General features: G+C 40.6%; 3 protein-coding genes across 3 annotated transcripts; 2 read left to right on the top strand and 1 right to left on the bottom strand.

Annotated features, from left to right (window-relative positions):
• Window positions 1-86,764: 86,764 nt before the first annotated feature.
• LOC307265658 (gamma-crystallin M2-like) lies at window positions 86,765-87,316 on the top strand (the record flags this gene model as incomplete). Its single annotated transcript, XM_080047449.1, has 1 exon — window positions 86,765-87,316. One exon carries the CDS (start codon window positions 86,765-86,767, stop codon window positions 87,314-87,316), a length of 552 nt encoding a protein of 183 aa, XP_079903575.1.
• A 10,032-nt stretch (window positions 87,317-97,348) lies between these two features.
• LOC307266311 (gamma-crystallin M2-like) lies at window positions 97,349-97,900 on the bottom strand (the record flags this gene model as incomplete). Its single annotated transcript, XM_080048293.1, has 1 exon — window positions 97,349-97,900. One exon carries the CDS (start codon window positions 97,898-97,900, stop codon window positions 97,349-97,351), a length of 552 nt encoding a protein of 183 aa, XP_079904419.1.
• A 30,442-nt stretch (window positions 97,901-128,342) lies between these two features.
• Window positions 128,343-132,427, top strand: marcksa (myristoylated alanine-rich protein kinase C substrate a). The gene is made up of 2 exons (XM_080047700.1): window positions 128,343-128,736; window positions 130,433-132,427. Exons 1-2 carry the CDS (start codon window positions 128,641-128,643, stop codon window positions 131,171-131,173), a joined length of 837 nt encoding a protein of 278 aa, XP_079903826.1. The 5' UTR covers window positions 128,343-128,640; the 3' UTR covers window positions 131,174-132,427.
• Window positions 132,428-144,179: the final 11,752 nt, after the last annotated feature.

Raw genomic sequence — 144,179 nt, 5'->3', positions numbered from 1 at the left:
GGCGACGTATATTTGAATGGCTGGCTAAGTCTCTTTATATGATGTGCTCTCACAGAAAGCAGCCTATGAAGACTCCCATGAATTGACACAGACAGGAAGTGTATAGATGATAGCTATGATTCTTCCCCTGATGCATTTCTACACATGAATGCAAGGATGGTTTAAATATAACCTACTCCTTTCCCTATACAGATGGCTGGCAGCAAACACCAACTCACAGGGCTCCGATTCTCATGCCCAGAATGACTGTGGAGACCTAGAGGGTGTTGTTGCATACCCAATACATTTTTTACATCAATATTTCATGAGATGCTACATAAGAGCAAGTGTTTCCTCCCATTTCAATGTTGTCCAGAAATAGCGAAAAAGGGAAGTTTGCCCCAGTGCCATGGTTTAGAGCTATATTCAGTGTCAAACATGATCAAAAGGCCCACTGTATTACAAGATTGTGGTTCAATACAAATGGATCATATTTTCACAGTTATGACCATTCCAATTGGATTATGTGATAACACTGGACACGCCAAGTGTTTTGCTGACACTGTTTGTTGTAGCTATGTATCTATTTACACATCTCTGCAATTACTTTTGACAGTGCAATATATACTGTATATATATATATATATATATATATATGCAAAATCTTAGTCTGTGACTAAGAACTAATGACTAATTGTCTCCAGGTGTGAGTTGATTGTCTTTTGATGTGGGAGGCAGTTAGTCCTTAGTCTTTTCAAAGTCTTTTAAGAGTCCTCTAGTGTGTGGTAGTCACTAGTTGACTCTCTCTGATTAAGTTTTTGTGTACAGAGGGCCTTTAACTTTGACTTAAAAAAAAATCATTAATCTTCTGTAAAATAGTTGCTCCCCTTTGAACATAAAATTCAACCAGGACAGTTTAATTCCCATCCAAGCCTCGAAAAAAAGCCCCATCATCCCCAAGGCTCCTTGGATTGTCTTCTGCAGAAAACGAATAGGATTGAGTTGCACCTCTTAGCTTGCTACTCATATATTTGCCAGCTAACGTAGACACATCAGTCATAACTGGATAAAGTTTTGAGCCATGGACGGCTGTTACGACAAAATAAATTTTTCCAACTATGCATGACTAAAACAACGCCCCCCCCCCACACTTCACTTCACCACACTACAGACATACGTATATGTCTTATTGATACTCCATCATTGACTGCAGAAAAAAAAATATCACATTCTTTGCTTGTAAACAATCACAGTAATATACAGTATAATCTACAATCCATCTCTGTAACCCCCTAGTGTGTCCCCACTACACAACATGAGCACCACCCTCCCAACATGAGTCAAGTGAAAGCAGCAGTGAAATAAAAAGAGGCTTCAAAGCAGAGAGAGAGAGAGAGAGAGAAAGAGAGTGAGAGAGAGAGATGAAATATTTATCACGTAATATACAAGACATAAAAATGTATTTTAAAGAGCTTAAGGGATCTGGGTTATTCTTAGTAACCACTGAATATTTTACATGATTTTGCCCTCTAGTAAGCAGGTGACGTCCCTTTCTCTCTCTGTTTCTTACTCTATGATGGGAAAGCACCAATGCTCATTGGTTCTGGTCTTGTGTTTGTTTAAAGTGTCTCATGTGCTTTTCCATTGCAGTCTGTTTGAACAAGGTCATCTTCTTGCTTTTTCTCAGTATGAGAGTTCCTGTGAAATGTTCTGGAACATGATCACAGACTGGACTTTTTAGAACTGAATATCTGAACCAAACTTTGATGTTCAGAAGCAAATACATCTGAAGTAGAATCTCCGTAAGCGGCCTTCAGGCTCCTCCCATCACATCGTCTAATAGTCGACTATCCTGGGTGGGGGGGGGGGGGGGGGCACCAATCGATGTGCCACACCAAGGGTAGTGGTGTAAGTAACCTATGTTGTTTATACCACAACATACCGAGTGTTATTCTGTGTGATCGTAATTCTGTACCACCGAAACTCCTCGGTCTCCAGCTGTCAGCCCGTGCTGCGCTGTGCACCCCCGCACATCAACTCCTTCCACTGGCTGAGGTATATCTGGCATCAAGCGTTTAGAGGCGGGGATAAGGGGGTATTCGGGTGGTGTGTCACACCAAATGTTTATACACAACATACACCAAATTATTTTGCGTTTGCGGCTTGCGCTACCACGGGATCTCTGCCGGTGCCGTGCCCTGCTGCCCATCAAACATGGCTGAGTTTCACAGCGGGGCGAATCACAGCCAACAGCTGGAGTCGCGAGACTGAGCAGCAAAATTACGAGGGAGCCGTCACAAAACCAGTGGAATCCCCGGGTAACTCAGGCACAGGCAATTGTGGCAGTTCGTTATACACACGTGTGCTGATGATGTGTTCAGATGACACATTGTAATCACTATATAGTTTCAAGCATAGTGAACCGCAGACGATGGCAGTGGATAATTATTTCTGACAATGATAAGGAAGTCATGCTAAAATGCTAAAACATTTCAGACGCAATGTGTCATCAGATATAAGTACATTCTTGTCTTATAGGGGCGGTTAGCTAACCATGTAGCATACATTCAATTTAAAAAAATTAAATTAATAATTATACAATGTTTCCATCAATTATTCAATGAAAAGCTTGCATGCACTGACTTTCGTCATCCTGCCCAGTACGTCCATGCATTCCTTGGGCATAGAAGTTCATTGGTGACCTTATAGTTAACAGTGTTAATATGTGTGGATACAAACTCAAATAACTCATCCCATAGTGCTTATATAGACTGTGAGATGTAGTTGAACGTTTGGGGGAAATATTTAGCGCCATTCAAGGAAATGATTATAACTTATTTTAGCAAATGACCCGACCAGCAAGGGAAAAATTGCCAGCGGTGTATTCCAGCAGTGCACTTAAAGGTGCAGTGTGTAATATGACATCATCAAGAAAGTTCTACAAAGTTCTAGAATGCAACGCTCTCTGGGTAACCCCACCCCTTTCGAATAATAACAGAAGCTACAGTGGCCTTCAAGGACAAGAACAATTTAAAATTTTAAACAATGCACCTGATGACATTCCAACTATGACACTGTCAAGATGGGGGCACTAGGCCTTGGTCCAAACTATGCAGACATATGGACATATATGAGACCCTTTCTAAGGGAAAAAAAAAAAAAAAATTCAGCTATTATGCACTAAATTAAATGTACTTATGGATATTATAATTACTTTCTACAAAATCTGCTAGGAAATAAAACCCAAAATTCGACACACTGCAGGTTTAAAGAGTATCCCTGCTGCTACACACATACTAGACAGCCATGTAAAAGGTAGCTATTACACCCACATTATCTGCTAGATTATGGTGCTTATCTGCTCACAGTTCAGGTTCTCTGCATACCTTTCGTTTGAGACCCTTGTTTGTATCCTACCAGGGTGTGCTGCACATTAACTAAAGAAAGATACATGTTTTTTTGTTTTTTTAACCCATTCTGGGATCAAAGCATGGTACTGTATGATTCAGTCTAGATATATATCTCTGGCCTTGAACGTAGAAGTAAAACATGAATATGGAGCAAAATGGAATGGGGATCAATCACTACTGTAGATCAATTTGCAATATATTTCTGGACAAATGAAAACATTAAAATAAATCTGTGGGTAAATTTAACACAATTATTAAGTATAATTACACAATACATAGTGTTTTTTAATTAGAAAAAAAAAATCCAAATATATCAGGATCCTCTGAGACAGGCTGCTACTTAATATGGCACCAAGTACTAGAAAGCCTTAGCACATTACTTGGATATGGACTTTTACCTTGTTAAAGGGATAGTGAGTTGAAGCTTAACAGTTTCACAGTTTTACATACTGTATGTACATGCCTGTTCTATAGCTTGAAGTACCTTCTGTTTTTTAATCCAGCATTTTATGAGAAATGATACATTTCAACATTTTGCCATCCATCTCTGCTGTGTGTCAGTGTTTATCTACCAAATTAGTAACGCACAAGTCCGAGACCGCAGCGAGACAAATATTGGTCCTTTCGACGTCCAGAAGACCAGCAGATGGTAGATAGCTCAAGGAGAGCAGACAGGGCTAGCCAGGTTCCACTTGCAGGCACATTAACTCCATGGGTGCATGAAGCCGCACTGAAGGATCCCTGATTGGATTAGCAGGAACCTGGTGTTATCATTGGTTGTTCTGGCCATTAATCTGTAATATAATGACGGGGATATTGAGTTCTTCTTCCTGCTTTCCCGTTCAGCAAGAATGACATCATAGTCTGGACTGGCTATTATAACCTGATTATTTGATAAAGAAAATGGAAATCTTACGGGTGACTATAACACAGTTTTGCGGACATGACTTCAGTGGCAGTCTAGCAGGAATTTAAATTCTTGTTTTAATGTGTATCCTGGGGTGTCAGTAACACCAGTTTCATCTTCTCTTACTGACAATTTAGCACTATTTTCTTCTCTGATGAAGGGTTTTAAAGGGTTTTAATTACTAAGTGCCCAGTCACAAAGAAGGCCATGGCTCCTCATATTCCATTCCTTTTGACTGATTCCTCTTTACTTTCCCCCCGGAGGAGGAAGTGACCTTTTCTGAAAGCACACCACACCTCTTCCACAAAGTTTAAACAGTTCACCTCCTGTTTTCCTGCAGATACAATGAAAGCCATGCTAAAGCCAGCACATTCTAGGGCTTAACTGCTTGAATGAGGTCTAAATGATGTACTTAATTTCCATCCATTCAATATGACATTCAAAACCTAAACTTGCTAGGTCATTTAAAGTGTCACAACACAGATTATGTTTGCATGGGTGCCCCCACCCCCTCCCCCCCTCCTCCCAGTGGGACCCATTGTTGTGGCTTCACTGATGTCATCCTATAACGTCATGAAGTAATTGAAATTAGTCCATTCCAGTCGGGAGTTATTCTTCACACATTTCCTGGCATGTGATATAAGGAAAGCTGCCAGACTGTGGCACTAGTCTTTTAATTAACTGCTCACAAGTGCCTTATACAGCACTCAGTGCCCTGGGACCTGATCAATACAATTAAGCGTTCAATGTTTACCTCTGTAAATTACTGGCTGAGTAGTGCTTCAAATGGGACCCTGGCTTGATTCCAGAGTCACATCCAATAATGCAGTGTTCCATAGAGGTCTATTTAACATAAACACAGGAGCAGAAACACGGTGTGTTTTCAAGGTCTGATTTATGCTTGACACATAGCATTCAAACCCTCCCATGCTTGGTTTACTCTCATCCCGTCTGTATTTCTTGTGTGTACAATTAGACATCTGTAACACATCTCTAGTGGCAGATTTGTAGCTTGTTGCGCCTGGCTTAATGGTGCACTTGACAGCCAATTCCCTGGCTCATGGAGCTGAACAGCTCCTGGATAAACCCTCTTTGGATCCTTCAGAGTGACTTACTGTTTAACCCTGTCAGGCCACAGAGGCATGTTTATCCATACTGGTTTTCAATGATAATTACAAGTCTATAGGTTGGAACAATGTTTTGCAAGCTACTGGAAAAGTGCTCAGTGTAAGCTAAGTCATTCTTCATAAAACAAAAGCTTCACTACACTGGAGCTACAGAGAAAGGTGGCAAGCTTATCCACAGCAACATGGGAAGATTAGTTTATTTGATCAAATTCCTGGAGAAGAAGCTTGAGTAAAAATCCAGTTTGAAGAACTTAAAATGGCGCAGAACAACTTATTTTTTCCCTCTTTCAGGGCCTCATGAGGGCTTAACACGGGCCAACAAGATCCACCCACCAGGTTAGTTGTAGATCTGGGACTGTGGAAACATGGCTGAAAAGACATCCAATAGTGCCATTAAAATGAGTGGTAAGACGATATGACAGGTTGAAAAACAAGCCCCCAGGTTATTCATAAGCAAGTAATCACCTGAACTGTCTGTCACAAACAACCATCACTGACTGCTTCAACTTTGACCTACTGTGATCAACTTGTTTCTTACTGCGTCAGAGTTCATAGAAAAGTCACAGATTTTTTCTCCCCGAAAACCTCAGAAATGTACTTGGTCACTACAATGTTTTTTTTTATACCAAATAGAAATGATTAATATGATTTTGCCTTGTGATGATTTTAGTGTGGAGACAGCTTGGATATGTACTCCCATAATAGAAGACTACTGGTTAATTGTGACTGCTCAATGAACTTGCTCGCTCATTTTTCAAGTCCTACATCGCCTTCCAAATGGCCAGATTTTCGGCTCCTACAAGTTGAAAAGGACCGTGCGCACCCCCTGACCGAGAGGACAACAGATGCGGCACACTGCCTGCTTGAAGCTCAGCCATTAATCACAGCAGTGGCATTAATGAAGGGGGGGGGGGGGGGGGGGCGTACTCAGCAGAGCAAGAGAAAGAGGGAAAACATAGGAACACCTCTTATTTAATTAAGAGGAAAAGGCACAGATTGAGAATGAGTGAGGGGCTGCCCTTATCCAAATGGAAGCAGATTGTACTAGACGGGCTTCGGGGAAACAGTTGGAAACATGACATTGTTAATGTTCAAATGGAAGCCAGATTGTGTCTTCCTTCCTTGACAAAAACATTCTACTGGCCATATTAACACATTGTTGCTGTTTTAAATCCTCTAGAGGGAACACAGAGTCATTAACTAATTGACTGCAGTGACACAAGCTGTAAATGTATAGGGTTTGAATCGAATTAAACACCTCCAATTTGTCAAACCTTTTCTAGGATTCAATTCAAACGCTGGCCTTATAAGGGTGAAACCGAATCCATTTGTGTTTTCGTCTGTCGTTAACCCGAGCATTATGGGCCATGTGTCCTCCTGGGTCAGAAGCCACTGGAAGGGGGTACAGTATTAGTTTGCACATGGACTCTAGAAGGAGCTCCTTGGTTAAGCAACAGATGCCCGGTGTCAAAAGTCACGGTGCAGCCCTCCCCCCCTCCCTCCTTGGACAGAAGGGAGATAGGGAGAGGGACAGACGGCCGCTGGACCCCTTTGAGGACTGAACAAAAAACTCTCCCTTCTCCGTAAGCTTCTGACGCTCCAGGCTTTGTCTTCTCTGGAAACCTGCCCCCTGGAACAAGGCTGAGGGTGCACAACACCATCATTGTTGGAGGCAGGTATAAACCCAGGACACAATTTGATTTAAACAAAAGTCATAAGCATGTGTATTCTCCTTTTTTTAGTTTGAATTTTTTATCTGAAAAAAAAAACGCGATTAATCTGTTGTCTGAATAACGACATCTAATCGTTGGGGACTTTGCATTTAAAGGTGCAGTCAGCGATTCTGGAGAATACTTGTTGTCGAAATCACTTTTCAAAATTTGTGAATATCTCTTCAAGATCTTGTTAAAGCCTAGGCTCTGTAAATGGTAAAGTTGCTAGCTACAGTTTACAGAGCAGCACCTGCTGCCCGAAAGATTTTTGCCAGTGCGTGCCGGCGGCGCGTGCATTTGTTTAGTGAGGTAATGCATTTATATGTGATGCAACTATTTCAGATTAAAAATGGTAATATGGCAATGGTGACGCAAAGGTAACTTTGATTTAGTAGTCACTGAAGGCTTACCCCATGTAGATGCGCAGACAGTATTGTCCTTACGTAATTACTCAGAATTCCTCATGCGGGCTACAGAAGTTACACACTATAGCTTCAAGTTCTGAATCGATGATGCAGTCTCCCACAGCCAGATTCTTTCTTTTAAGGTAACCCTTCAAAACTCATTACAAAACAAGGTGTGTCAGCTGATTTAAACACTGGGGTTAAGGCCCTGGGGCTGGGTGGCGAACATGTAAGCTTGTTTTAATAGTATTGCTGGTCCTGGACTTGTTAAGTCGTGTTACTAATTACAGTTGGAGGAAACCAAGAGGGAAGCTGTCTGCATTGAGAGTTTGATGTCTCTGAAAATATCCTTTAAAGGTTCCTCTCTAGTTTGACACAATGTCCGCTTGTTGGAACCCTCCAGAACATTCACAACCAGTGTGAATTCCAAACCGACTTGCATTTCCAGGCACGAAGAGGAGTCAAATTATAGTCTTGCTTCTCTTCCAGTAACCACAAAATCTTCGGATTTGCATCAGCTATAATTTAGCATAAACACTTTCCATGTCGCCACAATGACATTCTGTTACAGTAGCTTGGTTACACTGTCTGCGTGCAATCTGGAAAGTGATGGAGCAGCTTCTGTTCCTGGAAGCTGAGAGGAGATTGAGTTATTTTGATGGGCAGAGGAAGTGCTGTGGAGGAAGTGGAGCGCCAAACATTCCATAACAGCTCAAAGAGAAACTGAAGTTGACCCCCTTCAGCAGAAACTTTGCCACCATACATTGGCACTAGCAGGGTGACACTTATATTGACTTGCATGGCATGTCTGCTGATCCCTTCACTTTAGCAATGTTTTTCGGTCTCTCAAAATGAACATATGTTGTTCACAACATCTTTGAACTAAACTGATTATACTGAATCACCATTGTCAGTGACTGAATCAGTATTTTGTATTGGTGTGGGGGGCATTGGCATTGTTACAGATCAAACCTCTGAACCCTCTCCATTTAAGCAGGGTGGGTTGGGCCCCAGACAGGAAGTGGCTGTATTGTGCGAACAACAACAGAACTTGGGTTATCTGCCTGTAGGGTCAAGTAAACATTTCTCTGTTCTCTGTGGCAGGCTCAAGTTAACCCTGCCTGGGACCAGTAAGTGACCTATTGCGAAAATACGAAACTCCACAAATACAGAGTTGTTACTACTTTGGAGGTGATATATTGCTGATGAATGAAAAAAATATTGCTATTTCTGAATATACCTGAGTATAAGATTTGTTTAAGATGCATAACAAATGCAAGATGGTTTATTGGCTGCAGCAGTCCCTCATGCATTGTCCTATAACACCAAATGAACACTGAACTGCAGCTCATCCTGCAGGTGACTGGTTTTATTGATGTTATTAATGTTTTAAAATCTAGATTTTATCGTTAAAGTTTCTGAGAGGAAGAAGCAAACACACCTACTAAAACTCTGAATCTTTAGAACTGTGGCTGGGGTTCTGTTACCCCTCTTCCAACAAGAAGATTAAAGAGCTGGTTCAGGGTTGTGTCTAGTTGATCTACTGTAATTGATCATTTCTCGACAGCAATAGAACGTCTCTCGATGGGAAAACACAGTGGCAGACACTTTGCAGGTCTAGAACCAAAACAAGCTTACATCAGGGTGGATGGATTATCGTGACCAATACCAAACCAATCAGTTTGAATCTTACTGGCAGTTATTCAGGGCGATCTGTGGGTATACTTATCACAGGTGCAGGTGGTGCTTAGTGAGATTGGTAATGAGGTTATGATGTCATAAGGGGAAAATCTGACTGGGGTTTTTGAACACAGGTTTTGGAAGTAGACAGAAAAAGAGAGGGTTTGTTTTGAGTCTCTAGTCATGCCTGGGGCCCATATTAATGTTGAAATAGTGCATTTTGAATGCCAGGTGACCTTTAAATAATATGAGCAAAAGGGTCAAACATATAAACCAATTTGTACTTTATTAGTAAGGGTTTTCTGCTTTTATCTCTGAGGGAAGATAAATTGTGTCCACTCATACTGACTGACAGGGTTTTATACTTTATGCTCACAGGGATAATGCATTGTAAATTGTATTTCATTATATTGAAGCTTAGTACTTATCAGAGTTTTCATACATAGACATATTTATCGGATCTGATTTTTATGGCAGATGACAAATATGATTTACAAACATTTCAGGACTGTGTCATCATACCGCAAACAGAGCAGGGGAAGATGCCTGAACCAATGTACGCTCTAGGAATCAGAGGGAGGGAATGTGGAGTATCTGAGATGAAAAGAAAAAGCAACCCACGGGAATGTTTTTGTTGTCAAGTTCAAAGCTGAGGTACCCCCAGTCATGGATTGTAGGTATAGGCTGCTGCTCAAGGCTGTTCACAGAGCAGCTTTCCTCATTAGCATCGTGGCTAACAAAAGCCATGCTCTTAATGAATCACTTCATTTCTGTCCTTGCATTAAATGCCATAAGAGTATGCGCAATACAGTGATCCCCTTTGTCTTTTGAAGTATGGAGACATGGCTGCTCCACCATGTACCCTGGCCCATCTGGCCTGAACTGACAGTGGCACAGTGCTACATCAAGTCTCATTAGTGGTGACTAGGGATGTAACGATATGAAATTTTGGGTACGATACGATACGATACGATATTGCGATTGATATCACGATATCACGATACGATATTAAGCGCGGAATTCATTTCTACCCCCTCAAATGAAATGTTGTACCGCTGATTTAAATAAAACATAAACACAAGAATAATTCAAATTTTTTATATCTTAATATGAAGAAGAGATTTCTGAGAGATTTAAACAACTTATCACCAAAACAAAGACACTGCTTCTCTAATGCTGTTTTTAAAGAAGCATTACATCTATATTTTTCAAACTGCAATAGGAATTTTAAATCTAAACTTAATTTAGTCACTTGTCTGTAACTGTAAAAGTATGTATAAAATAAAAATTATTTAAATAGTGTGATAATTTCCCCATTTATTTATGTTTTATTTGCTTATCAACTCTATTTTTGCAAGCCATGCTTTTACCTCATTAGGCCTACATTATGACAAGCACAATTAACTCTGTAAAATATTTATTTATGATTTTTATTTGTTATTAACTTAAATTGCAGTCTCAAAATCAATGTTTTTGCAGTGCACTCCTCTCCCCCTCCCTTCCTCACACTTTCGCAACGTCACCTTCATTTGACCAAAGTAGTGTCACCTAAGTTTGACATAGTAGGGATTCCATAGTATTGCGCAACATGCTGTTAGCTACTGTCTGCTGAGTTCACGTGAAGTTGTGATGAATATATCAAGGATCTTTGAACTTATTTCCTTCATCTGCCTTTCACGGAAGTTCGCCGACTTTACCGGGGATTTAACGCGCGGTGGCGGTGGATTCTATTCTATTCTGTTCTATTTTTTTTTTTTTTTTTTTTTTATAATCTCATTTCCTCACGTTCGCCTGGATTCATAATGATATAATTGACCCGCGAGCAACTTTCTCTTCAGTCTGGTAAGCTAGTCGATCTTTTTCTCTATCTCTCCCTTTTCTCTTTCTCTCTCTTCTTTGCTGCTACGTGACTCAATGTTGTGAAGCTGCACGCGCTAGTGTAAACAACGGCCCACGTGAGACGTGACTGTTCAGTTTAAAGTTAGAAGTCATGTTTCAGTGATAAGATGTTGTGTCAATGTGTTATTGTTTGGTTTCCAATGTTGGTGTGGCCCATACAGTGTTAGATTGAGTGCTACGTTTATGACAACGTTGCTTACCAGACTCTCCACAATGACGGAGCGCATTTACCATGCACGCTCGCCTCAATACCGTGACGCGGTATAACAAGAAAAAACTTACGGTTGACATTCGTGGCCTTTTCATATCGCGAACGACCGTTTTGCGGTATATTGTTACATCCCTAGTGGTGACTAATATTCTTTTCATCTTTCCACAAAAGGCCTCCATTGTGCCTGTGCTAAAGTGCATTCCTCAGCTCCCACTTCTTCTTCTCTGTGTCTCAGAGGGGGGGAGGGGGGGGGACTGGGGGAGACAGTGCATAGGAAGAGGAGATTACTGTCAGAGTTGACAGAGTTCAATTTAACCTTTCCATGCATAAAAAAGATTACGTCATTCCCATTATACATTTGATTTCATTTTGGTAAATGAATATTCAGCATTGTAAGAGCCCACAATGACCCATAAGTTAATACAAATATTTAATAAAACCCAAACTGTAATCACTGATCAGTATTGAAACAAAATGCTGAGCACATAACATTTGTATTCCCCCCCGACCCCCTTAAACTAGTTTAACCCCTTTATATAGCAATGTATGGTGTCAAGTCAAGTCTACAGTCTCTAGAGGGATGGTTATGTAATGTTGAGTTAATGGAATAGGGGAGAGTGGCCTAAGTTGTGCAACTTTTTACTCAAAGTGACTTTAAAGTAAGGCCTTGACAGTAAAGTCTCCAACTCAAATATGTACATATATTTCAGGGTGTTGTGCATCCCTGGCAATAAAAACTTTGGATCTGGAATAAACTGTTGAAGAAATATAGCTTTCGGAAAAAAAGTTGTCTTGATGCACAACTTGCCCCCGGTGTGGTGTAAGTTGTGCGGTTGGAGAGAATACCATGGGGTGAATTGTGCCATTGCTATACTGTATATCTCATAAACTGTAATGCAAGACAAATCCATTAGACAATTACTTATTTAAGGTTTATTTAAAGTAAATAAAGTAAATAGTTGACAAAGATTGAAGGACAATTTTCTTAAACAAGGCCTAGCAGATCTAATGGTTTTACCTGCAAAGCTCACAATGACAAAGTCACCATCATCATCTTTCTGGCCATCTGAACTCTCATCACTGGTGTCGTTAAGTGGAATTGAGATGTCACTCTCTTCTGAGCTACTGTAGACAATCACTTTCTTTTGGTGACCAGCGTATACAGCCATGGCACTGGCACAACTCTCAGAAATGTACTTTACACTAGTTGCTCCGTGCTTATGGAACCAACTGCCACCTGACAAATGTGATTCCCCTACATTTCTGCCTTTAAATCAAGGCTCAAAACCCATATGTACACCCTGGTGTTTCCTCCCCATTAACTATCTTACCTCTGCACTACTATCTGTGTTTATGTGGATGTATGGGCTTTACGTCTTTTATTTTGGTTATTGTTATTTTACCTTCATTGTTTACCTACTGAATGCACTATGTACAGCACTTTGGACAGTGCAAACTGTCATAAATGTGCTTTTATAAATACATTTTACTTACTTACTTACTTACTTATAACTCACCCAGGCCCTTTGGCACAAATCACCCCATCCCCAGAATTTTGGATAATAAGCATGATGCAGCAGTTTAGGGCTGACATCGTGCTAACTGTATAGACTCAAAATGTAGCATACCAAAGCACTAAAACATGTGTCAAATGTTTTCAAACTTGTCTATAATTGTTCAGAAATTTTACTTTGAAAGGCAAAACACAGTTTTTTTAGATTAAATGTGCTTATATCTTATTCCTTGTGTCTCCCTTCTTTACAGGATGAGTCAAATAGTTGGCTCTTCTTAAATATGTGGTCACATTTCCAATTTCTTCCACGGTTTTCTAGAAACAAGGGGTGGAACAACTTCCAAAATGCACAACTTAGGCCACTCTCCCCTTCTATATGGCTTTACTTACTTACTTGGCTTTATTTAAGTCAAACTAGCAGGTTAGCAGGTTTTCCAGTGTTACAATTGATATCAGCTACCTTCTTTTTTTAAATGATACAAACAATGGTGGGGGTATTTCTGGATACATGGCTGCTCAAAATGAGAAGACAAACCGATGGGAGGCTAAGTTAACCGGGAATATTCCACGGAAATCGGAAAGAGTGTGGCTAACCTTTGGATTGAAGAGGATTGTACCCTTAAGCAGAGTAAACAGGGAATACACACCACATGGTTTGAGAAGCGCTCTCGCAGATGAGTTGTCAGTGCAGTATAGTGTTGTTTTTGGCGGCCTGTTTTAAGTTTAGTTTTAGTCCAGTCTTTGTGTCAAACTGTCATTTTAGTTTTTATTAGTCTTAGTCACGTTTAAACTCTTTTTAGTCTAGTCAAGTTTCAGTTGACTAAAAGTCTTGAGTATTTTAGTCTTCTCTTAGTCAGAATGATCTGGGACTATTTTCGTCTAGTCTTAGTCAACAAAAGCTGATGACATTTAAGTCTAGTCTTAGTCAATGACATTTGTATTTTAGTCTTTTTAGTAATGCAATTATATTTAACCCAGTTAATATAGAACAAGTGCCTAGTATAGTACAGCCAAAATCAAAATGTTCTTTAAGTCCCCCATTTCACAAGTGAAACAAGGTTATCTTATCTTATTATATTATTTTTACCTTATAGACTCAAGAATACATGCAATTCCAGACACGGAAGACTAGTGTTGTTTTTGGCGGCCTGTTTTAATTTTAGTTTTAGTCTAGTCTTTTTGTCAAACTTTAATTTTAGTTTTTATTAGTCTTAGTCACGTTTAAACTCTTTAAGTCTAGTCAAGTTTCTGTCGACTAAATGTCTTGAGCATTTTTGTCTTCTCTTAGTCAGAATTATCTGTGACTATTTTCGTCTAGTCTCGTCACTGTCACGTGAAAAAGGTTCGTTGACGACGATATTTAGTCATACATTTTGTTGACAAAAACAACACTAGTGCAGTACAACCTCATTAGTAAGTGTAAGCTGCCTACAGAATTTTCCTTGTAAAAGCAGAGATGGGATGGTTCTGAAAACCACCATCATTTTCCAAGCCTACTCAAAGCAACAGGAAGAAAGTGTCTCCAGTGAATTTAAAAACATATGGGCACACATTAGGCATACCATGTTATGTTATCTTCTTGATCAGTTCTCCCACTGTATGATATGTATATGAGAGACCGTTCAGCTGTATCAATGAAGGAGGAACTTTCAATCTGTTTTGTGATATGACTGACTAAACCCTGAAAGAAGTGTTGCCCACAGGCTACTACTGAAACAGCCAACTGTTCTCACTGCCAGGGGCGTCATGCAAGCCTTTGACCAGAATCACACACCTGGATTGAGGGATGGATTACAACTAGCTTTGGCAAATGCAATTGGGGCTACTAGCCAAGCATTGGGGCGGCAGTGGCGAAGTGGGTAGGGAGGTCGCCCCTGGTGTGCAGGGTCGGAGGTTCGATCCCCCGTCTCCCCGCCACATGCCAAAGTGTCCCTGGTCAAGACACTGAACCCCAAATTGCTCCCGATAGTTAGCTTAGTTAGCTTAGCACCCTAGTGCTAAGCCTACCCTGCGTGCTAGCTGCTGCTATCGGTGTATGAATGTGTGTGTGACTGGGTGAATGTGTACAAAAAAACAATGTAAAGCGCTTTGAGTCTGTGATAAACGGAGATATAGCGCTATACAAGTCCATTTACCATCTGGCCAATCAAACTATAACTTAATTTCTCAGTTTCTACCAAGTATGTAGAATGAATTGCATTTCACAGTTTGATGCTAAAACACATCAGCAAATCAGCATCACAGCACGGCCAGCTGTCACAGACATCTCCTGCATTGATGCAAAGGGGGTGTGTGAGAGTGTGTACATACTGTTGCAACAACCTTTGGACTCATCCAATACCATATAGAGAAAGAGGGGTGTGTGAACCTTTCAGGTATTATTACCTATATTGATAACTTTCCCTGAGTTTCTCTTCCTGAATCCTGCAGACTGAAGGATGTGTCTCACACTGTTAGTTATTTTCTTCAAGAACATATTGAAGCACAACTACTCTTCTAATCTCTCTCTTTGTCTGGATGATTTTTTGATTCATGCCCTCAGTATGGAGCGCATTCTCATTCTTTTGCCAAAAGGTGCTTTCTAAACTGGGTTGCCACTGAGCAGAGTTTGCAAGGTAAGCGTCTGTATGGGTGTCAGAAATGTGAGAAATGTTGCTGTTTACTGTGCACTTTAGTGGTGTTTCTATATAAAACCACCATGCTCACCAAACTCTTCCACAACTGTCTCTACTTCAACCGTGACAACATGTACAGATCTTAAAAACACACTTTTGACATGTTTTGAAGAACAAAATGTAAATCAGACAATTAATAATATATGAACATTATGGAATGTTTAGTTGATGTTAGTGTTTTAGAAGGTGAGATATTTGGTTCAGAATATTGAAAAGAAAAATAATTTTGAGATAATGGCTGTTGAAGACGCTTGTATAGGTGAATATACAGACAAAACAGTCAAGGTGTGTCCAAATAAACCCTTAAATGTACATTTTTGGACATATTATGGAAGCAGTGCAAGCCTTATGTCTAAGATCCAAGCAATGTCTTGCCGTTCATAAAGCACTAGATCCCACTTTCTCCCCAGAATGCAACTGTAGGGGCTGAGTTTCTGTTCCCTTACTGTTGTCACTCCCGACTCCCTGCTGCGATGTGGAGAGTCACGGCAAACTATGCCGTACATATTCTATTCCTGCATAATAAATTCCATGTGTGTTGGCTGACTGGACTGTATATAAGACACTTGAAATGAATGAGTAATTGTCATTTAGAAATAGAGATGCCGCTTGGTGTCAATTTCAGCTAGTTAGAATGTCATTCTTTTGAAAACTGTTATACATGGTGTGATTTGTATTCATCCTGTTGCACTACTGGGTTTCTTATATTATGATGTTAAAACTAAATCAGACTATCGCAGAAAACTGAAAGCAATACAATGATTTAAGCGCGTGTCGACACACTAGAGATGTGAAAACAACTACTGTACATTAGGCTGTAAAGTGAGAATAACTAGCAGCCTGTAAACACATTCCCCATGCTGCGGTTGAGCTGTTTTAGTTTCCTTTTCCCTCCCATAATGGAGCATAAAGCCCTCAAGCTGAAATGTGCTGACCTGTAAAATGCCAGCTGTGGGCCCTGCAGTGCCCAACACAAACTGGGGTCTTCCCCCATTGAAACTCTTAACGCCCAGGGTAACATGCCATGTTTTGCTGTAGGAAACCAAAGTATGTTTGACCGCTGGGCCTGGCGTCTGATGGCAGTCTGCATCCTTTTGAAGTGTTCCCCCTCCAAGGCTGTGGCCAAAGTAAATAAAAGGAGGACTCTCTCTCTCTCTCTCTCTCTCTCTCTCTCTCCACCTCCCTCTCACACATCACTCACAAACAGCTGTTACCGTTTAGCGGGAAAAAAACCTCCAGCATTCCTTCCTCTCTCAATGTATATGAGACATGTGAGATAGCATCCAACGCACACGCACGCACGCACGCACGCACGCACGCACGCACGCACGCACGCACGCACGCACGCACGCACGCACGCACGCACACACACACACACACACACACACACACACACACACACACACACACACACACACATTCTTTGACTGTGGTGGTTACACTTGCAGATTCTTCCCCATCCAAGTGTAAACACTGTCCCAGGTTGGAGTTATGACCTCAGAATATTGTTGTGTTGTTTCAAAAAATGTTAACACTGTGATTATGTCGTCTGGGTTGTTTTGATTTCACATGCAAGGAATTTGGTTCATACAATAGACAGAGAGGACAAAAATGGAAAAGCAAATACTGCAAATCAAGAACGAGAATACAAAATAGGAACTTTTACAATTAAAAATATTACACAATACATGTGAAAAAAATCTGTTTATAAAGTGAGCTGTACAGTTTTGCCTCTTTCCCAATGACGCAAAATCAGGGCTGGTGCCCAGTTGGAACCAGTTATTTGGTTTCCCACCGCCAGAGAGCCAGCTTCCGGCCTGAAGGGATTATCCTGACCAACCAGAACAACTAAAACCTCATGCCCGCAATATTTAAAAACGCCGCAACTGTGAGACTTAAACATCACATAATTACTGAACGTAGCGTTCAAATAATCGGCGAAAATATGCTGGATGGGTCGTGTTTGGTTACCAATTCAAAGCAAGAGCCAACACGTGTAAAAATAAGATGTATCCGCCGCTGTGGTTGTACTTAAAGCTAGCGCTAGCTTCAGCCAGGAGAGCAGTGACGTCGGGCGACGTACACAGACGTTTACAGTGACGTCATGATGTCGCTCTTTTGGCGGTGTAAAACAAAATGGTTCGCAACTGGTTCCAGGGTGTAACCAGTTGTGAACCGGCCCCAGCTCCAGCTCTGAACTGGAACTTTGTACTAGCCGTACTGCGACATTTACATGAGCGGAGGTCATAGTTCACGACCGTTTTAAAACCTGAGCTTTTCTCTCTAGAATATTGATACTGGAGCCGATGATACGATACAGATATCACGAGAAAAAAAATATCGTGATATATTGCTGTATCGATATTTTAGCACATCCCGGAAGTACATCGTCTGCTGAGCCTTCTTGGTGATTAAGCTGATGTTCACACTTGCCTTGCGTTCCAAATCGCATATTCTTGTTTAAATGCAAAGGGCATACAATTGGGACATACCTTTACTTATAGTATCATAATATTGCGTCTTGAACTTGTCTCTTGCTTATATATCCGTCTCATCGCTGGTTAGTTTCACTCGGAGGCTCCGTTGATGTGATGTAACTTCGGGTGTGAAGTAGATTTTGGGTCAGAATCGCCAATAAAAAGCATGCTGATTTTACACTTAAATGTGACAAACATAATAGGGCATCCAGGTATTTTTAAGCATGCTGCATTTGACTACATGAATTGGGACACCCTAAATCTTTTTCTACCATACTCAATACTAAATAGCATGGACATCTGGGTTTTGGAACACAACCTTGGTTTCCCTGGGTGATGGTGCCTAGGAAGCAGAAGGACTCCACATGATGATGGGGGTGGGTGGGGCTATGGTTTGCCTTAAATCTACAGCCATTTCACCCGACCATCCTATCAGCAGAAGTTTTTTTAGATATACAGTATTAAGGGAAAGAGAAAGATGTCTACAAAGGTCCCCAACCTACATTATACAAATTTCCTAGATACTCGTATAAGAAAATGTTGTGAGTTACGGATTATTTTATAAGGAGGAAGTGACCACTCACACGCCCCCCCCCCCACCCTCCATTTCCTATTTGGCTTTACCTTCAATGGACATTCAAATGTCAAAGTGATGTCAGCAAAGGGATATTGGTCTTTCAGCATCTATTGTATGTGCACTTGCTCAACATGGGGGTACAGAAAATCTATAGAACCACTCTTCACTTGGGAGGTATGACAGAGCTCAATCCTCACTAATGCAAGTTTAATGAGGAGTGCTTCAGGATAGGGAGGATGTGTGGCCCAGTCAGCTGATACATTGAGAAATACTCCTACATTTGAATTTCTTTCCTTGAAAACCAAGCAAGTATCATAATACCATTTATTTATTATATCGCATTTACAAATCGCAATATTATCCACTATTATCACAATCGCAGGATTTCACTAAATCGTGCGGCACTATTGCCACCAGGCCTAACAACTTTGCTTGGGGAAACTCTGTGCTTAATACATAGCTAGGCTAACCTTGTCGTGACTCCAGCTCCATACTAAACACAAAGACATGAGAGTTCTATTGATGTTCTCAAAAAAGTAAATCAATAAACATACTTCAATAAAGTTTGACCATTACGTTTCATTGTGCAATGTTATATTTCTGACCGGTGTACATGTATTCAGATTTTGAAAATCATTTGATAAAATAGAACAGAAATGGAGAGTGAATAATTAAGATCAAAAATCTAAAAGTTCCTGAAAATCACTGTGGATCTTGGCTCTCTGATAACCCAAATATATTTGTCTTCCAGAGCTGAGAGCTGAGACTGTTGCTGTGGCCTAACAGAACAATAATCTGTGTGGGAAGGAAGTTTATTTGGAGTCTTACAGTGCTTACACTACCTTCAGAGACTGCACTTGCTGTATGTTCAGAATAACAATGTATTCATTTCATCTAGGAAACAAATTCATTTTTTGGCCTCAAGATTATTTCTTGTTGGGCAGTTTAGTGTAATTCCAAATCACATTCAATTCAGTTAAATAGACAAACATTCTTAAATTGGTCATTCAGGTATACAAAATGTTGACATTTGGATATCAAGACAAAATTTGGTGGAACTCCATTCGGGTGTGGCTGCTAACATCGCCTACTTTCCATGAATACCATCAGGATGAATCCAAGACAACAGAGAAACAGCTGAACAAACACTCTCTCATGTTATCAACTGACACCCCAAACTCACCATTCACAAGCATGGATGAAAGACTCATATGAGATTGAATGCCTGTCTGGACATCTGCCAATATAGGCAAACAATGGAAAAGTCATTAAGAAGCAAGGCAAGGCAAGTTTATTTATATAGCACAATTCAGACACAAGGCCACTCAAAGATTAAAATACACAACACACATCAGAAAAGCGAATGAATAAAACATTTAAAAGCAAATGAATAACATTTAAATAAGATAAAAATTACAGGTTAAAATGGAAACAGAAAAGTCTTCAGACTTGATTTAAAAGAGCTGAGAGTTGCAGCAGACCTCAAGTTCTCTGGGAGTTTGTTCCAGAGATTTGGTGCATAAAAACTAAAAGCTGCTTCTCCTTGTTTAGTCCTAACTCTGGGGACTTTAAGCAGACCTGTCCCAGACGACCTAAGGGCTCTGGACGGCTCATAACGTATCAGCAGATCAGTAATATATTTTGGCCCTTGACCATTTAGGGCTTTATAAACCAACATCAATATTTTTAAATCAATTCTTTGAGTGACAGGATGCCAGTGTAAAGACCTCAGAACTGGGGTGATGTGATCCAATTTTTTGGTCCTTGTGAGTACTCGAGCAGCAGGGTTCTGAATTAGCTGAAGCTGTCTGAAAGATTTTTTTGGAAGGCCTGCAAGGACACTGTTACAGTAGTCAAGTCTACTATAGATAAATGCATGGACAAGTTTTTCTAAATCTTGCTGAGACATAAGTCCTTTAATTCTTGATATGTTTTAAGGTGGTAATAAGCTGATTTATTAATTGATTTAATGTGTTTTTTGAAATTCAAGCCTGAGTCTATGACAACACCAAGATTTCTGGCTTGGTGTGTGGTTTCTAGCATACCAGATTTAAACTCTGCAATGACTTTTAATTGTTCGTCTTTGGCACCAAAGACAATTACTTCAGTTTTGTCGTTGTTTAATTGAAGAACATTTTGGCACATCCAATCATTGATTTGTTCAATGCACTTACTTAGTGTTTGAATTGGACTATAGTCACCTGGTGATATGTAGTAGAACACTTTATTGTCCCCGTGGGGCAGTTGGGTTTGCTACTAGTCACTACTAGTCACCTGGTGATATGGTTATGTAGATTTGTGTGTCGTCTGCATACTTATGGTAGCATAATTTGTTTTTATTCATAATCTGAGCCAGTGGAAGCATGTAGATGTTAAACAGAAGAGGCCCAAGAATGGAACCTTGGGGAACCCCACATTCAATATTTTTTCGCTCAGATGTGAAATTGCCTATTGACACATAGTATTCTCTGTCCTTTAAGTAGGATTCAAACCAGCTTAGCACAGTTCCAGAAAGTCCAACCCAGTTTGCAAGGCGATCTAGTAATATGTTGTGGTCAACTGTGTCGAAAGCAGCAAAACTCAAGTAAAACTAAGACAGAACTTTTGCCACTGTCTGTGTTTAAGTGGATGTCATTTTAACACAGCATTTTAACCAGAGTGGTCTCAGTGCTGTGGTGTTGTCGAAAACCTGACTGGAAGACATCAAAGCAGTTGTTCATTGCTAAGTAGTTATTTAGCTGTTGATAAACAACTTTTTCAATGATTTTGCTTGGAAATGGAAGGTTAGATATGGGCCTATAATTGTTCATGAGTGATGTATCTAAATTGCTCTTTTTTAGGAGTGGCTTAATGACTGCTGTTTTCATGGCCTGTGGGAATACACCGGTGCGAAGGGACATGTTTACAATTTGTAGAACATCTGAGGCCATACAGCTAAAAACAGTTTTAAAGAAGCCTGTGGGCAGAATGTCAAGGCAACAGGAAGAGGAGTTCAGGTGTTGTATAATGTCATCCATGTTTTTGTGGTTGATCAGGTAACATTCTGTCATTTTATTTGAATTGATTTTAAGTGGGCAAAGGGAAAACACACATGTTGAACTTGGTATTGATGCGGTGACCGCTTGTCTAATTTTGTGAATTTTGTCTGTGAAAAAGGAGGCAAATTCATTGCAGGCTCTCGTGGAAAGATGTTCAGATGCTACTGGCACAGGAGGGTTTGTTAATCTGTCGACAGTAGCAAATAGGGCACGTGCATTGTTGTTGTTTTTGGTGATAATGTCAGAAAAGAAAGACTGCCTTGCACTTTTCATCTCCGAGTTAGAAGTGCAAAGTTTCTCTTTGAAGATGTCATAATGAACCTGGAGATTTGTTTTTCGCCACCTACGTTCTGCTTTACGGCACTCTCTTTTTTCTAGTCTGACCTGCGGGGCATTTATCCAGGGAGATCTTTTCTTACTAGAGACAACCTTCATTTTAGTGGCAACATGTTATTACACTCAAATGGTGATTTGTCTCATTAGATCACTCTTTCGGTGGGCTGAGCGAGGTGTACAGCTACATATTGTTGGTGTTTTAATCAATATGCCTGTCCTGTAGTGGGCCATGGTTGTGGATACAGTTGAGCACTCCCTGGCTAAAGGGGAGGGCTGAGTCTATAGTAGATAGGCTAGGATTGCCAAACGGCCTGGCTGTGACCCGCTGCACATTCCCCTCCCATAGGCGGCTGGTCAGGCACACATACACACTAACACGCCTGCACAGTGATACTAACACTCATTATTCTCAACAGTCAGGGACAACCATGCAGACTGGTGTGGTGCAGTTACATTCCTTCACAGTTGACACCCCTAACACTTTTTGTACAGTTATCCACTTCCTGACTATGATATTATACCCAGTAAGGGTAAATATTCAGTGGGAGGAAATCAATGGAAATTTTCCCATAGACACTATTTAAAAGATTGAAATCTATAAATCATCAACCTCACAGAAGATAGTTCCCAGAGTGCATTTTAAGTGTGACATCATGCCTTGCAGGATCATCTGACTAACTACTGCATTTATGTTCAAAATTAATCCGAACCACCGACCCTGCAACCCAGTGGACCACCGCTCTATCTGCTTCGCCACAGCCGCCCGATTAGTATTTATCAGATCTAATTAAAATATCCTAACAATTGAGTCATGGGAATTGTTGTATTCAGTGTTTTTGGAGCAGTAATGTGTCCCTCACAAGTTCAGCAACTTCATTATGATTAAAATAAATCACTGAAGTTGGTCTCCAAAAATCTACCTAGAGTCATTTACCCTGACCATCATGTCCAATTCCCTAACCTTATTTCAAATATTATCTTTATATGCTTGCTTTCAGACCATGTATTTTTTGCAATACTGAAAAACTGATTTATACCTGGATGAGGCTCTTGAATTGCAATTTAAGAGACCACACAAGCCCCTATTCCGATTACGTAGAAACTCCCTAATTCTTTACCTCAAACAGTGAGAAAAACAAAGGAAGATAAGAAAAGTAAACATACTAAATCTCTTCCATAATATAACAGATTGCTTATATTTCAGATGCAGCTCCAATGGAGGAATAATCACTGGCATGCCATGAATTGTGTTTGTGTTTTTGAGGAAAAAAGGGCACCAGGCTTGTCTTCTGTGAGCTCCAACCAGGGTTCATAGACAGGAAAGGTAAAATCCCTGTAGTGGGCTGGAAGACGTTATGGTGTGTTTAAGGCTGTCACAGGGGTGAAATGCAACCCTGGCACTGGGGCCTCAAATAGGAATCCAGGGATCTGGACACAGCTGATATGAATCAACGACGCATCCGACGGGACTGCTGAGATCAGACCTCATTTCTCAGAAACTGGCCAAGGCAGAACTTCTGGGAGCTAAGGCATCAAGCGACATGCTCTGTTTGTTTCCAGCTTTTTCTGTCTTGCACGGTTGCTTTAGGAATGCAGAATTCCCTTCATACTGCCGGGTTGAAATAACAGTGATTTGGGCCTCAGAGTGATTACAGTTTTGGGTCCACCCCAAGCCTGCTGCATACTCTGAAAGATGGAACCATGGAAGACCTCACTGTAAGTGACATACTGCAGGATAGGGGATGGGAGACAGAAGCGAAGCATATCAGACTTAACCAAAGTCCAAGTAACATGTTCCAGACTTAAATATCTCAACCACCCATGTTGCCAAGAAATCTGGTACAGATGTCCATGGTCCCCAGAGGATGGATCCTAATGGTTGTGGTGATGCCCTGACTTTTCCCCTATAGTGCCTCCACCAGGTCAACAGTTTAACTTGTCCATTAAATTATATCAACATTTACTCAACAGACAAATGGCTTTGATTTTAAGATTTAGTTTTTTAAGGACGGCATGTACTGGCATAATCTTACCAGCCTGTATGATCAATTTGTCAAAAGTCAATTTTGCATTGGTGACCCATAATTTCATAGTATTTGAAACCGCTTACCTATTAGTATGATTGTTTTAATTCTGTAATTTATAGTCACCCATCTATTTATTTTACTCTAAAATGACTATACGCTATGTACATCTTTATTTTTTGCAGGTGCAGACGATCAATCTCACCAACTAAAATGACTACATGCGGTGGCAAGCAGGTCAAATCAAAGTGTGCACACACACACACACACACACACACACACACACACACACACACACACACACACACACACACACACACACACACACACACACACACACACAGAAACATGTATTGTACAGAGTACACAGACTTGCACACTTACCTACGCAAACTTAAAAGCCTCCGAGGTGTATCATTATATCCTTCCGGTGGATTCTCTCTCACACAGGTCAGCTGGCTGGCGCCTGCTTCCTCCCACGCTTTAAATAATGATCAACAACACATGTTTAGGATTTCTCCTTCAGAGCTCAAAATTCCATAACCTTCAAAACTATGACCTTCATACAGAGGAGAGGAGAACATCCCTGACCTGAAAACACTCTCAATTTGCTGACATGAGACTCCCAGGCTCTTTGCCTTTTTGCTTTTGATCTGTAATAGTGAGAGACTATTGTGTGGTAATGAGTAAAGCTTATGAACCATAAAACTGAGCCAATAGGTAACATTTATCATCTTTTTATAAATGATGTTATATTTCTCTTAGTGATATCAATAGAAAGAGCCATTAAATTACTGGATGTCAATAATTCATTCCAGATGTCTTTAAAAAAAAAATCTTGTCTTTTGGCTTGCCATTCATGGCTTGTCATTGACCATTGTGTTTTTTAATGCCTTTGGATATTGGATTTTGGGATCAGTTGGGTCTTTTAAGTAGATCTTAGTTCCTCAGACACAACTACTGTTGATTCAAGGCATGGAAAGCGGAATTGATGTATTGTCAGCAAAACTTTTTTTTTTGGCTTGGCCTGACGTACAGTCCAAATAATAATAACAGCAACAGAGCACCATGAATTAGTTTTAAATGTTAATTCTTTTTTTTAAAGGAAAAGCATGACCCAGTCATGCAAAGAAATGTCAACCTATTTCGGATGTGTCAACCGCCTCTACACCCTCTTTAGCGCCAGTCCAGAACGGTGGTCTGTGTTTAAAGAAAAGACAGGATGCTCCCTTCACCGCCTGAGTGATACACGTTGGAGTGCGCGCATTGACGCTGTAAGACCTATTGCTCGCCACCTCCCCAGTGTGATTGAAGCACTTGATTGCATAATATCATCCTGCAAATTAACCAATGAGGCCTTATCAGATGAACAAGGACTGAGAGAATATTTCACCTCATTCCCAGCTGTTGTCATGTGCACAATCTGGGTGAAAATACTACAACACATTGAAGATCGAAATGTGCTCTTGCAGAGTGGCAGCTTATCTCTTGATCAAGAAGCTGCAAACATTGAAGCTCTCCAGCAGGAAGTCATTTCACTGAGAAACAACTGGGATTCAATGCTTATTGAAGCGCAGAATATAGCCCAAGCAATGGGAATCCAACCTGAGTTCACCCAAAGCAGGCAGAGGAAGCGTCAGCGCACTGAAGAAGGCTCAGATGCACATGAGACTCCAGATGTAACATTTAGGAATTATGTGTTTTATGTTGCAGTGGACATCATAATCGCACAGCTGACTTCCAGATTTCAGTCAATCAGGAATATCTGTGACTACTTAAGTTCAGGGAGCTGAGTGGGGAGGACCTCAAGTCATCATGTAAAACTTTGTTCACAAAATATTCCAAGGATCTATCTGAAGATTTTGAGACACAGATGCTCCATCTGAAGAAGGTATACAGTGCCACCTTCTCAGGATCGTTACCACCCATGGAGTTGCTCAACCAGATTTACGAAATGAAGCTTGAGAGCATTTATGGTGACATTTGTATTGCTCTAAGAATATTTTGCACCTTACCAGTTACTGTGGCCGGAGGAGAGAGATCGTTCAGTAAACTGAAAATAATAAAGAAATATTTGGGCTCCACAATGAGCCAGGAGAGGCTCAATAACCTGGCTATACTTGCCATAGAGTGTGAACTGGCCAAACAGATAGACTTCAAAGACATCATAAAGGACTTTGCACAAGGAAAAACAAGGAGGATCGCTGTTTAAAAAGCAAAGACTAAGCTTGAAGTAGAACTATTATATCAAGCGCTTTGTCAACCTTGATATGTGTGTCTGTTGCTGCAGCCTTGCTTTAGTGTGTCTTTAGCCCATGCCTCTGATACCTTGGATAATACATGTTGACCCATACTATAATTGCAGCAATGTTTTTTTTCTTAAGGTCAAGCTTGCATTGATGATGCAGTTTTAATGTTAGTTCTGTTCTGTTTTATTATTATTTATTTATTATGTTCTAAGGCCTGTTTACAAAAAGGCAAATGCTATATTTTATTTTCCTTTTCACACATACAGATTTTGAAAATGTATCTTTCAGCCCCATTGGTTTCTTGTTTATGCTTAATTTTTTTGAAGAATAAAGATGCATTTAAAAGTTCTCCCCTAAGTGTGTTTGTCTTTGTGTGTCCGAGTGTGTAGCCCCGTTCACTGTGTTAGTCTCTCCCCAAATACATGTGTATGTGAATTAGCGCATCATGCACATTGATACGAGTTCAGTAAGAGTAAAGGGGGCCCATTGACTGGACCTTTCCAGGGGCCCAGTCATTTGTCTGGGCGGGCCTGGAGCTACTTGAAAGCTAGATGGAGGCTATAAAGCACTGAATTAGCTTCAAGCCTCCAAGGGGGATCCTTTGTGCACTTGTCTCCAAGGACACCTGACTTATATTTGCCGAACAAATAGCCATCTCACCACAATAATGAAAAATGAATTAAGTTTCTGGGGATAAGAGAACAAGATTTCTTTTTTGGGGGGGACACAGAAATACAAAGGGGGTTGGAAAATGAATGGCAGCTTTGTGTTCAGTTGAGAACACATTAGCCCCCTCGGCTTTAAAGAGCAAGTCACTCTTCTTGACAGGAAAATGCTGAAATGATAACAGTGCACAATACATTTGTTTCAAACCAACTCACTTCTCATACTGCTGGGAAAATAGGTGCCAATCACGTCCTATTCCATTTAATTTCCAAACAATTTTTTCTTCTTCTTCCAGATCTATGACAACAGAACATAAATCAATATCAAACTTAATGCATAAGAGTGACAGAATGCTATTTTCTCAGTGATGGTTTATGCAAAATATCTACGTTTATGACCAGTGACGTGTGATGGGGTCAGTAAGTGGGTGGGCACTGACCTCATCTGAAAACACAAGTTTTAAATGCATTCAGCACCATTTATAGCACAGAGACTGATCAGTGCATAGTCGACTGACAGCCCATCCAGCTGTGCAGTGCCATGAATAAAAAAATATGTTCCTTTCTTCTTTGGTGGGAGGGACTAAGAAGCAAGGAAAAGATGCAAGGGAAACATGGATGCACTTAAGGGAATAGGGACATGACATGCAACCCTCCACTTCACACACACACACACACACACACACACACACACACACACACACACACACACACACACACACACACACACACACACACACACACACACACACACACACACACACACACACACACACACACACACACACACACGCACACTTGATGTTAACTGTGGGTCAAGTTCACATTACTTTTGGTTGAAAAGAGAAAGCAACTTGGTTTGGCTGCCTGTGTTCGTGCATGCATGTGTGGGCGTGCACACTGATGTGGTGGCTCAGGTAACACAGCAGACAGGGATGAGCTTGTGTGTGACAGGTTTTCAGTTTGAGAGTTTACGCTTGAGGGACGTAATGCTGATAAGGGGGAGGGAGGTTAGAAAGAGAGAGAGAGGAGGTGGCTGCTATTCTCTGACAGCATGGGCTTACCATGCAAAATATATCAGCTCTTTGCTCTAACACACTAACCGCCTGACAGAGGGACAGCAGGGGTCCTTAGAACATGCCATGTATCTGTGCCGTTAATGTCTGTCCAAAGGATGCCATGTTACACCAGCTCGGCATGTTTTCATTTGATTTATCTTTTGAAAGGTTCATTTATCCCAGCAGCTCGATACAGACACTAAAAGGTGTCATGTGCCTTTTAAGGATTAAATGAATCTAGAGTATGAAGGTTTCACTATTTGAATTAAATTACCGAAAACAAAAATTGTTCCATGATATTCACTTTCATTTATGCACCAGTGAATATGTACAGTATTGTTTGTTCTAATGCCATTATGCCTGATGAAGGTGGGACAACTGAAACGTTGCTTTTCACGGAATAAATGATGCACCAGAAGAAATCGGGACAGTGTGTGTGGTAGTACCTTCTTAACCCATTGATGACGGCTGCTGCGCGATGCCACATTGGCTCTCCTGCCTGATGCTGCGTCGCGCAGCATTATTACTTTATCTAATTTTCATGGCATTCCCAGCATAGGATGCACTGTCACTGGTTCAAATACACATGAGGTGGGTTTTGTTGATTTTTTTAAGACCACGTGACCACCCAAAAGTTGTGTGGTTTGCCGAAAATCATGTCAATCAAAAAAATAAAAAATAAAAAAATAAAACAAAATAATAAAAAACATACGCCAGCTATGTCGGCGACAGAACAGTTAGTGGTGTTTGGTGCGCAGAATCAAGGTCTACTATAGACTACGGACGAAAATCACACAACACATTGCATCTATTTATTAACAATATTTAATAATTTTCTAATTCATCTAATTTTGACGATTTTTAGAAATATTTGTTGGTTTGTAAGCGCTAAGGGAGCATGTTTAAATAAAACCTGTGAACCTCAACTTTTAAATGTATTTTATGTCATGTTTCTATGTGCTACACAGGCTTAGATATTAAGGTTTTGGTAGACTTGACAATTCGTACTATTTTTTCAGAAAACCCTCAGGCATTAAGGACATGCATCCTAGATTGCCATAGTCATCAATGGGTTAAGTTGGGTCATACATGTGTGAAATACTGTAATCAAAATACTTCAGTTTGAATAGACTGTATCAAGCAATATGATTGGAGGACGAGGTAGTTCCCCAAATGTGACTGCACATTAAAACTCACCTATTCATCTTTTCTAAGCCATCAGCCCTAACCCTTAACGGCCTCCACACACATCCTAACTCTACTGCGCGTCTACTTCGTCTGACTTTTTTTCACCAAGCGTGTAATCAACCTAGAGCGGCCACACATCTGACTGAACCTCTCTTTATCTCTGCGATTCACACAGTGGTGAGAATTCTGTACTTCCAGCCAACCATATCCCATCAATACTTTATTACCTCTATGTCCGGTCCAACTGGTGCCTTGTTTCTGTCAGTAAAGACAACTCTACACCAGGGAAATGCACTCAAAACAAAAGGCTCATTTCCTTTCAACGATAAAAACTGGAGTATTAACACGCTCTTTTAGACAACAGCACATATGATTTTAAAAAAACATAAAAATGCATTAGATATAGAGAGAAACATTCGAGCCGATCTATGAGAGAGGATGTGTACTGTATGTATGTATATTAACCCTTGTATTATGTTCACTTTTTAGACCTTCTCGTACTGTTCGGGTCAAATTGACCCGGGACATTATTGGGGTCTTAAAAGCACTACATAAATAAAATAAAAAACGTAAAATTCCTTTACATATATGACCTTTATCTCAATTCCAAACAATTTGTGATTAATGTTTGCAATTAATCTTTGATAGATCACATTAAACATAGAAGTGTCATTCTTTTTTGTGATACATTTACGATACGTATAACAAAATACACTATAATTAAGACTTTGGTGGCATAGATTTAGGAACAATTGTTGGTTCTGGTGTTGGTTGTTGGGGTTATGTGAGTGAGTGTGTGTGTATGTGTGTTTCTGTCTGTGCAGGCATGTTTCTGTGTGTCTGTGTCTGTGTATTTTACCTGTATTCTGGTCAAATTGATTTTTGTATTCTTGCATAATTTCTCTTTAAGTGAAAAGCACCACATAAGGGTTAACAGTCCACCCTTGTCCCTGAACAAATTGCTGTACACAGTGACTTACTGGCCACAGCCAGTCAATAAGCACTGTCGCAAATTAAACGACCTCCATCAAACTCATTTGAGACTTCACAACAAGAGACCTTTATTATAACTGAATGATTACCCCTTAGATAGGATTTTAAAGTCTGATATTTATTTCAAACCCCTTTCAGACCCACATTAAGCTTAAACAGGCTATGTCACAAAAAAGATTAGCTGCAAATATCTGGTGTAATGTCTAGCCCTATCCCATCTGTGACCAGGCCAAGGCAGCAGCGGTCCACTTTGCCTGCACCAGCACATTGACAGCTGTGACCGCAGGCCACTGTGCATTCATGTGGGCAAAGCCACCAATAATACCCCCACATTAGCCCCAAATCGACCACCAAATGGGATCCATTTAAGGTAATAAGGGATTGCACGTCATGACATGAGACAGAATCGGTCTTCTTTTTAGAGAATTGAGTGTAATGGCTACATTTCCTTATCAACTCCTGTTGTCCTCTGTTTAGACTTTTGTTCCAACATCCAGGATTGAAGAGGCATATTAATGGTTAAAATAGCATTGAAATGTTCAATCAATCAATACATTTTTATTTATATTGCGCTTTTCATACTCATGAGTAGCTGGATGTGCCTTACAGAGATTGAATACAACACAAAAATTAAAAACAGCAAATAAAATCAAGAGAAGATAATTAAAATAACCCAACCCTCACACCCCCATATACATGGACAGAGACATACACAAATACATACACACTCATACACACTCATACACACTCATACACACACACACACACACACACACACACACACACACACACACACACACACACACACACACACACACACACACACGCACACGCAAACTCACACACTCACACATAAACTAGTTATCACTAAAGAGACATGGCTGGGCACTGAGACCTGAGGCGTGTTCATTTTATGGCACTGATTTCTATCACATATATCTGATGGATGAAGTCCAAAGCAATGTGCAGTATTAGGGGTCAGCACATATGCAGGACACTCTATCTGCGACTGGTAGCATAGTCCCATGTGGAGCTCATGAATCTTAAAAAAAACCTTAGCGTTATAAGCTATGTCGCACCTGGATTTCAGAAGAACAGCTCTGACCCTTTCTTGGTATTTCCACTTGCTTCAATCTTTGTTTGTACTAGAGCCAGGACTCATGAATGTGGATAAACAGGGTGTATGTTAGGATGTTCATACAGTATTGCCAAGGGGATATGGATTTTAATGACCATATAACCTGTCCTGTAGAGCCCATTGGACAAGCTTTACCCGTAAGTAAAGTTATTATGTTCTTTGGTCTGCACGCTCTAGGACAGACCAGCAATGCTTAAGACATGTATTTATTTTCTTCATGCCTGAGTCACACACTGTTGTATAGGCTTAGCACCAGATGGTGAATGCCTTGATTTATATAAAAAAAATTAACCAAAAGGAGATTGAGCTATTTAACATGAATGAATAATGAAACACTCATTATGCACTCCATGGAATGTTTGTTTTTCCACTGTTCATTTTCAATCATTCAAGTGCAATTATAATTGGTCCGTGTTTCTCGGTCACAGCAAGAGATTTGCCCTCAAACCAGTCAGGACGTTATGGTGACAGAGCACAAGGGACCTCCTGCTGAGAGAAGCCCTTAGATCAACCAAAGAAAATCACTATTAAAAAACTTAAAAATCATGTTCTTTGCTGGGGCATAATTTGAGGAATCTTAAGACCTCTCCCATTGTGGTGGTGAGCAGGGTCTAGCCGGCATTCCAGATCTCTAGCTCTCTAAAGGGTGATGGGAATAGCCCCAAGGGGCTGGCTGAAGCGGGGGGACAGTGCGTGAGATTTCACCCCATGCACAGCTCCCAAACCTTGACTCTGATATTGGGACAAAGTCATGGTCTGACCAAGAGGCAGCTCTGATATTACACAGACACACAGTGTGCCAAAGCCAAGTAAAACTTCAGTCAGTTAAGACAAGTCATATGGGGTCTTAATGGACATAATGGACCATTGAGGACATCCCAGGAGGTCAATTAAAGTGTACATACACTATTCACAGAGTAACACAGATGTCATACGCACGCCCATCTACAAACCGATCAATGCAACGGAAAGTTTGTTAGTGCGTTGGCAAAACTGCAATGTGGAACCAAAACCTAAGTAGATAAAATCTATAAATGTATTTAAAAAAAAATCCTTGATTTAGACCTTTAAGCAGACTTTTAGGTGTGAAAGCTCCCTGAGTCTGAAACAAAACTACCATGTATGAAATAGAAACACACTGTCATATCTGAGTGAAAACAGGTTCTCTAATTTAGTGTGATGTTGTTTTTGTCTGATTCATGTATCCAGTGTGTGGGAACTGAAGGCTTTTTCAATATTGTTTGTGGAGTAGTTGCCAGGTGGATGGCACACTTGCTTTTTTACTCAAATTCATGATCCTGGATGAATAATCACTGACGGGCACGTTTGTGTATCGGCTACGATTTTGCAAATTCAAATGGATTAATTCATATTCAAGTGTATAAATTCGAATTCAAGTATCAATAATTCAAATGCAGGTTGATCAATTCATATTGAAGTCGATCAATTCGAATTCAAGTTCTACTGACACATATCTCTGCCCATACTGTCACCCTTGATCTCCTTCAAACCTTGTGAGCAGAAATGGATCCTTAGCAGCACGGCTCAGCAGGACACAGGAACACCTTTTACAGTCCACAGTTGTGTTGGCAGGTTAACCTAGCAGTAGGAGTGACTGTAGCATCATGACAAGGGCACAGGGTTCAGTCCCTAAAGCCAAATGTTTGGTGTCCTTGAGCGGGACACTGTTTCTCTGCCTGTTATCTCTCTGTTAAGACCATCATACTGAAATGTATGGACTGAATATGAAACACGTATTTTGATAAATGCAATTAAATACCATGTCATATTTCAACAGTTTTACTTCACATATTGGCATTAGCAGGTGCTGGTAACCTGATGAAGGGCGGTAGTCACACCATTGGCTGGTTGTCAGGTCACATGGCCCTAACATTCAATGCTGTGGCTTTGCAGCTGCATCTCAGACATAAAGGCATTCATTTAGCAGGAAACTACAGTTAATTGATGTTAAATGGTCTGAAGGATCCAAGATAGAATCCACTGAGGGATAAACAGAGTGAGGATACAATGGATGTGGGGGAAAAACATGGTTCTTGTTTTAAAGAAAACACTTGATAGACTGAGGACAGTGTGAGCAATATTTGGCAAATTATAAAACTCTGTCTCAAAGTTTGTCTCCCGGGAGCCAATCAACATGTTGTCAGGTGGGCACAGTTTGAATGCTAGATTGAAAGGAGAGCTTTTCACAATACATTACAGATGTGAAAGCATGTAGCATCCATGCAACACTGAAACTGACTGTTTTCCCTCCCTATACCTTAAATATTTTTGTGCTCATATTCTTTTTCTTTTACTACAGAACATAAATAATATACAAACAAATACATGAATGCAATTTAATTCTCGGGTCCATTCAGTACCTTATTGAATGGTTCTGTTCAGGCTTAGTTGATTTAGTAAATAGGTTTATACTAAGGTTTGGGAAAGATAGCCATGGATTCTGTTTGGGGGTAGTTAACACATTTTGATAACTTTGCTGACCACAATCGGAGAGCTGTTACATTCAAATGTCCTAGCAGCGTTGGGCATATTAACGGCATCAAGGTGCCGAAGTTGAGGATGTCTCCATCGATGCAACAGTAAACAGTGGCACTGGAAACGGTACCTAGACGACTACCCAGGGTTAGCTATGAGGCAAGGTTCAAGGTATCTTTATGTTCCCCGAGTGGCAGTTTGTTGTACAGCCAGCAGTAAAAAAGAAACAGCAAACATATAACCTATAAGACAACAAATAACACAAATAGATCAGTTACATTTGGTCATTGACCAGACTGATTGCAGTAGGCATAAATTACTTCTCCAACCGGTTTGTCCGGCAAGGTGGAAGCCTGTAACTGCGCCCTGATGGCAGCAAGGAAAACTCAAGGTTTAGCGGATGGGTTGAGTCAGCCATGATGGAACGGGCTTTCCTCAATAAACTGACCTTATACAGGTCATTAAGGTGGCTCAGTTAAGTTCCAGCAATCTTGCGGCCTGAGGAACTTTCAGCTTTTGTTAATTCTTGCACCCCCTTTTAACAAAAGCGGTAGTGTTTTTACTATGCCAGCTATAGTTCCAGGGGTGAGTGATCCATGACAAATGCATTAAGAAAAAACTATATAAAAATAGCATTCTTTGCACTGATGGTCTCGTTTGCTGTTACAAGTAATTTATGATCAACAGAGGAAAAATGAGACTCTTTCAGAAATTATTAAAAGTCCTCGTAGCACCTTTAATTAAATTTTATGTTTAAAACAGTGACATGATAACATCAACTAACCAAATTGAATTCTTATCTGTCAGTTTCATTAGCAACAAAGCCCAAAGTAAACGTCATAGGAGATGTGTCTTCAAAGACTCCAGTGTATAATGTAAAGTCATCAGATTGGGGAATCCTGGAAACGGTCCTGGAGTCAAAAGTTTACCAATGTGTCTATGTCATGGTTTTTCAGCAGCCACGTCTACGGGTGGCCTGCCAAACTGCAAAAGCAGAGAGCGGGCTGATGCCAAACAGAGCCTCAGAGAACAGCAGCCGGGAGACTTTTTTTGGCTAGGGAAAATGGAAATAGTAAACAGTTTTGCCCTTTTATTCCAATTACGGTCATCTGAGGACACAAGACATTTTTCATAGAAAAAAGCAAAAAGGATTTTTTTTTTACGAAATGCTTCATACTGAGCTGCGCTTCACTGCCTTCTGGGGGAATGCTTTAACTCATGGACTGACAACCCTGATCATAACGTGATCAATTGGCAACTATCCATTCTATTTACTTTGAATTCTATATGATTGATTGATTACAGTGGAAGGGGCTGGGCTTGTTAGAAAGTTGCAGTCTGGCCAGCAACATTACAAAGTAGTGTACAAAGTATTAGAAGATGTATAGACCTTTTCAGAGTGCTAATATCAACAGAGCAGTATAAGAAATGCTGGGGTCAGGATGGATTGCTGAATGAATGTTCTGAGTGATTTTTTTACTTCTTTCCAAGACAATATTCAGTCATTTCATAATAATAGCAACATACTGACTGTAATACCCACACATTCATTTTGACAAATATGTGCCTTCAAGGGCACACTGAGAAACACCCGATCATCCACAGTAAATCAATGTAAACAGGTTTAGCTTCTGCTGTATGTAAATGTTGCTCTAGTGAGTCATTGGTCAGGTTTTATGAATGTACTTGATGACTGAATCCCTTAATATCAGGGAACGATTAATATGCTGCTATGGCAAGGGAACGCCTGCTGTTTAAAAAAAAATTTTTTATCTGAGTTCTGAAGTCACATTAGTCAGAGGATTGTATCAAAGTGGAGGAGAGTTTCTGTGCTTGTGGACAATGTAGAGCAGTTTCCCTGACTCCAGATCTGCTTTGGCTGTCAACTATCTCAGAGACTTCACAGATCTTCTGGGGGCCAAAACCCACCAAGTGCTTCTCCAGATATTTTTCTGAGTTTTACAGTTGGATAGAAGCCGACCGCCGACTCCCATAATGCTGCTGTTCTCACTGAAAACAATGAAACCTGTCTGTCACTGGACCAGTATCTGCTCCCCAAAGGTTTCACTTTACAGCATATTCAGTTACAGAATGACAGAACACGTTCTGCCTGCATGAGACACTGTCACCATGCATTGCACTTTTATTTCACAGTATTTTTTCGTACTGAAACATTTTACACCCAGGCATTTCTGACAAGCCAGAGTTGCGACGGTGTGAATACATTCAGAGGTTGAACCCCTCTCAAACTTTCTTTTTTCATTCTTGACACAACTATTGATATTTTTTCGCGTGCACAGTTTAGTGCAACGCCAGGAATGCTTTTCAAGAAAGACACTTCATAATTTGGAACCTGTTTCAAATAATGACACCAACTTGTGGCCACATTTCACTAGCAATAAACCAATCGGGGCTGGGAGCAACAGTAAATAGTAGTAGTAAGAATGTAAAGAGACAGACGAACTCAGCCATTATAGAAATATTATTTACAGCAGTGTAATTTTTTTTATTTAAGGTTAATAATAGAATATTTCTTTATGTTTGTGCCATTTCTTGTGACGTCTTTCATTAATCGTGACAGTAACTTTCCGTTTTATGCCTGTTAATAATTTGAGATGTAATGCCAAGGTTCGGCCACCAGGCGAGTCTGGTGAATTACTGAGGATGTTTAGTAGAAGAAAACTCTGGTTGCCTTCCGAATCGCATACTTTCTACTATTTAGTATGTAGAAAAAAGATTTAGGATGTACCGATTCTTGTGGCCAGATTTAGGATGGTTAGAAGTACCCGGATGTCCTACTTCATGCGGCCAAGATTGTTAGTGTTGAAAAGTGCATCCTATTTGGGCGATTCTGACCCACAATCCAGTGCGCACGTGAAGTGACGTAACATCGACGAAGCCTCCATATGAAAACAAACGGGGATGCGACGGATATAAAAGCAAGAGGCAAGATCAAGGCGCAATGTTATGATGAAATAAGAGAGTAAAGTATGTCCCAATAGTATGCCTACTGCATCCTAACTAGATTCTTTTTATCGTCGGATGTAGTATGTAGAATAGAAAAAAGAAAGAGTATGCGATTCGGAACGCAACCTAAGTTGTTGTTTTTGTGTTATTATTACTTGAGTAGAAGAAGAAGTAATGCATGAGTCGATCCTTACAGCAGAGAGAAAGCACGCTGGCAGACTAATGGAAAATATCACTCCTTTGTTGATTTAAAAAAAAAGAGTATTACTCCACCACAAGTACAGCCTCCGCCTGTGTTCCTATAAGCCTGCAACACATACATTGACAAATTGACAATCAAGTTGACTTGATGTATAACCGTGTACAAATATAACCTGGAAGGGCGCAGACGACATACAGACAGCTTAGCTTGTTTGTAACAATTAGCTGTTGAATGCTGAGAGGGTGTGCTGAGCTTGTGAGTCAGGAATTAGTTCATTTATAATCTGCCAAGAGCAGATTGAAATATGGCGTTCTACATTTTCATGTTTACGCAGATAAAACATAGCCTGGCTCCGCCCGCCTACCTACTTCCGCTCAAATTTCGGTAACACTTTACAATAAGGTACACAAAAAAGAGTAGTTACTCTTCCAAAAAAGAGTAGCTACTCTTTTTAAAAGGGTAACTACTCTTTTTTAACTCCAACTTCCACAGATGATGTTTGAACGTACAGTATTCCTTTACATTCACAAGACCAACAACATATGGTTATGTGTGATCATACCAATGGTTGGTTTTCTTCAGTCCAAACCATTGTGAAAAGTGTACTTGTACATTTGTTGTGCAGCATTTTTTATTGTATCTCTATCTTTTACAGTCAGCCTATCTTAACAGCTTTGAGAAAACTCCTCATAACTTACAAAGGTCTTTGAAAGATATATGCAAACAGTGGATGTGCCTGATATCCCCAGTTGTAGCTTTTGGGATGGAACATGTGAGAAACAGGATATAATAGTGTAAAATGTCTCTCTTTAACAAGTAGATGTTCTGCCAACTAATTGATATGTTATAGTTAAAAAGGCATACAGTTCTACTCACATATGAGGTTTTATGTGTATTGATCTTCTACAGCCCTACCCTTTTTAATTTAAGTGTTGTTTTAATCACAAAAGAAGAAACTAAACAGTATTGTATCATGTACTTGCGATTAAGATGAGGGCTATCACTCCTCCAGTGTGGCAAACTGCCAATGCATCTGTTGGCAACCTACCGACCAAAACTAAACCAGGCAGTACAATGACAGAACAAAGCTACCACCGGTTATATTCACAGCCCAGTATCCATGGAATTGTGTGCATATTGGACAATTCCACATTATATTTTAACTAAAGTTTATCTGCCATAACCACAATATTTCCCTATCCTTAATCATTGCTGCCATGTGCAGATATTGTAGAGAATGTGAATAAAAAAAAACATTAACAAGACTTCCAGAACTTCATTCAATAGTGATGTTCTTGTTCGATTGGAAAAAAGCTGATTGCAGAGTATTGATGCAACACAATTCCCTTAACTTATGTCTGCACTCTCATAATATAAAACATTAGTGAATCAATTGGATTTCATTGTTCAGATTGGAACACTTAATCAACAGTTTATTGTTCATATACACATATTTATTTCAATAAAAATTCATACTGAAATAATGATTTGTTGAATCAATTATTCAATAGGTCATTACAGCCACTGAATCCAATATAAAATGCGCTCAGCCACGAGGGGAGAGAGACACAGCTCTGGGAGAATTGAAAGCCTCTAATCAGATGCTTCCTCTCCACAACACTTTGGCCATCAGGGCTGGTCATCAGTGGTCCTGCAGAGGATGCAGAGTCCCTGCCAGGGAATGACTCACATATTGGCACTGCTCATTAGGCTGTCACTTGGGTCCTGGTGTGTTGTTAGTAATGACAGGGGCAGGGCTGAGGATGTATAAAGACTGCACACACAAGACACTCTCAAGAGGCCTGTATTTGACTTAACCTTTCATTTGGGTCCTGTGTGATTGGTAGACTTGAGAGTTGATCTAGTATAAGTAGCACAGGGGCTGAAATAAACTCAAATCATGGTAGTGCTGGTCTGATCATCACCACATCAAAATTAAATGGGGTGGGTTCAATTCCATTTATGTTCATTGAAGTATCTAGAAAACCTTTTAAAACCCTTAAATGCAACATATATTTCTTCAGAAACAATGCCACATTGACGCAGAATAATCCATAAACCTGACTGTGGACAGTTTTGGGTGATTTTCAATCCGCAACAACTGGATGGATTGTCAGGACATTCGGTTCAGTCATTCATGTTTTCCTCATGATGAATTGTAAACAGTCTGGTGGTGATCCCTTCACTTTCCATCCAGCACCATCGTCCATTCAAATGTGTTTGTTCGCCAGCAATCTTAGATGCAGATACTGTATCTCAAAACCTGAACAAATAAACAACAATTGTCATACATACAGTAAGTGGGAAAATATGTTTTACTTCTTTGGTTGACTGCCCTTTTAGGTTTATTTTAGAGGAGTACCCTATATACTGTATATACACACTTTGCTTTTGGATAGGTTGTACATTATTGGGCTAGATGGTGAGGCATGTGATTGGTTCAGAATTTTTTTTATATGGTAGAGCTCAGGGTGTGAAATCTGAAAGCATCCAATCTGTGTTTCTACCAATATCTAAGGGGGTCCCGCAGGGATCAATTCTGGGACCTGTCCTTTTTACTATTTATATCAACAATATTGTTTCCACTTTGAATGACTACCATGCCCATCTTTATGTAGATGACACAATGATATACTGCAAGTAGAAAAAGGCTTGTTGAAGCAATTTTTCTTACATTGATAGATTATGGTGATGTTATTCATAAAAGTGCTGCTGCTTCCCATCTTAAACGCCTGGACACAATTTATCATTCTGCCCTCAGATTTATAACTGTTATAACTGGTGAAAGCTACAATACTCACCACTGTTCTTTATGCAAAAGCCGTCCTATCATCACTAGCAGGGAGAAGTGATACACATTTGTATTGATTCATTTTAAAGGCCTTCAATGGAACCCTCCCTTTTTACATTTCCTCACTGTTAGAGTGGAACTCTGGACCTTATCATACACAATCTAACAACTTGCTGCTGCTCAAGCCCCGAGGGTTCATTCAGAACTAGGAAAATCTGTGTTCATTTTCAAGCCCCGGACACCTGGAACAGGCTTCAACAGTCACTTAAATGACATTCTCGTCCAATGTCCAATGAGCAGTTCAAGGCAATGGTGCAAAATATTCCTAGCCTGGCTCCGCCCGCCTACCTACTTCCGCTTAATTTTCATTTCACTTCAGTAGTCAGTCTGGGGCTGGGGTGTGTTCATGAAATTCTGCTCGTCGAGATTTTTGGTTATCCAATCAGCGATCAGAGCGATGACGTCGAAGTCGCGCTCCAGTTTCAGTTGAATGCTGCGTTCCTTTATACTCGGAACTCGGAAATTTCCGACTTGGTAGTTCCGAGTTCCGACCTGTCTGTGTTCCAGTGCATCTGCTCGGGAAAGTATGGACGCCTACAACGTCAACAAAATATTCCTGTTTCCAGCTGTAACTGTTTTTAGAGATTTACATTTGATATTCTATCATTTATTTTTCTTATAAAGACTTATAATAAGACTTTCTACTAATTTTCTTGTTTTTAAATTGTATTTTATGGTTGCTTCAGTGACCTGCATGTCCCTTTTTCTATCCCAGGCATGGGTATTTCGCACTTCATGCACATATTGTGGTCTTACTGTGTATTTGATTTACTGTAATCGCGGCTACATTGAGGGCTTGTCCTCAATTGTACCTCCGACAAATAAATAAAGGTTGATTGCTTTGTCATATTTTCTGAAAATAACAGTATTATGTATTTGTATGGCCCCTAATTATAGCTGGGATTATTGCTCCCTCTCAAATCTTTTTAAATGTGGATCTTCAGTTCATACAAGGAGACTTATTACATAGAGGAGAGCACTAGAACTGGAGTAGCTTCACTAGTTGTCATGGAGATGATGTGACTCAGAAACCATTAGCCTTCATGAGCCCAATCCTTAGACTGTCTGATGAGTTGTGGTGAGGCTGTATGCCTCTCTTCCTGGGAGAGATACTGCTCGTCTGTACTTCTTCACAAGCCACATTTGGAATACATTTTCTGCAAAATTCTGGTCACGTTTTCTTCTTGGGATTTAATACACCTAAAGAACTCCAGATTGTGTGTCAAACATTAACATTATACAAGGGCAGAATGACCTGTGAAAAGTTCTTGTGAGGTTCATTAAATAACTTTTAAAGGTTTGAATTACAGAATACAATCCAACTCCAGGCTTTCCTTGGCAACTACGAAGATGAAATTCTTTCCAGTAGCCTTATGGCAAAAACAGCTCTGGCAAATGTGCTTTCAGTTCTCTATTATTTTGAATATCTCGAACACATGCTTGGGTCTGTTTCCCCCCCACAGCGTGACCTGCCAAAGCCTACATCTGTACAGTCCTGGTGACAAGAACAGCCAGGTGAGACAGTGTGGGGGGAATCCAAGCCAGTGGTGAGATGTTTCCACCACCTCCTCTCTGCCAGAATGAAAGTATTCAACACACTATCCAACTAAACGGAAAAAAACATTAGACCTCTTATGGCGGAATTTGCCTCTGAGGACCTATCATGTGCAATTAATTAAAGATATATTCTTTTCTCTGGAGTAAGTCATCAACTCGACATGCATTCCAGTGGGTTTGTGGTCGTGGCGTGAGTTCATTATATGCTCATATTCTGTTTCTGTGAAGTTCATGCAAAGTTTACGTTGAGTAACTACATTTATTCACAGTGTATTTTGAGGATCCCAGGGGCTGCTACTGTAACAACAAACTTTTCTCGCTTTGATAGGAGGGGTCGGTGATAAAAAGATTTTACACGAGTATGGGAAAAACTATTACGTAAATGTGCATGAATGTTTTTGTTTATCAGTACAGTGAATGGGCGTGGAAGATACATTGGAAACTGAGGTTTATACTTTGTATTTAGCTAAAGGTAATGCGCTTAAAAAAGTTTTCAGGGCAAGTGATCAGCTGGCAGAAAATCACACAGGTCAGTGCTACCAGTTGCATACTCAATTTTGACAAATGATTACAGTGGGAAACTATTGAAATAATGGCCCAAACTACAACATCAATTTAAAGAAGCAGTGAGGGACAATAACAACAAAACTCAGATTATTTTGGAAGCTGTCGGCTATAACCAACTGACCATGCCTGACAAAGTCTGCACTCAGGAACAAACTGGAGGGGCTGTCTTAGCACACACTAAAACCAAATGTCAACATTTCATTCCACATCAAAAACGAAAGCCAAAAATCCCACTGTCATCATCAATAAAATCCCCTCATATACATTGACTTCAAAATAAAAACCCTTTTCCTTTTAAAAACATTTCTAAAACCTTCCCTGGAAAATCCCCAGGCTGTTTTTTTCTTCTTCTAAAGTAGCTCCCTACTTTCATTTCTCTTTTCCTGAGAGCTCCTGTGTCTGTGTTGAGAGTGGGCAGAGTAAGTTGAAAAGTAGGCAGAAACCTTGGCAAGCGGATCACTTTCGATTGAAGAGCAAAAAACAGGAACCCGATTCAGCGCTTGTCACACCATCCCCATTCAGAGGCGCATGAGAGAAAGCCCTGATCCACAGGAAGTGGGCCGGACTCAGCTGGGGCCCGGGAGCATTGACATTCTGATGGGATGCAGTCATCGTGTCATCCTGAGTGCTGTCTCAGTCCTCTTAACAAGTCATCTCAGCTGACTGCTTAAACAATGATGGTATACAGGTGAAACTCTCATTATTAGAATATCTAGTAACTGGTTAGCTGATTTTAATGAGCTGTAAGCCGGAATCCTGAAAAGTTAAACAAAATATATAAAAACTATATGTCTAATACATCTAGAAAATATGGAAATTTCACTTTTTGAATTAAATTAAATTAAAAAGGAGCTTTTCCATGATATTCTAATAATATGAGTTTCACCTGTACATATTAGGAGTGGACGGGGGTCTCTTGCTTATCTGAAGCCACGAGAACTCAGAGTAAGGAAGCACTAGGAGTAGGTAAAGGACTGTGAGCCAACAAACTGTGACCTAAAGACAACCACAGAGCTGATAAGTAGAATAAAAATAAATCCCCTGAGACAGGACGATGATTTGTGATCAGGGAAATCCAGCAGATGAGTTTTGCACGCTTCCTGCAGAAACCCCAAGACACAAGGATGCAGAACCTTTCACCCCACGACAGACCTCAGCTCTATCAACTCCAGACAGTTTCCAAAATGGCATTTCCAGTCTTGATAAGCCACCTAAGCTTCCTGTAAGTGTTTTTAAAGAAGGGCACAACAGTGAATTCATTGGTCACTTCACTTGGTAAATGGCCACTAGCTCCGCTGGGAAAACAGGAACTTTTCAAAAGCATTTGTGAGGTATTATATCAATTCAAGAGACATTTATGTGGAACATCTTTGGCTGAAGTTGTCAACCAGTTGTAATACTGTTTGCTGAAAAAAATATGGTGAAAACTTTCATAAAGCCATTGAAAAAGGTGACTTTAAAGTTAATCTCCACATATCGTGATTGTAATAACTCAGACTATAGGCCAGATCCAATAACAATGGTTTGCGCCCATTAATAGCACAATGATTTGCGTAGAAATAGCCCATGTTATCTGCCCTGTTTATGCACGGTATCCACCAAAATAATATGCTGGAGCTAACAAGCCCACAGTTTGCCCTCCTTTTTTCGTTTAAGTGAGTTAGCTGATTCCTGCCAGTGTTTAAGGCGGATGCTCCATTAAGACGATCGGCCAGGATTTTATGGTGACGAATGTTCTATATTCTGCTTCACATCCACACAGGTTGGCCGTTACACACAGATCACGGGTTTATATGGTGGCATTGTTTTGAATAAAGCAGCAGTTATTGAATAATCCGGAGCTCCAAAAGAACGGATATGACTTCAAAATCCTACATAAATACAGGACCTATTTGATCCCCCCTCTGACTGTAGATGTTCCCCATAACATAACTCACTATCAGTTCAATATGATTTAAAGCTCACAAGCTTTGAAGTGACAGAGAAAGAAGCTTAATTCCACACTCTGCATCGCTGCAAATCAACCACAGCTCCTGTTACCCACGGTGTCCCCCAGGGCTCGCTGCTTGGCACCCCTCCTCTTCACAATCTACATGCTACCACTTGGAAAGACCCCTCGCCGCCGTGACTTCCAATTCCACTGTTGCGCCGATGACATGTGACTATATGTGAGCCGTTGAGTACTTTTTCTGGAATAATCTGTTAATTCAAACTTTAATAATGCATGCCAAGCTGCATTATGAAGTATGTATTACTATGTTTTACTGTGTGTGTAAATGCAGCCATATATAGCATCATGCGCAAGTGCAAACCACCTTGTGTCATGGCACTCAGCATCCTTCAGGTGGCCAGTGAACCATAGTGCATTGCCTGGCCTCTGACAGAGCCTCCCAGGGGGGAAATCAAAGCAGGACATCCTGCCATTGCTGCTGTCACTGTGTGGGAAGGTAGTACAGCTGCAGAGAGCTTCCTGAGCCCCGGGGTCACCTCTGAGAACAGGAAGACCCAGAGCATAGAATGCACCAGCCCAGAAATGTGACCCTAACCAGCTTTGTGTGTCTTTGTGACATGTGTTTGTCTGTGAGAGAGAAACAGAGCAAAAGATAAGTGGGGCGGGTCCCATACAAATCTTGGCAATGGAATGTAGACAGCGCTATATGATCTTTTTTCACTGAAAAACATTGATTGTAAGCAGATGAAAGATTGTTACTTGAAATGATATGATAGAACCAAAACCAAAATTCTAGTGGCCTGGCAATAAAAAAAATGTATAGAGAACATTATGATTAAATAATGTATGAGTTTGTGTAGAAGTGGAGATAATAATTAGTTTTTTGAATGCATGTTTATGACCTATATAATTTCATGAGCAATCCCTTATTTTTGAATGATCTCTAACAAACAAATTAAAATCAATAAATATTTGAATCTCTTATGTAAACTCAGTAGATCTCTCTTGGGAGAAATCCTCAGAAAAACAGGAAGATGTGTGTTTAAAAAGTAACTTATTCGGATAATTTTCAGATTCAAAATCGTAATTTGAGTTTTTTAGTTAGCATAAAACAACACAAGATCGGAATTACAATTTTCTTGTAGGTATTTTCACAAAGCAGAGTAAATGACTTATTAAAATATTTGTACTTATTTTTTTATAAACATCTTTATGTTAAACACTTTGATGCTAAGAAATTATTAATTGTAAGGCGATGTCTGTGAAGCACTAGAGCCACAAACAAACTTGAAATCAGACAGTTATACAGTACACGATTCAAAATGAGAACCTTATGGGTCGCCAGTGATTAAAAACAGCACGACCGAATGTGAAGCATCAGTAGTGAGGGTAGGTCATGTCCCCAGCTGCTGTAAGCTAACTACAACTACAAGTATTTCAGTTCTTTTTGAAGCGACTGCTGCACTTCCTTTCATAAAGTGGAAAAAGAGACGTGAGAGCCTCTGCTTATAGAGCTGCACTCTGTCAGGTTGTCATGGCAATCATGAGGCACGGAAGTGATTTGCCCTCATGATGAGACTCACAGTGTTTGATGAGATGAGCTAAAGGGATGCTGACCCACTACTGTGAGAAAGAAAATATGGCTTTAAAGACACACACACACACACACACACACACACACACACACACACACACACACACACACACACACACACACACACACACACACACACACACACACACACACACACACACACACACACACACACACACACACCATACTAATAATGGTGTATAGAATCTGCTGGTACTATGAAGCAGACCAAGAACAATGAGGACTCACACCAATTAATGGACTGCAGTAAACTTAAGCCTGAAAGTCTATGGGCATGCTTGCTGCTCTATGCTGCGAACAATGTCTAGCAATGCTCATAATGACAACGCTAACGTGCAAATGTTGAGAAGGTATAATGTTTGGTTTATATAAAGTTTGGTTTGTAAAGTTTAAGCTATTTGCTGATTAAGAATCATCATGAGGGGCTGTGCTCTACATTGAATTACAATAGACGTTAACACATTTCACTCAAAACCACAAATGTCAACCTGGTTAGTCGTGCTGTAGAAATAGTCGCTAAATCAACCTCAATGTTAAGAAATCAAGATCAAAAGAGAATATGCTGTGTATAAAACTGTATGGTTTGATTAAAGCATAGCAATTACAGATTAGAAAGTGAGTGAACTCTTTCAGTCAAAATGTTCTCTTCTGCCTTTTTGACTTCAGTGACATTCTGTGATTTGCGTTCCCATCTGCAACAAATTAGCACACAATTTCACAGGAGACACCTAAAACTTCGTCCACTATCCGATGCTAAAATTCCTAAACGATTTGATCACAAGTTTTTCCTCAAAAACAACACACTTTACTGCCCTTACAAGAGTTACTTTTTGGAAGAAGAAGGGGTGGTGATAACTAGTGAAGGGTGCACACCCAGTTTGATGTTTTGTCCCGTGGCAACAGTTTAACAGATAGAAAACTTCCCATTGCTGTGCTTTTGTTGGCCAGCTTGGCAGGAGAGACTGAAGTGGTGTGACGCACACGCAGACCAGGGTTTGCGTCGGGCTGTCGGGCCGCTGGTTGAATGTGATGTGGGGCGGCTTCATGTAGCTGAGGGGGCCTGTTATTATTTCATCTTCCTGTTTGACACTGCGCCAAGAGAGCTGTGAATACCTGCTGGCTGTACCGTCACATCTGGGCCTGATAACAAGCACAACAATACTGCAGCTAAGCCCTGGATCTACTGTATAGCTAAGTCCATTAAGGCTAAATGTCTTCCTGTCAAGTCAATGTGGTGGAACGTCACTTAAGGTGAGACACTGCAGGCAAAAAATAATTTTGTATTATTTTGCTTCATAACATGTCTTCTTTCATATCAAAGGTCCAAAATAAAGGTGTTTATTTGATCTTTTATTTTTTTTGCGTCTGTATATTTATCCTATACATCCATTATCTCAATATTAGTTATCAAATACTCTAAACCAAAACATATCAACTTCTAAAGCATTTACATCAAGTACACTTTCCATAATCATTGTTATCACTATTTCGGAAGGTTATGACATAATGATATGTTGTTAATTGTCTGATTTATGATACATTTTGTTTTTAAAAAATGTTTTACTTACAACTTTTTTAAAGACCTGGACATGTGTATATGTTGTAAAAATGAAATAAAGATTTTTACTCTGAATTTATTGTTACGCCCACATTTAGGTCCATTTCCTTCCTGTTTGTTATGTTTTTCTTTACTAGAGCTGATGGTTCACATGCTGTAGCTATGTGTATGAGTGGTATGTCAGTGACTACACTTCCCAGCACCTTAGCGCAAGAATGTGACGTCATGCAGCTGCGACATATTAATTAGACACCAACCGTGCGGGTCGACCACCATTTGTTTGTGACATAGACACCTGCAGACTACACGCGAGGAGCATCAGAGCTTGACAAGCTAGCTCGCGTTGATGAACCATCTCTTTGTTTTTTTATATTTTCACAACTTCGTGGGAGGATCTTTCTTCCCCCATCTTACTGAGCGGACTGGCGGCTCAGGAGAGCTGGGAACGGGGCTCGTCATCTTCATTAGACAACGGTGAGCATAGCTGTATTTAGCCTCTGTCACATCAGCTCAGTCGCCTTTTCGTTTGGTGCTTTACGTCTTATCGCAGTAGCTTATTAGCCCGATAGCTTGTGACAGCTCCGACTTATGATATGTTGGGGCTCAGGTCCGGAATTGAAACTACAGTGTATAGCCAGGCGATAAGGACTCCAACTAGATTGAAGCCTTATTAGCCGAACAGCTAAGCTAGCTACTCACAAACAGAAGGAGTTAATGATTGATACGATCCGAGGAATAGTACATGAAGGGTTCCAAACTAAAAAAGTAAGTCATCTGCATAGAGGGAGACTTTGAGTTCTGTTCCCCATCACAGCCCTATGTTCCCACATTTCAAAGATTTTCCTTCCCTCAAAATTAGGCCCTATGTTCCGACAGCCCGATGGTCCTAGACCCATATTTTCATGAAAATGGCAATTAGGTTTAGGCATCACAGCTGGGTGGTTAGGGTAAGGGAAGGGGGAGAGGGAGAGGTTAGAATAGGAGTGATACCGACACACACACACATACTTTTCTCTACTATATTATAGGGTACATAGGCACGCTACCGTCGAAGGTTTTCTCTGCATCAAGGGATATGATTCCTTCTGGGTCAGAAGGGGAGGTCGGGGTGTGGATGATGCCGAGAAGACTTCTAAGGTTGGTGAATGAGTGCTGTTGTCTAATGAACCCCGTCTGATCTTCTGACACGATCAAGGTCATGCCAGTCTCCAACCGACATGAAAGGGCCTTCGCAAGTATTTTTACATCAACAGACAGTGATGATCGGACGGAAAGACGCACAGTTTGACGGATATTTTTCCTTTAATATTAGAGAAATCGAGGCCTTGGTGAGGGTGGGTGGCAAGCAGCCCTGCGGTAGCAATTGTGTAAACAACCTTAGTATATTCAAACATGTCTTGTAGAAATGTAGAACACATTTTCTTATTATGTTAGGGCGTGTTCACACCAGCTTTGTTTAGTGCTGTTGAAACAAACCCTGGAGGGTGTACGCCCTTTTGGTTTGAACGGAGTATGCGCTCCACATTAAGCATAAAAATAACCAGTGCTGTAGGCGATGGAAGAAATTTCGAGCGATTTGCATTTTTACTCGCCAAACAGTTTGACGGCATTTTCCGTGCACTTGAATTTTGTTTGCAATTTATATATATATATCATCTAGGTCTAGTTCACACCTAATAGTCCGCTACTTTGGTGCGCACCAGTTGAGAGCGGATACATTGTTTTATTTTTAAGATGGTTCGGTTCGCATATATATATATATATATATATATATATATATATATATATATATATATATATATGTGTGTGTGTGTGTGTATAAATAAAAGTTATAAATGTTACCTGATTCACCTGCAGTGTCTCACCTTAATATCAGCTGTCATTGGGCTTTGGATGCGCTGTGCAAATTTCTGCCTGTGCTCGTCTTCCATTGCAAACACTCAGCTGTTTACTTTAAGCTTTCCCTAAACTTCTCCCCTGCTTGGGTTAAAAGCTGACCTGATCTGATTTTGCCTGTACAATACAATACCTACTGACTGAAAGAGACAATTCATGTCTATATGTGGCACTGCCTAGATATCTGTGTGTGTGTGTGTGTGTGTGTGTGTGTGTGTGTGTGTGTGTGTGTGTGTGTGTGTGTGTGTGTGTGTGTGTGTGTGTGTGTGTGTGTGTGTGTGTGTGTGTGTGTGTGTGTGTGTGTGTGTGTGTGTGTGTGTGTGTGTGTGTGTGTGTGTGTGTGTGTGTGCAGTCATTGTATTGTCATGTGTGTGCCATCATCCCCGACGGGTACAGTAAATCTGGTCTCATCCCAATGAAACTCACAGTAAATCTAACAAAGCCCAGAGTCTCAGCCTCCAAACCCCTTTTTCTGTCACTTGCCAGGAATCCAAAAGACCAGTCTATACACCACAGCATAATGCTCTTTCATTATACCACAGCCTTGTTTGACAGGATGTGTGGCTCTTTTGTGACGAGCTATCACAAAAGTACATTCACTGAGTGCAGAACCTCTGACTCTCCCTGACAGACACCACGGCCTGTGTCTTAAAACCGGAGGACACATAACAGTGTCATTGTCATTTTGGCTGCGGCTATAGAGGGCCCACTGGCTGTTAAAAAGGGCTTTTCATTTACTTTTTCACCCTCCATTTTCCTAATACAAATAGTTCAGTAATGACATGTCGAGGCCGGAGGCAGTGTGTACGCACAAAGAACAAAAGGCTCATAACTGATAAGAAGGGAAGGAACTGTAGAAAGGCCTCTTCTCACCAAGCGGCGTATGATGACACACGCATTGCTATTTGAGGCATTTCCTTTCATGCTTTTAAAAAATGACAAGAATGTGACTGTTCATTCATTGCGAGGCAAAATGAATCAACGCATACGAGAAGTAAAATACTAAAGACAGTTATCCAGCTTCTGGGTAACAGCAAGGTAGCAGAGCTTACCCCTTGTTGCACGCAAGTCCTTCAAGGTCAGATGGGATATGTTATCCCTCCAGGTATCTTCTGGGTACTTCCTGGTCTCCTCCTAGCAGGCTATAAGAGAAATGAGAGAAAAAGATAGCATCCAATTCACAGAAAGCACGCACAAAGGGGGAAAAGTTATCTTATGGGGAAAATCTACAGGGGAAGTGGGTTGTACTTAAAAAAAATAAATAAATAAAGAGGAAAAAACAGCTGGATGGATGGAGCTCAGGATTATTCAATTCAAACAATGTCACCATATAAACCTGTGATCTGTGTGTAACCGCCGACCTGTGTAAATAGGAAGCAGATTATAGAACATTCATCATTTTCTAATCAGAGTTTAAGGGATCTATGTTCACGAGTGATGTTTAACAAAGGGAAAAGATGTCATTCTTTGATGCTCAGTTTTCCCCTGATAGAGCCCTTCCAAGCTGCCATTGAGAAGACAGACTGTAGTTAGAGTTACATGCCATTATGTTTTTGCCTGCGGGGAGGAAGTGTTAGAAGGCTGTGGTTCCTCCCCTCTCACAGGTCAGGTTTCTAACCCATGTGTCATTCATGTTGATGCGCTGTCACCTTGCTGGTAACTATACAGTTCATAAGGCCTCCTCAAGCTTTGAAAGAAGCAGACTGCAAATGCAACCGCAATCAATGCAAAACAATGCAATCACCAATCCCTTTTTAATATATGAACAACACATTCCCTGCGCTCCTAATCACATACTATTTCTTTTTACTACACTACATACTAAAGTACAGAAGAGTTTTAGGGCCACAGGAGAGAAAAAAAAATCAGATAAGGGAGATATTTTTTCATTATGTCGAGAAATGTCAAGAATAAAGATGAATATTCCAAAATGCTTTTGTAGCTAGTTGGGCATTTAAATATTTTCAGCAAACTACAATTGATGTGCATGTATTGGGACATCCTAAACCTTTTTCTGGCATAGTAAATAGTAGGGAAGTATGGGAATTGGAACACAGGGATTGTTTTTATGTTGTTGAATTAGCTTTTATACATGTCAACAACAAAAATCAAAACCCACCACTATTGTCTCATTGATAGCACACATTGCCTTTATTCTGGAGCAGTTAATACTCTGGCTGGGAAAGATGATTAACAATTGGATGTTGCAATACAGCAAATATGATAGCTCCATTTTGGACACTCCGATGGCAATCTGTTTCCTCAAAAGTCATCACTGTTATGACACTTTGCGATTGATCAAATGTATCAAACTTGAGTCAGAGTTGACCAATGTGGAACTACGCAAACACTCCAGAGAGAACTACGGTAACTGAATGAGATAGGAGCTGGGGTGGAGAGAGAGAGAGAGAGAGAGAGAGAGAGAGAGAGAGAGAGAGAGAGAGAGAGAGAGAGAGAGAGAGAGAGAGAGAGAGAGAGAGAGAGAGAGAGAGAGAGAGAGAGAGAGAGAGAGAGAGAGAGGGGGGGGCTCTCTATGAAAATATGTGGCCAGCTCTGGGGCCTTCTCATGTGGGTGTAACCACAAATCTTTATAGTGACCACATTTGAAATAATGTCAAAACCCATGCTCTTTTCTCATGGATACAATCAAACCAGCTCCCCTAAGCCACATTAAGCCTCATAAAACTGGATGTGATAGAGTCAAACAAATGAATTACGGGCATACAATAGAAGATCATGTGTGCTTTTGGGCATTCAAATGTGATCATAACAAAGGAAACATTTCGACATAATTCACAAATTATGAAAAACAACTTTTAATGTCTTCCCCATGTTGTGTAACGTGTATCTCTTTATCATCCCAATACACATTGCACATAGTTATTTCTTGGTAGAATGTGTACATTTTAAAATTGACACATTCAGCTAAATGAAATGCCTGCAAATTTAGGATAGATTTAGTTGTTTGTACCACCCTGACCGTTAGACCAAACATGATACTGATTTCAATGAAACATCGAATGTACATGAATGAGTTGGCTGTTCCACACAGGTGAGGAATGTCTTGTCATTGCGAAAGGGAGTGGTTTATATATCTGGGAGCACCAATCAAACCCTGCGTTCCAAATCGCATACTCTTTCTTTTTTCTATTCTACATACTACTACTGTCTTGATCTTGCCTCTTGCTTTTATATCCGGCGCATCCCCGTTAGTTTTCATATGGAGGCTTCGTCGATGTGACGTCACTTCACGTGCGCACCGGATTGTGGGTCAGAATAGGCCAAATAGGATGCAGTTTTCAACACTAACCATCTTGGCCGGATGAAGTAGGACATCCGGGTACTTCTAACTATCCTAAATCTGGCCACAAGAATCGGGACATCCTAAATTTTTTTTCTACATACTATATAGTAGAAAGTATGCAATTCGGAACGCAGGGTCAGTTTCTCTGATTTTAATAGAATTCTTTTTTTAGGATGAGAATGGGTGGTACGGTGGCTGATAACACTGAGTGCTTACAAACATTTCAAAAGCAAAGGTATATAAAAAAAACGGTTCTGAGGTTAAAGGCTTATTGCGTTTATAGCTAGAAAAATGTAGATTGTAAGGGCTAGCTTTTTAACACCAAATTTCAACAGAAGATCATAGAAATTGAACACAGCCACTGCGTGACGGAGTCTGGTGTTTTGAAGGCTCTGTTCAGGGCACAAAACACCATCGAGCCTGTGCGACAGCCAAGTAATCGCTGAGATGGGCAATGGAACAACACAGATTTAGTGGAGTCATTCTGAAAATGGCAGCCTGAGCCCACTGCTTGTTAGATGATTTTCGCGATCTTTTTCGCGATCTTTTCAACTTCCGGTCGTAACAACATGGACATATACATCTCATAGAGCATAAGATTCTGAACATTTCAAAAAAAAAAAGTAAGTCTCTACCCCATTCCTGTGATGAGTTATGGTCGTTTAAAGAAACCACCGAAATTAGCTAAAACGGCTAAAGCTAGCTAATACTCCGCTAGCTAGCGTTAGCTCTATAGTGTTCTGTCTTTTTTTCACCGCATCATGTCATCGGCACTCACCCAGACAGATCCGGAGCTTCTCCTCCTGAGATCTGAGCTCAAGTCAGTGGAGAGTCTCATTCACGATCTCCTCCAGCGGCAGTCCTTCCTGGTCTCCAAATTAGCTGTGCTTGAAAAAGCTCCTCTTTCAAGTTCTCAGGCACCGGTTAGCGGCATTTCTACTGCTTCTGCTGCCCAGCCTCCCGACGCTGCATGGACGTCTGTTGTGAAGAAGGGCAGACGATCTTCTACACGATCTTCTCATCCTCTTCCTCCTCCTCTGCTCTCCTCTCCATCTCCTCCTCCTGTGTTGACGCGCAATCCATTTGCTCCGCTGGAGGTGCTATGTGGAGCTGCTGAACCTGCGGCTCGTGTTGCCGGCTCTCCATCTGCTTCGCCGGTCCAGACCTGCTCCAGGGTGGCACGTGGACGTCGGGGTTCCACTTCCCAGTTTGGATGTCAAGATCGCCGCCGTTTACCAGCTCCATCTGGAAGTGTGTTTCCCTGTGTGCACCCCTCCGTGCCTCCTCGAAGTGGTGCCCCCGATGTTGACATCCGCTGTACAGGTGAGGCTCTCTCTCGCGGCTGCGCCCTGCCCTCACCTCCTCCCCTCTCATCGAAGCTGTCTCTCTACTGTGGGAGCTGCTTGAATCGCCAACCTGAGATCCTCATCATCGGTGACTCTATTGTCAGATTTCTTTGTCTCCCTGGTGCTTTCACCTATTGCCTCTCTGGAGGAAAATCATCTGACATTATGGAGCTAACACCTGCCCTCGTTGCCCTCCACCCTACTGCCCACACAGTCATCCTGCATGTTGGAACTAATGACGTAATGAATAAACGGTCATACCAACTATTTGACAATCTTCAGAGTCTGGCCCTCACCCTGGAGAGCCTGGGGAAATTCTGTATATTTTCCGGCCCCATTCCCACGTCATCCAAAAGCCCTGAGCGCTACAGCCGTCTTTTGGATTTGCATGAACGGCTGGAGTCCTGGTGCTCGGGCAACTCTCTGGGCTATATTAACAACTTTGACTCTTTCTCTAGACACACACTACTCAAATCTGACGGCCTCCATCCCAATGCCAAAGGTATTAAAGAACTTACTAATCACTACATTCATCACATCGCATCTTGGCATAATTCGGACTGATATTTACCACAGCACGACCCTACCAAATCATCCCCCATTAAAAAAGATCTCCCCAGGGATCCTGCTGAAATATCCCCCAATTTAACTCATAACAACACCTCAAATTGTCCTTCATTCATCCCAGACATCACTGACCCCCTTTGCTCTAAACTAAATTCCCCACAAATTCTTAAATCAAGAAAGGGCTTGGGTTTTCTTCATCTAAATATTAGAAGTTTATTGCAGCATGATAAATTAGACCATGTAAAGATTTTAGTGTCCCAGGCAGATCCCGATGTCTTGATTCTGACTGAATCCTGGTTAAAGAAGAGTACAGATGACTCTATTGTGGCAATTAATGAATACAATTTATTCAGAATAGACAGAAACGCAAGGGGTGGGGGAGTGGCTGTCTATGTTAAATCCTGTTATTCTGTAACACTTTTACATGCTGTCTCTGTTCCAAATTGTTTTGAATTTATCGCGCTAGAATTATCTTTATCATCAAATGATTGTTTTGTTGTAATTGGTGTGTATAGGCCCCCTTCTGCTGTTACTAGCTCCTTAAACGATCTAGCACATATGCTCTCCAGTTATGTAAATAGAGAGGTAATTGTGATGGGTGATTTTAACGTTGATTGGCTTTCTGGTGCCTCTGAACCTTTCAAAGAAATCTGTAGCAACGTTAATCTTACACAATTAATAACTGAGTCCACAAGACCCAATCTAAAAAACCCAGCAAAATCAACTTTAATCGATTTAATCCTATCAAATAAAATAAATAAAATAGTCTCAGCTGGTGTTTTTGAGCTCGGGATTAGTGATCACTGCCCAGTGGCCTGTATCAGAAGTATTCATTTAAAAAGATCTCAACCTAAAATCATAATTAAGCGTAATTTTAAAGGGTTTAATGAGCAAGCCTTTTTAAGTGATCTCCGTCATAGTGACATTCAACTCACTACGGAAATTTCGGATGTTGAGTTAGCCTTAGACTATTTCATCAATAGTTTCACCTCAATTATAAACAAACATGCGCCCCTTAAAAAGCATAGAGTAAAAAATAGATCAAACCCCTGGTTTACAAGTGAACTGTCTGATTTATTTTCTGAAAGAAATAAAGCATGGTCTCTAGCTAGACGCTCTGGAGATAATACCAATTGGACTATTTTTAGACAATTTAGGAATAAGTGCACAGCCATGGTCAGGAAAGCCAAATCCGAATATTACCTTGAATTAATCTCCGACTGCTACTCTAACCCTGCACTATTTTGGAAAGCTGTGAACTATAATAAAAACAATTCTAGCACAGTTCCCACTCAGATCAAATTAAATGGTCACACTCTCAATGATCAAAAAGAGATTGGCTTAGCTTTTAATAAACATTTTGTAGCTGCTGGTCAACTCTTTCAAAATGGAGGTTGTACACCTTCTACAACCAGTAGTAACGTACCGCCTGTCTCTCAAACTCCTATTTTCAGCCTTGATCTTCTTCCCACAAGTGTTGTTGTAGATGCGCTCCTCGCCATCAACCCCAAGAAGTACATGGGAGAGGACAATTTGGACCCGTTTTCAATCAAGCTTTCGACACATATAATATCAAAACAAATAACCCATATTTTTAATCTTTCCATCTCCTCTGGAATAGTTCCTAAAATTTGGAAAAAAGCTCACGTAATTCCTTTACATAAAGGTGGTGACAAAAATAATCTTAATAACTACAGGCCAATTTCCAAACTCCCATGCCTGGCAAAAATTCTAGAATCACTTATTAATAATCAGTTAAAAACATTTCTAACTAGTGCTTCCATTTTGAGCCCATTCCAATCTGGTTTTAGGGCAGGCCACAGTACTGTGTCTGCTGTGACTTTGGTTGTAGACAACATTGTTACAGCATTAGACAAGAAAAAGCACTGTGCAGCACTTTTTATTGATCTTTCAAAGGCCTTTGATACTGTTGACCACCATTTGCTTTTACAGAGGCTGCATGACATTGGCTTTGATCATTCTGCATGTAGCTGGTTTAGGGATTATCTCTCTGATAGACAGCAGTCAGTTAAACTCGGGAGATACCAATCTGAGTTTTTAACTGTTACAAATGGTGTCCCACAAGGCTCAATTTTAGGTCCAGTTCTTTTCACAATTTATATAAATAACATTGTTTCATCGCTAAAAAACTGTCATGCCCATCTATACGCTGACGACACAGTACTGTATTGCATTTCCGATTCGGTGCACCAATCTATTCAGAACCTACAAAGCTCTTTTAACACCCTGCAGGACTGTCTAGTGGACCTCAGGCTGGTTCTAAATACAGACAAAACCAAATATATGTGTTTCTCCAGAGCAAGAACTACAAATTTGAATGATTTTAATATTTTTACAAATAATGGATTTTTAATTGAAAGAGTCACAGAGTACAAATATCTTGGCATCTGGTTAGATGATAAACTCACTTTTAATTTTCATATAAAAAATCTTGTTCGTCGACTACGACAAAAAATTGGCTATTTTTATAGGAACAAAACCACCTTCCCTTTATTTAGTAGGAAAAGGATTATTGAAGCAGTTTTCATGTCTGTCCTTGATTACGGTGATGTGGTTTACCGGCATGCATCACATTCATGTCTTAAACTCCTGGACTCTGTTTTTCACTCTGCTTTAAGGTTCATCACAGGAGATCCTTATGACACACACCATTGTCTTTTATATGAAAAGGTTGGGTGGTCCTCCCTTAAAGAGAGACGTGACGCACATTGGCATATTTTAATTTACAAAGCCTTGACCGGGAAGCTTCCTCGTTATTTAACTGAATTGCTGCAAATCTCAGATGGGCTTTATCAGACCCGCTCCACTGACATGCTTATGCTTTATGTCCCACAAGCCCGGTCTGAGCTAGGAAAGACAGCTTTTAGCTTCAGTGCCCCTGACTCCTGGAACAACTTACAGCAACAAATTAAACTAAATAACTTCATATCCTTTAACCAATTCAAACAAACTATTTTAAATCTGCCAAACTCTACCTGTAACTGTTTTAATTAGGCTATATTGTACTCTCACCCATTTAATTTTAATTGCTACCACTTAATTTCACCACTGTGTAAATGTTTCAATTGTTTTTCTCTTCACCTGTTGTTGTGTATTTGATGTATTTGCGTTGAATATTGTTAATGTATTGTTGTTTTTCCTTTGAATTTGTTTGAACTCGACGTCATTGAAAATGAGGGTCACCCCTCAATTGGTCTCTCGAGGATAAATAAAAGTTAAATGAAATGAAATGAAAAGATCAACCACTTTCAACAAATGAACAGAAAGCGATTAGAGCTTGTTTGCTTTGTCAATACATTTGAACTTTGGATACTCCCACAGAGGTTTTCCTAATGTTGTCTGCATATTTTTTATATCTTTATTTTCAAGCATATACAAGTCTTACAAAAAACCCAAACAAAACTAACCAAACTGCATGACAACACATGAATCAATCCCTGTGGCATTGGTGTCAAATTTCATAACAGCATGTGGAAAATGCAAGGATAAGCCCCCTGTATGTCTTATGTATATACACTGCATGATATGCAATTATACTGTATGCACAGTGGGAGGAACCACAGTAGCTGAGGATTTCTCTCCACATTCCAAAGGGATAAATGCCACCATACAGTACAGCTGGCATCGTCGTGGAAACAACATGCATTATACAATGGGCACAGTGCAGCTCCTCAGGCCATGATAAAGGCCTCATTTTCCTGGGACCACATACTGTACAGTACCATGTAGTGTACATGCAGAAGACAGAGAGTGCCCCTGTGTGGCACCTGTCACTGCATTTGACTTGCATAATCTTGTCTCCACTGGGAACAGAATAATTGATATGCTGACATGCTTAACTGCATGCCTGGCAAACATGCTCATTTCTGGCTACTAAATCTAGCAAAACAAGGTATTTTTCACTACTTAAGAGCTCATTGAGCATTCTGTTTTATGGTTGGGCATTATGACCACGTATACGTGAAATTATGGTTTGCCGTGGGATTAACTGTATCAAATGGCTATGGAAGCACTCCCAACGTCATTTCTCACAGCATGGTTGTTAGTACCAGGCTTAGCTTTAAGCCTGTTACATACTCCGCGAACAAAGTTCTTTCTTCTCGCGGAGTATGTAACAGCCTTAAGCCTGCTTCGCTAGCATGGAGCTAACCATCTACCAACTAGCGCATGCGCAGTCGCTTACAGCCAGACAGTGGAGGTGAGCCTCCCAGTGGAGGTCTGCAACGGAAGAGCATGACAGTCGTGGTGTGCAGCCAGACCCCTCTTAGTTCATTTGTGTTAGAATCTAGGCTACCGAAGCAGTATTTTGCCCCCTGGGTGTGAGCGCACCCAGTAGGGGAGAACGGGGTAATTTGTCACATGGGTTGGATGTCACATTCGTTATATCTCGCCACCAGAGCGCGCTAGCTCTGAAATGTTGATATAAAAAAGGTCCAGAATTGGGATCAGAGGTCACATACATAGACTTCCTTGGAGGAAGACAGCTGCATTTCAGGTGATAGGATGTTTTGTGTTTTTCATGTCAAATTCCAAATATTTTGCTTCTCAGTATTTTTCTTCTAGGCTTTTACACAATGGGTTTATAACAAAACACTTGTTACTCTCAGAAAGTGTGAAGGGTAAACTATAGTTTAGATTGTGCTTAGCAAGCTAATTAGTTGTCAGATGGTTGTTGGCCTTGATGCTAGCAAGAAATTCAAGTTGGGGTTGGTCGTCAAATTTTTGGGGGGGTTGGTTGTCACATGTTATCTCAAGGCTGCAGCCAGAAAAGGAACCCAATAACGAAAGAAATTGTCAAGCTGTATCCTCATTGACACCCCAGAGAAGGAAAGAATAGAGCAGGAAAAGGCAGCTAGCAAGCAAAAGAAAAAAGGGCAACAAAATCAAAACAACCCAGTGCATCCCAAACTAGACCAGCTGCCAAGGCTACAGAACGTTATGTATGCCTATTTGTCAACTTGACAATGCAATTAAACTTTCAAATTTAGTTCTACTTTCTTGCCTTCTTTTTAAGATTTTTCCCATTAAGATAACATTGTGACAAACAACCCCATAGTGTGTGACAACCGACCCCTTGATGGGGTTGGTTGTCACAATGTGTCAGAGTGTCTTTGATGGTAAATTACTTCTTCATTACAATAAGTTGGAAAAAAAGAGAGACACACATTTCTAGCCAACACCTTAAGCTTCAATTTAATGTAGGAATGGCTATTGACAGATGTTTTGGTGATGAGTAATTCTCACTAGAGTAAAAAGTGTGCCTACTTACCCCGTTCTCCCCTACTGTATGTGCACAAGAACCCCGTCTATGCAGGAGCCCTGTAACTGTAACCAACTCCAGGTCAGACATCTGAGAGTAAAACTGTGTGTTCTGTTTTCACAATAAACTTAAATTTTCTTTACAATGAGAGGATTAATATTCTATTCTGAAGTATTAAAAAGGACGAGGCTCCAGGAAGATCGGCCAGATGTTAAGCACATAGTTCCCTAAGTCTGTCCTGGATTAGTCTGATGGAAACAAACCCTCACCCCGCGGGGACTGAAGCCCCAGGTGCACACACAGACACACACACACACACACACACACACACACACTTCCATCGCAGCTTCCTGCCCCCCCCCCCCTCCCACACACACACACACACACCCCTGTCAGGGCAGACACAGCGCCCCAGACATACAAGATTTAGGGAGGTGAGTGGCAGCATAGATGGGAAAAACAGAGATGTGGAAAGTAGCGGCAGACTCTTTGGAAAGGTTCACGACAAAGGATTGTTGAGTTGGTTTGGGGTCATTTCAGTTGGACGATATGAGACTCAGCCTGTTCACACTTTCACTGGTTGCCAGGAAATGTCAAGTAGTTTTTTTTAAACTAATGCACTGTTGGATCCAAGTTCCAAGAGTGACCAAAAACAACACAATGGTTTCATTCTATTTCATCTGCTACTTCTCCAAGTGCTGCTGGTGGTCAATCAGTGGTCAGCATGTTTGCATTTTATAACTTTGCCTTATTATGCCTTTGAGCAAGGCACTTAACGCCGAACTGCTCTAGGGACGATGTACGATGGTTGACACTGGGCTCTGACCCCTTCTGAAGTGTTGTATCTTGAGAGGGCATATGCGGAAAGAAACATTTCAAAGTAGCCATTTAATAATGAAGTAACTTAACTTAAGAACAGGCTTTTCAGGGTTAAAATGTGTCAACTAAGATTTGGCATTTGTAGGCATTCAGTGCCCTAACCGATAACCCAGAGTTGCTCATCTCAGAGTTAGCCAACGCTAAACCCTGCTTCCTGATATACCCCCCCCCCCCCCCCCCCCCAGGTGTAATATATAAAGGGCGCATTTGTTTATTCCTAATTGTATCTGTACTGCTGCAATATTGTATGCTGACGGGTTGCCACCATGCCACCTTGTTTACTGCTGGTAATGGCTTCCATCACTTCCCACAAACCCCTGCTGGTCTCCCAGAGATACACATGGCATATCAGGGGATGATGAAGCCGTGGCAGATGGGGCACACTCCCTCACCATGCCCACTTGCCTCATTGGTGTCACAGGCCGGTGAGGCAGAGCGTCATTAGCTAAGCTAAGTGGCCTTCGTGTGCAGCCCAGAACTATACTCTGAGCGGGAGATAAGGGAGGGACAGAAAAAAAACCCTAAGCAGAGTGAGAGATGGAAAGGGAAGGAGCGAGAAAGAGCACACATCATCTTTCTGTGGTTCCAGGTAATCAGTTGGAGTGCAGCATGTGGCCTGCTGTCTGCACACACACTGCCTATAGTCTCTAGAGCCTGTTGTCTCTAGGCCTATATACTGCGCAAAGCTATACCATCCATTTAAAAGTGACACCGAATTAAAGCCCTGGGATTTATTTGAAAGGGGGGTCCATCCACATGTGCGTCACACTGGGATTGCTAAGGGTAGCCATTACTTTCAGGGAATCAATTATGTGAAATGGGCTAATTAATAAAATGTTTGAATAAATCAGAGATAGAGAGTGCGTCATCAGAGTCATATATGACCACCATAATGGGCATGGTTCATCATCATCATCTCCCACTGTGAGCGTGTGAGGAAATGGGCCACCATTATCACTGATGATAGCACAGGCCACACTAATGGCCCATGTGGCTTATCAGGACTACAGGTGTGCGATTGTTCAGGTTCAGATTCGGCCAACACACAGTGAAAGGCAGAAAAAAACGACATTGTGGAACAAAAAGAAACCTGCTGGAGGACAAATAAGATGAGACAATGGGCTGCTGTATTAGTCACATCATGCTATCGAGAATGGGCTGGGCGGCTTCCAGTAAAAACAAACGTCCCGAGCATAAAACGCACAACAACCGAGGAGAGGACGACGTGCAACACACAGCAACTGTGATAAAAATATGCCATATTCTGAGGAAGGGCTGGTAGCCAGGCAACAAGACAAGAGAAACACATGCAATATTGTGTAGCTCCTCGGCGGGGGACTGGACAACAAGGCCCCAAATGAACATTGCTATTTATCACTGTCCGTTCAGACCATTTTACATCAACACTGGGACAGCTACATCCCCTAACCGGCCTCTAGACTATATTTATGAATTGCACATTTTCCACCTACATTATTGTTGTTATCAGCAAGAATCCTGGCTTAATCTTATACTGCAGCATTACAATGAGACATGGCAAGCACCTGATTGATGGAATACTGGCTGTTTGTAGACAGACTGGACCTACCACACCACTGAATGGCAGAGGCTGTCATAGTTTAGACATACCCATCCATCTAGGATCCGTTCTAAAATCAACTTTGCCCCTGAAAAACGGAAAGGCTTTCTTACCTCTGTACGAAATACAGAATGTGTTCCTATAAAAGTGCTCATACTATCTTATAATATGTATTCTGTGTAGCCTAAAGGAAACCATCTAAATTGCAGTAACAGTGGAAAGAATAATATTGATCAAACTGAATATATTAAAGGTGGGGTATAAGATGTCTAAAGAACGTTTGTTTACATTTATAGCAAGTGGCCTTTGAGTGAGGTGGGAGAGAGGGGGAGTAATACAAAATGTCACTCTAGAATGATAATAATGAGGGTAAGTGTAAAAAACATGAACTATAAAACTGTACTTAACTCTTTACTGCCTGTACCTCATTGACATAGGTGCCTTTGAAAGCTTCTTTGCAGGCAATTTCCAATCTTTGTGTTACACAATGGATCCCTGTCAGTCTGTTATCACATTTCAACATCCTTTTCTGTTGTTGTGTAAACTTTCTCAGTCGATAGCCTTATGCCGTGTATGGAATGAGGCCATATGATGTGAACCAATGGTCCATTTCTGGTTGAAGGTTCACTTCAGATCGGCCCACGAGTGAGATCAGCATCAGTTGTTTCAGTGTGTCTGCTCAGTCTCATAGAGATTGGTGAGGTTGGGTTTTTCCTTTGCCCAGGAAGACTCTAACAACCGGGATCTCAGCAGTTGCCATTTCTGCATATTGTTTTGCCTTAACATTTTCGTTAGACCACTGTCATTGCCAAGTCCATAGCACAGCGTCTGGCAGTGATAGCATCCCTGAAGTGCTGGAGGAGGAGCCACACATCATCTTCTCCATAGGAAGTATCCTCCTCTGACTAGTTGCTTGGGTCCAGCACACACACATTGCACTGAGAACCTTATCATAACAGAATGCTCCAAATGTCTCCTCTCTGCACTGAATGGCTTAATAAAACTCACCCGTCTGGTCAGATGTTCCCTGTATGTCCAGTCCTGTCACTTTAACACACTTGAATTGACTTTTTTATTTACATTCCTGTTTCTTGGCCATTGCATGAGCTCGTGGCCATGATTCTCCTGTATGTCTGTCAGCACCTCGACAGAGGCATGACCGCCAATTGTCACATCTGTTAAAGTTTCCTCATCCCGTTGAAAGAGGAGGGGGAGGTGGGATAGTTCCTAGAATGTCAATGTACAGTGCTAAGTAAAGAAGGAACCTGGGGGAGGTTATCTTCTTAAACCACCAATGGACCATTGCAGCATCAACCCTATGAGGACCTTTGCTGGTTTTAAATGTAAAATGAAATTAACCCAAGCATGTACCCATCATGCATAGACTGTTGTCTTAATGTTGTGATGTCCTGTTTTCATGTTGTGCTGTTGATGTTGTTGTTGTTGCGGTGTCCTAATGTTGTGAATGTATTGTTCGTATTGTGTTGTTGTGTTTTACTGTTGTGAAATTGTGTGTTATTGTTTTTATACTTCAGTGTCAGGTTTCCCTTTTGACGGAGATGTTGTATTGCCCAGGGACTACAGATGAAAATCAGTTTATATAACTCTGGTACTGCTAATGAGCTGTGCATTGTCCCTGCTAAACAAACAAACAAACAAACAAACAAACAAACAAACAAAAAAACAAACAAATCAACAAACAAACAAACAAACAAACAAATCAATCAATCAATCAATCAATCAATCAATCAATCAATCAATCAATCAATCAATCAATCAATCAATCAATCAATCAATCAATCACCTGTAGGGATGAAACAGTGTGAAAATTCTCTGGATTGCTTGTAAGAGTGTCTGTGTCACTGCAGAAAGTAGGGATGCAGCGGATCTCGATATAAAATGTAACCGTACGGTACACCCTCCACAGTTCGGGATGCAGGATTTTCAGTTTTGCAAAAAAATTTAATGTAGGCAAACTAGTTTCAGGCTTTGTATTTCTATCTGGATCGGCTTCTTCAGAGCTTTACATGAGCACAAGCATGTGTTCAGCGCTGTGGATCAGAAAACACCTCCCCGCCAGCATCTTAATATCCAATTACTATGAGCTGAGCAAGCTGGAATAACAATGGAGTCAGATTTCACAGAATACTTCAAACGGCAAGCGGAGCTGAAAAGCCGGAGTTTGAACACATCTTCTTACAAATTAAAGACAAAAATAAAAGAAATAGAAATATTCGTGCAACAAATGGCCTGATATTGAGAACAACTCTGGAACAACAGCTTTTCTCATGAGAAGCAAATACTGATGAACAAGTGTCAACCATGACACATTTGAAGATACAAATTAAGAATTGAGGGATTCATTTAATGAAACCACAGCAGCAGCTGGGCCCTTCTGTTGAAGCTGCATCTCTTTTTAGTCCAGTGAACCTTTTTTTAGATGTATGAGAACAGATTCATAATAAGTGCAAAGAAGGTTTAAATAAATGTAACTTGTATTTACTGCTTGACTTAATCTCCTTTTACATCCCCTCACTGCCTTTATTGTTAAGTTAAATTATCCACGTTGTGGAATTGAGTCACTCAAGAGAATGTGTGCACTTCATTTGATTGTATCTTGTAGCCTAGTGTGAGGAGTGATGTCCTGGTCAAACCAAAACCTTTCTTGTGAGTAGAGCTGACATGGAAATCTGGCCAGGAGGACAGTGACATTTCCCTAGACCAAAAACCCCAAATTACCTGAGGGATGGAAAGAATTTGGGCATTTGTCTTTGTCTTTTACAGTTAAATTCAGCCCGTCTTTACTCCTCTTATATCTTACATGCTTTGCTGCCTTGGAAGATTTATTCTCATGGATGTAGCTCTATCAGGCAAAAGTTCACTGACGACAGCAGAGATAACATCCAGAGTTATTTCATCTGGAATTAGTTTTGAAATCTTTATTCTTTTCAGCAAAGATTAGTGAATATTTTTTTCACTGGGGTCAAATCAATTACCTTGTTAGACATCAAGGGATTTAAACGGTGCTCTACCTCTTTCGACAGTATCACATCACTTGCACCTTCTAAAAACAGGGAAGCCGTGGAAAAAAACACTGAAATATTGATTCAGCCGGATCATAAATTGTGATTTTACATTTCTGTTAAAGTGTATTTTTTCATCTTGGGACAAAGCCAGGTTTGCCATTTCCCCCTCGGCTTCCAGTCTTTATGCTATGCTATGCTAACCACATCCTGACCGAAATAGTTCCCCCTAAAACCACATCATTTTTACATTCCTATATGAGTTTTTTGCTGAGCCATGCTTGCCATTGCACCCTGGTTCAAAAGTTTTTATGCTAAGCTAGGCTAAACTGATCTGTATCACCAAGACATGGCTAGATGACACTATACCTGACTCTGAATTATTACTGGGTGGATTTTGAGTGTACAGTATATGTTAACTAGAAAATCTCGCAGAGATTTTAAAAGTACGGGCCCCCGGCGCCGACCGCCAGCCCCGCATCCGCAACTTTTCGCAATCTCATCCGCTTTCTCATGCTGCGCAACGCCAATGTGCCCAGTACCTTACAGAGAGTCTCTCAACCAGGAGAGGTGTACTTTAAGTGGCTTAACCTCAGGAAAGGCCCAAGTTACATTTGAGTTGAGAGGCTAAGTGGCTGAAACTGGAGCTCAGCAGATAATGTGTTTTAAAACATATTCTTGAGAAGGGAAGTGTAAGGCAGTGTTCCCAACACCTGATCGTTAATGATCTGAGGGCCTTGTACATTGCCACAGGGCATTTAAAAACTGACACGAGGACTGACAAACAAAAAAAATGAAATTGTTTTCCAATGAGTGCAAATACATATGGATAATAGAATTGTAGCTAGAGGCAGAGTCTGATATAAGAAATGTTTTGCCGTTCCATCATTTTTAATGGTGTCTTCTACATCTCCTTGATAAAACTGATACAACTGACAGTGGAAACAAGAAATACAATCCACTTTAATTCTATTAGAAAATGAAAAAGATGGAGGATCATTTTACAAAGTGCGACTCTTCCTCACAAGTGTCAACACACGATAGCAAAACAACTGTCACCAGGGAATTCCAACTCATTCTAGAATTGCTCCTTTAACACCTCCATTATGCCCAGGCCGTAGGATCTCAGGCTTTATTGCAATTCTCTTTATAGTGAAGGGTCAACCAGCCAGTCACTTTTCAAAGGCATGCAGCCGAGACATGACGTAGGCTATACTTCAGAGTGACAGCAGTGGCACTCCCCCCGGGACATTCATCAGCCAAGTTCATTAGCTTAATATCAGTGGACATGTGTTTAACGGGTGGGATGGAACTATATCTCACCTAATCAAGAGTGTTCCTCTGGGAAATCATCCTGAGCAGTTTATAGGGGCCATCATCCACACGGCTGCTCTTTCATAGCAGTAATGAGGCTCTCAGTGAAAAGGAGACACGTCCCTGACAGCTTTCTTATTATTTCCCTTTATGAGTGGGATGAAGATATACAGCTTATACAGTACAATGGCCCACGTTCGTTCCATTTTCTTTAATTGATGCTCTTAGCCACAAAGTCCCGAGTGAGCAGCCAATGTTTATAGTCAGAAAATTCATTCAAAAATAATGGGCAAAGAACAAGCAACATGTGGATGGACAGGCAGAACATTTGGATATATTCAAGGTCCCCAGAGAATGAATGCTTCATCCTTTTGTTTTATCTTAAGGGCGAGACACTGCAGGAGAATATGTATCAGAAATGTTTGAATAATTATGCAAAAGTAGCATTATCAAACTATCTCATGGGTATATTTTTGCACATCTTCAAAAAACAAAAATCTAGATTTTGGAGAAAGCCAGGGTTAAAATCTTTATTACATTTTTCACAACATATAGTGCCCAAAGTTTTTACAGAACAGATTTTGGATACAGCCTTTTTTCAGTTTATAAATAAAACAATACTATCTTAAAAATGCATGTTCTTCAAGTTTTAGATTACGAAAATGTCTCATAAATCAAACAATTAACAACAAATCCGACTGCTATAACCTTCAGAATAGTTCTAAGAATGAACATGGAAGTGTAGTTGATGAAACTAAAATAGCTAAACTGCTAAAAATAAACTAAAATAGTTAACATGGTTCAAATTACCAGCATTAGCATACTAGCTATTATTATATGATTGGCAAACATAACTGAGTTATCTGAAGACTTGTTGCACTTTTTTGTGTAACTGACTGTGTAGTGTTTTATTTAGTTCTGCCTTCACCAATCAATGTTCTTTACAATGATTGAATGATTGTCATTTGTCAATTTTGGTGATTAGGTCCTGACTAATATGAGGATAATATCAATTTACAAGTGGCTAGCTAGAGGTGAATGAAAATAGTATGTATTAGGTGAGTCTGGGATGGAAACCTTAGGATAACTCCCATCCGGGAAGCATTTTGGTTTAGCTAATGCTAGCAGTGTAGGCAGTAGTGACCGACTTGCACTCACATTGATGCAACTACAGTCACATCCTTGCCAATTTACTTTTCATAAACTCCATTTTTGTGTTTTGTTCTAAACTTCTAAAATGAAGATACATTTACGCGTGCATATTTATTTGCAAAGTTAACACCATCGATATACACTGTCACAGATTGTGCCAGTTTATTGCCTATGAACAAGACACAGACCAGTCAAAGTCAGTCAAAGAAAAGATGCTTAGACAGCCTGAGAATATTTGGTGGACTGTAAAAGAAAAAAGAAGAAAGAAAAAAACAAGGTCCATGATAAAAACTTCATGACAATTCCAGGTGCCTTTAAATCGCTGCAGACAGACTGCAAGTGTTAAATCCATTAGTAGTCCATGTAGAGCTGGACAGAAAAAAAACACAAAAAGATAAGCAGTGTTTGTATCCAGGTTTCTCCTGGCTTAAGACAGTGAGACAGCATAGTCCAATGAGGAAACCATGTCAATGTTTAAGCCATGCATTTGGAATGTGCAGCAAAGAAGACAATCTCTGATAAAACACATGCTGCACCGCACATAACTTGCTTCATGTTCACTGCACGTCAACTCCCAATAAGTAAAACTGTTGTTAAATCACATAGAAAACCAGAAGACGGTTAAATGGAATGGGAAGTGGCTCCAACTGTGTATTTCTTTTTAAAGATACTTTTTAGCATTTTCAAGCTTTATTAGATAGTACAGAGTTGAAATGGGGAGACAGAGAAAGAGGTGGGATGACCTGCATTGAAGGTCCACAGGTCAGATTGGAACCCGCGACCACTGCAACGAAGGCCGGAGCCAATATGGTACACGCGCTCTATCCACTATGTCACCAGAGCAGCCCTCCAACTGTGTTTTTTAACATGTGTGCTGGGATGGTTCCATTCATGTTATCCCAGAGCTACCCCAGGCTCTGGAGAAGCTTTAACAAGCCTCAAACAGATTATAAATTCTACAGAGCTCTTCAGGGCTGCCAGCCAAGGAAAACTCTCCAAGCAGCCATGACGTGACAAATGATCCCCTTCAGCTCATGTGAACACATTGTACAGATCACATGGTGAGATAGAAGAAGGATCACTAAATCTAGGGAGAGAATCATGAACTATCTCATGTGTCAAAGTAAATGAAGGAAAAACACTCTCTGTCAACAAGCCTTTAAAAAAACACCACATCAATGATATCTTAATGACGAATCAAGAATGCACGACTGAATATGAATTTCTAATCTGTAGTACGTCAGAGAATTTTTGTGGGTGGGTGGCAAAGAGGTTTAAAATTGTAATTTTGGTTTCTTCTAGAAACTCGTTTTATGTTCATTGTCCAAACGAACCTTCATGTTTCTAACACTGCCATTGCTGAATCTCATCTTTTCAGCCTCAGCCCGGGAACTCCTTGGTCTCGCGCCTCCAGCTGTTCAGCGGAGCTGGCCGTGCCTGCTTTGAAAACGAAGCCGGTGGGTGTTGACGGACGTGGGTGCACGGAGCAAAACCGTTGGACAACCCACGCGCAGCCAGTGGAATTCCGGGGTAACTGCCTGTTTGATTCAAGTGGATCTGGGTGTGTGCTTATCACAGGTTGAGCATCGGCGTCGGCAGACCCTTTTCACCGGGGCACGTGCCCCGTTGTGGATCTGCGGTGCCTGGGTATGCCTGGGGCACTGATTTTTTAATTAATTAATTTATTTATACCTTTAATTTTTTTTTATTTAAGTCTGACTCATCTGGCAATCTACAGAATGCATGCTTGCATTTTTTTTTCTTAAAATAGGCCTATATGCATGGTGCCCCCCTCATTGGCCGGCCGCTGCAATGAAATGTACGTGACGAATGCACACACTGAGGAGAGAATCATTCTCCTTGATATCGACTTTTTGAACCTGTCCAGCACAGCGTCAGCGACCATTCACTCCGGCCGGCGTGAAGTGAAGTAAACAGTAACGGCCTCCACACACATCCTGCGTCTACCTCTGGAGCGCGTCGCGTTACCTTACTGCTGCCTCTCTCGGACTTTTCTCGGACACACATGCAACGTCTCAGCAGCTGCTGCTGCTGCAGCAGCGCTGCTTCTAAAAGCCCTATCTTTCTACATAGAGTTTTCATAGATAATTCCCATTAAAAATGAAGTTATTTCATGTCATCTATGATGCATATGATTTATATTGAGTCTGGACAGTAATCCGTTCGCCCCATTGCCATTTTTTAAATTTTTTTTTGCCATATTTTCGCTTGTTGGAAGTTTTATTTTGAAGGGGACACACCAGGAAATGGTGAAACTACAGCGAAAGCTGCCAGTATGAAGTCAATATGACTCTCAGCAGAGTATTTCAAAAATCACTTTACTGATTTATACGGGAGAGAGAAAGGGGGGTGTGGTCGGGGAAGAAGAAGGCCGTAGACACAGATAGAGCAACGGAAAACTGTTGCGCTCATCATGATCTTTTTTATTTCTTCACTATATTGGATCTCTATATGTGTCATTTATCCAAAAATGAAATGCCAGAACTAATTGAAAATTAGGTTTTAAATCCCTCGGATTTTGATTGCACAATTAAATCGTGAAATAAAGGGATTATTCGCGTATACGACTGAGGGATGTTTTATTTTGAAATAAACACACCGGGTAAACGTGTAACTAGAGTGAATGCTGCTGGTATGACTGTCAGCAGAGTATTTCTCTATCAGTTAAAGCACAGAGACCCGAGAGAGACGCGCTGCTCTCAGAAAAAAAAATAGGCGAGCCTCCTGAGGTGAAGGGGAGCGTCGCTGCAGACGTGCCTCCGACGCGCCTCAGCAGTGCGTCTGAGGTTGGATGTGTGCTCGCTCTACGTTGATTTCTGTGACAAAAAGTCAGACGCAGACGCGAGGTAGACGCGCAGTAGAGTGTGTGGGGGCCGTAAGCGCTACATTTTTATCCTCTGGAAGCATAGAATGTCTAACAGCTGCAGTTGTGAAAGGACATTCAGCATACTGAGACGCCTTCACACTTGGTTGAGGAGCACAATGGGGCAAGATAGGCTTCATCATCTTGCCATCATGTCGGTTGAGCGAGGAGAACTCTCCAAATTAAGCCAGTCACAATTGATCGACAGCTTCGCAAAAATGAAGCAGAGGCGCTACCGTTTACTGTTAAAAAAATGAACATCTCCCCTATCTTTCTGGCCATGATATACACACCTCATAGGATCATCACCATCACACCATCATAGGATGGTCTGAAATAGAAATGATAAACACAGACATGTATGTATGTAGAGGTGTTTGTTTTTCCTTTTACAGTTGCACATTTCAAGTTTTCAGTTTTCAAGTTCATGTTTGCTGACAGATATTTAATGAAGATACGCTTTATGATAATAAATAAGTGCTATAAAATATTTGCTCGCGTGCTTGCATTAATTATCTGTGCCCATGCTTTTTTTAAATAAATAATTGCCCAAAATTTTTTTAGCTCGCGCGCTTCGCGCGCTCGCATTTTTTTTGGTGCCCTATTGTGCCCCTGTATGGTATTGGGTGAGCTGACGCCCCTGGGTTGAGGTAGTGCTAAGTTAGGTTTGATAAGAGGGGGTGTGGCTTCCTTCATGACGTCATAGGGGGAAAGACTGACTGAGGTTTTCAAACACAGGTTTCAGAATGGTGGAGGTAGAAAAAGAGAGAGAGGGTGTTTTTCGGGCGTCTCTTGATGTTGAACAAACGTGAACATTTGCATTTTGCTTAATAGGTGACCTTTACATTTTACAGATCCATGGACTGTCACAAACAGAACATTTAATTTTGTCACTGCTAAATGATAATCACATTGCATAAGGATATTTGAAATGTTATTGCCTTGAAGAAACTCAAAAGTAGATCTAATGCTGCAAAAATAAACTGTCTTCTGACATGGAATGCTTTTCACAGTTGAGACTTTGGGTGACATCCAAAGCAATCCTCAGAGGAAGTGAGTGTTTTGCAGGCTAAGTAAGTAGATGATGGGAGTGAAACTGGAAAGTGCATTTTTAACAGCTGTCCAATTAAGGCTTGTCAATCATTTCCTCTTTTCCACGAGTGCAGACTGTATCTTCCACTGATGTAGAGGTTTGTCTTGTGAGGGGGGGGGGGGGGGGGGGGTCACCACACACCATCCACAGCATTACAGGAAGTGAATGTTTTCTGTGGGGATACATGGAATGCCAGAAGAAGAAAAAAGTAGAAACCCCAATTTGAAAAGCCTTCGCACCCGGACAACCCGTGGAAGAATTCAGAAAATCATCAGCAGGGCTATACTTTTTCCCAGAGGAGGGTGAGAAGAAGAGGGCTAATCTTCGGGGGCAACCCCTTGCTCGGCTGGAAAGGAATGCAGCTCTTTCACAAGCTTGAATTGAGGGCATGCCTGGCATTGAAATAATAGGGGGAAAAAGTCACAATTTCCCGTATTCTGGGGATGTGGGGCTGGATAAGGGGGGAGCTTAAACTGGGACAGCTTAAGTCTTTTTCGACCTCTTCTCCGTGAGTGAAGAAGACATATGTGCTCTCCCTTCCATCCCATGTTATAAATGTCGGTCAAACTCCAACTTTAAGTTCTTTGGAGATACAATCATATGAAAAAGTTTGGGAACCCCTCTCAGCTGGCATTATAATTGACTCTGCTTTCACAAAAAAAATATAAAAGTGGTATGTCTTTAATTTACCAGGAACAGCTAAGTACTGGGATGTTTTCCAAACAAAGATTTTTTGAAAAGCAGTATTTGGTTGTATGAAATCAAATAAAATGTGAAAAACTGGCTGTGCAAAAATATGGGTACCCTTGTGGTTTTGTTGATTTTAATGCCTGTAACAGCATGTAAAACTGATGGATTTAAACACAAAATTGGTTGGATTATGTTGTTAAGCCTTGAACCTCATAGAAATGTCTGTTTAATCATGAGAAAATTTATTTTAGGTGCCTAAATGCAAGTTGCACTTCTCTTTGACTCTCTGCTGAAGTGAGACAGAATGGGATCATCAAAACTGCTCCCAAAAGATCTTAAAAACAAAGATTATTCATTATCATGGTTTAGGGGAAGGCTACAAGAAGCTTTCCCAAAGGTTTCAATTGTCAATTTCTACTGTAAGGAACGTTGTCAGGGAATGGAAGGACACAGGCACAGTTGCAGTTAAACCCAGGTCTAGCAGACCAAGAAAAGTACAAGAGCGGCATATGCGGCGGATTGTGAGAATGGTTGCACACAACCCAAAGATCACCTCCAAAGACCTGCAAGAACATCTGGCTGCAGATTGTGTATCTGTACATGGTTCAACAAATCAGTGCAATTTGCACCAAAACATCTGTATGGCCAGGTGATGAGAAGGAAGCCCTTTCTGCGCCCACGCCACAGATACAGTTGCTTGGAGTATGCTAAAGCTCATTTAGACAAACCAGCTTCATATTGGAATAAAATGCTTTGGACTGATGAGACAAAAATTAAGTTATTTGGTCTTTATAAAAAGCAGATGTTTTGGTGCAAATTGCGCTGAATTGTTGAACGATGTACAGATACACAATCTGCAGCCAGATGTTCTTGCAGGTCTTTGGAGGTGATCTGTGGGTTGTGTGCAACCATTCTCACAATCCTCCACCTATGCCGCTCCTGTTTTTTTCTTGGTCTGCCATGCCTGGGTTTAACTGCCACTGTGCCTGTGTCCTTACATTTCCTGACAACGTTCCCTATAGTCGAAATTGACAATTAAAACCTTTGGGAAAGCTTCTTGTAGCATTCCCCTAAACCATGACAATGAACAATCTTTGTTTTTCAGATATTTTGGGAGCTGTTTTGATGATCCCATTCTGTCTCACTTCAGCAGAGAGTCAAAGAGAAGTGCAACTTGCATTTAGGCACCTAAAATACATTTTCTCATGATTAAACAGACATTTCTATGAGGTTCAAGGCTTAACAACATAATCCAACCAACTTTGTGTTTAAAGTCATCAGTTTTACATGCTGTTACAGGCATTAAAATCAACAAAACCACAAGGGTACCCACATTTTTGCACAGCCAGTTTTTCACATTTTATTTGATTTCATACAACCAAATACTGCTTTTCAAAAAATCTTTGTTTGGAAAACATCCCAGTACTTAGCTGTTCCTGGTAAATTAAAGACATACCACTTTTATATTTTTTTTGTGAAAGCAGAGTCAATTATAATGCCGGCTGAGAGGGGTTCCCAAACTTTTTCATATGACTGTACATATAACAGGACTGATGTGTGTTTTCTAAGCAAACTCTGGAAACATCCTGCACATAATATGTTCTATTTTATGTGGGCTTTACATGTGCATTTCTTATGTACACAAATTTACACAAAATGACAAGAATTTAGGTCTGTGATTTAAAAGCGATTAGCCTATGCAAACCTAGCACTACTAACAGTATAAGCATGGTGGCGGAATGATATGATGAATGATTGTTTGATGTGACAGTAACGTGGGTCACCTTCATAACATTACCTGGTACAACAGAAAAAAGAGTTAGGGTGTCCCAATACATGCATGTCAATTGTAGTATGCGGAAAATACATAAATGCCCCACTAACTCCAATAGCATTTTGGAGTATTCGTCTCTATTCTTAAAATTTCTCGACTTTATGAAAAAAAGAAACTTCCTTTTTTTTCTCTCTCGTGTGGCCCTAAAACTCTTCTGTACTTAAGTACGTAAAAAGAAAGTTTTTAAAGAAAGAGAGTATGTGATTTTTTTTTAAACCTTTATTTATACAGGTATATCCCATTGAGTCCGAAGACTCTTTTGCAAGGGAGACCTGTTCCCATCTACACACACATTCACATCGGCTGACCCGCTCTACCAACTGAGCCACAGTCGCCCCAACGCAGGGATTGAGTTTTTGAGATCAAGGCCATAGTTTCTACGATTTTACACATAGGAAATGATGACATTAATTTAGATGTAAACTAATAAGCAACATGTTGAAGGGTTCGGCCAGACAAAGACAAAACTGTTCTGCTTGCATCTTGTATAACCATTGAAGCCAGCATTTAAAAATATTATTCTGCAAGAAATGAGTGGTCATATTGTCAATATGTATATGTGTACTCTGGATACACAAACCTTCCTAAAAGCACGATTCTATAGCAGTGTTCAGAAAGGATGAAATTGTCAGAAATGTAAATAGTACGTGGCAGCTTCGACTGGTTGCTAACAGGGAGAAGTTCATAGTTTGAAGTTGTTTGTATTGTGTCTTTGCCATAGTGCATGTGCAGCCTGGGAAAACATGAAAACCACGTCTGCATATCTGTGGTTTTTTCGTGAAGAGTCAGCTCTGCCAGTCGAACTGTGCCACACATGGCCCCTCAGTATGTCACCTTCTGGAAACACTGTAAGTGCTCAGCATTCTTTGGCTCCGGCTGATTACACACCAAATTGGGTGGTTTTTTTTCTCGACACAGAGAAAAATGTATGCTGACAGAACATACAGTGATAACTGTATTCAGTCAGAGAGAGCGTTTCCCGACCATATCATGTTGACCATTCAAATGATGACCTCATCCAGTTCTATTCATGCTTTCTCCAATCATAGGGCAACACATGAGAGGAAACTTCAATATTACCTCTGTAATTACCAAGGCACTTTTCCCTCTGCAAATAGACAAAAAGTAGGCCTAATCATAGCATTACATCCACTTTTCCAACCACTCTGTTTAGCTACAGCTTTTGTGACAAACACAGTTGTTGCACATATAGCTCTCCATTTGCAAGTCAGCAAAAAGGGATTCCAGATTTGGTAGGACACAAAGTGAAGAAAATGCAACGGAAAATCAGTGTCAGGTCAATTAAAAGCTGCATATGCTGGTTTAAAAAAAAAAAAAAAGGAAAGCCAGGGTACTCCCAGTATACCTTCACTTTCGACCTAAAGTCCCAACTTTGTCTTTTTGTAAAACCAGAGGAAACATTGTGTCACTTAACTCCAGCAGCAAAGTGGAATGCCCCACGGGAGAAGCATCTTTCTCTTTCTCAAACAGCCTACATGAGGGTAGTGGCATCATGAGGTGCACCAGGAGCTGTGGTTTGGACATTTCCTACACACTCAGCATCTTAGATGCATGGCTGTTCCTCCTGCCCTTTGCACCAGCCTATTAAAAGCTCTCGGTGCATATCTGCTTCACATCAGGATGTGGGGATGTAATTACAGTTACCAGCTGAAGGATGGGGGAACAACCAGAGGAGCACAACAGCTTTTTTCCCCTGAACTGCCACCCCCTCTCTCTTGTGCCAGCATGGAACTGTTGGCTTTCAAAGGTTTTGCTCATTGAATTAGATTAGGTCATTTTCTACACTGTACTTAAGATCCAAAGAAGTCCATCCTCATGTGCCCTCCAGCTTTCGACACCGTTATTTAGGAAACACAGTTCTGATATATGCCCGTAGCGTGAGGTAATTTATATTTTCGATACAGTAGATTGCTTTGCCCAAAAGTTTGAGAAAAAAGTTTATATCTGCCACTTTCTGTCGCTTTTTTCAAACAGCCAAGGTAATAGGCTACTTTTGGATGCTTTATGATACACAACCCATGTATAGTAATGCAATGTCAAATCCGAGATACAGTACATTGAGCTGTGACTGTCAAGTAAGCATGTGTGGCAAGCAGGTATTATTATTATTTTTAATGTGTTCTCAAATGCCATCGGTGTTATAATTATGTCATCAGCATGAATTTGCTCTCAAATGTCCTCCATTTTTATTTATTTGCCTGGTTTACTGATATGTCTAAAAGACGATCGGTCAAGGCTCCAACTGTTTGTTTTGTTTATAGACTGTACATTATGTATTTGGACAGGTCATTACAGATTGAATTTTTATTTTTCACCTGCATATGAACCAAAGTTTGTTTTTCAAATAAAGTGAAAGTACACATTGGGGATGTCTACTATATTTTAACTTGACAGAAGTCATACGGAGCTGGTTTCTTATCTGCAAACACACTTTGTAAAGTTACATTCAAGGAATGAGCACTGTGTTAAATATATGTATTACATGGCACTGAGAAATTCTGTGTTGGTTGGTCAATCACAGCATTCTACAGGTCTGTTATTTCCAGCTAGAAAGGCCGCTGTCAAGTATACTCACCACTGCTAGGGCCCTCAGTCATAGTTTTGATGGATAGACGTCCACAAACAGGGCTACTACTCCTTCAAAAAACAATGGAATACTTTTTAAACACACCACCACACATTCTTGTGAGGCAGAAGTGATAATTGATTTGGATTAGTTTTGTGTGACAATAATTAAATTTTTAATGAAAATGTTGCAGTCAACCTTTAACAACATGCTCATATACAGAATATATTAACTTTTGTACTGTGATGTACTGAAGTTCACTCTCAGCATACAATGCCATCTGCATAACTGTAATTCCAAAAGGACAAGGGAATGATTCTACTGTGTTTCCCTTGCTCATTATGGACCATTCCTTTCCTTTAATGCATGTCATTGTATGTGAACCAAGAGCACACTCATACTGACTAGAGAAAACTATACTTAATATTTAAAGGATTGATCCTCTGGCTAGCAGGAATATCAACAGTACATTTAATGTGTAAAGTGTAAGGAATCATCTTGTGACTACTCATATCCATAAGAATTGTCATGGCGAACTCTCGACGCAAGTGTCATACCGTGCAAGCCACCAACTCCTGTCCTTGACAGTGTCATGAACCGAAGCCAGCAAGCCCACACTGGTGGACATGCATTCCTTTGTACATATATGTCTGTAGTACGTGCTTGTTGTGTGCATATGCATATTGCATACCCTTGCAAACAATACCTCCAGTGTAATGATCTGTACCAGCAGAAGGCGGCTGCTGGCCACACATGCACAGTAGATCCTTATCTTATCCATGAGCTGAAGCTGTGACAGGATCATGAGAGAGCACAGTGGGTTCAAGGCCCCACGGTTCCCATTTTGTTTCACTAACGGTTTCACTAGCATTCAAAGCCAAACTGTGGAACTTTTTTTGAAAACCCCCTTACAAATGAAAGTTGAATTTCATAAGCAGTAAAGGACTTCAATACTCAGGAGGTGATCATTGCACTTGTTCTAATGTTGACACATATTCATGACCATTTCAATGATTTTATTAAAAAAAGTAAAACAAGACGTAAAGTCACTGTACGGCACCAGAAGGCATGTTTTGTTTTACCAGTGGTCCTTTTCTTCCTCTTATGGTAAAGACCCATAAACAATGAGCAAACTTGTGTCTATATTGGCAGGGAAGTTTCAAAAACTGTTACCAAAGCATAAAAATAAAAATTTTGGACAATGGACAATGGATAGTTCACAATAATAATATGAATATAAACATTAAGATTAACCCAATGAAGATTAGACTGCCACTGTGAAAAGGTCCTTTGATAGTTTTGATAAAACCGTGTGGTTTTCTTTACGCTTCTCTCAATCGTTACTTTGTTTATTACTCCTGCTGAATTATGTCTGGAGATTCACAGTAAAATCAGGGAATATTCCTATGTAGTGAGGACCGACACTGAAACACTCACCAATTAAGCATTCTGATGCTATTTTTAGTTGGAAAATATAATTAATTGGCAAAAAAAGAAAAATTATAAACTATATTCAAGTTTAAGAGGCTTTTTTATTGGTGTACTGGGGAAATGTACCTGTTGGAAGACAAAGAAGAAGTACTGTAGAATAAATAACTAAATTCATCTTCACTTCATCACTTGATATTGTGGAAAGACTTGAGGCAGCGGTGGGTGATGCTAGCTTCTTGTCCTTGAAGGCCACCGTTGCTTCTATAAATTCTCCCCAACGAGAGGGTAGAGACGGAATGTTGCAATCTAGAACTTTCACTTCTAGATATTTAACTTATTACACACCGTATCTTTAAAGCTATCTAGCCATTTGGCAACGTCGCTACATGAGTAATAGGGCCCATTGGGAATTACAGGGTTTTATTTGATTGTGTTTACCACTTGGACTTGCAAATTAAGCAAAAGGTCCAAAAACACAATGTTACACAACCACTAGAGTTTGGAAGAAGAAACTGCAGACAGCTCCTTTATTTAAGATACACAAACACTTGTGTAAATGACACACATGGGGTTTCCCTGCCAGTGTTAGAAGTAAAACGTTTCACAATTAACGTCAAAGATTTGTCATTTTTCTACTGACTTGGACTTGTAGACAGGCCTACTCTTCCTCACACACTTTAGAGGCAACACATGCTGACCTGTGACATCATCAGTGCAACCCTTCCCCCTGACCTCCCTGGGGGGTCAAGCTGCATTCACGGCACAATGTGACTGTCAATCCTCATTGCCTGGCCCTGACGAGAGCAGAGAACACATAATCAGAGCCGTCGTCACCCAGCCATGTCATTAGTACCAGCTGGCTGAGCATCTATGGCCGACCCAACACTGAACACCTCATCTGTGACCTCAGTGGATGCCCGCACCCCAAGAGCGCTAAACCTGAACCCATTTGATTCCCATCGGAGCAGGAAGACTGTGGCAAGCTTCCACGCTGCAACTTTACCTCACTGTCTGTGAGAGAAAATTGGACACATAAATTAAGTGAAGGGCCACGCTTTATGCTTTTAGGCAGATACAGCTTCGCCTCAGAGGATAAATAGGAGTCTAGCAAATGATTCTGAGAGGCAGACGGTGCTTAAATGGCAGCATTACAATTTCAATAGCAGTGACTGGCTCCCTTCTTGTGTGAGAAAGTAACTTGCAGTCAGAATTCTGCCTCAGCTAATGCACAGTACATGTTAGCAGAGTAAATACATGTGTCTGCTTGTAAGGGGAAACTCCCTTTTCAACAGTCTTTTTATCACATTCAGCATTGTGATTTATCTCTCTGCTGGAGTTTACGCCTTAGGCAAGAGCCACCAGTTAAAGCACAATTAATCAATGGAGTGAATCTGGAACACATTAGGATAAATGTGCATGATCCTCAGTGGATGTGAGTCCGCCCAAACGTATCAATCCTCTCTTTTTTCCATCATGCTGACTGACCCCTTGAGCATCAAGAGCAATTCAATTTCATATAGTTTAAACTATTTCATAAAGAAATGCTGTCAAAAAGACAAGATTGAGAAACTTCTGCACTTAAACCACTGGTTATTATTTTGTATTGCACGTTGTTTATGAAGCAATTGTGACTGACTTAGGTTACATTTCCTCTGGAGCTGAATTGATTCTGAAAGTAAATACAGGACCATTTAGAGGAAGCACTTTCACCACACTTGAGTTCCTTTCTTGTACAACATGATGGGTAATCAAGATATTTAGAGACGTAATCAAATAACAACACAGCCTTCAACTGTCCATCCTTTTAACCTTTACAAACTCAAAAGGAAGCGTGCAAACAAGCACAAGTACCTATTTCTGCTTTCCTTGTAAATCATATGGATGTCATAATTTACAGTTTCTTGTAGAACATTGCTTTCGGGGCTGACCGGGCTGCTCTCCAGCTGCTTTTCATGATTAATGAGCAGCAATTACTCTGCATGACAAGTTAACATTAGGTCCCCTGCCACCACCGCTGCACTGTGTGATTTTACCATGAGAACGCAGCATGTGAGCTATAGGCCTCCACACACACACTGGGCTCAATGCTTCTTCTTATCAGAGCTCAGTTAATCAGTGAACCCATCCTGGATCAACAGCTGCATGTGCTGCTCAACATTTTTGGCCCAGGCCCTTAAAACACACGGTTTTCAACATCCGAGCTAGTTCTCTTGGAATCTTAAGAGTCTGCAAATATGTTTAATTTCAAAAGTGGTAAATGTTTTTTTTTTGCTTTGTTGACTATAAAACTGCACTTCCACAATTATTTAAAAAATGTATCAATCGTGTCACTATTACTAGGAAGTTATGGATCGTTTTTCTGCTAACTCAATTCTGGTGTTTTAAAATATTTCCACAACAAGAAATCTTTTATCTTAAAAAAATTTAGAACCTCTCGGTTCCCAACCACATTATCTGGGTGTGTTAGCTTGAGTTTGAGAAATGTATATACATAACGATTTCAGTAATTTATTTTAAATGTCGGACTAATACAACAAATCGATTTTCTCTATCGCCATGTAAACTTACCGATTGATCGCAAAACAGGACCAAATTGCAAACAATCACTTAAAAATAACAGAATAGTATGGCGAGCACATGTTAGGATGTCCGTTTTTTCTTTTTTCCTTCATAGGTGATGGCAAATGAAACATATAACCCGGGGACCAACCCCATGTTGGAATGCAGAAACAAACAAACAGATCTAATACATATCCTCAGCAGGTAAGTAAGACACTGCGAGGCAGATCAACCAGTGGCACTTCAAAAAAGCAGTCAGCACCGTTTGAAGGCTAAATAAACTAATTTCATGTACCATGACCTCTTCACTTGGGGGGCAAGCATTCTTTAAAACTGCAGTCATCTAATCGTTTAAACAACGGTGGATCAAATGAGCATGTGCGAAATGTGAAATATGCAAAAGGTGTTTCTCATATTGCAGAACAAACTGAGAATGAATGACCCTCTATTCTACAGAGACTTTTAGCAGCTTTCAACTAATTGTTTTGCTTTTGCGGCGCACAACTTTCCTGTTGTGGTTCAGTTTTATTTGCTCTCATCAACCTCTTTTCCATTCCAGCAGGGTTCACATGTTTTCTGCTAAAAATCTCTGTTAACTAACTGTATACGGGAGCGTATCAGTTCCCAGGGCTCAATAGGGTAATATGGCAAGGTAGTATGTATGTATGTGTGTGTGTGTGTGTCGGCCTCACTCCTATTCTAATTTCCTGCTGTCAAACATTTGATTATCTATTTTTTCTATTGTTTGCTAGCATTAACTATAGTAAGGCAGTAGTAGCACAAACCCCTGAATGTAGTGAGTTTAACAGCTAAGGGACAAATCAGCTAAAGGATTTTGCGGCCACTAAACCTGTTCAAATGAGATAAAAATATATATATAGTGTGTAATTCGCGAAGGGAGAAATGCACACAAACTGCACGACCAAGCAGACAGTATCCTGGGTGCCCCGGTCCAATTTGCATGCACAACCCCAATTCCCCAAAAGTTGTGACGCTGTGTAAAACGTTTATAAAACAAAATGTGGTCATTTGTTAATCCTTTTTGATATACGTACATTCAGCTTGAAAACAATACAAATGCAATATATTTAATGTTTTACCTTATCTGTTTCATTGTTTTTTGTAAATATATGCTTATTCTGTTTTTGATGCCAGTGACACATTTCAAAAAAGTTGGGACAGGAAAACTGTAGAATGATCAAAAACAAATGTTTGGAACATTACTCACATAAACATGTTAACTGGTAACAGGTAAACTATCATGAATCACGTAAAGTTTAGCTCTTCACAAGCAATAATGGGGTGAGGCTCACCACTTTGTGAAGAACTGCATCTACAAAGAATGGATTGTGCATGCTAATAGCTCTTAGCCTGGTCCTACCAGACCATCATACTTCATTTAATTTGTACAGAAGGTCTGGAATCACTCATTTGACAAACGTTACACTTGAAGGCGGGTGTCTGTTGAAGTATAAAACTATTGGAGCTGCCCAGCGCCACTCTGGATCTGCCATAACCAATCGCATGACGTTTGGTCGTGACGTATGTCATGCGCCGGCTTCTGACTATAACTGAAACTGGCGCACAACCTCAACGTCATTGTTCTCAGCCACTCTCTCTGTTCGCTGATTGGACAGCCAAAAATCTGTCTAAGAAAACCCACGAATATACTACCCAGACTGACTTCTGAGATTAAAATTGAGCGGCAGTAGGTAGGCGGGCGGTGCCAGGCTAAATAGCTCCATGATATGAGGCGAAATATCGCCCGCATATCTGCCCCGTTTAGCACCTTATCCACAAAATTATTTATTCTAATTAAATGTCGGCCCTAACACAGCCACAGAGTTTAATATTCCAATGCCATTTCAAATGTTTCAACCAATTATAGTTAAAGGAGAAGTAAGTAATATTTTTTTGTTGATTTACGGGTTAAATCTCTATATACTGTATTCACGCAGCAATCACTTAAACAGTATGCACAGGTTATAGCACGTCTCTCAGTCATTCAGTTTTGCAGTAATTGCTACTTAAAATTTCAAGGAACCCGCTCGTTTTATCCAATCAGGAGACAGAGCGCTATAAAGAGGCGGGTCTCTGTGCCCATGAACAATGACTTGCTGCTTTCCATCCTGGTACTATCTGACGAAGGCGGTTGCACCTTCACGTGGTGGTGACGTAGGGACGAGGGAGGGGACTGCTAACTGCTAGTCACTGACAGGACGTTAGCTAAAAGGACCATATCGCTTACTTCTCCTTTAAGGTATTCTGTTTCCTGTTCATTCTGCCACCTTTCACAACACTGGACCTACAGTATACTTCAGACCTTATATTACAGAGGCATTGAGGCACATTCCCTCCAGCAAAAAAAAATAATTCCTCTGCTGTTGGTTCTCCTACACACCCTGTACTTTTTCTGTGGACAAACACCACAGGAGGATACGAGAGCCTTGTGCTGACATTTGCTGTTTGCTCAACATCCAGAGATGCCATAACTCAGTTTAACTACCATTCCGAGTTTAATGGACATAGAAAAACTGTTGTGTTGTCATTACAAATAACATCTACTGTTATGGTTCAGTCAGCTGATTGCAACATCCCAACGTCTCCACACACACACGGCTCAAGCTTTATGGGCTTCAGGGAGTCTTCATCTTTTTAAGTAAAACATTTCCAAACAAAACATGATCAGCCTCATTTGCTGTGAGTCCTGCGTGACCGAGGGCCCGCACACACTTTCATCTTCACTGTCATTGGCCAAGGGAGGAAAACATCTGAGCCAGAGAGCCGAAAAAAGAGAAATTAAACAGAGTGTTTTGCTGAGTGAAGCAATACTGGAACCAACGAGAAGTGAAAGAGATATGTCCAAAGTTGACTTGAAACCAGAGTCTGTTTCGAGTCGCCCCCACAACTTCTTCTATTATATTGTCTGGCTGTTGTAACCTAAAGCTAACCTTTTGTTTTTTTATCTTTCTATTTTCACTTTTGCTGCTCTCTGATCATCTGAGGCCCTGTTTCCACCTGGGATTATGATGTGATTTTGGTATTCCGATCAAAGGTGGCCAGCTCTCAGTCTGTGTGCTTACACTTGTCTTTTCACATGTGACTTCTTTGTCTACTTGTGATCGGATACCATTTACCCGCTCTGTATGTAAATCAACACGTACATCATTTCCGTTTGCATTGGTGTTTTTAACCGGTGGGGTTCAAACAAGTAAACATACAGGGCTGTACAGTGCCACAGTTTTAATCGCATTTGCTATTAAAATGCATTACATGCGAAGATAATTACAAGTCTAGGTTGACGAGATAGGCTACTGTCTCATTTAGACAAGGCAGTGGCGTTTCCAGGAAATTTTGAATGGGGTGGCCAAGGTGGGCCACAGAGTTAGAGTGGGGTGGCCATCGCACCATGCCCCCCCCCCCCCAGAATCCCACTGAGACAAACAAAGAGGAGCGATGCACAACACTGCTTAGAGGGCTCTACATTAACACTCGCCAAATGCGGGTAAATATCATAGATAGTATATAAGAGTAAAAACTCTTAGGCGAGTAAGTTATTACGCCACTTTGGCTGGTGAAAGATGTGTGCACGCCGGGCACTCTGATACACTCTTGTCACCTTGTCGCGTGTGCGAACAGAATATTTCCTGAGCACCTTCACAATAAAAGCCTGTTACTAGCCAAACGCGAGTTGACTTTTATTTTTAAGCAGATGAGAACAGGAAGTCGCTGACCTGCAGTGCACTAGTCAATAGCAGCGATTTCCGTGTTTTCAGATTTACGCAGTGAAATGAAAACAGAGGACAGAAAGCTTGTCATTTGCAATACTGGCGGATGCAACTAACGTTCATGAGGCTTCTATAAAAACGTATTTCCGCTCAGGCAGGGGGCGGCTGTTGAGCATGTGGTCCCTAATGTGGACAAGAGTCACATTGCTGTTTACACTTCTATTTGAATGCGGACACATCGGACACAAGAGACGTAAACCACCTCCGAATGTGGTTTTTGTGATCCGATCTCAATGTGTCTTGAGAGTGTTTCCACCTGTAGTTAGAGATGTCTTCATGTGATCAGATGACGAAAATCAGATGTTAATGCCAAGTGGAAACTAGCCTGGTTCTACCAGACCATCGTACTTCATTTAATTTGTACAGAAGGTCTAGAATCGCTCAATTGACAAATGTTAACTCACTTGAAGGCGGGTGTCTGTTGAAGTTTAAAACTATTGGATCTGCCCAGTGCCATTCTGGATCTGCCAACCAACCATGTCATGTGCCGGCTTCTGAGCCACTGATCGGACCGGCAGAAATCTGTCCGGAGAAAACCTAAGAATATACCGCACATCCAGACTGACTACTGAAGGGAAATGAAAATTGAGCGGAAGTAGTAGGCGGGCGGTGCCAGGCTAAGTGAAAACGGGGTCTGAGGCACAACATATTGTAACATACATAGCCAATTTTGGCAGCTTCCCCTAATGGAATATTTCAAATATACATATTTTTACTTAATTTAAGATTTATAAAATGTTTTGGTATCACATAGATGATGAAAAGAGGACGTGTGGGACAGTAAAGGGTGTATGTTTCGATTTGTCACTGTGTTTGCCTGTATATTTCCTGATATTTTACTGCAGGTTGGCCTCTGTCAAATTCCTCCTGGTGACACACAGAAGGTTTAAGCAATCATATGTGTGTTCTATTTTGTTCAGTTGCCAGTCACTTTTGTTTATCTGACAATGAAGAGTTTCACCGACTGAGTGTGACATCTTTTCTATAACTAGATTTGTTTTGAGCAGTTAGTTATCTGTCTCGACCACAAATACAGCTCAGGTTGAAATCATTTAAATACAGCTGTATTCATGAGTAAGTACACTGTTTTCACAGACTATTCTTTTAAGATAACGTGAACACTGTCACCACCACTACTGCAGACCTGTTGCTCTTCTTCCCCTTATCCCCACCCCTGCTGGACAAGTAATGGCCACAACTAGTAGCAAACACTTGCTCTATGCCAAATCTGACTATTTTATTGAAATAAAAATATGTCTTGCACTTTCACTGTGAAATTAAATCACATATGGAAGCTGCCACTTCATTAACAACAGCAAATGAATGTTCTCTTGAAACATCAGTCACAGTCATGACTGTAATGCTGGGCTTACACTAGAGGACTTTTAAAAGACTTTGAAAAGACTGAAGACTGAAACCCTCTTACATCTGAAGACAATCAACGCCCACCTGAAGACAACTAGTCATTAGTTTTCAGTCACTGAGTGAGATTTTGAAAAGACAGGGGGGCTCATATTGAAAGACTATACAACTAGATTCCTTTTGAGATTAATATTATTTCCGCAAACGCGATAGTGATAATTTGATTTAAAAAATGTTAATTTAATATTCCGAGCCAGGGACTTCCTTTAGTTATTTGACCATCTTTATTTGCTGATGTAACCCTGTATTTGACGGTAAAGTGTTACGGTTGCGCGGCTGTCAGCCTGGTTCTCCCGCCGAGGCTTCAAGGAAAAAGTGTCCGAAATAAGTGCCTACACAGGCGGACACAGGTCGCGACTAATGCCGCTCCTCCTGCGTCGTGCTTGGTGCATGCGAGAGTGTGACAGTGTTTACGTAATTTTGTTTGAGCCAACCCCTTAAGACTAACGATAACATCAAACATGTTTGATAATGTCGGAAAATCAAGACGGGAAGAAGACTGGCTGAAATCGGGTCAGAAGACCACCATACACCAAACGACAGAGATTACGTGCGCGCGCCACAACTCCAGCACGACTTCTGTGATTTCAGTCGACATTGGAAGATTGTCTGCGACTGTCAAATCGCGTGAAAAGTCGTGTAGTGTAAGCCCAGCATTAGTTGCAGGCTAAACGGTTTTTGGGACAATGCTTAAGTATTCATTATACGATCATAAATCATTTAAAAAATGAAACTGCACTTACAATAATAATGTATGATCTGGAGAACTGCTAATAATGACAAAACAAAGAAAATAAATCCATAGCTAAATATGGTTTTGTTCACTATAGTTATGAAAGCCTTTGCAGTTGTTGTTACAATGGGTGATATTAGTCTTTGTTCATCCTTTGAAAAATGTTTTGTTTGGTAGCATTCAAGGTGAAATCGCCTCTCTAAGGTCTTTCAGGGTAACAGCTGTAAATGTGGACAACCCTCAGTGCTCTATGGGCTTCTATGGTATGTTGCTGGCTCAGGCTGTTTTCACAAAGGGGCCCTCTGCTTTTCAGGTATAAAAAGGGAAGGTTTCCAACAGGTAGACAAGCAGTTCAGCTCTCAACAACAGCTTGCAAACATGACTTCCAGCAGCATGAACATGGGCAAGATCATCTTCTACGAGGAGAGGAACTTCCAGGGCCGCAACTACGAGTGCATGAGCGACTGCCCCGACATGTCCTCCTACATGAACCGCTGCCACTCCTGCCGTGTGGAGAGGGGCTGCTTCATGGTCTACGACCGCACCAACTTCATGGGCAACCAGTACTTCTTCAGGAGGGGCGAGTACTCCGACTACATGAGCATGATGGGCATGAGTGACTGCATCAAGTCCTGCCGCATGATCCCCATGCACAGAGGCCAGTACAGGATGAGGGTCTACGAGAAGGAGAACTTCCAGGGCCAGATGCACGAGATGATGGACGACTGCAACAACATCACAGAGCGCTACAGCATGTCCAACTTCATGTCCTGCAACGTGATGGACGGCCACTGGCTGATGTACGAGCAGCCCCACTTCAGAGGCAGGATGATGTACATGAGGCCCGGAGAGTACAGGAGCTTCAACACCATGGGCTCCAGCAACATGAGGTTCATGAGCATGAGGCGTATCATGGATTCCTGCCAGTAGATCACAGCTCATCATGATGGTGCAAGCAATTAGTTTCTAAACAAATGCAAGACGATTAGTGATCAAGCAGCTTACCTGAACTCATAAACACTGGATTTTAACTACGGCAAATTAAACAAAAGGATTGGCAACCAGTAAACTGAAAATTCAAATGCCTCTGAAGACTGGCTGATAAAAGAGTGTCAGTCAACATAAAGAAACCCTAATAAAGTCTATTTTATCATACAGAAATTACCTTGGAGTTGATTCTTATCTTGTTCTTCCCTTTATTTTCTTTCCTGCAGTTGCATAAATTACTATTAAACTTATGCCTCGTTTCCAATGAGCAGCACAGTTTGGTTCGGCCAGTTCCTGGTTAGCACACAATCTGGCTTGCATCTTCACTGCAGACAGTACCCTTACTTGGTAGACGGGGTAAAGTGGGTAGGGTGGTTCTCCACTCAATTGCAGGGTCGGTGGTTGGATCCCGCACTTCAAATGTCGAAGTGTCCCTAGGCAAGACACAGAACCCCAAAACTGCTCCCGATAGTTAGCCTGCTATCGGTGTATGAAAGTGTGTGTTAATGGTAACGTGGGACTGAGAACAGGTCTCCCTTGAAAAAGAGACTCCGGTCTCAATGGGATTACATGTATGAATAAAGGTAAAAAATTATATATATGCCGGACGGTGATACGTAACTATTGTGACATCGTAGCAGTGGTGGCGGCTCTGGCTAAGCAGGTAGGGCGGTCGTCTAGTAATTGTTTGTTTGTTTGTAACCTTTATTTAACCTCGAAAGATCAATTGAGGGGTGACCCTCTTTTACAATGACGTCGAGTACAGATACACAATATACAATGAGAATACATAACAAGTTTACACACACACACACACACACACACACACACAGACAACAACAATTTAAAACATTCAGATCAATTGAATGAAATAAATAATAGCCTAATTAAAACAGTTACAAGTGTGGAGGGGTTGATTCAAAATAATACTTTTAAATTGGTTAACAGATATGAGTGTATTTATTTTAATTGTATGTTGTAGGCTGTTCCAGGAGTCAGGGGCACTATAGCTAAAAGCGGTTTTACCAAGCTCAGACCGGGCATAGGGGACATATAACATGATCATGTCAGTTGAGCGGGTTTGATAAAGCCCATCTGAAATAAGCAGCATTTCTGTCAGATAGAGTGGTAGCTTTCCAGTCAGAGCTTTATATATAAAAATATGCCAATGTGCATCACGTCTCTCCTTAAGGGAGGACCACCCAACCTTTTCATATAAAACACAATGGTGTGTATCATAAGCATCTCCTGTAATGAATCTCAAAGCAGAGTGAAATACAGAGTCAAGGAGTTTAAGGCATGAACGAGATGCATGCCGATAAACCACATCACCGTAATCAAGGACAGACATAAAAACTGCCTCAATAATCCTTTTCCTACTAAACAACGGGAAGGTAGCTTTATTCCTATAAAAATATCCAATCTTTTGTCGCAGACGACAGACAAGATTTTTTATGTGAAATGTAAAAGAGAGTTTTTCATCTAGCCAGATACCAAGGTACTTATATTCAGAGACTCTCTCGATCAAAGAACCGTTCACAGCATAGATGCATGCACTATTGTCTAAATCTCTAGCCCTAGAGAACAACATGAATTTAGTTTTAGTCTGGTTAAGGACAAGTTTAAGTGAAATAAGAGCATTCTGAAGAGCATTAAAGGACAGTTGCAGGTTCTCAATAGCTGACTTTGCAGAGTCAGCAACACAATACAAGATGGTGTCATCAGCATATAAATGGATTTGACAACCACTGACAAGAGACACAATATCATTGATGTAGATGGTGAATAGTACCGGACCTAAAATTGAACCTTGTGGAACACCTTTGGTTATGGGTAAGAAACCAGATTGGATATTACCTAGCTTCACACATTGAGATCGGTCAGAAAGGTAATTACTGAACCAGCTACACGCATTTTCACTAATACCAATGTTAGCCAATTTATCTAATAGTAAAGAATGGTCTACTGTATCAAAGGCTTTACTGAGATCAATAAAGAGGGCAGCACAGTGATTACTATTATCTAAGGCAGAGACAATATTGTTAGTAACCAGAGTGATGGCAGAGATAGTGCTATGGTTAGTTCTAAAACCAGATTGGTGAACAGATAAAATAGTGTGACTTGAGAGAAATGTTTTCAATTGGTAATTAATAAGGGATTCCAGCGTTTTTGACAGACATGACAGTCTGGATATTGGCCTATAGTTATTAGGGTCAGTTTTTTCTCCCGCTTTATACAAAGGAAGGACACAAGCTGATTTCCAGATCCTTGGAATAACGCAGGAAGATATAGAAAGGTTAAAAATGTGGGTAATACACTCTGCAATTACAGGGGCTGAGAGTTGGAGAAAGAATGGGTCTATAGGTTGTCTTCTCCAGTGGATTTCTTGGGGTCAATGCTTAAGAGAGCATCAAGAACCATACTGGAGGACACAGGAATAATAGAAAACTGAGGAACATCATTGGTGGTAGGCATATGAACCTGTTCAAGGGGTAGCTGGTTGTCTGCTAGAGAAGATCTAGAGTTGTCCTCTTTGAAGATATGGCCAGCAACATTAAAATGTCTATTAAAACCAGCGCAGATCTCGGTTTGATCGGTAATAAAACTATCATCAAATTTAACCTGAATTGGAATAGAAGCTGATGTAGCAGAGCTATTTTTGTTGGTTTTAACCACCTTCCAGAATTTTGCTGGGTTAGAATAGGTGTCTGTGATCAATTTTAAATAGTAGTCAGATACATTCTTCCTCACTAAGGATGTACATTTATTTCTTAAGGCTCTGAATGCAGTCCAATGTGAGGCGTTATTAGTACGTCTAGCAAGAGACCAGGCTTTGTTTCTAGTTCGGAGAAGAGATGTAAGTTCTGGACTAACCCAAGGACTGGATCTATCCTTAACTCTATACTTCTTAAAGGGGGCATGTGTATTTAAAATAGATAGAAAGGTGGAAATGAAAAAGTCTAAAGCTAGTTCGACATCAGGAATAGCCAGGGTGTTGTGAATATCACTATTATAAAGGTCATGAAGAAAGGCTTGCTTATTAAAAATATTTAGGTTTCTCTTAATTAAAACCCTGGCTGAGGATTTTTTTATATGTGTATCACGGACACATACAATGGGACAATGGTCACTTATACCTAATTCAAGTACTCCAGATAAAGATATTTTATCACTCTTATTAGAGAAGATTAGGTCTATAAGTGTTGATCTTGAGGGTTCTTTCATGTTTGGCCTGGTTGGATTTATGATTAACTGTGACAAATTTAGGTTAGAAGATATTTCCTTTAAATGATCAGAGGCATTTGTCAACCAATCCAGATTAAAATCACCCATAACTAAAACTTCAGAATTAGAATAGTGGGAAAGTAGGTCAGCCAAACGATCAATAGACCCAGCGTCAGCTGATGGAGGTCTATATACTCCAACAACAATGAGAGAATTACTAAAACCACAATCAATTTTGAGAGCCAGAAATTCAAAACATTTGGGTATAGAGATTGAGAGTAAAACAGAAACAGAAAGACAGGACTTAACATAAATGGCCACACCACCACCTCTTTGAGGCCTGTCCGATCTAAAAATGTTGAAGTTAGGCAAGGCCACATCACTGTCATTTTGATGTTTTTTTAACCATGACTCAGTAATGATCAAAATATCAGGATCAGTTTGCAGGGCTAATATTTTCAAGTGATCCAATTTCTCAGATTGGAGTATACTCCTAATATTCCAATGAATCAGCTTCAATCCTTTTCTGCATCGAAGAGAAGAGTAGTTGACACAAGATGTTGATTCTATGGACATAGGGTCAAGCAGTACAGCATTATGCCTATCAGTAACTCTAATAGGAATATGGAAGCGAATAGGGGCAGAAATTAACATAGGGAAATGGGTCAGGGGATGAGCTATGGGTAATATAGCCACAGGAGAACAAGGTGGAGTAAGGGGGCCGAATGCAGGGACAGCGCCCATACTAGAGATGACAGCAGGACCCGCACTGTCTAAGACAGTGTTGTGACAGGAAGACAACATGAGCAGGGCAGGGTCAGGGTCATTCTGGGGAAAACATCATTTCAGGCTAAACGCAATGAAATTAATGAAATTCTTTGTTAATCTTTCGGACCCCTTCCTGTTCAAATGCAGACCATCAGCTTTAAAGAGGTCATGCTCAGTCCAAAAGTAGTCGAAATTGCTAATAAAACCATGGCCTGTTGCAGTGGTGAAGTTTTGCATCCATGTGTGCAAACCAAAAAGACGGTTACAGGGTTGGGCGTGCCATCCCGGCCTCATGTAACATGTCGAAGTGTCCCTGGGTAAGACACTGAACCCCAAGTTGCTCCCAAAGGCTGCTGCCATTGGTGTATGAGTGTGTGTGTGAATGGGTTAGTGAGACACAAACAATGTAGTTAGATCAAAAAAAGCCTCTGAAGGCAGCAGCCTCTGCCTTCAGTGAGTTAATGCAGCACAAGTGTAAAGCACTTTGAGTGGTCAAGTCTGACTAGAAAGGCAATAAATAGTGAGCTTACGTTCCATTGGAAGGTGTGTAGTGGATAATGCCAGCCACTAATATTTATGATAACGACGTAGCCTATATTGTTACGTAATTCTTGATCAGAAGGAGATGGTGTGTGGAGAGTGAGCGAGGATATCGGGCTTCCTGTTTACTTAGTGAATGTGTATTTTGCTTGTGTTCAGCTACCTGTTGTGCTTTAGCCAAGTTAACGCCGATTAGCATTAGTGAAACTTGGCTGTAGTGATGGGTCGGTCGCAAACAAGCCGGTTCAAAGAGCCTGCTCTTTTAAGTGAACCATTGGAACTTTTATTTATTTATTATTATGTCAAGGGGATGTGCAGTGCGCTCATTGACTTACACTCATGCTAATGGCGCTAACTTGGTTTATTGCGCCGTTAACCCCTTTATAATAGGTCCATGCGTTAATCTTGAGCATCACGTGCAGTCACAGTGTGAAGGCAACTTGATAGTTTAAATTGCAATGGATTAAGACTCAATCTCCCATGATCCTGTGCAACATTATGACGTCATCAAACTCCGCCTTTTGTTATTGTTTTAATCGTGAGCCCCCAATGGTGGAAAATTACATATTGTACCTTTAATCTTGTTAGTGAAGGGATGCCCCATTTGCTACAATTGTAACCTGTATTCTAAGGTCGGTTCAGGGCACACCAGGAACTGAAATAAGAAAAACAGGGAACGGTTATTCTAGTATAATGTTTGGTAGTTTTTCCTCTTTTTCTCTTTCTTCTAGACCTCTCTCTCTCTCTCTCTTTCACTCTCTCTCTCTGGCCATCAGTGCAGTAGTGTAATATTTAACTTCCACATTTCACAACTAAAGATAAATACAATGCTTGTTACTATAATGGAACTGACCAAAATGGGAAACAGCAAAAGCATTAAAAAAAAAAAAAACACCTCCAATAAGCCATACACACATTTGATGTTTTCGACCACTATCCTCCTGGTCAGATACCCAGTCCCATATCCATATTTTTCATTCCTCACACCAGTGGGGAGTGGAAAGTTCAGTGGCTATAAAGCTTTCCGCGTTAATCCCAAAAAAGAACGTATGTATGTGGGAAAAGCTTGCAGGTCAAGGTGTGTCTGATTTCCTTGACCTTGTCTGCTAGTTTTCTCACAACCCCAGTTGGAACAGCCCCTAACCCTCCCTCTAAGGTCTAATTAGAGCAGACCTGAACAGACAACAGATTAGTAAGGCGACCTCATACAGACAGGGAGTTGGGTTAAAATATAGCCAGTGTTTCCTCTGGGGTACTTCCCACTTCTTACTAACACTACTACAGTCCCGGACAAAAGTCTTGTCGCTTGGGTACAAGTTGACCTTAAGTGCCCCTCAAATATATGTCTAATCCATTTTTTTTTACAAGAAATGGCTAATTTCAATCCCCACAGCTAAATGAAACTGCTGAAAAGCATTTTAATGTTCATAGCTTGGCAAAGTCCACTGAGTCAGTTTTTGCAAGGACAAAAGTCTTGCCGCCTTGTCACTTGATTTACCCAATCCTAGATTACAGCCTCACCTGTGATCAATAATTGATCAATCAATTAGTGGGTGTGTATAAAAAGAACCCCAAGCACACCAGACCTTCACCTCAACTGCAACATGCCTAAGATTCACCCTGACACCAAAGCGTTGATTATCAAGAGGCTGAAGACCAGCTCCACTGCTGAGGTGGCTGACACCTTCAATGTGTCTCAGCATTAAGTACAAATAATAAAAAAAAAGATTTGGAGAGACTGGAGATGTTTTTGACAAGCACAGGTACGGCAGACCCCACAAGACAACTGCTCGGGAGGACCGTTTGTTGGCTCGAAAATCCAAGGCCACTCCCTTTTCCACTGCAGCAGAGCTCCAACAGGCCTGGTCACCTCAAGTCCCCTTGTCAACCAGAACAGTTCGTAGAAATCTGTCTCGAAATGGCCTCCATGGTCGCATCGGTGCCCAGAAACCAGCACTAAACAAAAGGCAATTAAAAAAATGTGTGGCATTTGCCAAGGCCCACAGCCTGCTAAAAGGATGGACGCTGGAAAAGTGGCAGAAGGTGGATTTTCAGATGAATCTTCGGTTGAATTACATCACAGCCGACGCAAATATTGCAGGAGACCTACTGGAGCCCGCATGGATCCGAGATTCACCCAGAAAACAGTCAAGCTGGTGGCGGAAAAATCATGGTCTGGGGTTACATCCAGTATGGGGGTGTGCGAGAGATTTACAGGGTGAAAGGCAATATCAATAGCCTAAAATATCAGGAAGTATTAGCTACCTCTTACATTCCCAACCATAAAAGGGTTACAATTTTGCAGCTGGATGGTGCTCTATCGCATAGTGCCTTAAGGCGAAGAAGATCAAGGTGCTTCAGGAGTGGCCAGCCCAGTCACCAAACATGAACATCATTGAGCATGTCTGGGGTAGAATGAAAGAGGAAGCATGGAAGACCAAACCAAAGAATCTTGATGAACTCTGGGAGGCATGTAAGACTGCTTTCTTTGCTGACGACTTCATCAATGAAGTGTATGAATCACTGTCGAACCGCATTGGATGTAGTCCTTCAAGCTCATGGAAGTCATACAAAATATTAAATATGGACCTCACAGCACCACTACTTAATTCATTGATGTTATGCAACATCTTTTTGTATCTAAAGTAAATTATTTGTTAAATTTTCATAATACTCTCTGTAGGCGACACAACTTTTGTCCTGCCAACACCTGACCTTTCTCGGTTCATTAAATGATCAATATTTCTTCAGTTAAGCTAATTTATTTTAGTATATCAAAAATAATTTGGGAGGGTTTTAGCTTTCCCATCTGCTGGAAGCCAATATTAGCAGTGGTGGATGAAAGAGAAAGAAAAATAAATTAAAAAAAACCTTACATCTTGCAGACAACTGCCATCATCCATTAGGCCCTGATACACCACAACACACAGTCGGTCGAACATTGGACACTGTTCGGTCATATGTGTCTAACCTGTCTCACCTGTAGAGTCAGTATGTTGGAATGGTAATCATTGACAAAGAATCATCTAATTGGGTGTTTGGCCTAGCAGTTTCTCCTTATTTTTGTATATGTGTATTTTCCAAGCCCCAACCACAGCGAATTCTACCAGCATCCAATGTGGAAGTGAAACAAAATGCAGTTCACCGAGTGGCCACTAGAGGCAGATTTCAAAACAGAGCAATTTCTCATTGACTCCGATGTTAAATAGGCCATTTTTTATAGCATAATTTAACCTATTTAAGGCCTGGTACAAAAAAACATTCCAGTCAGTATGTTTAGGTCATATCTCCATGACAACACTGAGAGGGTGAATTTTTTTGTACCAGGCTAGTTTTGATTCTATTGGAGGTTAAAATGTATGCATAATGAGGGGCGCAGCCTCTTGAGTGACAGCTAGCCGCTGGCCCAAACTTCGTCTGGAGGGTTACGTCAGCTAGATGGGCGCAGTCAAAAACATTAAATAGCTTTAAATGTGTGTCTTGCTTCTTTAAGTTTTTTTTATTGGGCCGTTTCCCATTTTGGTGGATTCTATTTCATATTGTCTTTGACTTTACTTGTAAACGTGGAAGTGGGATATTCCATCACTGCAGAGAGAGAGAGAGAGAGAGAGAGAGAGAGAGAGAGAGAGAGAGAGAGAGAGAGAGAGAGAGAGAGAGAGAGAGAGAGAGAGAGAGAGAGAGAGAGAGAGAGAGAGAGAGAGAGAGAGAGAGAGAGAGAGAGAGAGAGACCTATGATCTGGTAAAATCCATGTATTTGGAGAATATGTGTGCTGTTAAAATTGGAGATAAACAAACAGAATTCTTCCCCGAGAGAAGAGGCGTTCGGCAGGGTTGCAATCTAAGTCCGACTTTATTTAATATATATATAAATGAACTGGCTGTTGAGTTAGATCAATGTGCTGCTCCTGGCCTCTCCCTCCTAGATAGAGAGGTGAAGTCCTTGTTTTACGCTGATGACCTTGTTCTACTGTCTCCTACTGAACAAGGACTACAGCAACAGTTAGCCGTAGTAGAACAGTACTGTCAGAACTGGGCCCTGGCAGTGAACATGAAGAAAACCAATATCATGATCTTTCAAAAACGCCCCAGGTGTCATGAGAACAAACATCGATTTACCATTAATAATCATGTAATTGAACACAGTATGAGTTATACCTACCTTGGTATAACCATAGCAGCATCAGGGAGTTTCAACATGGCAGTGAATGCACTAAAAGAAAAAGCTCGAAGAGCTCTATTTGCAATTAAGAGAACATTTTATAATTTCCAAATTCCAAAAATAGTACCAGATTTCAAAGAGCTGAACGACCTCTCCAAATTAAAAATACTCCTCGGAGAAGGAGACCGGGCACATCTTGCTGCCCAGTATATATTAACATGCCACAACCTGGGGGACAGTGAATGATTGAGGCACACACACACACGTAATATAATGTTCATAATGTATATAATTTTCATAATGTATATAATTGTCATATGTGTTTTGTCTGATTTATTGGACTTATTGTATCTTACTGATACTTTGCTTTGGCAACATTGTTTTTCTATTTTAAACTTTCATGCCAATAAAGCGAATTTGAGAGAGAGAGAGAGAGAGAGAGAGAGAGAGAGAGAGAGAGAGAGAGAGAGAGAGAGAGAGAGAGAGAGAGAGAGAGAGAGAGAGAGAGAGAGAGAGAGAGAGAGAGAGAGAGAGAGAGAGAGAGAGAGAGAGAGAGAGAGAGAGAGAGAGCTGCATATATCATCAAAATAATTTTGTCCTGTTAAGCTAATCTCACTTCCTGGTGTCCTAAGAACTGGCCTTAAAATAAAGGTTAAAAATGTACAAGTGTATAGGATATCGAATGTCCAATTATCCATATTGGTTGGATCCAGTAAGATGTCAAAAAAAATTCCAAGCCCAACATTAACTATTTTTATGACAAACTTACCTTTAAAGGTTGCGTATTATTATTTAAAATGCACCTTTTCATGGTTTTTCAACATTTATATGGGTCCCCAGGGTGACGAGACTCCCAAGTATGTATTACAACCCTCACTCTTTTTCTCCACCTTTCTAAAAAACAATGGCACTGTGAGAAATATAAAGGTTTATTATATTTCTCACAGGTTATTGAAAAGTAAGTACGAAGGTTGACGAGGTACCTTTAGAAACTATAGGAAGAAGAAAGAGAATAAAAACAAGAAAAAGAAAAGACTCAACTCCAAGATAATTTTATGATAAAGTAGGATTTAATATTGTTTCTTTATGGGGACTGTAGTTTTTCTCTTTATCAGCCAATCCTCAGAGACATTTGTGTTTGTAGTTTCCTGGTTGCCAATCGTTTCCATTTATTTGCAGAAGTCAAAATCCAGTGTTTATGAGTTCAGGTAAGCTGCTTGATCACTAATCGTCTTGCATTGGTTTCGAAACTAATTGCTTGCACCATCATGATGAGCTGTGATCTACTGGCAGGAATCCATGATACGCCTCATGCTCATGAACCTCATGTTGCTGGAGCCCATGGTGTTGAAGCTCCTGTACTCTCCGGGCCTCATGTACATCATCCTGCCTCTGAAGTGGGGCTGCTCGTACATCAGCCAGTGGCCGTCCATCACGTTGCAGGACATGAAGTTGGACATGCTGTAGCGCTCTGTGATGTTGTTGCAGTCGTCCATCATCTCGTGCATCTGGCCCTGGAAGTTCTCCTTCTCGTAGACCCTCATCCTGTACTGGCCTCTGTGCATGGGGATCATGCGGCAGGACTTGATGCAGTCGCTCATGCCCATCATGCTCATGTAGTCGGAGTACTCGCCCCTCCTGAAGAAGTACTGGTTGCCCATGAAGTTGGTGCGGTCGTAGACCATGAAGCAGCCCCTCTCCACACGGCAGGAGTGGCAGCGGTTCATGTAGGAGGACATGTCGGGGCAGTCACTCATGCACTCGTAGTTGCGGCCCTGGAAGTTCCTCTCCTCGTAGAAGATTATTTTGCCCATGTTCATGCTGCTGGAAGTCATGTTTGCGGTTGTTGGTGCTAGAGCTGCTGGTGGTGCTGATGGATGCTTGGAGCTGAACTGCTTGTCTACCTGTTGGAAACCTTCCCTTTTTATACCTGAAAAGCAGAGGGCCCCTTTGTGAAAACAGCCTGAGCCAGCAACATACCATAAAAGCCCATAGAGCACTGAGGGTTGTCCACGTTTACAGCTGTTACCCTAAAAAGAACAAGCAATTTCACTCACAATGCTACCTACCTTGGCCTAGCAGTTTCTCTTCATCTTGATTTGTATTCGTATTTTCTTGTCTCATTTCACCAGATTTAGGGTTCTGTGACCTCAGTTATTGTATATCAACAACTGATCATCTTATCATTAGTAGGGAAATAAGTAAAAGGTGTGGCTCATAGTGAATAACCCACTGAGAATGACTTGCCAGGAACCAAACAGCAGACAGAGTCGTGGCTAGCTGGTGGACATAGTACACCATTTAGCAGCTAAAGTGACAGGTATTTGGATATTACTGTTTTTAACCTGATGCCTTTTATTTATTTTTAATTTGTTTTCAATTTTAATTTTTTAATTCATTTTATTTTTTATTTTTTTTAAACTGTATGTTTTAGCTTGTTTCTATATAGCCTGTTATGAAGTGTAATGTTAGCATTATAGTGTCAATTGTGGTGTACTTTGTTTGTGTGTGTGTGGCCTTGTGCAAATTCTGCAACTTCTTTTCTGCTGCCTGTCTTGCCAGGACTCCCTGTGAGAAGAGTTACTGTAACTCAATGGGACCTTCCTGGTGAAATAAAGGTTAAATAAAAAATAAATAAAAATAAAATTACAGGAGTTGTATACCAGTGGTTCTCAAACTTTTTTTGTCATTCCCCACTTTGGAGGTGGGAATATTTTCAAACCCCACCGTTCCCCGATTGCGTCACCAAAATAGTAACAAAATAGGTCAGGCTTAAAAGTTTAAAATGTATTGAAATAAAATCAAGTAATACAATTCAAAAATAGAGAAAATATAAGCATCTGTGTCATCCCTTTTCTATTATTTTGTTGAAAGAGAACTTGTATAATTGCTTTAATTGCCTATAAGATGATCAGAGCTCAAGATAGGACGTTAAACAGGTCATCATTCTATATTTACTATTTATTTTATATTGCTGAAAAAAAAGATTCTCGCCAAAACTTTTTTTTATGCTACATTTGAACACATCATGATGACCTTTTATAGACATTTGCCTAATATTACCGAGCCGACCTGAACACAACACATTTGACACCCTTAGCAACTTTATTTAAGATAACTTGTTCTATGTCCTGCCGATTTTAACATGGATTTGTAAACTGGATTACTATTTTTAACTGACGGGACTTTCTACACCGTCCGGTTGTGTGATTACTACCGCTGCTTTGAGTGACTGTTGATGCGCACGGTGCCGACTCCAACTACAACACTTGTATATGCTGTCTATGAAGAAAAGGGCGCGCTACAACACTTTGCCTCATTGTGAGCCCGCCAGTGTTGGGAAAGTTCTTTTTCTACGTGAACTAGTTCAAAGTTCAGTTCACACACTTTAAAATTAACTAGTTCAGTTCGTAGTTCACAATTCAAAATTCTGAACTAAGTTCACAGTTCAAAAATGAACTAGTTCATAGTTCTTTTTTTTTTCAATATGTTGCTTCATTTGCCACATTCCATATAGAACCACAGACAGAAATAATTTCAATAACATTCAGTCCACACTAGAAGCCAGCTGCAGCTTTTACCCCTACAGTATATTCTCAAAAAAATGAGGAAAAAGTTGCTGTTTGAATGGTCCTTTTAATGAGGAATTATTCAAACAAAAACGGTTAAGGTGCAAATGTTTTTCCATTTTTATAATTTTCCAAACCTGGAAACAATTCACATAAAATTTCATTCAAAGAAAGCAATACTGGAAAAATATACCAGGCAGGTTCTACAAACAAATTATAACTTAAAATAGTAAAACCCTCAAGGAAACCATTCTAAACTACAGTATAGGGCCTACTGTTAACAACAAAGTGCAGAAGATGTGTTGACATAATTATTAACACAAACGCAATCGAAGGTAGGTAACAATCATACGAAGAAGAGGGTAGAGCCTGAGGCTAGGTCCATGGTCTGAGTAAGTGCTGCTGCACTCATTTGTTTTTGTTTTTTTCCGCAGTGTTTCGCATTTTGATGACACAGCGGCGGTGCGACGCTGTGGTGGCAGGTGTTGCCAGATTGGGTGTTTTTCAGCTACATATTAAGGGCTGTTTACGCTGTCTTTTAGCAGGGTTTTCTATGGAAATCTGGCACTCGATGAACGACCGTAAGAGCGGCATTCACAAACGCCAGAATGAACGCGTTCTCAATAACGTTCATCATAAAATAAATATTTATTTAATAAAATTAAAAAAAAACTATGTGCCATGGATGTGGACACATATTCCTCCCGTTCGTTGCGCCCACCCTGTCATGTCTCTATTCCCCACCAGCGGGGCGCGCCCCACACTTTGAGAACCACTGGTGTATACTAAAGCTAAAAGGAGAGATTATATAGGACTTTCATTTATGACTTGGCAAAAAAAAAATCTATTGTTGCTAGGTGTATACAATAAGAAGGTGAGGTGTATATAATAAGAAAAACATGCTGAGAAGTTGGACATACACACAACTGTAACATAATGGTTAAAGAAAACAGTGTTAACAATGCCAATTGCCACTTGTTATGACATTTTATCAAATTGTATTATTTGCATGTGACAAGACATTTAAGTGAGATCAACAGAGTCTAGAAAATTATTGTTAAATTTGTTCTGTCTTTTTATTATAAGCTTAACAGACTACAGGGCAAGTTATTTCATCTCACTGTGGTCCCATGTCTGTGGTTTGTATGCCCCATTAAATGTTACTAAAGTTACATTTAACCCTAGAACACTAAGTAGAGTAGAATTGGTTCCATACACCCATCCCTGTTTTTATCTACAGACACGTGTTAAGGTGAAATACACCCGTCGTTAGTGATGGTGTATAGTATAGTATAGTATAGTATAGTATAGTATAGTATAGTATAGTATAGTTTTTTTTTGTAATTTCTTGTTACTGATTCGCTCATTCTTCAAAAATTCTACAGCCTTTTTATAGGGTCCCCCCCATGATACCTTTATTTTCCGTTTTATGAAACGTTTACGAAAAATACAAGAAAAGTACCTCAATTTGCCATGTTTTGTTGCACTTTAATATATCTTGATGAGAAGTGTTTTTTTTCATTGGGTGAAATTCCCCCCGGCGATAGTGATAGTGTTACAAGGGTTGAGGGTAATAATGAAGCAATGTGTAGGGACACATTTCTTTTGGTTGGCTGTAGTTCTTTGAAGCTGGATTAGGGCGGGGCGTGCCCCTTAAATCCCATGGCTAAGGGTTCTAAAAGATGTAGAAGAAGATGTACAATACCTCAGAAATAGAATGAAATCTAAAGTCATACATCTCATTTCACATTCAGTAACTGCTTCCAAACAGGGAAGAACAAAGACAACACAGTCCTTTTTAACGACCCACCAGAGTTCACCCATCAAAACACACAATGTTTAAAGGACTTCTAATGCAGGCTGTCTCTGTTTCATCTTTTCCCCTTGCTTCCCCCAGTGCCTTGTGGAAAGATCGGAAGAAGAACAAGGAAAAGGAGCTAAATATGCCCATTCAAATCCTTTCACTAGGCCGGAGAAGACCGCCATCTGCCAAAGTTCCCTTCACATTGACTGTTGCACCATTGGGGGCCATAATGGTGCAGGACACAACTTTACAATGCCAAAGCATCTGTGGCTAGCACATCAAGCTATTTCCATATATCTATTTTACCCCTCTTACATTTTTAACAGATCATCTCTCAAAAGAAGCTGAGATCTAGTCCGACCTGTCTGTATGGTAGTGTTTAGGGGTTAGACAAGCACACTACAGCAAAATGTTTAGTCTTAGATGAAAAAAATAAGGAATTTGGACCGCTTCAGAAATAATTCATGGATTGTGCTGAAAATAACGTGTGTTTAAAATACTGTCTTTTGGGATCTTGGGGTGGTGCTCCAATGTGACAAGCTCCCGTTTGGTCAGAACCATGCATTTGAAAAATGGATGTGAACAGGCTATTCTCAAAATCAGCTCCTTTACATGGATCGACTGTCTATACTTAAACATGCTATTTTCAGCAGTGACACAGCTCTACAAATACGACTTCCTCTATTGGAAAAACGGAGAGTTGAGAGTCTCTTAAGTTGCTGTAAAAAAGTCTGTGGGTCACACTAAAGATTGTTTGGACGTCTGGGTACTGGCAAAAAAGCAGCAGTAGTCAAAAACCTGTTTAAAAAGAGCCGTCTGGCTTGAAATGAGCACTATCAAAGCTGCTTTTGTGAGTCACATCAGGACAAGACTCTTACCGTTTCAAAGAATGGCCCTGGATGGAGGAGGCCATTATATTGCTAGGTGACAAAGAGCACTACCAGGGAAACCAAACCTAGAGTGATCAACACATCTCCTACAGCACGAGCAACAAATCCTGGAATGATATGAATGATAGTTCTCGTTTCGTAGTCATAGGAATATGTGTGGACAATGGTGGGAAAGGATTAAGAAACTTTATGTACTTGGGTGGTGTGGTTAATTGTGTGTTTAAGTGGTGTGATCTGCCCCCTAGCCTGTGTTCACATCATCTCACAAAATCAAGTGTGTGATCGTGGCACAACTTGTGGCCAGCAGCTGGAATACAATTGGCGGGGTGTGGATTTATTCTAAGGCTTAGAGCTCCTGGGAACAGGAGGCTTGGAGGAGTATGGGGGAGGGATCAGTGTACAGCCAAAAGTCTTCCTTGAGAGAAAAGATGGGAAGACTGCTTCAAAGAGCTTCTCGGATGGACCCTTGGACTTTAGAGTGTGGTGTGGGTGGTGCACAATGTCAGCTGTCAGCTGTATAACGTTCTCCCACATTACAAAGCAGAATTCTGCGGTGTTTGTGTGTGTGTGTGTGTGTGTGTGTGTGTGTGTGTGTGTGTGTGTGTTTTAATTTTGACAGCCCAAAAATTGAGACATCCCGACTAGTCTATACAGCCTTGGCTCTCGTCAAAGTCGGTATGAAGAACTCCCTCGCATACGTTTCACATAAATACAATTGATTTTCTACTACACTCAGAAAGTTGCTAGCTCTCGCCTTCGGAATGCGGTGACAACGTCATTCACAAACATGAACAGTCATATGATCAGACACGTTAGCCTCGGGAGAGGAAAATGAAGTGATTTGGATGATTTGGCAAAACTGTCATCCTGTTTACAGAGTGTGTATTGGTTCAATAGCATATGCTATGCTAAAACTGGGATTTAGGTGAGACATAGAGGGCAAAAACTGGTCAAATTTGAGATTTTAGTCTATTTTGCTTCCATAACATGTCTTCTTTCATACTAGCAGAAATAAAGGTCAGAAATGTACATTACAACCAATTATAATATTAATGTCAGTATTGGCATCATCTCATGATGATATCTGATAAGTTATAATGTTTGTGCTGCTGTTTCTGTCATTCTGACCTTGTTTTAGGGCTTCAGGGTTAAACAGTTAGTCTAAAGGATCAGTTTCAGACGTACTGAGAATGCAGTAGGTAACACCCCTCTACATGGTCTTTGAAACGACTCAAGGCATTGAGTTTCATTCACTGGTGGGATATTTGTACTCAATACAATTAGTTTTCTGGAGTCTTTGTTTGGTGTACCTTTATTTCATTGGTTTCTATGGAAGGAGGCTGACAGACTGGAAAAGCTTGTTTTGGCCAGAGAAAGGTGGCTAAGATGGAATATCAGACCAATGACCTCGAGGCCAAGGACGGTGTGGTGTGTGTGTGTGTGTGTGTGTGTGTGTGTGTGTGTGTGTGTGTGTGTGTGTGTGTGTGTGTGTGTGTGTGTGTGTGTGTGTGTGTGTGTGCGCATGTGTGTGTGTGCGTGAGAGAGAGAGAGTATGTGGTGGTGTTGGGGGTCTTTTATAGTGACTCCTTGTGATTTTGCTAGTACATGGGAACAATCGGGTGTGAGCTGCTTTAGGGCTGAAATAATTCAGTATCACAAGAATGAGAGGAATCTTATTTCACACACTGACTGAGGCAAACAGCTGCACTTGTGTTGTCAATGGTACGCGTAGAGTGTATCACATTTACCATCATATTAACAGCTCTTTTTGCCCTACTTTGTGGTTTAATATTTTCAGAAGAAAGAAAACTGGTTGCAGGAAAAACTTGGGTATACAGCTGTAGTTACACACACACTCACTATATAATCAATCTGTTTCAAGCTCAAGACCAGTTATCAGTATGTTTACAATGGAACTTAAACGTGTGTATCATACAGATAAAGTAACATTAACTGTCATTTACATTGACATTGACCACATCTTAGCAAAGCAAACACAGGTTTTGCTTAATTGATTCTTTTTCTCCTGTACTTCCAAAAGTGTTCCATAATAGCTTATGGTACATTTAAACCTCCCTCCATTCATAAATAGGTTGGTGTTCAGGACTGTAGCATTGCGAATTTCTATTGTTTACTCTGCGATCATGAATGCTAAACAGACCGTACTTACATTGCACTTTTCTATTCGTGCTTGAGTCGCATTCACCCATGTATTCACTCACTGATAGCAGAGGCTGCTGCCCATCAGAAACCCATTCACACACACACACACAAACAAACAAACAAACAAACAAACAAACAAACAAACACACACGCACGCTCACATGCGTACACACATGCGCACACACACATTCACCAATGGCAGCAGCTACCACACCCACACCGGGTTCAAGCTAATCATAGTTAGCAATTTGGGGTTCAGTGTCTCTTTGCTCAGGGACAATTGGTGCCTACCTTCTTGCCACAGCCAGTCTGTGACTTTATAACCATTTAATTGTTTGTTTTTGTTTTTGCATCTGATATGCCTGTTTCTCCAACTGGACTTCCTGGAGTGTCTTATTATGATTAGTATTATTATTAAATGAGATGTACATCAAGAGGGCTGACAGTTGCTGTTAATATCTGTTTATATCTGCTAAAAGGTTAATAGCAGATATATGAATCCAATTTAATATTAGAACCTGTGTTTATGCATTCTGAACCCAGATTGGGAACTTGGTCAGTCTTTTTTGATAGATGAGGATGTTGATTCAATAATCAAAGCTATTATTAGTTCAGCAGTAAGGCCAACCGTTTGAGCACAATGCCTACCGTTATGGTCCACAGAATATTAGGGTCTAGTAGTAGGGTTGGGACATGCCCTGTCCTGGTTGTCAGCCTGGCAGTCACCAGTGTGGCTACTAGCCATGTTACAAAGCACCCCATCAGGTCCAGAGACGAACGGACAGAGTGGGGATTTGTCGCCACTGTTATCTGAGCCGGGAGGTGGCAGTTGGCAGGGTGGCTCCCACCCAGTGTAAAATGTGAAGTGACAGCGCGTTATTGTGATAAAATCGAGCAACTCCAGTCTAATTCCAGGGAGTTCTGCTGGCAAGAAAAACAGGGGTCTCGATATGAGCCAACTTTGTAATGTGAGCTGAACCCAAAACTGCCCATTTCCCTTTGTGTGTGTGTGAGCGGTCAAAACACTGCTGTAAATAGCAGCCAAAACCTGTTATGTTGCTAGTTCCTTTCCAATTCAAACCTCAAAATAAATATCTGGATCAATTCCACAGAACTATCAAACAGAAGACTTTGAGCAGTTTTAGTGTAATATAATGTGGTTTAACTTGACTATGAATAATACAATAATTAAGATGAAAAGAGAAGAGCGGACCACTGACAGAGCAACTCAACACGTAGGGTGAAAAAAAGCAACTGGCATTGAATTATGGGAACATATGGCACAGGATGGGAGGAGCAGCGAGGAGCACCAGTGTGGCTTAGGCCGAGACACTGCAAGTGAAAACAATCTTTTCAGAAACGTTTGACAAAATATGCAAATTTGGAAATATCTCACTAATCATGAGAAGGGTACTTTTGCATCTCTTCAAACAAAAAAAACATCTTTATTTCATTTGTACAACATATCAGTGTCCTTAGTCTTTACTGGACATATTTTTGGATACAACCTTTTTTATTTTTCTAAATTATAAAATACGTACATGTCTTAAGAATTATTTTCATTTACGACATATTTTTACGAAACTATAGTCTGTATCATCAATCAGTCAATTAATGACATGAACGAATCCTTTTGTAAACGAACCTTCAGAATAGTGCTTAGAATGATTATGTCATAATCAAAAATGATGCTGAAGTTGAAGTGCTTGAGAAGTTGAGACTTTTGGTTCAGTGATATTGAAAAAAGCGAATGTTTCGATAATGGCCGTTAAAATTGATAAACATGGTTTGGTCAACTAGACACCAAAATGTACATTTTGGACCTTTTATTTATACCAATATGAAAGAAAACCTGTTGTGGAAGCAAAATAGATAAACAATCTCTAAACTGATCAGTGCTTGAATAAACAATATTTTAGCCACACACAGACAAGAAAAAGTAATCATTGCTGTAACTGGCAGCAACACGATAATGTCCACCTCAAAACTGTGGGGAAAACCAGCATGGAGACATGACATCCTCATACATGTGCTTCAGTCAAGGCAGTGAGAGGAGAGGCAGAGTAGAGGGCGTGGCGAGGGGCTTGTGTGTGTGTGTGTGTGTGTGTGGGAAATAAAAACCAAATGAGAGAGGGTCCAGCCACGGCATTAGCTGCTCTGTCAGGGAGCAGCACATTTCTTTACCAAAATTCACTAGCCGCCGCCACCCGCTGCTACTGCATGGTCAGGGCATTGTGGAGCTGTTGCCATGGAGATGTGGGTCAGAGAGCTGATGTGTGAGGAGCGCAGCGCGGATTTGGGCGCTGGCAGCATTTTGAGGCGCACAGAGCCCGGGCTGGAGCCGGCAGTAAAACCCTGGCTGAATGTAGGTCAGCGCTGGGATCCTCCAGTGCAGAGTCCTAGTGCAGACAGAGGGGGACAAGATGGTAGTGTTGGGGGGGCTGATGATGAGGGCTGGGCAACACCAGCTCACACTTATATGGATATCTGTAACAAACCCAATGCATTCTGTGCAGTCTGAATCTGAAAACATTTGATGTGGGATCAGAATGGTACATTTTCACTTGGGAATTTTGCTTATTCTGGTTGGAGTGTTGGATTACAGTATATAATTTCTCCAAAACGCAATCCAAAAGCAATTTTTGAGTTTGAAAATGGCATGGTTTTGCAGTCTTGCTAGTTTTTTTTTTTTTTTTTTTTTTTTTACACACAAACAGCCACTGAACATTTGGGAATATTTGCTGTAACGACAAACACTGGCTCCACTTGAAAGAGTTCACACTAGTTATAGTTTCACTTGGGTTGCGTTCCAAATCGCATACTTTCTACTATATAGTATGTAGAAAAAATATTTAGGATGTCCCGATTCTTGTGGCCAGATTTAGGATGGTTAGAAGTACCCGGATGTCCTACTTCATGCGGCCAAGATTGTTAGTGTTGAAAAGCGCATCCTATTTGGGCGATTCTGACCCACAATCCAGTGCGCACGTGAAGTGACGTCACATCGACGAAGCCTCCATATGAAAACAAACGGGGATGCGACGGATATAAAAGCAAAAGGCAAGATCAAGGCGCAATGTTATGTTGAAATAAGAGAGTATCCCAAATGTCCCAATAGTATGCCTACTGCATCCTAACTAGATTCTTTTTATCGTCGGATGTGGTATGTAGAATAGAAAAGAGAAAGAGTATGCGATTCGGAACGCAACCATAATATCAGGAACTTTCTTTCTTTCATTTGCTTCCTGGTCCACTTCCTGGTCCACTAGAACGTTTGACATCACTGGCTCCTCCTGGGTGTGATGTTTATGTTTATTAAAAGGATTGCTGCAGGATTGTTTGAGAAGTTTCTATCGATGGTTCACTACCTATGCAACTTGTCAAATTGAAATAATCGACTCATATGAACTGCATCTGACAATAACCTCTGTGGTCAGGTTGAGCAAGTTCTTTCAAGCCAACACAGGGTTAATTTTTTTTAAGACTCAATATGAAGGCTTTGGAAGTTGTTGTATCATTTTAAGGAGATAGTTCAAGGGCTGAATATATTATCATCTGTATACTTTTCATACTGCATAAGAACAAAACATGGCATGTTATGGCTCGAAATATTCCCCATATTGGTTTATTATGCGATTAGTGATTGTACCTTTATAATTTTATTTTTTTCCGATTCGCCAATATCTGCAGTCCTAGTGTTTAGGAACGTTACAATGTAGAGACAGTCGGGTTAAATGTCCCGATTAACATATATGGCATTCAGCATCATCCTCGACAATACATGTTTGAGAGGAATAATACACACGGACTACATCCAAAAGAATGTCTCTTAAGTTGATATACTGAATAGTAGAGCCTGTGTTTAATGAATCAGTCTGAAGATCCAGACAGTGGAAGTTTTCCCAACCAATGAGTCTCTACAGAGATCTTAGTCCCCCTGCGTCAGAAAACCTCAAATCAAACTGTGAGGGAATTTTGGGTCTTTAGTTGTAATATTAATGGTAAAGATTAATAGGTCATATACGCCTATCTTGTGTGTCCGTCTCACAGACTCTAGGTCAGCCTTGGAGCCTGTTAGGAGACACTTAGGTCAGCTGTATAGATAAAGTCTCATCTCCTTCTACTCCAGAATGTTATGGTTCACTGTGTTCAGCTCTGAACCAAAACATTGGTACGCTTGGTGCCCCAGCCGGGGAGGTGGTAGAGATAGCGCGAGGTTAATACACAGCTCTAAGCATGAGTTTGTCAGAATTGAAGTGCAAGTCACCAGAGTTGAAGTCTGGTTCTCCTTGGCCAAGCCTGTAATAAATATCGCTTCATAATTCATCCAAGACTCCTGAAATATTCTTCCACCTGAGTTGACCTCCAACCTTAACAGAACTTCCTTCACACAAACCAGTGGGGGATGAGTGACAGTGCAGGAAAGCATTCCATTCTCCAGCCCCACAGTCTCCCCCCCCCCCCCCAGAGGAGAGATGGATTGCTCCCCTTTCCTTTTTTTGGAGTATCACCCATTCAAAGGAATATGCTAATGAGGCGCTGCAAAGGAAAAACAGGGAAGCAGTAGAAACCGGCACGGTGGAGCTATTGTCATTCTGATTCACCAGCTTGACAGGGGGAAATAATTGACTATAGCTGCTCAGAGGGAGTGGAAGAGAAGTCGGTGAGCAGGTTTAATACAAGTACATCACTGCTGTCACCTTCCACTTTAAAAAAGCCGTTAAGTCAGTCAGTTATGTTTCCTTAAAAGCTGTACTCAGTAAGACTTTTCCATTTAAAAAAGTAGTTTTTTTTAATATTATGTTTACTGGCATTTTATCCACATTAACCATGTCACTTAAATGTGACTTTGACTAGACCAGACTTTTTTTATCTTAATACTATTATGACTCTATAGGGGAGAACGGGGTAATTTGTCACATGGGTTGGATGTCACATTCGTTATATCTCGCCACCAGAGCGCGCTAGCTCTGAAATGTTGATATAAAAAAGGTCCAGAATTGGGATCAGAGGTCACATACATAGACTTCCTTGGAGGAAGACAGCTGCATTTCAGGTGAGAGGATGTTTTGTGTTTTTCATGTCAAATTCAAAATATTTTGCTTCTCAGTATTTTTCTTCTAGGCTTTTACACAATGGGTTTATAACAAAACACTTGTTACCCTCAGAAAGTGTGAAGGGTAAACTATAGTTTAGATTGTGGTTAGCAAGCTAATTAGTTGTCAGATGGTTGTTGGCCTTGATGCTAGCAAGAAATTCAAGTTGGGGTTGGTCGTCAAATTTTTTGGGGGGTTGGTTGACATGTTATCTCAAGGCTGCAGCCAGAAAAGGAACCCAATAACGAAAGAAATTGTCAAGCTGTATCCTCACTGACACCCCAGAGAAGGAAAGAATAGAGCAGGAAAAGGCAGCTAGCAAGCAAAAGAAAAAAGGGCAACAAAATCAAAACAACCCAGTGCATCCCAAACTAGACCAGCTGCCAAGGCTACAGAACGTTATGTAGGCCTATTTGTCAACTTGACAATGCAATTAAACATTCAAATTTGGTTCTGCCTCCTTGCCTTCTTTTTAAGATTTTTCCCATTAAGATAACATTGTGACAAACAACCCCATAGTGTGTGACAACCGACCCCTTGATGGGGTTGGTTGTCACAATGTGTCAGAGTGTCTTTGATGGTAAATTACTTCTTCATTACAATAAGTTGGAAAAAAAGAGAGACACACATTTCTAGCCAACACCTTAAGCTTCAATTTAATGTAGGAATGGCTATTGACAGATGTTTTGGTGATGAGCAATTCTCACTAGAGTAAAAAGTGTGCCTACTTACCCCGTTCTCCCCTACTGTCTATACTGCCACTTAAATGTGCACCAAAATCACACAGGCACTCAGGAGGTAACATGAAATCGGAAATGTGCGACACAAATAAAAACAGAAAGACACTTTTTGGATACCTATTGGGCTAGGTATTTAGAAATGGCACAGCAGGCAATAAAGAGACCACACATTCCTGTTACATAGTTACGTAGCACAACTTTGAACATAATGAGTAATGAGAAATTCAACTTCATTGTCTGTTAAATGAAATAGACCTTCTCTCAATTAAAGCAGTATTCATTGATTTGTTTAGCCACTTAGAAACCGGAACAAGCTGTACAATCACAACATTGACAGATGATGCCCTTATTTCAATTGCAAACATGTCAGTGTAGAGCTGCCTATAGGGGCTGTTTATACGACAACACGAAACGGTGCATACGCGAAAATATTTTCGCGGATGCACTATGTCATTTACATGAAAACAGCAAAGGCAGGCATGAAACCGCAAGTTTTTGAGATCTACTCCCAGGGAGGATTTTTTGGAAAATACAACGGTTTTGGTTTCTTGTAAACACCGAAACCATTTTCCCTGGTAACGCTGACGTCACGGCTCCACTTCACGTATGCGTAGTCTATAACATTTGCTGTCAAAATACCCACATGCGAGTTATAAAGTTAGAAGACAACATAACATGCAAGGTGTCTCCGCGGCACCATCACTGTGATTGTGCAGGGCTCAAATATAACACTCGCCAATTTAGTCTAGTAAGTTATTGAGACTACCCGACCACTTTGTTTGGGGAAAGATTTGTGCTCTGCCGGTTTTTCTAGCAAAATAAACGTGTGTAGCTTCTATATGCCAGGGACACACACGGCTCTCTCTACATTAAAAAACACCAGCCATAGTTCAGCGCGCAGCAGTTAAGTTACTGTTCAACAAAAGGAGCATTAAGGCTACGGCTTCACAGTAAAAGCATTTCACTGGCTAAACATTAATAACATTTCACTGGACAAACGTGAGTTGACTTTTATTTTGAAGTACGCCTAACAGGAAACTAGCAAAGCCCCTTCACTATCAGCATGTCTTCTGTTTTCACGAGTTCAATGCGGTGAAATAAGAGGACAGAAAGCTTGTAATTTACAATACTTGTAACCCCAAGCTTACACCAACCGCTTTATGAACGTTAGTGGCATTCATTTTCGGTTACAGTAAGGTTTTATGCATCAAATTGTACCGGAAGAGCTATCTACTAGGCTAAGTGTCACCGCTGACTATTGACTTGGCATGCCTACTACAGCGATTTCGGCCCGTTTCCACTGAACACGTGTATGAGTGAATATTTAAAATAAATTGTGTCTGAATGTTTTTTTTTAAACCAAAAAACGGAAAGACTGTCACGTTTTCACCATGTAAAGGGCCCCTAAGCATCCAGAAGAAAACAGGGCAACATTAGCATACATTTGGAGTCGTGTGTCTGTTTCAAGAAGATATAGCGTGACAAAAGAACAAGTCTATCATCATAACTGAGTAAATAGTTTAATTATGATGTCCTAGAATCACATACAATTGAAATGAGAAATTTGATCATTGAAAATGTAGTTTAGAGCTGGTCAATGTGGCCCCGGGAAAGAGAAGTGTGGGGTGTCCCCTGCCCGAGCTGATGCCCCCCGCGACCCGACTACTGATAAGCGGTTGAAGACGATGATGAGAATGTAGTTCAAGATTAATAATGGCAGGGGCACTCCGGTGGCGTAGTCGATAGAAAGTGTACCATATTGGCTCAGGCCTTTGTTGCAGTGGTCGCGGGTTCAAATCCGACCCGTGGACCTTTACTGCAGGTCATCCCCCCTCTCTCTTTTTCTCCCCATTTCAACTCTGTACTATCTAATAAAGCTTGCCAAAACATTATCTTAAAAAAAAAATATGTTAAGATTAATAAAGACTTTTTTGAAGAGCATACATTTTCAAATGTGCTTTTGTTACCTAGGAGAAAGAGATCGATATCAATTGTTTCACAGCCGTGTGTAAATCATGAAAAAAATATTTGAAAGTCCATGTCCCTTTTTATGATTAGGTGCAAAATATCCAGAGAAATATCTGAGCCAGATCATGTCCAGCTGTTTTCAGCAAATGTTTATACCCTATGCCTTTTTTTTAAATGTTTATCTTCATGATGATGTGACGTGCACGTGATTTGCAGCAAAGAGACTAAACATGCAAAACCACTAAGATGTCATCAGCAGTGTGCTTTGCATAACATCGTAAGAATCAACAGGTGTTTAAAGTTCAATATTTGATTATGTGTGGCCCATGTAAAAAGGCTGGCTACTGTTGCCAAGGTTACAGCAAATACACACTACTAATCAGGAATAAGGGCTACATTACAACGTTTAAGGCTGTAGATTTTAAAAATACCTTAAGCCTCTAAGAAAAATGTTGGATAGGTGTCTGTGTAATGCAGGGACGAGTAGCCTTATCAGCCTCAGGCACTGAATCTCTTGTTGCCTTTTTCTCTTCTAAAGACACTGCTGGCGCACAAGCCAGAGACTCCCAGACAACACTTGAAACTGAATTCCCCATTAGCACAACATGACTGTGTAGCCAGTGAAGGCCCTATCACTAGGGAAACCAGGAGACATTTTATTCTCAACAAGAAAAGAGCAGCAAAACAAAATGAGGTGAGACACAGAATCTATTCTCCTCACACACTGCACAGATTATTCCACTGTCATCAAAATGTCCTCCATAACTGCACTGATTTAGCTATTTTAAGGCGATAGTTCGTGCAACCTTGGATAATAAAAAGAAGGAGTATGTGTGAAAAATCGGTAGTAAGTTCGGAATTTCCTCTATGGGGATCTATAAAGGCTTATCTCATCTTAAAGTCTAATGCTATTTTTAGTCTTATTGAAACAAGGTTACAGAAAAGCTCTACACAACTCAGAAAAATGCTGAATCATAGATTTTTACAGAATGGTTTTAATGTCTTTTAAAACACTATATTTCATTAAAAAAGGGCTGTAACATTTATTTTATTTTTGGCCTTGTATAGTTAGTATGATAGGAAGGTGACATCAGAGAGGAGAGATGCAGCAAATAATTAATATTCAGGCTTTTACAGTTAGATAGTTTTGCGGCAAATCTGAGAATCCCAGATGCCCAGGGGCTTGGTTCAACCATACCCCAGAAGGATATAGGTGTGGCTTACTTTCATTGGATCAAATCTAAGATGGATTCATTTTGGAACATTGGACTTGTGTTTTTTTTTAAGCTGTAAAATGACCACCACAAGGTATAGAGCATATGCAATAATCCAATCAGGTCAAGAACTTTTAACAGTCCTTCTTTGCAATTGAGGACTTTCCAAAACAAAGTGAATGACTCTCAGCTCAAGCAGCCATGGTATTTAGTCATGGTTCTTAATTCATAGGGACTTCTTTTGTACCCCTTCTTCAACATTGTTCACGTGCCAACTGATGTCTTTATCCCCTCTGGACAAAATCCTCCAAGCAACTGTGACCACACATCCCTTTGCTGTTTCTTTCAATGAAAACTCAACAACTGCAGCAATTAGTGGACTATGAGTTACACTATGTAGAGAGGGCTTGGGAACATACCATCCATGGACCTCGGAAGACCTTTCAAAAAGACGACAACAATGTCTTTCCGGCATTCCACGGTAGAATATGTACATATGCCCTGGAGCAAAGAAGGGGGGGAAAGCTCAAATTCCCAGTCTAACAATTAGCCCCTGATAAGAATACAACAGAAAGAGGAGGCCAAGAGGTCTTGTAAAGGATGAAAAAAGCCCTAATTGAGATTTACTGTTTAAGTCCAGTCAGTTCAGTGAGCGCTGATGATCTGTAGAGCGCAGGCCAAATAACTCAACCTGTTTCCCATCAACCCTACACAGAAGAAGTATAGCTCAAGACGTGGGATTAAGGCACAGGCATGGTTAGCGGTGCATGTGTGTTACGTATAAGGAAGAATTTGCTTCTACCATCCGTCAAAGGGAATAACTAGTGTGAGGGGACATAATGTGCTCATTGTGCTTGACAGCAGCATCACTTCTTATCTTCAGCGAGAGGAATGCCACAGACGGCTTTTAGGGAGCTGCAGTTGTTTGAGTTAAACACACTCAACAATGGATACAGTGCATTGATGCATCGTATGAGCATTCTTAGTCAATACAATGACACTGTTTAGTCCCCTAAATGTGTTGTTTCTTACAGTTTCAAGTAACACAAGTTATAAATAACTGATTTGCCGCTAAGCTACATTTGAATGATGCTAGTGAAACCAGATATGTCACCAAAGTTGAATAACATCCAACATAGAAGTGGCTATGGGTAACCATCATCATCCCACACCTTACCCTGATTGTAACAATTTCAATTTTCTTTTGCTGGAAAACTGCCACAGCATGTTTGTAAACCTTTACAGCGTAGGCCTAAAGATGCATACGGTTAAGCCATATTGATATCCTGAACAAAAGAAAAAGTGAAGGAACATGGAGAGTCTCATGCAGTTATCGGTTGTGCATCCTTAATCTTGTTTGTTCACCTCCAAACAAAACCGATCAGACCACAGGACCTAATGCAGAGGAACACATTGATTTCTGTCTGTGAAAGGAAAATGATTTCCCCCAGTGCATGCTGTTATCTACAATTCTACTTAATCTTCCTTTCCCCATGTATTATTAATGTTATCGACTGGCACTCTGCTGGTGAGCCCTGTACATCCCTTCCTATGTACATCCCTACACTATCATCCAGGCTGTTCAAAATGTCGTGAACAGAGCAAGAATATATACTGTACCATGAGGTTTGACATTATGAAAACTAAAAACCTGACATTACTACGTAATCAGCCATTCACACTGGTGTTTTATCACAGCAAAATTGTCATTGTCCTATCAATATTAACACACAGATCAACACAGCAATGCTCGTACAAGTTAATGGACAATAAAAGTCACCTACAAAATATACGCACTCTTTCAAATATTTATTAAACTAAAGAAATGTGAAAATGAATGAAACAGCATGAATGTGATGTTGAAATGAATGTTGTCCATCCCTCAGACATATATCAGCATTACTAACAGGAATCTGCTGCCAGTTTTAAACTGTATCAGAGGGGATACAATCACCCAATGCATAGTTTACACTGTATATGAGGGGAGGTCACTCCAGCACATTTGTGCAGCAATGCATGTTGAACTGGCATGTGGGTTGGGTGACTGGATGTCCATTGCATTTTTGGTGTCTTCAGATTCATCTCTGTCATGTATAACATCACCATTCTTTGAAATACATAAACAAAAAACATGTTGCTTTGTACTTTATCTGACCAGACTTGACTTCTGACTACATTCCTAGTTTCTATGGTGATACAATAGTTGACAAGCTCAGGCAACAAGCGAAGCTGCTCCAATTTGCTTTGACTTTTCCCGTTGTCTATAGTATAGATGAAGTATTACCACATTTCAACCTTCTCCATCCAACCCAGCCCATTAGCAGAAAACTATTTGCTCTTTGTATCTGCTTTCCTCAGATTTGTGTGTCCCCCAATATTGAGAAAATACCAATCTGCCCCCCCCCCCATTCCCCCCAATCTGCACTACAAAATGTGTTCGCCTATTATTAAAATTTAATGTATCTGCTGTCTCCTGTTAATTTCAATCTACAGTATATAAAATCAATGTACGTCTGACAAGAAAAACTAGATTATTTCCCCCCCATTAGAAACTATACTCCCTCATAATTGTGAACATATTTCTTGGGGAAGGCTTTAATTTGCAGAAGCAGCCCCTAAGACTTCTTACTTCAGATACTTTGAAATGAAATAAACCTTCATATTTCCTGAGAGAAATCTTTAAAAATCCATGTCTCAGATTTTTTAAGGTTTAAATACTTTTTTATACCACGACTTGTACTTGACCATGTGGGAGGATATGAAACGCAACACTATCAGAGTGAACATTTTCATGTTGGTGTTGAAATGGAAACCTAGGGTCACTTCCTTTTTACTTGATAAAAGACAATCTGGCTTTCTGTGTCTGTACAAATTGCTGTGCTATTGCTATTCCAATATGTCAAGCAAGAGTTGGACAGTGTCTTTTGCTTCATGCTTTTCATTTTTTCTAAATATTACTTCTCATGTCTGTCAGCCTGATTGATCATTTTCTTGTTTCTTACTTTCTTTTTTCTTCACTTGTTCAGAGCCGCTGATTCCCTCTTCCCTCGTCACTTTAAACATCCATGCATCATCATTATCATTAGATAATCTGTCACGAGGGGGAAATTACATTAATCTTTCAGCTCCAGTTATATATCCATGCACCATTGCCTCAAATTAATATTATTATCTGAGATTTATATTTTGAGACTTTCCACGAATAATGTATGCAGTACTTGTAGTCCAGAAATAGACCAATGCTAACAGGTGTACCAAAAAGTGAGTTTGACATACAAACTGGCAGTTAGATTCAGGGCCAATCAGATCAGACTGGGCTTTTTTGAAGGTTTAGGTTTAAGACAGGCTCTAAAACGGAGTGTTTCAGACAGAGGCTGAAAAGAGGAGATTTAGAAATGGCACACTGAGAAGTATAAAGGGTTTTTTGGACACCACACCATGAAAACAGTTTCTAGTAGAAACCCAAATTACAATTTTGAACCTGAAAATGAGCATTTTACCCTTAAGAAGGGGAGCATCCAATAACAGTTCTAAGTACAGCTCTGATGCTGTAGGAATATTGGGTAGTAATTCCTGCTTTAAATGTTGCTGAACTGATGTAGCACACAGGTCAAGCCAAACAGTCAGAGATTCTCAACACGTGTTTCTCATTAATTGGGAGCAAGTAGCCGAATAAATGGCCAATCAAAGGAGCGGCTGTAGACATGTCAACAGTGTTGAGGCCCTTGAGGAGAGAAGTTGTGCGAGTGTGAATCAGCACACTGAGAACCCATGGATTAAATCAAGGATTTTATATCAGGACTTCACAGACTTTTTCTTTCATTTCTTTTTTGCGAATCTGAAGTTTAAAGCTGCTTTGGTTATCCCCCAGGCCACCTGGGGGCGGTGTAACAAACTGAGAACCCAGCCTGGAACTATTACAAGAACAAGAAGATCTCCAGGTGAAAGAGCATTCATCTATGTCATGGCTGTGTCCACCAGAGGAATGTCCAATATTTCCACTAACATTTAGCACTATTTTGGTCTCCACCAACTCCTGTGGTCTGTCGCCTGTCAGCAACCCCCCGCCCCTGGTTCTACAGTTCCCCCTTCAGCGGCTCATTTCTCCTCTTTGTGATTGGTGATAGCCGGTCAGGACTTTCTGTAACTGTCCGAATATCCGAAACCATCCAAAAACTGCCCTCACACTTGCCACTGACTGAACAGGTGTATACAACTGAAGTCACAGCGGGAAGTGTGCCTGGTCCGGGCGGCTGTCTGAACTAACACAGCGTTGCAGGAAATGAATCTGTTTATACATATTTCGTCATCCATTCCTTCTCACCTGTGATTCTTTGGCCATAGGCACTGAGTGTTGCATGTAGCGAAGCCATAGAAGCCCGGGTTTCTTCACAAAATGAGTCGATTGAGGCTTGTATAGCACCAATGGCCTTTGTTAGCGCACCCATGTTTTTAGCATCAACTTCTGTTTCTAAGCTAGCTGCAGAGCTTGATGTGTTTTTTTTTCACCCTCTCTCTGCTCATTTGCAGACTTAGACGTTTAACAAGTAGTCACAGGTCCGTTAGCGCACTTTTTTATCAAAGTCTGTGTAGTCCCGATGCTCAACAAATATGGATTAATTATAAATTTGCAGGAGCTGATGTGTTTGAAGGAAATTTGTGAAGGAAGTTCTGTTAAGGTTGGAGGTCAACTCAGGTGGAAGAATATTTCAGGAGACTTGGATGAATTATGAAGCATTTATTACAGACTTGGCCAAGGAGAACCGGACTGCAACTCTCGTGACTTGCACTTCAATTCTGCCAGACTTATGCTTAGAGCTGTGTATTAACCTCGCGCTATCTCTAACACCTCCCCGACTCGGGCACAAAGCGTACCAATGTTTTGGTTCACAGCTGAACACAGTGAACCATAACATTCTGGAGTAGAAGGAGATGAGACTTTATCTATACAACTGACCTAAGTGTCTCCTAACAGGCTCCAAGGCTGACCTAGAGTATGTGAGACAGACACACAAGATAGGCGTATATGACCTATTAATCTTTACCATTAATATTACAACTAAAGACCCAAAATTCCCTCACACGGTGAACATGTCTGCTCCGTTTGCATGCTCAACAACGCCCCAGATTTTTTTTTTTTATTATGGAATTATCCGTCTCGTTTCAACAAACTGTGTAGAACTGATATATTATATATATATTAATACAAATATTCAATGAAATCAAAAAACTAAATTCTGACTAGGACAATGACAGTTGCCTGGTTGTTTTGGATGTATTGTTGCGGTGCATGAGGCTCAGCATGTGGCGCGCTGGCCGACTAAACATCCACTCACTGCCAGACACATGCTGCATCTGTCAGCCAGTGACATCCCCCTGGCTGCAGCCCCGTGCTGAGGCAGCAATCCACACAGACAAAAGTCTTATCAACACGTACAAACAACAGTCTGACCCCCCCCCCCCCCCGTCCCCAGCCACCTAACACAGCAGACACACGCCACCATTCACTCTCTGTGTCTGCCCGTAGGCCTGTTTTAAATCAAACCCTTAAAAGGGGAACCATTAATCATCACGCAATCTTAAATCATAAAACACATGATGAATGTTGCATCTTTCGGATCCGCCCCATGTTCACTCTCTAACTGTAGGCCTGCTTTTCATCAGCTCATTAACAAAAAAGACTTTGTAGCAGCCAATAATGTAATAACCACTACCAATAATGTAATAACCGCCAATAACGAATTGAAGTTAGTTTAAAGTTGGATATTCGACAGATGGTCATCAGCAATGTCTTCTCATCTCCAACTTCAAACCAACTTCACCGCTGTGTCGGATTACAGAGCCGTCACAGGCCTTCTTGGTTTCCCCTGCAGTATGATTCTTAAAATGAAATAAAGTGTCTAAATATAGAGCGCAACATAACATGGTGAATAAAAAGTCCCAATAATCACATAGGGGCATTTAATGATTAGTTTAGTTATGTTGTTAAGCTTTTATGAGTTTAAGTTAAGCTTACCTGGATGAGCACCTTTGCCCATTCCTTCTTCATAAATGCATGCACAGAACATTACAGAAATGGCTTCTGTCACTTTTTCTTGAGCCAGAGATGAAATGTTGAACTATTCCTTTAAATAAAGTGATATAATTGTATTATGACATAATCGGCTCCAGTTTTTAAATTTGTATAGGATTCTTCAAAACCTGGCCAATATTGCACAACCTGCCAATAATGTAAATGGACAAAAATGTATGACGTTCTTGATTCCTTAATTGTAATATATTATTGGCAAGTTACTGCATTATCCACTTGTATGACATTATAACCTTATTGTTAGTTATTACATTATCGGCTGCTACAAGCCTCAATCACGATACTACTATTTCACAGTCTCTGTGAAGGCTGTTTGGTGGAAGGTTGAGTAGGCTGAGCTCTGTAGAATGAAGTAGGTGTTTAGCCTGAGGATGGGATGCAGCAGCACACTCTATGAACACCAGGGGCTTTTCCCCTTCACTAATGAGAAACACTAAACGTCAGTGTTGGAATGCAGGGTCTACTATTACTTCCAGGTGACAGTCGCTGATATACAAGCGCACACACACACAAATGCACATAGTAAATCTAAGAGGTATATCTGTGGTGAATGGATGTAGTGCCTCCTCTGAATGTGGCTTCGCCCACTCAAACATGTAGGCAGAGTTGGCTTGATTTGGTAAATGCCTTTGGTTGCCTTCGTTAAGAGGGAAATCGCTGCTTGTTACAACTTGGGTCTTACTTTTGTAATTAGCGTTCACATTTGATTTATTTTCCAAATAATGTAATAGTGTTAATGTTTAACCTAAGTTAAAACTCAGTCATTTCAGGGGATATGCTTATTTTCTTTCTGGTGGAGGCACCACTCTCATTTCTGAACAGTACAATCAGGCTACTGCAGACCGCCGGTTAGCTTAGCTTGGCCGAAAAGACTGGAAATCACGAACAGCTAGCCTTTTTAAATTTTAAATTTTCCTGTTACTAATTTGTAAGACACACAACATGCCTCCATCATTTAAAACCCCTGTGGAAGTAAGCTTCCACACGGGAGTTAATTTAAGGTCCACTGTCTCCGCACACGGACTTGTTCCACACCTGCTCACTACAACAACGGCCACCTTTTTTTACATGTCGCATGTACAATCTGTGTCTGTATACAGTCATGAATTATGGACAGCCTGCAGACATTACATTACATTACAGACATCTCTGTGGAGGGTTGAGAGCAGCTGACAAAATGCATTTAATTCAGATGCATAAAACAAACGTTCTCTCCAGCAGATTATTCTGGACTTTCTCCAAAACTACGTGGGAAGGAGCCCACATTCAGACCTAACGTTCAACCATTATAGTGGAAGGCATTCTGATTGGTTCAAGTAGTCATCAGTCTAGCCTTGTAAGACCAAACCAATCTCACGAGCTCATTCATTGATCCATGTTGCTGTCAACGACCGCAAGAACCAGTAAGGGGCTGCCTTCCACTAACGGACAGGGCCAGTGTGTAGCTCACGAGATCAGGCTGGGCTTACAGTCAGTTGATGTTGTTCTGTCAACATCATCTGGCCTACTGTATAGATCAGTCTTCACACACATATCATATTCAGAATCAGCTCAGCAGTCATCATTTGTGTATCCGCCTGTACGATACGTAAAACCTTTTATTTTGGGATCCGAAAAGGGAATAATGGACTTTTAGGTTTTTCTTGACTGGATTAAAAAACTTGGTGTAATTGGTAAATATATTTTAAGAGATTAAATACAAACCAGATTGAGTCAGGCTGCTGCTGTGTTGCAGGTATAGTTGCTTTGCACCTTGTTGGCTTTAGTTTGGCTCCGTGTTGAGACGCTGCTGCTTGTTAACTGGTTAATGATGAATGAAGGGAGTACAGCAGTGAGGTATAGAGCGGGAACACTAACCCTCCCATTTCTTATCAGGACCCCCCCCCCCCCCCCCCCCGCCTTCCCTTTGGTAAAACAGACGATGTTTTGTTCAAACACTTGGGATATGCAAATAGAAGCCCCTGCCGAGTGGTGCATGAAGTCACTGCCAGTGAAGTCACCGCTAGCTAGATAAGCCCAGCGTGATGTTTGACATGCGGGGTGCCTGAACGGCCATCTGTGCCTGAGTACAGAGGCACACCCAAAACAGAAGGAGATATTCCCTGATCGCTCCCGGCCAGGGCGGGGGACCATGAGCCCAGGAAGAAACAAAGCCACATGTAGCAGGAACCAGGGCCAGGTCTCCACAGTGGGGAGTGGAGACCTGCAATTACACACAAGCCAGCGGAAGCAGCTAGCCACCTCTCCCTCTCTCGCAAACAAAACTCAAGATCACGTTTCGGGCAGCTTTTGTGCGGGGCCCTGAGTGTTCGGTTCCTATACCTTTTGTTTAGGAAGCACGTAGGCAAATCTCGGCAGCCAGGTTGAGGCTATTCCCAACAAGGGACAATAGGCCCTATAGGCAAATAGCATTCCTTGTAACGGCAGCAAGTAAAAAAAGGTGTGGACAAACATTTACGGTTGGCCAAAGTGAGTTTTAAAGAGCCTCTTTTCACCCTCCTGTCCTTGTCCCTGTCCCCATTCACACAGGTCAGTGGGCTCCTCCCTGCGGTTTTTTGTGCGCCGCCATTCACAGCGCTCCATCACTCAGTGCCTCAAACCCCTGTCCTCTGCTCACTCACTCAGCCAAAACAGACTCTCTGGACAAATGAACTCAGGCATTCCTCAGCAAGGGAAAGTGTTTAAAGAGAGGCCTGGGAGGCTGTAGTGTATGAGAAGAGAAAAACAGGAAAAAAGATGGCTAGAATGAAAGAAAGTATTTCGAAATATTTCATTAGCTGTAATATCTGTCGTTCCAACAACAGCATTATAGTAGACAACCTAAAGCACATGGTTGAGAAAATGTTAAAATGTTGGTTTTCCATTTTTTACCCAAATCGTGACAATTACTTGTGGGGAGTTCACTGTTATCATAATTATTGGTTTAAAGCAACCAAAATAAAACCAATTTGTAAGAATACATCTTCATTTTCCTTACCCAAGTGCTTCAGGAGCTCAAACCCAACACAAAGAATGCAGGATGGTGAATTGGCCTACATGTGAAGTGGGAAGTCTGGTAGTCCTCCCCCAGAACATTTTAAGCGTCAAAAACACTTCATTTTCTGCATTCCGATGAATTGTTCTGCACCAATGTGTGCTATTTGTCTGCATCAATTTATGGTTGAAATGTCTTTATTTCTGTAAATGAAAAGGCAACATTCATTCAGTTACCTGGTGACAGCTATAGCTAACATTAGCTCATTGGCGTAACTGTAACTTAAGGAAAAAGTTAGAAACCAGAATTGAAACATGAACATAATCCATGCAGACATTAAGGTATCGTCCTAAATATACTTGGCTGTAACTGAAATACCGAATCCCTTCTTTATTCAATATAGGACTGATCACAGGTGTGTCAGCTGAAGTTAACATGAAGGTACAAGGCCGCAGATGCAGATAAGCATCAGGGAGGTTTTGCCAGGGAGAAATCAATCCTGAAAGACAAGGGTTTGGGATTGGACCAAAAACATGCTGCCTTTGGTGGTTACAATGTGCACAGTAGTTCCTGGGTTTTTAATCCGACAATGGGAAAATGGAAGAATGTACAGCTGAAAACATATAACAAGAACATTATGATACCCAAAAATGGTTAAATCCAGCAGCCAAAACTAAAAATTATTAGTTTGTAATAAAGCTAAATCTATAATGCTAGACTTTTTTTCTAACTTTTTTCTTTCATGTTATGGCACACATAACAAACAAAAAAAGAAAATTGGAAAAATAAATTACGCGTACAAGTTAAAATTTGACCTTAAAAGTTTCACATACTAGCGAATACGTTGCTAGGTTAAGGGAATATGGAGGTTACTTGGTCAGAGAGCTAAAATGAGTAGAACCTAAACCCGTTTGGTAGTAGCCATGGCTTGTTGAGATTCTATACTCGTTTCAGGATAGACCTAATTCCTTATTCAACATAGTGACTGATCACCGGTGTATCAGATGAAGTTAACATGAGCGTACGAAGCAGCAGATAAGCATCAGGGAGGTTTTGCCTGGGGAAATCATCAATCCTGAAAGACAAGGGGTTGGGATTGGCCGATAAGACCCAAAACACGCATGTACCTCATCAAACGAGTAGAGTTTTGTCAAAATATCATGTTTCAATTGATTCTGGTATATATAGTATTTTGCATGGGTGTTGTTTGTTGTCAGAGAAGAAGCACAAATAAAGCTCTTTTTGTTTGTTTGCTAGAGACTTGTATGAACTGGTCCTTCGTTTGGAAATTGCATTATGATTGGAACCTACTTTTACTTATTCATTTCATCATAACATCGACATCGCCTTGAACCTGCCTCTTATACATCTGTAGCATTTGTCCTATAAAACTAATGCTCAGGCGGTTATGGGTAAGGCAGTGGTGATGACAATCACACCTCCTCCCCAACTTTTTTAGGGACAACGTTTCACATTCAATGCATGTGCATGTGTAAAAGATCCCGTTGCATGTCAGTATTTCGGGCCTCTGTGGGTGTGTGCCATATGTTTAAAAACAGAGATTAAACGGAATTTCCCCCCTTCTTCTTCTTATCTCCTGTTAGTTGGCAAACTGACCAAGACTGTTTTGTCAACAGATGCTTGGTATTGTGCCTGTGACAGCAGAGCATGCTGATAACAGCTACAACTGCTCCAAACTTTGCATTTGGTTTGTCTACCTGTCCATTTATCATGAAGGAGGCCGTGTGTACAGTAGGTGTTACCAGCAACATCTCCTTAAAGTAAACTTGTTATCCAGCACAAAGGCTCGTGGTATCTACTATTTATTATACTTTCCCGCCTGTGTAGCAAGTTTTAGTGAGGACATTCTGACCAAAACTCACTATCACATGTTTCAAAGAAAGGGTAATTTGTTTGTCCGTAAAAACATGTAATATGTAGTTCCAAGGTTTTCATCCGACAATGGTCAAATGGAAGAATTATGTCTGAAAACAGTTTGTAATAAAGCTACATTTGTGATGCTTGTCTCTTATTCTATCTTTATTTTTTCTGTTATGACACACACAACAAACAAAGAGAGTATATAAGCAAAAAGAAATTCAAGTTTGACATCACAAGTTCTGGATACTAGCGGATAGGTTTAGGTTATAGTGAGGTTACTTGGTCCTAGAGATACAAAAATAAAAAATGAATTGATAAAGCAACTAGACAGAAAAATTATTATTCTAATAATTGGTGAAATTGTTTAAGTTTATCTTTCAAGAAAAAAGGTCAAGTATTCCTTGCTTCCAGCTTCTCAATGGTGACGATTTAAATAATCAGTAGTTGCAGCCATATAGGCATCGCGGCCAATCTCACTGATGCAGACTGAAAAAAAGTGGTAGACAATGAGTTAAATGTATCTTGTCCCAAAAAAAAGACAGATCTGAGGAAGAGAGAAAATAAAAGAGCTGAAGCAAACCATCAACATTGTTTGTTAAAGAAAAAAAAGAAAAAAAATTATAAAGCAAATTTGCAATCTATGAGGTTAGGGTAATTGTTTCAGGGTAGCCTCCATGGGGTCATTTCTCATCAGCTAAACCCACATCTATTTTAAAGCTTTGAGTTTCCCCTTTATTAGACTAAACATTTTCAAATGTCCACAGGAACAGAGCTTAGTGGTCAATTTAAACACTGACTTGAGAGCTGGTTTCCAGAACACAGCAAATCAAAAATACTTATTTGATTAATTGTCTATAAATTGTCAGTGAGAAATACCCGTCAGTATTTCCCAAAATGTCTTTAGATAGATGGCTTTGTCTGCTATTCACTTTACCATTTGGGGCGACTGTGGCTCAGTTGGTAGAGCGGGTCGGCCGATGATCAAAGGGTTGGAGGTTCGATCCCCGCCCTGCCATCTGTGTCATAGTTGTTGTGTCCTTGGGCAAGACACTTCACCCACCTTGCCTCGTCTGAATGTCGATAGTTAGCCTGCTATCGGTGTATGAATGTGTGTGTGAATGGTAACGTGTAAATGGGAACAGGTCTCCCTTGCAAAAGAGTCTTCGGACTCAATAGGATATACCTGTATAAATAAAGGTTAAAAAACATGATAAAAATAAAATAAAACTGCGCATGAAAAAGACATTTTTAGATCACTTACCAAAGTATTTATAAGTTTCATGATGACATTTTATTTAATTCTACATCATATTCAGTGATTTTAGAAGGATGGCGTTAGATAGGTGCACAGTCACATTCATGCTACAGTGCATCACATTTCATTCCCGACCTCTGTATCAATACTTTGACTATACCTCTCTCACCAAAACTACAACTCAACTTTCACATACTGTAGCTTTTTTACAGAGCCTTCCAGCTCATCTCAAATGGAGTTTGCTCAGTCTTAAAGGTTCAGTAAGCGGAATGGTCAGTTTAACTAACTTCCTTTCAGTGACTGCAGTAAGCAGTCCCCTCCCTCGTCACCACATTCATGCACTGTGGTCTTCAAGCAGCGAGTTATCTAGTATCATCTCAGATCCATAAGTTTGATAAAACATGATACTAACCATCAAAACAGACATTGGGAAGGATTTTTACCTGCTCCGCAATTGTAGGCGCATAAACATTCACCCATCTGTCGCTCTGCACGTGCACCGGCAGTGAGACGGGTGCCGGTTTGTATCGTTCTCTCTTCTGATTGGTTATCAGTAGTATAGTTTGAATACACAACTCCAGCATCACCATGTAAACTGGCAACACCGGCCCATGTGGAAACGATGACATCACGTCTCCATTCCGCATGTATATTACATGTGCTGTCAAATAGCCACACACAATTAAGAAGACAACATAACGGAGTATTGGATTAAAGAGCTGTGTTTGTGTTGTTATCTCTGATGAGTTTTTGAATGCTCCTCCAACAAAGTGTATATAGATTTGCTGCACGGTGTCTCCACTGAGATCGTTTACGTGCAGAGATTGTTTACATGCGCCAAATTGCAGCGGAAGGTCGATCCACTACAAAGTTTTACCGCCAACTTCTGGTCTGGGAATCCTACTGCAGTGATTTAGGCGGATTTTGCGGATCTGTGTGCATGTCGAACATATTCAAAACACCGTCATCTTAACGCGGAAGTTGTATGTATTTACACGTACAGCGCATCCGGGTAAACTCCGGATAATTAAGGAATCACATGTGCATTCATGAAAGGGGCTTAATATAGCAAGTCGTTCTTATTTTGGTGTAGGACACATGATTTAAGATGGAAACTCATATATGTACACACACACACACACACACACACACACACACACACACACACACACACACACACACACACACACACAATTTGCATCCCAGGTGTGAGTTGGCCAGCTTTGCTCTGCTTTGCATTGCACTTGATAACATTGAAAAGTACCAGAGTGAAACTGCTCCAGGAAGCCCATCCAAACCCCCCATCCCCACTCCACAGGCTGAGCTGTGCTGGGTGTGTTAGCCCCATGTCTCTTGGTGCTGCAGAGTACAGTTGATACTGCCTGTGTGATGGATTTACATTGCAAATATGGGCTCAGGACACACCCACCCACACACTGTTTAGATAAGAAAAGTCCCAGAAACTGGAACGGTTTCCAAAGTTGTCTCCTTTCCCCCTATGTGATTCTTTAAAGTTGTATCGGTCACATCTTACTGCCAGTGTGGACATAGTTGACACTGTGTCTGGTTCTACTCACTAGACTCAATGACAAACATGCTCAGGTAAATGGTTAGATATAACAAGTGATTGTGATCATCAGTTAATACAGGTCATCCATTATCTGGTACATATAAAGTTTACTCTATCCAACCTACATAAATAAATAAAGCATGTTTTTAAACCCTGTACAGGACAGATATCTAATTCAAATACTATGTGGTTTACACATCAGAACATGTGTGGCCACAACTAGTTGATTGTGCAGCATTCAAGGCACACTTACAAAAAATGGTAAGTACATGATCCAAGAATCCGACTTGGAAAGCAGATCATGAAGACTTTCAGCTACTGAACAGATATCAGAGTATTCTTGTACTGATGTTTGCAATCAATGATTTCGTCACACAGACTGGAGAAATTATGATGTGAAACACCAACACTGCAATAACACTGCATTGGTTGATTACATGTACTATATAAACTCTCAGGTATGATATCTAGACTTGTGTCTTCCCGGGACACAAGTCTAGATATCATCTCCTGGCAAATAATACAAATTGGTGCCAGTTTCTGTTTTCTTTGAAAATGTATTTACTTCATGTTAAGAATCAGGAAGTGGATCCACGAGTCAATGGAACTCCAAATGGGTTCAAAATCCCTGACCTGATACAAAGCTGGCCACTCACAAAGGTTCAACTAGGACAAACTATCAAATATAAACCATATTCATTTAAACTGATGTATTACATTTTCAGAGACTTGAAGTCCAGAAATGATCTTTATCACATAATATCTATATTGTGTGTGTAAAACATTTCTTTTATCATTGCTAAATCTTATGTGCATGATGTGTTCCACTCAAATACAAAACTGGGTTTAGTAAGATGAGATTCTTGTAATGTATTTAAATGTTGCCAATTTATTTAAAAAAAAGGGCCATTATTCCTACGTAGTTTGAACGCACCGCTACAATCTATTGTTCACTCCCTTTCCCAAACTCCGCCCACACTCTGTGATTGGCTGAATCCGAGTGCCGTGCCGTCATCGCTCGGAGCGCCCATTCATCTCTTCACTTGGGCGTTGGACTCCGCATCTTATTAGCGACAAGGGAAATTTCTCCATTTTGCAGCTTCTCTACAGCGACACGGCCACAAATCTGGGATTTTATTACTTCTCCTCGCCTGCCTCGCGCTTTCCTGCTATTTTGACAAATCCTCTTCACTTTGACTGGACTTTGCTCTACGTTTTCCCTGTGAACTTTTTCTCGGTGCAGACAGAGGGAGACAGCAGTGAAGAGATTTGAGTTTCAACAAAGAGGCTTGTGGGTCTTTGTTCGTTTTTTTTGTCTTTTTCCTTGGATCGGTTGAGTTTCTTTGTTGGAGCTAAAAGCATGGGAGCGCAATTCTCCAAGACAGCTGGAAAGGCTGAAACCGCGGCCGAGAAGCCCGGAGAGGTGGCTGCTTCACCCACCAAGGCCAACGGACAGGTAAATGAGATTTTAACACCCAGCTCCTCACATCCATCACGGGAGAATGTGCCCCGTTAGTGGAGGCGGATGATGCACTTTGAGGGGCGCAATCCGTGCGTAATTCTGGATAGATTGAATGGAGATACACTGTGGGAGTTTAAACTAAGTGGGACGACTTGTTTTAATTTGTGGCAAACGATTATGGTTCATGAGCAACAGTTGATCAGTTGATATTTCCATTTTTTAAAATGGAAAATATAGGGCGCTATACGGAGAGCTTATTTGAAGGGAATTTGACTAAATAGACTTATTTTTGAGAAGGAAGACGATACATTTGGATTTTTTGATACTAAAACCACTAGACGGGTTTGCTGGATTATAATTAATCGATGTTTTGAATGGTTGATTGGCACATCTCCTCCAAATACATAAAAGTTGAACGATAGTGGAATGCCTTGGCTTTGAATGAAGTGACCACTTGTTCGTCATTTGAAAACTGCTGAATAAGGCAAAGATACACGACGACGCCAACAAAAGGCAGTGTGCGCACCACTCCTTTTGTTACAGATGCTCGAGTAGAAAGTGGAGATGGCAGCAGCCGGCTAGCGCACAGGAGGGGAGAGACAGGCGCGGGGCCAGTGGTGCGCCCCAGAGAGAAGGGGAGAGAGAGATAATCGGGCTGTTCTTGGTCGCTCCTTCTAAAGTTTCAATTTGTTGGATGAAAAATAAACATATTTCAGAACCCGGTTTAGATTGTATAGGCTACATTTGATAGAAAGTGTACGTGAACCCGGCTCTGCGTGATGGACATATAATGAGCATCTGCTGTTTTAATGAGCAGCTGCTTCGCTGTGGCAGTGGAGCGAGCAGGCAGCGACCCCTGGCGGCCCAGTCGAGGCACTGCGCCCAGTCCCGGTAGCGGGATAGGACTGACATCAAGTGCAGAAAAAGACCTGGAAATCTGTTGCATGTTATAAGTTGAATTATAAAGTGTTTGATTAGTTCCATGTACGGCCCCATGGGAGCTTTACGGTAGAAACTGGGTCCAGGCTGAAAATGAGTGTGCGCTTTTGTCACTGTTGATCTCATGGTGAATGCTGCCCCTAGTGGCCATCAGTGGCACTGTCCGACAGGAGTTTTTAATATTGTTCCATATTATTTTCAAGCACTGGTCAAATTTAAGAATGTCTTTTTTACTGCCATAACATTTCTTGTGTTCTTTCACACTAGTATAAATCACAGCTCCAAAATGTAGGCTACATTAAGGTGTTTATTTGAGTTAACCTAGTCTGTATGCCTGTGTTTTTCACCTATACAAGCATCTTAACCGGCCATTATACCAACACTAGTTTGTCAATACTCAACTTCTAAAGTACTTGCATCGTGTACATCTTCCATAATAATTCTTAGCACTATTCTGAAGGTTATTCCAGAAGGATTTGTTCATATTTTGTTAATTGCCTGATTTATGAAACGTGTTCTTTAAAACATGAAGAAAATGCATTTCAAAGAACCTGTACATGTATTTTCTGATACAATGAAAAAAGACTTTCCAAAATTGGTCCTGTGGAAACTTTTGACGTCAATATGTTGTAAAAAATTAAATAAATTAGATTATAGATTTTAACTCTGGCTTTATCAAACGTGTTACCCTTATCCATATGCAGCGTCTCGCACTTAACACCCACTCATGTTACTTTCTTTCTTTTTCTAGGAAAACGGCCACGTTAAAGCCAACGGAGACGCATCTCCCGCCGCCGTCGAGAATGGCAAGGAGGAGGTGCAGGCCAACGGCAGCGCTGCGGCGGCCGAGGAGGAGAGCCCCAAGGAGCAGGCAGAGGCCCCCGCTGAAGCCCAGGCCGCTGCCACTGAGGCTGGGGACGGGGAGAAGGCAGAGGCCCCTGCTGCTGATGCTGCTGCTCCAGCCACTGAGGGAGCAGAGGAGGCCAAGGCTGAGGATGGAGCCGCCACGCCTTCAGCCAGCGGCGAAACCCCAAAGAAGAAGAAGAACAAGCGATTCTCCTTCAAGAAGTCATTCAAGCTGAGCGGCTTCTCCTTCAAGAAGACCAAGAAGGAGACCGGGGAGGGAGCCGAGGGAGAGGAGGCTGCAGCAGAGGAGGTGGTGGAGGCCAAGGCTGCAGAGGGCACGGAGGAAGCCAAGGCCGAGGGCACCACGGAGGAGGTGAAGGCTGCCAGTGAGGAGGCCAAGGCTGAGGGACAGGCCGCACCTGCTGCCGCCTCAGAGCCCGCCAAGGAGGAGGTAGAGGCCAAGGCAGAGCCAGAAGCAGCAGCAGCACAGGCAGACAAACCAGCCGAGGAGGCCGCCGCGCCCGCAGCAGAGCCAGCCAAGGCAGAAGAGCCAAAGGTGGAGGAAGCCAAGACAGAGGAGGCCGCCGCCCCACAGGAAGCAGCGTCGGCAGCGGAGGCTCCGGCAGCAGAAGCTCCAGCCGAATGAGTTCACAGAGAAGAAGAAAACGAAGAAATTTGACCGAAAAAGGAGAAAAGAGATAATCAAAGAACATTTCCCTGTTTGTATGTTGGAGGAAAAAAAGTGGTCCTTTGCTTTGAAGAACTTGTCTACATCCAGGGATATTTTTAAAGCTTTTATTTTTTTTGTTTTATATTTTATCCATTCTCCCCTCCCTTTTATACCCCCTTACACAAAACCCAATCCTGGCCCATTGTTACTTGCATTTCCAACGGGCCGGGGCAGGTGGGTGGCTTCGATACGTTACAACGACAGATTCATTTAAAACATCCACAACTCTGCCATATATTATTTTCAACAGTATTACATTTTTTTTTTTTATACAAAATGTAAAACAAAATGGTATGGACATGCCCGTGGTATGAAGGAGATGTGGGGGGTTGAGCTGTAAATGTTGGGGGGAGGGAGGGGGAGGGGTGTGGGAAATGTGCCACCATAGACTATTATGGAAAGAGTAGTCTAAAAAAAAATACTATGAGACCAACATCTATACACACACACCATACGGTTTACAACACTAAGCCCTTTTTACAATAGGACAACATATCCCAGAGTTAGGCTTTTTTAGGAAGACATATATAAACTCATAGGAGCTTTTCACTTCTCATTTTAGCAGTACCAGTCAGTGATTCAGTAGAAAAATACAAGTTGTATAGGCTTTATCGTTTATTTGTTGGTTTTATGACCTTAATAAAAATGTAAGTATGTATAGGCGGGGTGTTTTTAACTGTGATTATTGTACAAAATGAAAAAAATCTTGATCTCAAGAAGCACATGAAGTTTGCAGCTCTTTTTTCCACCCGCTCATTTTTGTAAGATAACACACACGCACACACACACACACACACAGAAAAAAACAGTCATCCCAGAAGACCTTTGTAAGCAATTTTGAACTCAAAAAACCAAGCTGTGATAAGTGTAACGGTTAACTGTTTCTATACTGTGGTATGCTTTTTCGATTACAGCAGGCAAATGCTTTTACAGTGGTCTTTTGACAAAAAAAAAAATTAAGGAATCTTATCAGATGCAAATGTTTGTGTAGCATCTTGTCTCTCTTTCTCTCTCTATTCTTTTCCTTTTGTAAATACTGGAGAAGCTTTGACCAGTTTGACTTAGAGATGGAATGTAACTTTGCTTACAAAAAAATTGCTATTAAACTCCTCTGCTTAAGGTGTTCTAATTTTCTGTGAGCACACTAAAAGCAAAAATAAATGTGAATAAAATTTGAGCTGCATTTGTCATCATTTTGTGTGTCACATGCTGTAGAGGGTCTGTAGCAGCCAACAATGTTATAATATAATCTTTTTTAAATGCTTAATGAAATAAAGCTGACAATGTAGTAACTTGCCAATAACGTAATAACTTTTTGCCCGTATTAAGTTACATTAATGGTTGGTTGCAATTGTAAGGGAGGCGTGATAATTTATAGTTATGAATCAAACTTAGATAAGTGATATAAGTATATTATTAAAATGTAGACTCCAGTGATTACATTTAAAAAAAAAAAATTTAAAGACCGACCGATAATGTCTAATAATAACTTATTAGGTTATGGGCAAAAAGGTTCTAACGTTATTGGTTCAGAGGTTTTATTATTGGCAAGTTACACTATTCGCTTTCATGCTACTTAAAAGATGGGACAATGCTGACGTTATGGGCTGCTACAGGGTCGTTTTAGTTGAGTTGCATCGAGGTATATTTGTACTGCAGCAAGTGTGTGCCTTTGAGACAAAATCCAGGGCATACACACGCAATATGGCAATGAGGAAAATATAAAAGGGGTTGGATTGATTGAAGCGTGTTTGTAACCAACACTATATTGCCAAAGGTATGTGGACACCCCATGCATCACACCAATACTTAATTTATGAACATGCCATTCTAAAAAAACAAAGAGCATTACAATTCTCTGGGAAGGGTTTTTCCACTAGATGATTAGCTGCCAATGCTATGTCCAGATCACTGGTCTGGGGTCAGAGCACTGTGCAGGGCCAGCCATGTTCTTACTCAACAAATAGGAAAATGATTTCTGTATAGAGCTGGCTTTGTTCACCAAGGCATTGACATATTGAAAACAGTGAAGGAAACTCTACTGTTGACACAAAGACGGAAGAACGCTATTGTCTACAATTCAATCGTCTGCCGCAGTATTAACATTTCCCTTCATGACAACTGAACTAAGGGGGCCCAAAACAAGAACAACAGACAGGTTATTCACATACACAGAGACACAGCCCCATTATTAACTGGGGTCCCTTCACACAGAGTGGTAAAAAACCCTGCAGTAATTTAATGTGTACTACTGCTTGCCTGTAGGGCAACTACATTATCACACCTTCAGTTTGATTTGAATCCCTAGATTATACTACACATCTCATTTGTTAACAAGTGCAACCATGACTCACTGCCAGTGACGATGATGACAGGTTTGAAAAGAGGAAGTTCTATAAAACCTCTGACACTTGCAAAACAGATATACTATTGTTAATACAAATAGCAATCGTATGTAAAGTTGGAACTCATTTTCCTGTCAGTACATTCAACACAGAGTAGACATAACGAGGAACTGTAAAATGGAAATCAGAAGATGCACAAAGTTTCCATTATAAAGTCAGGCTTGGTTAGAATAGGAGAGTGGAGTGGGGTGTACTTGCTCTTACCAGATAATGAATGCCCCAGCCTCCAGTTCACTATGTTTTGGTCGTGGACCAGAATCTTTTGTTCTACCTGAGAAGAATGTTGATCTTATCAAGGACAAAATAAGACAGAGGAAATGAGCCAGTAGGGGAGAATGGGGTAACATGAGACACTTTTGATGATTGTACAGAAAATTTAAAGTGTATTTGTTTCAAGTCATTTACTAAATATACCTCAAGTTGTTGACTTCCCACAATCATTTAAAATAATATAATTATAATGATTTTAGAACAATGACCCATCGAAAAAAGTTAGTGCTATGGCACAACTTGCCCCCAAGGTGGGTGGGTAAAATGGTCATTGGGATGGACTAAAATTTATCCGCTTGTTGTTAGTTTGCCACAGTAAAATGTTGATATAAAAATGACACAAAAAATGTGTTATATCTGCTTATATGCTGCATGTATGTTGTTTGTAGCTAAAACTACATATTTAACAATGACAAACACTGTAACAGTGTTCATACATTAACCTGAACTTGTAACACAGAGTGTATTTATATGGGTGTGTGCTTACCCACTGGCTCGGCTTACCCCATTGTCCCCTGATACAGTGAACCTGTCATCAAGCAAGTGAATTAGGCTAAATAATTAAGCAGCCATCGTTTTCAATGGACGACTATAACTGAAAGTGGTTGATCCCTGACCAGAAAGAGGAAAGTGAGGACTCACAGTCAGCACTGGAAACTTTCTAAATTTCCCCATTTACAGCAGACCCAAAAAACAGATGTCAAAATATCCCTTCACCCTGATTCACTTCACACCATTCTATGGCAAACAGTTTGGTTTGCAGTAGGCCTAGTAATGCTACATTTCCAACATCTTCATCATCATCATCGTACCTCAGTCATGGCTCATGTGTATTCCTATGTGGCTCTCTGACTGGCATAGCATGAATGCCTGCATGCAACAGGCCCGGTTCTAGACAGTTAGATTAGGGTGGGCTGGTAGATATTTTAGGTGGGCAGAGACACAGAAGATTAGGGGTGGGAATCTCTTGGCATCTCACGATTCGATTCGATTCCGATTCCGAGGTCAACGATTCGATTCAAACTCGATTCTCAATGCATCTCGATGCTTTTTTTTTACATACATACCTATGTGTGATTTTCAAAAATATATTTATATTAGTGCTGTCAAACTATTAAAATATTTAATCGCGATTAATCGCATTAATGTCATAGTTAACTCGCGATTAATTGCGATCAATCGCATTTTTATCTATTTTAGCCTAAATGTCCCTTGATTTCTGTTTGTCCCATTATTTTTTCTAATTTGAATGCTCTTATCACACCCATTCTATACACCCTTGTAATTCAGTGTATTTCTTCTAAAATATAATAATTTGCAATTCAGTGCAAATAGCCCACAATGTAGCCTAGATCTCCCCCCCCCCCACTCCAACAGCATACACAAACATAATTGGAACTTATTTTTTTATTTAAAAACCAAACCATAAAACAACATAGGCTATATAAAACAAATTAGTATTTAGGCTAAATTAAACTGGTTGTTGTAGGCCTAAATGTTTTGGGAGTTCTTCATCCACGGCTTATTTCAGACTGTGTGGAGTGGACATAGTACAGTAGTTTGTGTATGTAGGGTGGTTGCTATGGCGCTGCTGCAGCCTTCAGTCGCCCTTCGTAGCGAAAATTAAAGTGAAAATTAATGACTGCCGGCTGCCACTAACATTCATGGAGGTTTTGGTGTGTGCGCAGGGTTATAAGTAAGACTTCTGCAAATGACAAGCTTTCTTTTCTGTTCTTTTTCCGCGTAGTCCCAGAGTCACAACACGGAAGAAGCTACTAGTGAAGGTCGCGCAGCTGAGCTAGGGAGTGCTAGGTTCCGGTTTCTGCTTCAAAATAAAAGTCAGAATTGACTGGACGTTTAGCCGTTTTGCCAGTTAAATGATTTTAATGTGAAATTACGCTGTAGGACATGTTCCGTTTGAATGAACAGTAACTTAACTGCGAGCCACATGAATAGTTTGTGGTGTTTCAGTTGTTCTAACATTACTAGTTGATTCAACAGCATGTGAAAAAACCACAACGTTTCCTCATGGACATATAAAGAAATGGACACCGGATTGAAACACGGGGATCATTCATTCCTATGAAAGCTGCTCATTGGCGCAGGGAAGCCACAAGGAAGTATTAATGCGGAAATACCATGCGGTCCAGAAGCATGACGTAGCGGCATTATGGACCTATCAAGAAAGAGGGCGGCAAGCGTAGCCATGACGTAGCGGACTGGTAGCGGATGTAGAATCATTCTCGTTCTGTAGCATCCGTAGCATCTAGCATTGTAAGCTAAAGGTTTAAGCAAGCACAGTTGTATTGCTTACCGACCATGGTCGTATAAGTCACTAACCCCCCGATGATTCGCTATATGTGATCTTTGAATTACACTCCGTTTTTGTAAAGTAATACAGTGGTGAACAAGTTCTAAACGCAGATTCCTCCAGCCATCTAAACCAAACTAGTGGGCTAGCGCTGTTTTGATAGCATGTGTTACATCTTTATAGGTCCTACAAATCCCTCGGCGACTCAAAGTGTTAAAAAGTCACCAAAATGCCTAAAAACTATCAACGTCCTTCATGTTAAGTAAAGGGAAAACCTCAGACACAAGAAGTTAATGGAGCCTGAGCATGGACCTATAAAGAAAGAACTGAGCCCTCTCGGAGACCGGGCCGAAAACCGAAACATTTGTTTCACTACGACTCTGTTCAGCTCTGACCACGGCTGCCCACCCCTCCTCCTCCCTCGAAAACCAACTGAAAGCCGTTAAAAGCCGTTGGGCTAATAAAACGCTTGAGGTGGCGTTTTGAAATGAAAAAACTTCAGTTTTAATAGTTTATGGTCTAAAGATAAGTATGAGCCTATGATTGATATTCAGAAATTTTTTGCGGAGACACAATCTTGTTCGCCGCTTGTATTGTGTGGACGGGGAAATCTGCCTACGGACCGCATGAAAATAAGGGGTGGCAGGAGTTTTTAATTAGGACTACTGATTTCATCTGCTTTAACCCTTTGGTGCTCTTGGGGACGTTTTTGTCCTTTCGCACTTTTTTTACGCTCTTTTTTGTGTATAACTTTGGCTGTGCTTATATTAGCTGAAATATTTTTGGCCAGGGATTTTTTTTTTTCAAATATTTTGTTTATTTCTACTCAGCAACTTTGTACCATCTATTATAAAGGCTGTACACTTTTTTGTTCCTCTCAGCTCCCTAAGGACGTTTTTGTCCCCTATTGACTCCCATTCAAAATGGCCTTTTTTCACCAATTTGATCCTGCTGTCATTACAGCATAAAATATTTTTTTCAATGATTTTATGCTTTCATCCTAGACACAAAGCATCAAAATTGATCATTTTCAACACCATCAAAATTTTGAGCCATTTCCCTATATTTGGCATAGGGTTGAATTACAAGCATTTTCCAGGTTTTCGGTCCTGCCCCCCACAGTGCAATAGAAAAAAAAAATTCAACCTAAATGGTGTGAGTGTGTTGGTAGGGATGCTAGTGTGAGGTGCATATGTGTGTATTGAGAAAATATAGTGTGTGTGTTTGTGTACACACAGCCAAACTTTACAAACTCAAACGTGTATGGAAAAAATGGCCCAATTTAAACTTTATTTTTTCAAACCATAGCCATGATGACAAACACATGTAAATTTGATGATATTAGGCAATAATCCAACACTTAAGACACCAAAATAGCTTTTTTAGCCTTATCTAGCTCAATCATTTATTTTCTCCAGTTTTTTTTGAGGATCAAATATGCTCCCTAAAACCATTTTTGTACTTTTTTGTAATTTTTTAGAGTTGCAGGCCTAAACATAAGAAATATGAGAAATTAATGGAAAGTGTGGATCCATATGGATACCTTAGGGTTGTGTCTGTGTGTGTGTTGTGAAATTACTGTGTGTGTATGTGTGTGTGTCTTTGTGCGCATGCATATGTGTGCAGCTGTAATGTGCAATTTGTGGGTTTTCAGGTGGCTGCAGGTTTACTTTGTTACTTTGTTGACATCATCAAAGAAACTGGAATTAAAAGGTCAAAAGCAACTAACAATGAATGAATATTTGATATTTATGTAAAGAGGTCAAGTGGGATAAAAGGTTTTAAAAAAAAAAGTAGAAAAAAATATTACTGTATAATGTTTTTAGGGCAGTTTATAGGGAGAGGATGAGTGTGAGTATTTATTTGCATCTGTGACTGCACAAATACTAAACATATATCAAAAGCAGTTTTATTGCAAATCATTAACATATCCTAGAGTCTAATGATCCCACTCAAAAAAATCCACTTTGCATCTATTATATGAGAAATTTTTCAATTATTGCGTTTTTTTTTAATAAAAATGGCTCACGTCATCACATAAGCATGCATGTAAAGGGTTAAAAGCAATTACAAATGAATGAATATTTGATATGTATGTGAAGAGGTCAAGTGGGATAAAAGGTTTTAAAAAAAAAAGTAGAAAAAAATATTAATGTATAATGTTTTTATGGCAGTTTATAGGGAGAGGACGTTTTTGTCCTCTAAGGTCATGAGAGGGAGTATTTATTTGCATCTGTGACTGCACAAATACTAAACATATATCAAAAGCAGTTTTATTGCAAATCATTAACATATCCTAGAGTCTAATTATCCCACTCAAAAAAATCCACTTTGCATCTATTATATGAGAAATTTTACAATTATTGTGTTTTTTTAAATAAAAATGGCTCACGTCATCACATAAACTTGCATGTAAAGGGTTAAAAGCAATTACAAATGAATGAATATTTGATATGTATGTGAAGAGGTCAAGTGGGATAAAAGGTTTGTAAAAAAAAAGTAGAAAAAAATATTAATGTATAATGTTTTTATGGCAGTTTATAGGGAGAGGACGTTTTTGTCCTCTAAGGTCATGAGAGGGAGTATTTATTTGCATCTGTGACTGCACAAATACTAAACATATATCAAAAGCAGTTTTATTGCAAATCATTAACATATCCTAGAGTCTAATTATCCCACTTAAAAAAATCCACTTTGCATCTATTATATGAGACATTTTTCAATTATTGTGTTTTTTTTAAATAAAAATGGCTCACGTCATCACATAAACTTGCATGTAAAGGGTTAAAAGCAATTACAAATGAATGAATATTTGATATGTATGTGAAGAGGTCAAGTGAGATAAAAGGTTTGTAAAAAAAAAAGTAGAAAAAAATATTAATGTATAATGTTTTTATGGCAGTTTATAGGGAGAGGACGTTTTTGTCCTCTAAGGTAACCAAGGCGTAGTAAAAGTTAAGGATACCCAAGGGTTAATGCTCCTGTATTTATATGTATTGATAATTTGTTGCAATATGGCATACTGGCAAGGGTGAGACAATCTTGCACATTGCTCATTTGCACTCCTTATGCAACAGTAGGGGAGACCGGGGTAAGTAGGCACACTTTTTACTCTAGTGAGAATTGCTCATCACCTAAACATCTTTCCTACATTAAATTGAAGCTTAAGGTGTTGGCTTGAAATGTGAACCCCTCACTTTTTCTAACTTATTGTAATAAAGAAGAAATTTACCAACAAAGACCCTCTAACACATTGTGACAACCAACCCCATCAAGGGGTCGGTTGTCACAAACTATGGGGTTGTTTGTCACAATGTTATCTTTATGGGAAAAATCTTAAAAAGAAGGCAAGAAAGCAGAACTACATTTGAAAGTTTAATTTCATTGTCAAGTTGAAAATAGGCCTACATAACTGTATGCATCTTAACACAAAATGAGCAAGGAATTAACAAAAAGGAAATCCATATTAAGACCAACCTACTGTATGTAACAACATAAAGAACAAAACAAATTGGTCTAACAATAATAGCCTACTCAACTAGGATACACACATTCACTATGTGAGTTACAGTGATGGCAAATGTAGAGTCTGCTCACTAACTAAGCAGAGACTGTGTGCCCACTGGTTGCACATACAACACTTCTCCCTTACCTCCCCTGAACGGGTGCTGGAGAACGTTTCCATACAAGCCAAACACAAACTATCCTCTTCATCTGATGAAGATTCCTCCTACTGTCTCTTTCTCTTCTGTTTCTTCTTCCCCAGCTGGGGTGGAGTGCACTGGGGTGCAGTAGCCTTGGCAACTGGTCTAGTTTGGCATGCACTGGGTCGTTTTGATTTTGTTGCCCTTTTTCTCTTTTGCATGCTAGCTGCCTTTCCTGCTCAATTCTCTCCTTCTCTGGGGTGTCAGTGAGGATACAGCTTGACATTTTCTTTTGTTATTGGGTTCCTTTACTGGCTGCAACCTTTGGATAACATGTGACAACCACCCCCCAAAAAATGTGACGACCAACCCCAACTGGAATTTATTGCTAGCATCAAGGCCAACAACCATCTGACAATTAATTAGCTTGCTAAAAACAATCTAAACTATAGCTTACCCTTCACACTTGTTTAGGGTATTAGTGTTTTGTTATAAACCCATTGTGTAAAAGCCTAGAAGAAAAATACTGATGAGCTAAATATTTTCAATTTGACATGAAAAACACTAATATTCCTCTCACCTCAAATGCAGCAGTCTAACTCCAAGGAAGACTATGTAGGTGACCTCTGATCCCAGTTGAGGATATTTACATACCAAAATTTAACAGACAGCGCCTTCCGGTTCCGAGATTTAACGATTGTGACAACCTACCCGTGTGACAAATTACCCCGTTCTCCCCTATTTGTTGTTTATTTATTTTTAATTAATTTTTGAATTAGTATTTAACTATTGTAGTGGATCATTGTAGTCCCACTTGTTTTATGTTGGTACTTGTTTTCTTGTATTTCTGTCTTGTACTGTATGGTTGATATTGCCCTTTGTGGAAAAAACAATTTCCCCTTTGTCGAATAGTAAAGTGAATCCTATTCCTATCTTGCCTGGAGCATTAACAGTTACTAGGAAACCTTGTGTGGTAGGAACTAATGTACGGCTATTTCCAGATGGTTAGGTCATGCTTTTCATTTCGGCACACCTTCAACATACGGAGAAGCCATCATTTGAAAACACACCCTGCCCTAAAGCTCTTCTGTACTTTAGTATGTAGTGTAGTAAAAAGAAAAAAGTATGTGATTTGGAACGCAGGGACAATTTTCACTTTACTCTTCGTGACGCCTGTTATTCCGGGTCTGCTTCTCTCAAACCACTGATAGAGAGATGGTGTAGCGAGGAGCATTCTAACCCTGTGGCATTGCATTATGGACTTGTTGGGTTCTCTGGACGCCAAATTCGCCAACATAAAGTACGTCTTTTGATATTTGAACAGTCTCGTAACATCCTTAACAATATTATCATGGACTTACAGCATATGTTTCAATGCCAGTGTGATTCAACAGATTCAACACTCCACTGGTGCATAGCTTGAAGAACTATCCCTTGAGTTAGACTGCCCCCACGTGGCTGTGTATTTGAATTACAGATCAATACACATTTCAGGAATATAGTATAAAAGGTTTTATTAACAAAGGCAAAACATATTAGAAATTAAATATGATATCATCATAGGTTCATCTAGAAGATAACCCACAGTTACCTAAAACAAGAGGGTAGAGCTTTTCCTACAGAAGATGGAGCACATTGAAGTAAAATGGTTCAAAGGGCGTCAAAAGGATTGAGTATGGAAAATTCAAGTGGTGGATAAAAAAAAACTGATGCATTTCACAAAGAGACATACAAGCAATTCACAAGAGAAGTAGAAAATAGAGAGTCATAATAAATATAATTGCTTTTGGCTGTGATTCAGTGAAAAGTTGGGTCTTTGACAGAGGACAGCACCGTGTGTGTGTGTGTGTGTGTGTGTGTGTGTGTGTGTGTGTGTGTGTGTGTGTGTGTGTGTGTGTGTGTGTGTGTGTGTGTGTGTGTGTGTGTGTGTGTGTGTGTGTGTGTGTGTGTGTGTGTGTGTGTGTGTGTGCAGAGTTGGGACCAACAAGTCAAGCACTGCTGCTCTGCTTTGTCTTCACACTGCCAAAGTAAAAGGAGAGTTAAAGCTGGGGTGGAGGATTTGGGGAGAAAATGGCAGTTGGGATATAGATTTGAATCCAAATACCTCAACCGCTCCACATGTTCTCTTTGGGCCCTCCCCTATGGTCCGTCCCTGACACACTCTACAACAACAAAGTCGTGCCAAAGTGAATGGAGCCTCGCTCTGATTGGTCAAAGTGTCAGCTCATGTTAACTTTGACCAATCAGAAATCATATACCCCAGCTTTAAGGGCTCACCTGCAGATTTATGCGGTGCAACAACAACTACAACATGGTCCAGCTGTGCCAAAAAAGACAGATGTAGGAACACTGTAACCTGCGGCAGTCATGTCACACATAGCATTAAGACGCACCCCGATCGCAAATACACACACATTAACAGCAATTCAGCAACATACTAAACACATTAACAACAGCAGCGTGTGCTCAGCCGCTAAAATAAAGGCAGACATCAGCCTACCTGAAAGTGAAAGTGCGCCGGGTCTGGCGGAGGACAACACCGGTGCTTCGCTGTACTATATTGGAATTCCACACGGACACTGCCGTCAAGTTATTTATTATTCTTTCGGACAATTACACACAATACACAATTTTCTCTTTCACAGATTCATACATATTTCTTTGTGTCATGGTCCGAAGGGTAGCAGGAGAAGCCAAAGGCTTATCAGGTCCCGCCCCCACTGTCATCAGATTCAGATACACAGCTACTGATACAGATAAAACAATACAATTTTGTTGTTGTTGTTTTGTTGTTTTTTTTAAGAAGCTGCAGTCCAATACACAAACAATTTTAGGTCTCCTTATTCATTGACAGTGTACAACAGACATGCTTTCCCTTTTCCTCTCTGCCTGACAATGCAGATATGTGGCCTTCTCCATTTCTTCTCTGGTAGTCTTAACACATCTGCAAAAGTATTCAAAACAGTCAGTCTGTTCGCTGACCTCGGCTGCAGGCCCATAACATGCAGTGTATTTACAAATTCTTCAGTCAGTGAATGAGTATTATTAAGTAAATCAATGTTTGTAACCCCACAGATAAATATCTTCTTTTGATTTGCCTTTGAAAGTAATTATCCCATGTATTCTATAAAGTCTTCCATATTTGAATCGGGTGTACTGTACACACAGCTGATAATTAACATTTATCTTTCATTTGAATTTCAATAGTCACACATTCCATTAGGTTATCAATTGCAGAGCACATTGTATTTACGATTTCAAACCTTATATTTTGACCAGTGTTGGGAATAACGCCGTTTAAAATAACGGCGTTAGGTAACGCCGTTCTTGTTTCAGTAACGGGGTTATCTAACTAATTACTTTTTCCGTCGTAATACCGCCGCTATCGTTACTGAACGTTAAATGCGGTGCGTTACTATGAATTGATTGAATAAACTGTGTAATCCGAACACACCCCTGGCTCCATACTACACAAACTGCTAGTGAGGAGACCGGTGTGTTTTAAGTTGTGTTTTATTCAGTGTGGATGACATTATAACTGTCAGTTAGCGTCGTCACGTCAGTCAGCCTGAGCGCCTGTTTAGTGAAGTTTCTTTTTCTTTCTCTCTCTGTTGTGTGAGCGTGCACGTTGCCGCAGTAACCATCTATCAATCCACGGTTGAAACGTGCTTTCCCTGCGTTTGTTTGCATCGCCCTTGTGAGTAAGTGCATGGAGTTTCCCGATCTCTATAAATTATAATTTATGCACGTTATTAAACGGGCGTGATTCGCCGGTTGCAACAGCTGTTTAGCGTGTCATCACGAGCCGAATATTGCTATTGTTCTTTTCCTGGGATCTGTATGCTGCTGTGCATGTTAAAGAAGGAAATAAACATAGGATAAATCCTTACTCCTCCTCTCATCGTTTCATGCTTCATAGTCTGACGTTTTGGCCGTAAGTGGTGTTTTAGCTAAAATTTTGCCGACACCCCTGAAGTGAATCCAGTGATAGCCTGTAGCAGATCAGCACGGTACATTCAGCAGTTTCCTCTACTACTTTTGTTGAGAACAAAATAGGCTATTTGAAGTGCAGGATAAACCTCTTGCTGTCTGTTGATGTCCAATAAATATTGAAGGTTATGTAGCCTACAAGTAGGCCTACCTGTCTTTTCTGCTCATTTCAACTGACTTGTAAGAGTGACTACAAGAGTAGTTTACCTTTTTAAAAGGTAAACTACTCTTTTTAAAAGGTAAACTACTCTTTTGAAAGGTAAACTAGGCTACTATTTTTTGAAAGGTAAACTACTCTTTTT

Source organism: Ammodytes marinus, assembly GCF_949987685.1.
Source record: "Ammodytes marinus genome assembly, chromosome: 19".
In the NCBI taxonomy this organism is placed as follows: Eukaryota; Metazoa; Chordata; class Actinopteri; order Uranoscopiformes; family Ammodytidae; genus Ammodytes; species Ammodytes marinus.
Note: the sequence above shows the minus strand (reverse complement) of the source record. Positions and strands in the feature narration are given on the sequence as shown.

Coding starts and splice junctions, on each gene's coding strand:
- marcksa (XM_080047700.1), top strand. CDS start 128,641: ATGGGAGCGCAATTCTCCAAGACAGCTGGAAAGGCTGAAACCGCGGCC. Junction 128,737..130,432: donor CCACCAAGGCCAACGGACAG/GTAAATGAGATT, acceptor TTCTTTTTCTAG/GAAAACGGCCACGTTAAAGC.